General features: G+C 33.1%; 3 protein-coding genes across 6 annotated transcripts; 1 reads left to right on the top strand and 2 right to left on the bottom strand.

The window, feature by feature from the left end:
* Positions 1–49,734: 49,734 nt before the first annotated feature.
* On the bottom strand, positions 49,735–53,669 carry LOC146996558 (uncharacterized). Its single transcript, XM_085820972.1, has 2 exons — positions 53,028–53,669; positions 49,735–49,966 (listed from the first exon to the last, which is right to left on the bottom strand). Exons 1-2 carry the CDS (start codon positions 53,452–53,454, stop codon positions 49,875–49,877), a joined length of 519 nt encoding a protein of 172 aa, XP_085677098.1. The 5' UTR covers positions 53,455–53,669; the 3' UTR covers positions 49,735–49,874.
* A 31,021-nt stretch (positions 53,670–84,690) lies between these two features.
* LOC146996557 (platelet-activating factor acetylhydrolase IB subunit alpha2-like) lies at positions 84,691–85,719 on the bottom strand. Its single transcript, XM_085819788.1, has 2 exons — positions 85,197–85,719; positions 84,691–85,115 (listed from the first exon to the last, which is right to left on the bottom strand). Exons 1-2 carry the CDS (start codon positions 85,560–85,562, stop codon positions 85,092–85,094), a joined length of 390 nt encoding a protein of 129 aa, XP_085675914.1. The 5' UTR covers positions 85,563–85,719; the 3' UTR covers positions 84,691–85,091.
* Positions 85,720–87,290: 1,571 nt separating this feature from the next.
* LOC118184639 (calcium load-activated calcium channel) lies at positions 87,291–137,852 on the top strand. 4 transcript variants are annotated; one of them, XM_085820967.1, is made up of 7 exons: positions 87,291–87,488; positions 109,722–109,799; positions 117,364–117,423; positions 120,826–120,872; positions 129,387–129,454; positions 134,087–134,231; positions 137,450–137,852. In XM_085820967.1, exons 1-7 carry the CDS (start codon positions 87,428–87,430, stop codon positions 137,540–137,542), a joined length of 552 nt encoding a protein of 183 aa, XP_085677093.1. In that variant the 5' UTR covers positions 87,291–87,427; the 3' UTR covers positions 137,543–137,852. The 4 variants fall into 4 exon arrangements, with proteins under 4 accessions (XP_085677093.1, XP_085677097.1, XP_085677096.1 ...); XM_085820970.1 differs by having other exon boundaries at positions 87,390–87,525; XM_085820969.1 differs by lacking the exon at positions 87,291–87,488 and adding an exon at positions 87,831–87,852.
* Positions 137,853–144,179: the final 6,327 nt, after the last annotated feature.

Genomic DNA, 144,179 nt, shown 5'->3' with positions numbered 1-144,179 from the left:
GGTGTATATAATCCTTGCTGTATAAGAAGAGGGGAAAAAATATTAAAAACAAGTCTTAAAATATTTTTATGCTTTTAAAATAAGATAAATTTCTTGCAAGAGATGTAGCACATAAAATTGTCATTTTGCCAATGTAATTAATATTTAAACGCTACAATTGTCAAATTACTTAGCTGACACATTAGAAATAATTTTTCTCTTGCAGTAAATATGCTTCTATATTGTAAATCTTATGTTGATTAAGAATTCTCTTATACTGTTCAATGTCCATACGATTGCCATTAACTCCAATTTGCTGGCATGATAAATGCTTCTATATATTTTTTAACAATTTTCATAAAATTAAAATTTGTAAGAAATAATTTCCAACATTTAGGATTGTGCAGTGTTATAGTTTAAATGAGAAATTGACTAGGATTTGATAAAATAATATTTATTAACAGACTTCAGAAACAAGCATGAGACATACCTAGATATAAAATGGTTAAAAAAATTTCTGCATATAATTGTTCCAATCAACAACTGTATTGCATATTACAAAACTCAACTGAGGTAAGTCCATGGTACCAATGGCACATAAATTTTACAGCTCCAAGGAAATTTAGATGCGATCCTTCAAACCAAGTCCGAGACTTTTTTCTGAGCAAGATCTATGATTGAAACGTTATTTTGGTGTATCGTAATTGGTAAAACACATCATTTCAGGATTATTTTTATAAAATTTTCAGCTATGAGGAATCCCTTTCCTCTGTAGTAATTTCACTGCTTCCTCCTCTTTTTTTTTTTTTTTTTTTTTTCTGTAAATCCCAGGCAACTTAGCTATTGAACAAGAATTTCTATCTATAGAATTAAAGAGAAAGTGTTGTCACAAAAAATTAAATATGTTACATTGAAATAAATGCTTAATAAAGCAAACAAATAAATATTGAGCTTTTCTTTTTTGTACATTTTGATTCCTTTTAGGTCATACATACTTTATTTCATAAATCACCATTTCATATTTTTAATTTTATAATTAACATCTTACTGGATATAAACTTAAGATCTAATATGCAACAAAATCCCAAATCTGAAATTGCCAATGTCATGAATACTATAGATTTTTTAAATGCCACCACAATGCAAAAATTTAAAAAAAGCGGCGAACGATAATTCTAATTTTGATTTTATCTAAAAATATTTCAGTGTACGAAGACTTTTGTGAGATAAAATGTTTGTCATTTTTTTATTATTGATTTCTTAAAAATAAAGTTTCGCTATATTTAAAAAATATTTCATGTAATTTTGTTACGAATAGATTATAGATCTTATTATTAAAATCTCATTCAGAAAGTTTACTTTTAATTAATGGATAGAGCCGTATTTCAATAAAAATCATAAGTGTACGAACATTTTTCGGAGCCACTGTATATATATATATATAAAGGTAAATATATCTCATTTAGTAAGTGTTTGTATATTTTAATAAATATCTTGGAAACTTAGGAAATTTCTTATTTTATTTGCAGCTTTGGGTATTTTTCATCCAGGGTTTATTTAAAACTTACGGATGTAAATAATATTTCACAATTTACTTGCTATAATGACAGAACTAATTAACTGAACATGTAAAAAACTTGTTTATTTTCTAATCATAAACACAAACGTCTAAATTTTTGCCATGCAATTTTCCTCTTTTGTGTACAGCAATACGTAAGGAAAGCCGCGAGTGTATTAATTGTACCATAATGATATTGTTTTCTTTAAAATCTAAGAAAATATCAGTATATTTTACTATTCCACTACTTATTTTGGGAGGGTGAGCTAAGAGCAAATAAACAGTTGCCCTTAGAAATCTGCGTGTTAAAAAGTTATAAGAAATCGGATTTTGATGAATGATTGAATCGGATTTTGATTGAATTTTATGGTTTTATTAGTCTCCATACCTTTAATTTTTTTCTTTCTATATATATAGAAAGAATCAAACAAAGACACTAGTCTAATGCTCTTGTTACTTACTTATTTTTTAAATTTAATTTAGTTTGATTATGGCAAAGAACTCAAAAGTTATTTGCCTAAGGATAGGGATGTCTTCGTGGAGGAATTTCTGAGGAAAGCTGACTCGTATACACGTTACACGTTGCACGTGGGGAAAACAAAGAAAACGTCTACGCAGTGAGCTTGTTCGTGGGACTCGAATCCTGAGTCGAATTACCAGTGTTCAGAGAATTTATATCTAGTCCGCCTGATGGGCCAACGCTCTTGATGCCTTTTATGCAACATAAGTTTTTGTATGTGCAGTCGGAAGATTGAAAATATTTTTTCAAAATGTTAGAGATAGTGCATAGTTTTGCTAAACATTTTCTATCAGTATTACTTTCAAGGTAACTACCTAATACAGAAACATAAGTTTTTTAATATTTATATTTATAATTTGGTTTTCGATACATTGAATTAAGATTACACTGGTGTGCAAAAATTAAGGACGAAGTTGAAAAATTAGCATATCAGCTGAACGAAGAGGCAGAGCGGACAGAAAGACCAATCAGGAGATTAAGTAAGGTGATGTACGGTAGCACATGCGCAGATATGCAGGTAGACGTAATGGGGGAGTGTCTGAGTAGTATAAAGCATGTTGTCAGTGTAAGATCAGTATTTCTGGTAAAGAGATTGCATGCCGTATAGCAGTTAAAATCACACCGAGTTGCTGCCTCAGCGAGAAATGGCGAATAATCAATCAGTTAGACGACATCTGGATGCTTTTACCCGAGGTCGAATCATTGGGAAGTTGGAGGAAGGCCACAGTGTGACAAGTGTGGCTGCAGAGTTCGGAATTGCTCACAGCATCGTTTCACGACTTTGGAGACAATTTCAAACTACAGGAACAGCTATTCGGGGGTTTAGTAGTGGTCGTCCACGAGGAACCACACCCGCAGATATGACCGGTATATTGCCTTACAGGCCAGAAGAAACAGGCGGCAGACAGCGGGAGAAATCGCTAGACACACGACACAGGCGACTGGACGACCGATATCGCGTTTTACCGTGGCCAGAAGACTGCACAGTGGTGGTCTGTTTGCACGACGCCCTGTACGGTGTGTACCTCTAACGCCTGCCCATCGGAGAAGGCGTTCTCTGTGGTGCCGGGAACACCGGAATTGGAGAGACAATGAATGGGAACGAGTACTCTTTACAGATGAGAGCAGATTCAGTATGAGTAGCGATTTTCATCGCATACTCATCTGGAGAGAACGGGGAAGCCGCGATCATCCCTCGAACATCATTGAAAGGGACAGGTATAGAGGTGGCGGTGTTCTCGTTTGGCGAGGCATCATGCTTGTTAGTCGTATAGAGCTTTACATCTTCGACGCAGGTTCAGTCAAGGGGACTCCTTATTGTAACGAGATTCTTCTTCCATGTGTGCGTCTTTTTAGAGGCGCTATGGGTCCGCAGTTCCTTTTCATGGACGACAATGCACCATGTCATCGCACAGAAGCTGCCGAACAGCTCTTAGAGAGTGAGGATATTGAACGTATGGATTGGCCGGCACGATCTCCGGATCTCAATTGCATCGAACATGTATGGGATTTTCTAGGCAGACGCTTGGCAGCTTGTACCTTACCACCAGTAACGATTCCGGAGCTTCGATTGGCGCTGCAAGACGAATGGGCAGCAATGTCTCAACAACCCATTGACACCCTCATTCTCAGCATGGGCAGACGCTGTGAAACCTGCCTAGCAGTCAGGGGAGATCATATCCCCTATTAAAGACCGGATGTTTCTTGCTGGACACCCATCACAGGGATGTTTCGGCCTTCAGTTGCATTGCGCTCCCTGCTACTTTTTCAATAAAGCTTCTTTTTATCCCTCTGATTTCTCTTTTAGTAAGTGTTGCTTACATTACTCATGTCCTTACGTATTGGGGATCTTACGGTATTAAATGTGTTGATTTGGAAAGCTTTTGTACAAAGTTATATTGAAAAAACCGTCTCGTCCTTAATTTTTGCACACCAGTGTATTTCCCAGAATTCAATACATTCTTAAATTTTATTTTTCAGTATAATAATATGCAGCTATTTTTAAAGGGTATAATCGCGAAAGTTTCGAAACATGAAAAGAAAAAAATTATTTTTGCACTCAAAAAATGCAAATCATAATAAATTTTAAAATAAAATTCTGTAGAACTGATCATGATTAAATTCATCTTCCTTCAGTAAGGTTTTCTCAAGAATATTTTTGTGTTAATATACATGCTCAGAAATGCGGATATTAGAAATTATTCAAACATGCATTGAAGAAGAAGTAAGCTTTTTAATAGAAATTCAACTAATTTCAACGAATACCCGGGATGCGTATTTTTACTTCCTCCATAGGAAACGCAACCCGCGACTAAATTTGGCGATTTATCGGGTCTTTGCGAAATTGTGACACCAAGCGCATGCTCAAAAGGAAATAACGCTGTAGGTTTATGTTTCAAATTTGTGATGGCCGCGAGTATGTCAAATGAAGTGTAAAATGAACTTTATAAAATTTTATTTGATGGATATTCCTACGAAGTAGTGTCTTCCATGTGTGTCAACATGCAAGACTAAATAAGAACTAGGCTAGTTTCAGAAATAAAGAATGTTTAGCTGCTTTGCATGTCAGAATTTTAAAAAATAATAAGTATACAAGATGTCGTGATGAGTATGTAAAAAAGAATCTGTACACTTCGATTAAAATTTCATTGCGGCATACACATCGATGTGATGTTGCTGAAGCGTGGAATTGCTTGCGCCCAATTGATTCGGTGAAAGATAAATATTTAGGATTTAAAAATAAATATTTAGGATTAATAAATATTTTTAATATTTGGAAATTTATTATTCCCAAATTATATGACTATAATAACTAAATCATTTATGCCACTTTTCTTTTACAAAGGTCTTAAATTTACTCTCAGAAAGAACTAAGGGTAGTAAAAACAAGCATGGATTTTACTTTTTTCTAGAATGAAAAAGTGAAATTATTATTTAATATTTTTATTTAATGTAATGACTTCAAAAATGTACGCCTTAATTTTAGAAAGTATACTGATCTAACATAGTTTTTTCAAAATACTTTGATCATGTGTGAAAACAAGTTTTTGTTTATTGAATATATTAATTTTAATATTTTATGCTAACCATAACACAATATAAACCTGAATTGCGAGTGCTGGAGCAAACAGGCATAGAAATCATAGGAACAGTACACACTCAAGCAATGGTTAAGATACTACTAAATGATCCTCGTTCTTCTTTCTGCATAAAAAAATTGCATATCTTACTGTCAGATCTTTGACAACTTAGGATACCAAACATAATCCTTACTCAACCACCTGTAAACATAATGCACTTGTTGCCCTACATCAGTTTATATTTTAGTAATTTTAATTTGTTTAAATATAATTTGAAAGGTTTTTTTTTTTCTTAATCCGAGAACCTTTTTCCATTTAAATTAATGGTAAATAGTCCTTTGATATATACCAATTTGTTTATAAAAATGTTCAATGAAAGATTGCTTTCATTATGTATTAAAAATCTGATTTTAATTAAAATTTGGAAATTGTAATTATATCAACTTAACACTATTAATTAAAATAACTGCCATCATTTTTAAACGTTAAATTAGTGCATATTAATAGCACATAACCTAAAATAGTAACAATATGCCAAAATTTATGGTGTATATAATCCTTGCTGTATAAGAAGAGGGGAAAAAATATTAAAAACAAGTCTTAAAATATTTTTATGCTTTTAAAATAAGATAAATTTCTTGCAAGAGATGTAGCACATAAAATTGTCATTTTGCCAATGTAATTAATATTTAAACGCTACAATTGTCAAATTACTTAGCTGACACATTAGAAATAATTTTTCTCTTGCAGTAAATATGCTTCTATATTGTAAATCTTATGTTGATTAAGAATTCTCTTATACTGTTCAATGTCCATACGATTGCCATTAACTCCAATTTGCTGGCATGATAAATGCTTCTATATATTTTTTAACAATTTTCATAAAATTAAAATTTGTAAGAAATAATTTCCAACATTTAGGATTGTGCAGTGTTATAGTTTAAATGAGAAATTGACTAGGATTTGATAAAATAATATTTATTAACAGACTTCAGAAACAAGCATGAGACATACCTAGATATAAAATGGTTAAAAAAATTTCTGCATATAATTGTTCCAATCAACAACTGTATTGCATATTACAAAACTCAACTGAGGTAAGTCCATGGTACCAATGGCACATAAATTTTACAGCTCCAAGGAAATTTAGATGCGATCCTTCAAACCAAGTCCGAGACTTTTTTCTGAGCAAGATCTATGATTGAAACGTTATTTTGGTGTATCGTAATTGGTAAAACACATCATTTCAGGATTATTTTTATAAAATTTTCAGCTATGAGGAATCCCTTTCCTCTGTAGTAATTTCACTGCTTCCTCCTCTTTTTTTTTTTTTTTTTTTTTTCTGTAAATCCCAGGCAACTTAGCTATTGAACAAGAATTTCTATCTATAGAATTAAAGAGAAAGTGTTGTCACAAAAAATTAAATATGTTACATTGAAATAAATGCTTAATAAAGCAAACAAATAAATATTGAGCTTTTCTTTTTTGTACATTTTGATTCCTTTTAGGTCATACATACTTTATTTCATAAATCACCATTTCATATTTTTAATTTTATAATTAACATCTTACTGGATATAAACTTAAGATCTAATATGCAACAAAATCCCAAATCTGAAATTGCCAATGTCATGAATACTATAGATTTTTTAAATGCCACCACAATGCAAAAATTTAAAAAAAGCGGCGAACGATAATTCTAATTTTGATTTTATCTAAAAATATTTCAGTGTACGAAGACTTTTGTGAGATAAAATGTTTGTCATTTTTTTATTATTGATTTCTTAAAAATAAAGTTTCGCTATATTTAAAAAATATTTCATGTAATTTTGTTACGAATAGATTATAGATCTTATTATTAAAATCTCATTCAGAAAGTTTACTTTTAATTAATGGATAGAGCCCTATTTCAATAAAAATCATAAGTGTACGAACATTTTTCGGAGCCACTGTATATATATATATAAAGGTAAATATATCTCATTTAGTAAGTGTTTGTATATTTTAATAAATATCTTGGAAACTTAGGAAATTTCTTATTTTATTTGCAGCTTTGGGTATTTTTCATCCAGGGTTTATTTAAAACTTACGGATGTAAATAATATTTCACAATTTACTTGCTATAATGACAGAACTAATTAACTGAACATGTAAAAAACTTGTTTATTTTCTAATCATAAACACAAACGTCTAAATTTTTGCCATGCAATTTTCCTCTTTTGTGTACAGCAATACGTAAGGAAAGCCGCGAGTGTATTAATTGTACCATAATGATATTGTTTTCTTTAAAATCTAAGAAAATATCAGTATATTTTACTATTCCACTACTTATTTTGGGAGGGTGAGCTAAGAGCAAATAAACAGTTGCCCTTAAAAATCTGCGTGTTAAAAAATTATAAGAAATCGGATTTTGATGAATGATTGAATCGGATTTTGATTGAATTTTATGGTTTTATTAGTCTCCATACCTTTAATTTTTTTCTTTCTATATATATAGAAAGAATCAAACAAAGACACTAGTCTAATGCTCTTGTTACTTACTTATTTTTTAAATTTAATTTAGTTTGATTATGGCAAAGAACTCAAAAGTTATTTGCCTAAGGATAGGGATGTCTTCGTGGAGGAATTTCTGAGGAAAGCTGACTCGTATACACGTTACACGTTGCACGTGGGGAAAACAAAGAAAACGTCTACGCAGTGAGCTTGTTCGTGGGACTCGAATCCTGGGTCGAATTACCAGTGTTCAGAGAATTTATATCTAGTCCGCCTGATGGGCCAACGCTCTTGATGCCTTTTATGCAACATAAGTTTTTGTATGTGCAGTCGGAAGATTGAAAATATTTTTTCAAAATGTTAGAGATAATGCATAGTTTTGCTAAACATTTTCTATCAGTATTACTTTCAAGGTAACTACCTAATACAGAAACATAAGTTTTTTAATATTTATGTTTATAATTTGGTTTTCGATACATTGAATTAAGATTACACTGGTGTGCAAAAATTAAGGACGAAGTTGAAAAATTAGCATATCAGCTGAACGAAGAGGCAGAGCGGACAGAAAGACCAATCAGGAGATTAAGTAAGGTGATGTACGGTAGCACATGCGCAGATATGCAGGTAGACGTAATGGGGGAGTGTCTGAGTAGTATAAAGCATGTTGTCGGTGTAAGATCAGTATTTCTGGTAAAAAGATTGCATGCCGTATAGCAGTTAAAATCACACCGAGTTGCTGCCTCAGCGAGAAATGGCGAATAATCAATCAGTTAGACGACATCTGGATGCTTTTACCCGAGGTCGAATCATTGGGAAGTTGGAGGAAGGCCACAGTGTGAGAAGTGTGGCTGCAGAGTTCGGAATTGCTCACAGCATCGTTTCACGACTTTGGAGACAATTTCAAACTACAGGAACAGCTATTCGGGGGTTTAGTAGTGGTCGTCCACGAGGAACCACACCCGCAGATATGACCGGTATATTGCCTTACAGGCCAGAAGAAACAGGCGGCAGACAGCGGGAGAAATCGCTAGACACACGACACAGGCGACTGGACGACCGATATCGCGTTTTACCGTGGCCAGAAGACTGCACAGTGGTGGTCTGTTTGCACGACGCCCTGTACGGTGTGTACCTCTAACGCCTGCCCATCGGAGAAGGCGTTCTCTGTGGTGCCGGGAACACCGGAATTGGAGAGACAATGAATGGGAACGAGTACTCTTTACAGATGAGAGCAGATTCAGTATGAGTAGCGATTTTCATCGCATACTCATCTGGAGAGAACGGGGAAGCCGCGATCATCCCTCGAACATCATTGAAAGGGACAGGTATCGAGGTGGCGGGGTTCTCGTTTGGGGAGGCATCATGCTTGGTAGTCGTATAGAGCTTTACATCTTCGACGCAGGTTCAGTCAAGGGGACTCCTTATTGTAACGAGATTCTTCTTCCATGTGTGCGTCTTTTTAGAGGCGCTATGGGTCCGCAGTTCCTTTTCATGGACGACAATGCACCATGTCATCGCACAGTAGCTGCCGAACAGCTCTTAGAGAGTGAGGATATTGAACGTATGGATTGGCCGGCACGATCTCCGGATCTCAATTGCATCGAACATGTATGGGATTTTCTAGGCAGACGCTTGGCAGCTTGTACCTTACCACCAGTAACGATTCCGGAGCTTCGATTGGCGCTGCAAGACGAATGGGCAGCAATGTCTCAACAACCCATTGACACCCTCATTCTCAGCATGGGCAGACGCTGTGAAACCTGCCTAGCAGTCAGGGGAGATCATATCCCCTATTAAAGACCGGATGTTTCTTGCTGGACACCCATCACAGGGATGTTTCGGCCTTCAGTTGCATTGCGCTCCCTGCTACTTTTTCAATAAAGCTTCTTTTTATCCCTCTGATTTCTCTTTTAGTAAGTGTTCCTTACATTACTCATGTCCTTACGTATTGGGGATCTTACGGTATTAAATGTGTTGATTTGGAAAGCTTTTGTACAAAGTTATATTGAAAAAACCGTCTCGTCCTTAATTTTTGCACACCAGTGTATTTCCCAGAATTCAATACATTCTTAAATTTTATTTTTCAGTATAATAATATGCAGCTATTTTTAAAGGGTATAATCACGAAAGTTTCGAAACATGAAAAGAAAAAAATTATTTTTGCACTCAAAAAATGCAAATCATAATAAATTTTAAAATAAAATTCTGTAGAACTGATGATTAAATTCATCTTCCTTCAGTAAGGTTTTCTCAAGAATATTTTTGTGTTAATATACATGCTCAGAAATGCGGATATTAGAAATTATTCAAACATGCATTGAAGAAGAAGTAAGCTTTTTAATAGAAATTCAACTAATTTCAACGAATACCCGGGATGCGTATTTTTACTTCCTCCATAGGAAACGCAACCCGCGACTAAATTTGGCGATTTATCGGGTCTTTGCGAAATTGTGACACCAAGCGCATGCTCAAAAGGAAATAACGCTGTAGGTTTATGTTTCAAATTTGTGATGGCCGCGAGTATGTCAAATGAAGTGTAAAATGAACTTTATAAAATTTTATTTGATGGATATTCCTACGAAGTAGTGTCTTCCATGTGTGTCAACATGCAAGACTAAATAAGAACTAGGCTAGTTTCAGAAATAAAGAATGTTTAGCTGCTTTGCATGTCAGAATTTTAAAAAATAATAAGTATACAAGATGTCGTGATGAGTATGTAAAAAAGAATCTGTACACTTCGATTAAAATTTCATTGGGCATACACATCGATGTGATGTTGCTGAAGCGTGGAATTGCTTGCGCCCAATTGATTCGGTGAAAGGTAAATATTTAGGATTTAAAAATAAATATTTAGGATTAATAAATATTTTTAATATTTGGAAATTTATTATTCCCAAATTATATGACTATAAAAACTAAATCCTTTATGCCACTTTTCTCTTACAAAGGTCTTAAATTTACTCTCAGAAAGAACTAAGGGTAGTAAAAACAAGCATGGATTTTACTTTTTTCTAGAATGAAAAAGTGAAATTATTATTTAATATTTTTATTTAATGTAATGACTTCAAAAATGTACGCCTTAATTTTAGAAAGTATACTGATCTAACATAGTTTTTTCAAAATACTTTGATCATGTGTGAAAACAAGTTTTTGTTTATTGAATATATTAATTTTAATATTTTATGCTAACCATAACACAATATAAACCTGAATTGCGAGTGCTGGAGCAAACAGGCATAGAAATCATAGGAACAGTACACACTCAAGCAATGGTTAAGATACTACTAAATGATCCTCGTTCTTCTTTCTGCATAAAAAAATTGCATATCTTACTGTCAGATCTTTGACAACTTAGGATAGATACCAAACATAATCCTTACTCAACCACCTGTAAACATAATGCACTTGTTGCCCTACATCAGTTTATATTTTAGTAATTTTAATTTGTTTAAATATAATTTGAAAGGTTTTTTTTTTTCTTAATCCGAGAACCTTTTTCCATTTAAATTAATGGTAAATAGTCCTTTGATATATACCAATTTGTTTATAAAAATGTTCAATGAAAGATTGCTTTCATTATGTATTAAAAATCTGATTTTAATTAAAATTTGGAAATTGTAATTATATCAACTTAACACTATTAATTAAAATAACTGCCATCATTTTTAAACGTTAAATTAGTGCATATTAATAGCACATAACCTAAAATAGTAACAATATGCCAAAATTTATGGTGTATATAATCCTTGCTGTATAAGAAGAGGGGAAAAAATATTAAAAACAAGTCTTAAAATATTTTTATGCTTTTAAAATAAGATAAATTTCTTGCAAGAGATGTAGCACATAAAATTGTCATTTTGCCAATGTAATTAATATTTAAACGCTACAATTGTCAAATTACTTAGCTGACACATTAGAAATAATTTTTCTCTTGCAGTAAATATGCTTCTATATTGTAAATCTTATGTTGATTAAGAATTCTCTTATACTGTTCAATGTCCATACGATTGCCATTAACTCCAATTTGCTGGCATGATAAATGCTTCTATATATTTTTTAACAATTTTCATAAAATTAAAATTTGTAAGAAATAATTTCCAACATTTAGGATTGTGCAGTGTTATAGTTTAAATGAGAAATTGACTAGGATTTGATAAAATAATATTTATTAACAGACTTCAGAAACAAGCATGAGACATACCTAGATATAAAATGGTTAAAAAAATTTCTGCATATAATTGTTCCAATCAACAACTGTATTGCATATTACAAAACTCAACTGAGGTAAGTCCATGGTACCAATGGCACATAAATTTTACAGCTCCAAGGAAATTTAGATGCGATCCTTCAAACCAAGTCCGAGACTTTTTTCTGAGCAAGATCTATGATTGAAACGTTATTTTGGTGTATCGTAATTGGTAAAACACATCATTTCAGGATTATTTTTATAAAATTTTCAGCTATGAGGAATCCCTTTCCTCTGTAGTAATTTCACTGCTTCCTCCTCTTTTTTTTTTTTTTTTTTTTTTTCTGTAAATCCCAGGCAACTTAGCTATTGAACAAGAATTTCTATCTATAGAATTAAAGAGAAAGTGTTGTCACAAAAAATTAAATATGTTACATTGAAATAAATGCTTAATAAAGCAAACAAATAAATATTGAGCTTTTCTTTTTTGTACATTTTGATTCCTTTTAGGTCATACATACTTTATTTCATAAATCACCATTTCATATTTTTAATTTTATAATTAACATCTTACTGGATATAAACTTAAGATCTAATATGCAACAAAATCCCAAATCTGAAATTGCCAATGTCATGAATACTATAGATTTTTTAAATGCAATGCACAATGCAAAAATTTAAAAAAAGCGGCGAACGATAATTCTAATTTTGATTTTATCTAAAAATATTTCAGTGTACGAAGACTTTTGTGAGATAAAATGTTTGTCATTTTTTTATTATTGATTTCTTAAAAATAAAGTTTCGCTATATTTAAAAAATATTTCATGTAATTTTGTTACGAATAGATTATAGATCTTATTATTAAAATCTCATTCAGAAAGTTTACTTTTAATTAATGGATAGAGCCGTATTTCAATAAAAATCATAAGTGTACGAACATTTTTCGGAGCCACTGTATATATATATATATAAAGGTAAATATATCTCATTTAGTAAGTGTTTGTATATTTTAATAAATATCTTGGAAACTTAGGAAATTTCTTATTTTATTTGCAGCTTTGGGTATTTTTCATCCAGGGTTTATTTAAAACTTACGGATGTAAATAATATTTCACAATTTACTTGCTATAATGACAGAACTAATTAACTGAACATGTAAAAAACTTGTTTATTTTCTAATCATAAACACAAACGTCTAAATTTTTGCCATGCAATTTTCCTCTTTTGTGTACAGCAATACGTAAGGAACGCCGCGAGTGTATTAATTGTACCATAATGATATTGTTTTCTTTAAAATCTAAGAAAATATCAGTATATTTTACTATTCCACTACTTATTTTGGGAGGGTGAGCTAAGAGCAAATAAACAGTTGCCCTTAGAAATCTGCGTGTTAAAAAGTTATAAGAAATCGGATTTTGATGAATGATTGAATCGGATTTTGATTGAATTTTATGGTTTTATTAGTCTCCATACCTTTAATTTTTTTCTTTCTATATATATAGAAAGAATCAAACAAAGACACTAGTCTAATGCTCTTGTTACTTACTTATTTTTTAAATTTAATTTAGTTTGATTATGGCAAAGAACTCAAAAGTTATTTGCCTAAGGATAGGGATGTCTTCGTGGAGGAATTTCTGAGGAGAGCTGACTCGTATACACGTTACACGTTGCACGTGGGGAAAACAAAGAAAACGTCTACGCAGTGAGCTTGTTCGTGGGACTCGAATCCTGAGTCGAATTACCAGTGTTCAGAGAATTTATATCTAGTCCGCCTGATGGGCCAACGCTCTTGATGCCTTTTATGCAACATAAGTTTTTGTATGTGCAGTCGGAAGATTGAAAATATTTTTTCAAAATGTTAGAGATAGTGCATAGTTTTGCTAAACATTTTCTATCAGTATTACTTTCAAGGTAACTACCTAATACAGAAACATAAGTTTTTTAATATTTATATTTATAATTTGGTTTTCGATACATTGAATTAAGATTACACTGGTGTGCAAAAATTAAGGACGAAGTTGAAAAATTAGCATATCAGCTGAACGAAGAGGCAGAGCGGACAGAAAGACCAATCAGGAGATTAAGTAAGGTGATGTACGGTAGCACATGCGCAGATATGTAGGTAGACGTAATGGGGGAGTGTCTGAGTAGTATAAAGCATGTTGTCAGTGTAAGATCAGTATTTCTGGTAAAGAGATTGCATGCCGTATAGCAGTTAAAATCACACCGAGTTGCTGCCTCAGCGAGAAATGGCGAATAATCAATCAGTTAGACGACATCTGGATGCTTTTACCCGAGGTCGAATCATTGGGAAGTTGGAGGAAGGCCACAGTGTGACAAGTGTGGCTGCAGAGTTCGGAATTGCTCACAGCATCGTTTCACGACTTTGGAGACAATTTCAAACTACAGGAACAGCTATTCGGGGGTTTAGTAGTGGTCGTCCACGAGGAACCACACCCGCAGATATGACCGGTATATTGCCTTACAGGCCAGAAGAAACAGGCGGCAGACAGCGGGAGAAATCGCTAGACACACGACACAGGCGACTGGACGACCGATATCGCGTTTTACCGTGGCCAGAAGACTGCACAGTGGTGGTCTGTTTGCACGACGCCCTGTACGGTGTGTACCTCTAACGCCTGCCCATCGGAGAAGGCGTTCTCTGTGGTGCCGGGAACACCGGAATTGGAGAGACAATGAATGGGAACGAGTACTCTTTACAGATGAGAGCAGATTCAGTATGAGTAGCGATTTTCATCGCATACTCATCTGGAGAGAACGGGGAAGCCGCGATCATCCCTCGAACATCATTGAAAGGGACAGGTATAGAGGTGGCGGTGTTCTCGTTTGGCGAGGCATCATGCTTGTTAGTCGTATAGAGCTTTACATCTTCGACGCAGGTTCAGTCAAGGGGACTCCTTATTGTAACGAGATTCTTCTTCCATGTGTGCGTCTTTTTAGAGGCGCTATGGGTCCGCAGTTCCTTTTCATGGACGACAATGCACCATGTCATCGCACAGAAGCTGCCGAACAGCTCTTAGAGAGTGAGGATATTGAACGTATGGATTGGCCGGCACGATCTCCGGATCTCAATTGCATCGAACATGTATGGGATTTTCTAGGCAGACGCTTGGCAGCTTGTACCTTACCACCAGTAACGATTCCGGAGCTTCGATTGGCGCTGCAAGACGAATGGGCAGCAATGTCTCAACAACCCATTGACACCCTCATTCTCAGCATGGGCAGACGCTGTGAAACCTGCCTAGCAGTCAGGGGAGATCATATCCCCTATTAAAGACCGGATGTTTCTTGCTGGACACCCATCACAGGGATGTTTCGGCCTTCAGTTGCATTGCGCTCCCTGCTACTTTTTCAATAAAGCTTCTTTTTATCCCTCTGATTTCTCTTTTAGTAAGTGTTGCTTACATTACTCATGTCCTTACGTATTGGGGATCTTACGGTATTAAATGTGTTGATTTGGAAAGCTTTTGTACAAAGTTATATTGAAAAAACCGTCTCGTCCTTAATGTTTGCACACCAGTGTATTTCCCAGAATTCAATACATTCTTAAATTTTATTTTTCAGTATAATAATATGCAGCTATTTTTAAAGGGTATAATCGCGAAAGTTTCGAAACATGAAAAGAAAAAAATTATTTTTGCACTCAAAAAATGCAAATCATAATAAATTTTAAAATAAAATTCTGTAGAACTGATCATGATTAAATTCATCTTCCTTCAGTAAGGTTTTCTCAAGAATATTTTTGTGTTAATATACATGCTCAGAAATGCGGATATTAGAAATTATTCAAACATGCATTGAAGAAGAAGTAAGCTTTTTAATAGAAATTCAACTAATTTCAACGAATACCCGGGATGCGTATTTTTACTTCCTCCATAGGAAACGCAACCCGCGACTAAATTTGGCGATTTATCGGGTCTTTGCGAAATTGTGACACCAAGCGCATGCTCAAAAGGAAATAACGCTGTAGGTTTATGTTTCAAATTTGTGATGGCCGCGAGTATGTCAAATGAAGTGTAAAATGAACTTTATAAAATTTTATTTGATGGATATTCCTACGAAGTAGTGTCTTCCATGTGTGTCAACATGCAAGACTAAATAAGAACTAGGCTAGTTTCAGAAATAAAGAATGTTTAGCTGCTTTGCATGTCAGAATTTTAAAAAATAATAAGTATACAAGATGTCGTGATGAGTATGTAAAAAAGAATCTGTACACTTCGATTAAAATTTCATTGCGGCATACACATCGATGTGATGTTGCTGAAGCGTGGAATTGCTTGCGCCCAATTGATTCGGTGAAAGATAAATATTTAGGATTTAAAAATAAATATTTAGGATTAATAAATATTTTTAATATTTGGAAATTTATTATTCCCAAATTATATGACTATAATAACTAAATCATTTATGCCACTTTTCTTTTACAAAGGTCTTAAATTTACTCTCAGAAAGAACTAAGGGTAGTAAAAACAAGCATGGATTTTACTTTTTTCTAGAATGAAAAAGTGAAATTATTATTTAATATTTTTATTTAATGTAATGACTTCAAAAATGTACGCCTTAATTTTAGAAAGTATACTGATCTAACATAGTTTTTTCAAAATACTTTGATCATGTGTGAAAACAAGTTTTTGTTTATTGAATATATTAATTTTAATATTTTATGCTAACCATAACACAATATAAACCTGAATTGCGAGTGCTGGAGCAAACAGGCATAGAAATCATAGGAACAGTACACACTCAAGCAATGGTTAAGATACTACTAAATGATCCTCGTTCTTCTTTCTGCATAAAAAAATTGCATATCTTACTGTCAGATCTTTGACAACTTAGGATACCAAACATAATCCTTACTCAACCACCTGTAAACATAATGCACTTGTTGCCCTACATCAGTTTATATTTTAGTAATTTTAATTTGTTTAAATATAATTTGAAAGGTTTTTTTTTTTCTTAATCCGAGAACCTTTTTCCATTTAAATTAATGGTAAATAGTCCTTTGATATATACCAATTTGTTTATAAAAATGTTCAATGAAAGATTGCTTTCATTATGTATTAAAAATCTGATTTTAATTAAAATTTGGAAATTGTAATTATATCAACTTAACACTATTAATTAAAATAACTGCCATCATTTTTAAACGTTAAATTAGTGCATATTAATAGCACATTGTAAGGATCTTAAGTTTTACTAACGTTTATTTTATTTTAAATCTTTACTATCACTTCTTATTTTCTACTTCCGGCCAGAATTATAAGCGTGAAGGAGTTTATGCAAAGTTGTCTGGCGAACGCCAAGTATTTAAGTGTGGCCTTTTTGCCAAGCAGAAGAGAGAGGAAGCCGTGAGTTCGAAGCAGGCCGCTTACCTTAGAAGTTACGCAGTTGCTACTTTGCCTTCCAGGCCAGAGGTTTTAATCCTCTTGATAAATTAAACGTATTGTAGTGTTCACAGTCTCTGTGCTACATACGCTTTCTGTTATTATAAGGCCAATCTTATTCTAAAGTTAAATTAGAGTTTAGTTTTATTTTGATATCTTTTAAGTTAGACCCCGAGTGGAGGGTCATTGTATTCCGAAGTACGGAAGTCATTGTATATAAAGAAAAAATAAAGGGTTTTGTATACCCTTCGTCTGTATCCTGTCTACTTACTACAATTAGTGAACATAGCTTTAGTAAGCTCTCTGTTCTAGTCAGGTCATTGTATGTTTCCGAAGAAGGTTAGAAGAAACATTGAACCTGATAGTGGCGCCCGACGAAGAATAACCATGGCCGAGTTTCAAGAAGAACCTGTGCTGCCTGCAGAAACAGCTCAGAATCCAGAAATGCCAGCTGCCGCCCTGGAAGGATTTGGGTATATTGTCCAGACCATGCGCGCTTCGATGAAACCAGAAGCAACGTTTAATGGACACTCACAGGTAACCAGTTTTTTGGAAAAATTGGATGACCACTTCATGCTCTACCCCGTGCACGAGTTTCAAAAAGTTACCTTAGCTACCAGCGCTTTGAGGGGCCAAGCGCTTAACTGGTTCAAATGTATCGGCAGAAGTCTCTTGGGTCAAGCAGGAAGTCCCACCTATACCTACGAAAATTTCAAGACTGCCCTACTAAAAGCCTTCCCTGTTGTAAGGGATCGTGCGAAATTAGAAACAGAACTTTTCAGTATATATCAACAAAGAATGGAAAACCTCTCCAGGTTTATTTTAAGAAAAATTCACGTTTTCAAGCTCTTGTATGGAAACCGTCCGGATCCTGAAATAATTCAAGTGATTTTGCCGAGGTTACTACCCCAAGTGCAAGACTTTATTGAATTGAGAAATCCGACTACACTGGAAAAATTATTTGAGCTAGCAATCCAGTTTGAAAGTAGAAGAACGGCGGACGTCGAAAGAAGACGCCAATATCAACAGCGAAACCAATTTGGTACGCCAAGACTACAGCAAACTCAAGCACATGGCTACGGAGAAAAAGCGAATCAGTGGGCAAGGAAACCCGAGCATTCAAAAACAGCCGGCGAACGTCGACAGTTCAATAGCAACCCAGGAAAAAAGTCTCAAGGCCAGTGGAGAAAGAAGGAAAGCACCGAAAGAAAAAATAATTTAAACTAAAACGGATTTCTGCTGACGAGAGGGTGCGGAAATCCGAAGGCCACGAAAACCCCTCTTCCTACAAGTTAAATACAGTAATGGTGAAAAATTTAACTCTTCCGAAGATTGAAGTCTTGGTAAATAATATCCCGGCCACCGCACTCCTGGATACCGGCGCGCAGTGTTCCTGTGTGGCAGAAGTCTTTTTTAGAAAGTATTTTCGCAAATACCGCATATATAATGCGGATAATACAACAGTATTAGCGGCGCAAGGAGAACAATGTAAGTGCGTAGGTAAAGTACCTTTGTACATCCGTATCAAGGACGAACAAGTAAAGGTGATGTTTTTTATAGTAAAGAATTTGCAAGCACACTTAATACTAGGAATAGACTTTCTTTCAGACGCACAAGCTACACTGGATTTTAATGAAGCGTCTCTTAAGCTGACGATGAAACCAGTGCGTGTAGAAAAGGTTGAACCGCCAAGGGTAAATCTCGACCACCTGCCTAATGACGAGCAAGATAGAATCCGACAAGTGGTAAGTGAATTTGCTTCCTTATTTAGTGATATTCCAGGATTTACCCAGGTTACTAACCATAGTATTGACACCGGAGATGCATTGCCGGTTCGTCAAAAACCATACCGGTATGATAAGAATAAGGAAAAAATTATAGAATGGCATATTACCGATATGCTACGTAAAAAGATCGTAACGCCTATCTCAAGTAGTTATGCTAGTCCGGTGGTTTTATGTAAGAAAAATAATGATTATCCTTTGGAGCATCCAAAAAGGTGGAGATTCGCTATTGATTACCGTAAATTAAATTCCATAACGAAATATCCGGTATATCCGTTACCGATTATAGAAGAAATTTTAAGGAACATAAAATCAACCAAATTTATGACAACTTTAGACTTAACGAATGGTTATTTTCAAATAGGGATCAGGCCTGAGGACGTGCCTAAGACTGCTTTTATAACCAAGTCTGGCACTTATGCATTTTTGCGAATGCCGTTTGGCCTTTCAGGCGCCCCAGCAACATTTCAGCGATGCATGGACATTGTGTTAAGACCTGTTCTCGGAAAGTCCACATTTATCTATTTAGACGATATCATTATTACTAGTGATAATCTAGACCAACATGTACAGGATTTAAGACAGGTGTTTTCTTTATTAAATGAGGCCGGTCTAAAAGTTAATGTCGAAAAATGCAAATTTGCAGCCCCTGAATTAAAATATTTAGGTTACAAAATATCGCAAAAAGGGATCGAGACAGATGAATCAAAAATAATCGCTGTACAAAAGTATCCGACTCCAAACACGGCAAAGAAGCTCTCTTCTTTTCTAGGACTTTGTTCATATTATAGGTCCTTTATAAAAGATTTTGCGGCTATCGCTGAGCCATTGTTAAAATTAAAAAGGAAAAAGGCAAGATTCTCGTGGACGGCCGAAGCCAATAGTGCTTTCGAAAAATTAAAACAAGCATTAACGCAAGCCCCTGTGTTGAAATTTCCTGAAAAGGATGAAAATTTAGAAATTTCAGCGGATGCTTCGGATTATGCGGTAGGAGCGGTACTTTCGCAAAATCAGCAGCCAGTAGCATTTTTTAGCCGAACTTTAAATCAAACACAAAGAAACTATTCCGCGACCGAGAGAGAGGCACTTGCAGTTCTGTTAGCAGTGCAAAAGTTCCGAGTCTATTTTGGAAAGGCGCCGATAACAGTATATTCTGATCATGCGGCGGTAACTAGATTGTACTCTGGAAAAAATTTATCCCCAAGGTTAATAAGATGGGCACTCAAGCTGCAAGAATATAATCTGGTAATCAAGCATACCCCCGGAAAGGAAAATATCGTAGCAGATGCCCTGTCACGAATTAAATTAGACGAACAGGGTAATACCGTAAAAGTTGCAATGCTGACAGCGTGTACAATAAATTCCCGAGAAACTGTAATAACCGAACTGGGTAAGGATCCTGAGTTTGGAAGTATTTATGAGTATTTGAAGGATCCTGAAAATTTTAGCCACCAAGATATTGTGGCGATAAGAAATAGGGCGGCCCATTACGAACTAATAGATGGTCTATTATTTTATACAAAAACTACGAATTCCAACAACGAATTTCGACCTGTTATCCCAGCTAGTCTTAGATTAAATATCCTGCAAGAGCTCCATGACAGCCCTTTAGCTTCTCATGCTGGTATTCGAAAAACTACTCAACGCGTACGCGAGGCAGTCTACTTTCCTGAACTGCAAAAGTTAACAAGGGCGTATGTCCAGTCCTGCCCAACATGTCAAGCCGTTAATTATATTAATTTCCGCCCGGCCGGGTTTCTAAATAGTATTAAATCCGAATTTCCAAATGAAATAATCGGCATCGATTTATTGGGCCCTTTCCCAAAAAGTCAGTTAAACAAAAGTCGCTATCTCCTTGTTATAGTTGATCATTTTAGTAAATGGACCGAAATTGTTCCCTTAAAACGAGCCTCCGCGAAATTAGTTACCGATTCTATTTTAAATAAATATATTTTAAAATACGGGGCGCCCCTAAAAGTTATATCGGATAATGGTCCTCAATTTGTAAGTAATATATTTGAAGACATGTGCCAAAAACTGGGCATACGTCATTTAAAAATGGTCCCGTATCGGCCGCAATCAAATATAGCGGAACGGGTCAACAGAAATATAGTGAAAATTATCCGTAGTTATGTTAAAAATTTTCATAAAAGCTGGGATAACTATGTCAATGAATTTGCTTTCGCCCTTAGGACCGCAAAACATGATACAACGGGAAAAACTCCTGCTGAGTTATTTCTAGGCAGAAAGATTATAACACCGTTAGATAAACTATTTTATGTGCAACAAAGAGCCCCAGAATTTAAAATGGGTGATATAGAAAAACTAATAAAAGAAGCAAAAAAGAATACAGAAGTAGCACAAAGAAAACAAAAATTGTATTATGACTTGAAACGACGGGGAGTAACTTATAAAGTAGGGGATGAAGTACTAAAAATTAAGCATTCACTTTCTTCAGCACCAGAAGATAAAACTGCCAAATTTTTCCCACGCTTTGAAGGACCATATGTTATAGAAAAAATAACTCACGCTGTTGTAGTATTAAAGGCAAGAAATGGTGAAACCTGTTCCGCAAACATTGACCAGATAAAACCATTCTATGACCGTAATAAAATGCAAATCTTTTCAGATCTTTTGCAGGATCCGGTACGGCAGACACCGCAGGTACAAGTTCCAGAGGTGGGAAAACGACAAGTACAAGGGCAAGCCAATGAGAGACAGAAGCAAGTGAAAAGAAAATTGCCCCGCGGAAAAATTGAAGGTACAAAGAAAAAGAAGCCGTTCCACCGTCCAAAAAACAGAGTTCACGAACACCCCCAGAATGAAGAAGGGAGAAGGACGACGTATGTGGAAAAGACCGGGAGAAAGGACGGCAACTATAACCCGGCTGTGAAACGGAAGATTGACTCATCCGACAGAACTCTCCGCAGCAAAAGTCGCCGAACTGCGGAAGGGCCATCAGCGGCGGAGGAAAAAGTACAAGAAAAATTGGAACGGCCAACAACGAGGTCCAAGCAGGATCACGACAGAAGTTTCCCGGTTCCACCAAGACCAGCTGCCTTCAAACGGCCAAGACCACAAGCAGAGGACAGAAGGAAGATGTTCAAGGGTGGCCGTAGTGGTGAAAAACGGAAGCTTCCAGAGGAAAGCACTGAAGGGCGAGCCCGTACAAGAAGGAGGATCAACCAAGCTACGGTCTGCAGCACCTTTAAAGACTGGGCCCAGAAAAGGATGTCTGAATATTACAAAGATAAGTAAAATTTTGTGTTACTTTACAAACTTAAGTTAATCTTTCATTCTTACTGCAAGTGGCAGATTTGAAGAAGTTTTACCTCATGCGAGGTCTACCTTTATCGCCAAAAGGGCGAGAAATGAGTTGTGACCGATTTTCTTATTATGTTTTTCAATTACTCGCGCGTAAAACTAAAGTTGATGTATAATAGCGTTGTATAAAGACTTAAATATTGTAAAAAGTTATTGTATAAATTTTATTTAAAACATTCTAACAAGAAAGTTTTAGTCTGAAAGACTTTTTGAAATGTAGTATTATTTCAATGTAGAAAGAATTGGCACTTGCTTTGAAAAGAATAGAAGTTAACAATGTACTACTAATGTATGTTTTCAAATGTGTAAAATTAACGGCATCCTGATATGTTCTTGTATACATGTGAACTGTTATTTTGAATGTTTAGAAATAACGTGATATGGTAAAAGTGAAAGTAATGTTAAAAAATTTGTTATTCGTGTGACTGTAAAGATTAAATCATGCTGAATATGTGTTAAAGGTTGAATGATGTAGTTAGGCTCTCTGACGCTACACTTTAGAGTTAGCCACTTTCAGAATAGTACCTCAGGGTCTAGAGTTGAAATTAGGGTGTGTTAAGAGGTCTCGTATGTTGAATTTTAACACGTTAGTGTTTTGATTGTAGGAGGAAGTGTTGAACACATAGACAGAAACACATTCGTGTTTGGTGTTTTTACAACACATGTCAGAGAGCACGGGGAGAGATAATTAAAATAGTCATGAATGAAATAAGAATGTTAAGAAAAGTATATTCTATATGTTATTTGCAATGTCATTCTGTAACATTTCATTAAACTAGTTTTCCTTCCAGATCTCTGGAAGGAACCAGAATTGAATAAAGCTCCTGTTTTGATGCAGTACAGATGAAAAAGAAAAAAGATTGTTGTATATTCCGGGAGCTGCTATTGTAACAAATTTCTTTCTTTTAAAATTTTCTAGTTTCTAGCTAAGTTATGTTTGTAAAAGTTTGGCCTCGCGTTAGTTTCTAGAGCTAAAAGTTTTCAACAAGGTCGTTTTAGACCTCAGTTTCAAACTAATTAACTCTGGCGGGAAGTATGTAAGGATCTTAAGTTTTACTAACGTTTATTTTATTTTAAATCTTTACTATCACTTCTTATTTTCTACTTCCGGCCAGAATTATAAGCGTGAAGGAGTTTATGCAAAGTTGTCTGGCGAACGCCAAGTATTTAAGTGTGGCCTTTTTGCCAAGCAGAAGAGAGAGGAAGCCGTGAGTTCGAAGCAGGCCGCTTACCTTAGAAGTTACGCAGTTGCTACTTTGCCTTCCAGGCCAGAGGTTTTAATCCTCTTGATAAATTAAACGTATTGTAGTGTTCACAGTCTCTGTGCTACATACGCTTTCTGTTATTATAAGGCCAATCTTATTCTAAAGTTAAATTAGAGTTTAGTTTTATTTTGATATCTTTTAAGTTAGACCCCGAGTGGAGGGTCATTGTATTCCGAAGTACGGAAGTCATTGTATATAAAGAAAAAATAAAGGGTTTTGTATACCCTTCGTCTGTATCCTGTCTACTTACTACAATTAGTGAACATAGCTTTAGTAAGCTCTCTGTTCTAGTCAGGTCATTGTATGTTTCCGAAGAAGGTTAGAAGAAACATTGAACCTGATAACATAACCTAAAATAGTAACAATATGCCAAAATTTATGGTGTATATAATCCTTGCTGTATAAGAAGAGGGGAAAAAATATTAAAAACAAGTCTTAAAATATTTTTATGCTTTTAAAATAAGATAAATTTCTTGCAAGAGATGTAGCACATAAAATTGTCATTTTGCCAATGTAATTAATATTTAAACGCTACAATTGTCAAATTACTTAGCTGACACATTAGAAATAATTTTTCTCTTGCAGTAAATATGCTTCTATATTGTAAATCTTATGTTGATTAAGAATTCTCTTATACTGTTCAATGTCCATACGATTGCCATTAACTCCAATTTGCTGGCATGATAAATGCTTCTATATATTTTTTAACAATTTTCATAAAATTAAAATTTGTAAGAAATAATTTCCAACATTTAGGATTGTGCAGTGTTATAGTTTAAATGAGAAATTGACTAGGATTTGATAAAATAATATTTATTAACAGACTTCAGAAACAAGCATGAGACATACCTAGATATAAAATGGTTAAAAAAATTTCTGCATATAATTGTTCCAATCAACAACTGTATTGCATATTACAAAACTCAACTGAGGTAAGTCCATGGTACCAATGGCACATAAATTTTACAGCTCCAAGGAAATTTAGATGCGATCCTTCAAACCAAGTCCGAGACTTTTTTCTGAGCAAGATCTATGATTGAAACGTTATTTTGGTGTATCGTAATTGGTAAAACACATCATTTCAGGATTATTTTTATAAAATTTTCAGCTATGAGGAATCCCTTTCCTCTGTAGTAATTTCACTGCTTCCTCCTCTTTTTTTTTTTTTTTTTTTTTTTTTTCTGTAAATCCCAGGCAACTTAGCTATTGAACAAGAATTTCTATCTATAGAATTAAAGAGAAAGTGTTGTCACAAAAAATTAAATATGTTACATTGAAATAAATGCTTAATAAAGCAAACAAATAAATATTGAGCTTTTCTTTTTTGTACATTTTGATTCCTTTTAGGTCATACATACTTTATTTCATAAATCACCATTTCATATTTTTAATTTTATAATTAACATCTTACTGGATATAAACTTAAGATCTAATATGCAACAAAATCCCAAATCTGAAATTGCCAATGTCATGAATACTATAGATTTTTTAAATGCCACCACAATGCAAAAATTTAAAAAAAGCGGCGAACGATAATTCTAATTTTGATTTTATCTAAAAATATTTCAGTGTACGAAGACTTTTGTGAGATAAAATGTTTGTCATTTTTTTATTATTGATTTCTTAAAAATAAAGTTTCGCTATATTTAAAAAATATTTCATGTAATTTTGTTACGAATAGATTATAGATCTTATTATTAAAATCTCATTCAGAAAGTTTACTTTTAATTAATGGATAGAGCCCTATTTCAATAAAAATCATAAGTGTACGAACATTTTTCGGAGCCACTGTATATATATATATATAAAGGTAAATATATCTCATTTAGTAAGTGTTTGTATATTTTAATAAATATCTTGGAAACTTAGGAAATTTCTTATTTTATTTGCAGCTTTGGGTATTTTTCATCCAGGGTTTATTTAAAACTTACGGATGTAAATAATATTTCACAATTTACTTGCTATAATGACAGAACTAATTAACTGAACATGTAAAAAACTTGTTTATTTTCTAATCATAAACACAAACGTCTAAATTTTTGCCATGCAATTTTCCTCTGTTGTGTACAGCAATACGTAAGGAAAGCCGCGAGTGTATTAATTGTACCATAATGATATTGTTTTCTTTAAAATCTAAGAAAATATCAGTATATTTTACTACTCCTCTACTTATTTTGGGAGGGTGAGCTAAGAGCAAATAAACAGTTGCCCTTAGAAATCTGCGTGTTAAAAAATTATAAGAAATCGGATTTTGATGAATGATTGAATCGAATTTTGATTGAATTTTATGGTTTTATTAGTCTCCATACCTTTAATTTTTTTCTTTCTATATATATAGAAAGAATCAAACAAAGACACTAGTCTAATGCTCTTGTTACTTACTTATTTTTTAAATTTAATTTAGTTTGATTATGGCAAAGAACTCAAAAGTTATTTGCCTAAGGATAGGGATGTCTTCGTGGAGGAATTTCTGAGGAAAGCTGACTCGTATACACGTTACACGTTGCACGTGGGGAAAACAAAGAAAACGTCTACGCAGTGAGCTTGTTCGTGGGACTCGAATCCTGGGTCGAATTACCAGTGTTCAGAGAATTTATATCTAGTCCGCCTGATGGGCCAACGCTCTTGATGCCTTTTATGCAACATAAGTTTTTGTATGTGCAGTCGGAAGATTGAAAATATTTTTTCAAAATGTTAGAGATAGTGCATAGTTTTGCTAAACATTTTCTATCAGTATTACTTTCAAGGTAACTACCTAATACAGAAACATAAGTTTTTTAATATTTATATTTATAATTTGGTTTTCGATACATTGAATTAAGATTACACTGGTGTGCAAAAATTAAGGACGAAGTTGAAAAATTAGCATATCAGCTGAACGAAGAGGCAGAGCGGACAGAAAGACCAATCAGGAGATTAAGTAAGGTGATGTACGGTAGCACATGCGCAGATATGCAGGTAGACGTAATGGGGGAGTGTCTGAGTAGTATAAAGCATGTTGTCGGTGTAAGATCAGTATTTCTGGTAAAGAGATTGCATGCCGTATAGCAGTTAAAATCACACCGAGTTGCTGCCTCAGCGAGAAATGGCGAATAATCAATCAGTTAGACGACATCTGGATGCTTTTACCCGAGGTCGAATCATTGGGAAGTTGGAGGAAGGCCACAGTGTGACAAGTGTGGCTGCAGAGTTCGGAATTGCTCACAGCATCGTTTCACGACTTTGGAGACAATTTCAAACTACAGGAACAGCTATTCGGGGGTTTAGTAGTGGTCGTCCACGAGGAACCACACCCGCAGATATGACCGGTATATTGCCTTACAGGCCAGAAGAAACAGGCGGCAGACAGCGGGAGAAATCGCTAGACACACGACACAGGCGACTGGACGACCGATATCGCGTTTTACCGTGGCCAGAAGACTGCACAGTGGTGGTCTGTTTGCACGACGCCCTGTACGGTGTGTACCTCTAACGCCTGCCCATCGGAGAAGGCGTTCTCTGTGGTGCCGGGAACACCGGAATTGGAGAGACAATGAATGGGAACGAGTACTCTTTACAGATGAGAGCAGATTCAGTATGAGTAGCGATTTTCATCGCATACTCATCTGGAGAGAACGGGGAAGCCGCGATCATCCCTCGAACATCATTGAAAGGGACAGGTATAGAGGTGGCGGTGTTCTCGTTTGGGGAGGCATCATGCTTGGTAGTCGTATAGAGCTTTACATCTTCGACGCAGGTTCAGTCAACGGGACTCCTTATTGTAACGAGATTCTTCTTCCATGTGTGCGTCTTTTTAGAGGCGCTATGGGTCCGCAGTTCCTTTTCATGGACGACAATGCACCATGTCATCGCACAGTAGCTGCCGAACAGCTCTTAGAGAGTGAGGATATTGAACGTATGGATTGGCCGGCACGATCTCCGGATCTCAATTGCATCGAACATGTATGGGATTTTCTAGGCAGACGCTTGGCAGCTTGTACCTTACCACCAGTAACGATTCCGGAGCTTCGATTGGCGCTGCAAGACGAATGGGCAGCAATGTCTCAACAACCCATTGACACCCTCATTCTCAGCATGGGCAGACGCTGTGAAACCTGCCTAGCAGTCAGGGGAGATCATATCCCCTATTAAAGACCGGATGTTTCTTGCTGGACACCCATCACAGGGATGTTTCGGCCTTCAGTTGCATTGCGCTCCCTGCTACTTTTTCAATAAAGCTTCTTTTTATCCCTCTGATTTCTCTTTTAGTAAGTGTTGCTTACATTACTCATGTCCTTACGTATTGGGGATCTTACGGTATTAAATGTGTTGATTTGGAAAGCTTTTGTACAAAGTTATATTGAAAAAACCATCTCGTCCTTAATTTTTGCACACCAGTGTATTTCCCAGAATTCAATACATTCTTAAATTTTATTTTTCAGTATAATACTATGCAGCTATTTTTAAAGGGTATAATCACGAAAGTTTCGAAACATGAAAAGAAAAAAATTATTTTTGCACTCAAAAAATGCAAATCATAATAAATTTTAAAATAAAATTCTGTAGAACTGATCATGATTAAATTCATCTTCCTTCAGTAAGGTTTTCTCAAGAATATTTTTGTGTTAATATACATGCTCAGAAATGCGGATATTAGAAATTATTCAAACATGCATTGAAGAAGAAGTAAGCTTTTTAATAGAAATTCAACTAATTTCAACGAATACCCGGGATGCGTATTTTTACTTCCTCCATAGGAAACGCAACCCGCGACTAAATTTGGCGATTTATCGGGTCTTTGCGAAATTGTGACACCAAGCGCATGCTCAAAAGGAAATAACGCTGTAGGTTTATGTTTCAAATTTGTGATGGCCGCGAGTATGTCAAATGAAGTGTAAAATGAACTTTATAAAATTTTATTTGATGGATATTCCTACGAAGTAGTGTCTTCCATGTGTGTCAACATGCAAGACTAAATAAGAACTAGGCTAGTTTCAGAAATAAAGAATGTTTAGCTGCTTTGCATGTCAGAATTTTAAAAAATAATAAGTATACAAGATGTCGTGATGAGTATGTAAAAAAGAATCTGTACACTTCGATTAAAATTTCATTGGGCATACACATCGATGTGATGTTGCTGAAGCGTGGAATTGCTTGCGCCCAATTGATTCGGTGAAAGGTAAATATTTAGGATTTAAAAATAAATATTTAGGATTAATAAATATTTTTAATATTTGGAAATTTATTATTCCCAAATTATATGACTATAATAACTAAATCCTTTATGCCACTTTTCTTTTACAAAGGTCTTAAATTTACTCTCAGAAAGAACTAAGGGTAGTAAAAACAAGCATGGATTTTACTTTTTTCTAGAATGAAAAAGTGAAATTATTATTTAATATTTTTATTTAATGTAATGACTTCAAAAATGTACGCCTTAATTTTAGAAAGTATACTGATCTAACATAGTTTTTTCAAAATACTTTGATCATGTGTGAAAACAAGTTTTTGTTTATTGAATATATTAATTTTAATATTTTATGCTAACCATAACACAATATAAACCTGAATTGCGAGTGCTGGAGCAAACAGGCATAGAAATCATAGGAACAGTACACACTCAAGCAATGGTTAAGATACTACTAAATGATCCTCGTTCTTCTTTCTGCATAAAAAAATTGCATATCTTACTGTCAGATCTTTGACAACTTAGGATACCAAACATAATCCTTACTCAACCACCTGTAAACATAATGCACTTGTTGCCCTACATCAGTTTATATTTTAGTAATTTTAATTTGTTTAAATATAATTTGAAAGGTTTTTTTTTTTTCTTAATCCGAGAACCTTTTTCCATTTAAATTAATGGTAAATAGTCCTTTGATATATACCAATTTGTTTATAAAAATGTTCAATGAAAGATTGCTTTCATTATGTATTAAAAATCTGATTTTAATTAAAATTTGGAAATTGTAATTATATCAACTTAACACTATTAATTAAAATAACTGCCATCATTTTTAAACGTTAAATTAGTGCATATTAATAGCACATAACCTAAAATAGTAACAATATGCCAAAATTTATGGTGTATATAATCCTTGCTGTATAAGAAGAGGGGAAAAAATATTAAAAACAAGTCTTAAAATATTTTTATGCTTTTAAAATAAGATAAATTTCTTGCAAGAGATGTAGCACATAAAATTGTCATTTTGCCAATGTAATTAATATTTAAACGCTACAATTGTCAAATTACTTAGCTGACACATTAGAAATAATTTTTCTCTTGCAGTAAATATGCTTCTATATTGTAAATCTTATGTTGATTAAGAATTCTCTTATACTGTTCAATGTCCATACGATTGCCATTAACTCCAATTTGCTGGCATGATAAATGCTTCTATATATTTTTTAACAATTTTCATAAAATTAAAATTTGTAAGAAATAATTTCCAACATTTAGGATTGTGCAGTGTTATAGTTTAAATGAGAAATTGACTAGGATTTGATAAAATAATATTTATTAACAGACTTCAGAAACAAGCATGAGACATACCTAGATATAAAATGGTTAAAAAAATTTCTGCATATAATTGTTCCAATCAACAACTGTATTGCATATTACAAAACTCAACTGAGGTAAGTCCATGGTACCAATGGCACATAAATTTTACAGCTCCAAGGAAATTTAGATGCGATCCTTCAAACCAAGTCCGAGACTTTTTTCTGAGCAAGATCTATGATTGAAACGTTATTTTGGTGTATCGTAATTGGTAAAACACATCATTTCAGGATTATTTTTATAAAATTTTCAGCTATGAGGAATCCCTTTCCTCTGTAGTAATTTCACTGCTTCCTCCTCTTTTTTTTTTTTTTTTTTTTTTCTGTAAATCCTAGGCAACTTAGCTATTGAACAAGAATTTCTATCTATAGAATTAAAGAGAAAGTGTTGTCACAAAAAATTAAATATGTTACATTGAAATAAATGCTTAATAAAGCAAACAAATAAATATTGAGCTTTTCTTTTTTGTACATTTTGATTCCTTTTAGGTCATACATACTTTATTTCATAAATCACCATTTCATATTTTTAATTTTATAATTAACATCTTACTGGATATAAACTTAAGATCTAATATGCAACAAAATCCCAAATCTGAAATTGCCAATGTCATGAATACTATAGATTTTTTAAATGCCACCACAATGCAAAAATTTAAAAAAAGCGGCGAACGATAATTCTAATTTTGATTTTATCTAAAAATATTTCAGTGTACGAAGACTTTTGTGAGATAAAATGTTTGTCATTTTTTTATTATTGATTTCTTAAAAATAAAGTTTCGCTATATTTAAAAAATATTTCATGTAATTTTGTTACGAATAGATTATAGATCTTATTATTAAAATCTCATTCAGAAAGTTTACTTTTAATTAATGGATAGAGCCCTATTTCAATAAAAATCATAAGTGTACGAACATTTTTCGGAGCCACTGTATATATATATATATAAAGGTAAATATATCTCATTTAGTAAGTGTTTGTATATTTTAATAAATATCTTGGAAACTTAGGAAATTTCTTATTTTATTTGCAGCTTTGGGTATTTTTCATCCAGGGTTTATTTAAAACTTACGGATGTAAATAATATTTCACAATTTACTTGCTATAATGACAGAACTAATTAACTGAACATGTAAAAAACTTGTTTATTTTCTAATCATAAACACAAACGTCTAAATTTTTGCCATGCAATTTTCCTCTGTTGTGTACAGCAATACGTAAGGAAAGCCGCGAGTGTATTAATTGTACCATAATGATATTGTTTTCTTTAAAATCTAAGAAAATATCAGTATATTTTACTACTCCTCTACTTATTTTGGGAGGGTGAGCTAAGAGCAAATAAACAGTTGCCCTTAGAAATCTGCGTGTTAAAAAATTATAAGAAATCGGATTTTGATGAATGATTGAATCGAATTTTGATTGAATTTTATGGTTTTATTAGTCTCCATACCTTTAATTTTTTTCTTTCTATATATATAGAAAGAATCAAACAAAGACACTAGTCTAATGCTCTTGTTACTTACTTATTTTTTAAATTTAATTTAGTTTGATTATGGCAAAGAACTCAAAAGTTATTTGCCTAAGGATAGGGATGTCTTCGTGGAGGAATTTCTGAGGAAAGCTGACTCGTATACACGTTACACGTTGCACGTGGGGAAAACAAAGAAAACGTCTACGCAGTGAGCTTGTTCGTGGGACTCGAATCCTGGGTCGAATTACCAGTGTTCAGAGAATTTATATCTAGTCCGCCTGATGGGCCAACGCTCTTGATGCCTTTTATGCAACATAAGTTTTTGTATGTGCAGTCGGAAGATTGAAAATATTTTTTCAAAATGTTAGAGATAGTGCATAGTTTTGCTAAACATTTTCTATCAGTATTACTTTCAAGGTAACTACCTAATACAGAAACATAAGTTTTTTAATATTTATATTTATAATTTGGTTTTCGATACATTGAATTAAGATTACACTGGTGTGCAAAAATTAAGGACGAAGTTGAAAAATTAGCATATCAGCTGAACGAAGAGGCAGAGCGGACAGAAAGACCAATCAGGAGATTAAGTAAGGTGATGTACGGTAGCACATGCGCAGATATGCAGGTAGACGTAATGGGGGAGTGTCTGAGTAGTATAAAGCATGTTGTCGGTGTAAGATCAGTATTTCTGGTAAAGAGATTGCATGCCGTATAGCAGTTAAAATCACACCGAGTTGCTGCCTCAGCGAGAAATGGCGAATAATCAATCAGTTAGACGACATCTGGATGCTTTTACCCGAGGTCGAATCATTGGGAAGTTGGAGGAAGGCCACAGTGTGACAAGTGTGGCTGCAGAGTTCGGAATTGCTCACAGCATCGTTTCACGACTTTGGAGACAATTTCAAACTACAGGAACAGCTATTCGGGGGTTTAGTAGTGGTCGTCCACGAGGAACCACACCCGCAGATATGACCGGTATATTGCCTTACAGGCCAGAAGAAACAGGCGGCAGACAGCGGGAGAAATCGCTAGACACACGACACAGGCGACTGGACGACCGATATCGCGTTTTACCGTGGCCAGAAGACTGCACAGTGGTGGTCTGTTTGCACGACGCCCTGTACGGTGTGTACCTCTAACGCCTGCCCATCGGAGAAGGCGTTCTCTGTGGTGCCGGGAACACCGGAATTGGAGAGACAATGAATGGGAACGAGTACTCTTTACAGATGAGAGCAGATTCAGTATGAGTAGCGATTTTCATCGCATACTCATCTGGAGAGAACGGGGAAGCCGCGATCATCCCTCGAACATCATTGAAAGGGACAGGTATAGAGGTGGCGGTGTTCTCGTTTGGGGAGGCATCATGCTTGGTAGTCGTATAGAGCTTTACATCTTCGACGCAGGTTCAGTCAACGGGACTCCTTATTGTAACGAGATTCTTCTTCCATGTGTGCGTCTTTTTAGAGGCGCTATGGGTCCGCAGTTCCTTTTCATGGACGACAATGCACCATGTCATCGCACAGTAGCTGCCGAACAGCTCTTAGAGAGTGAGGATATTGAACGTATGGATTGGCCGGCACGATCTCCGGATCTCAATTGCATCGAACATGTATGGGATTTTCTAGGCAGACGCTTGGCAGCTTGTACCTTACCACCAGTAACGATTCCGGAGCTTCGATTGGCGCTGCAAGACGAATGGGCAGCAATGTCTCAACAACCCATTGACACCCTCATTCTCAGCATGGGCAGACGCTGTGAAACCTGCCTAGCAGTCAGGGGAGATCATATCCCCTATTAAAGACCGGATGTTTCTTGCTGGACACCCATCACAGGGATGTTTCGGCCTTCAGTTGCATTGCGCTCCCTGCTACTTTTTCAATAAAGCTTCTTTTTATCCCTCTGATTTCTCTTTTAGTAAGTGTTGCTTACATTACTCATGTCCTTACGTATTGGGGATCTTACGGTATTAAATGTGTTGATTTGGAAAGCTTTTGTACAAAGTTATATTGAAAAAACCATCTCGTCCTTAATTTTTGCACACCAGTGTATTTCCCAGAATTCAATACATTCTTAAATTTTATTTTTCAGTATAATACTATGCAGCTATTTTTAAAGGGTATAATCACGAAAGTTTCGAAACATGAAAAGAAAAAAATTATTTTTGCACTCAAAAAATGCAAATCATAATAAATTTTAAAATAAAATTCTGTAGAACTGATCATGATTAAATTCATCTTCCTTCAGTAAGGTTTTCTCAAGAATATTTTTGTGTTAATATACATGCTCAGAAATGCGGATATTAGAAATTATTCAAACATGCATTGAAGAAGAAGTAAGCTTTTTAATAGAAATTCAACTAATTTCAACGAATACCCGGGATGCGTATTTTTACTTCCTCCATAGGAAACGCAACCCGCGACTAAATTTGGCGATTTATCGGGTCTTTGCGAAATTGTGACACCAAGCGCATGCTCAAAAGGAAATAACGCTGTAGGTTTATGTTTCAAATTTGTGATGGCCGCGAGTATGTCAAATGAAGTGTAAAATGAACTTTATAAAATTTTATTTGATGGATATTCCTACGAAGTAGTGTCTTCCATGTGTGTCAACATGCAAGACTAAATAAGAACTAGGCTAGTTTCAGAAATAAAGAATGTTTAGCTGCTTTGCATGTCAGAATTTTAAAAAATAATAAGTATACAAGATGTCGTGATGAGTATGTAAAAAAGAATCTGTACACTTCGATTAAAATTTCATTGGGCATACACATCGATGTGATGTTGCTGAAGCGTGGAATTGCTTGCGCCCAATTGATTCGGTGAAAGGTAAATATTTAGGATTTAAAAATAAATATTTAGGATTAATAAATATTTTTAATATTTGGAAATTTATTATTCCCAAATTATATGACTATAATAACTAAATCCTTTATGCCACTTTTCTTTTACAAAGGTCTTAAATTTACTCTCAGAAAGAACTAAGGGTAGTAAAAACAAGCATGGATTTTACTTTTTTCTAGAATGAAAAAGTGAAATTATTATTTAATATTTTTATTTAATGTAATGACTTCAAAAATGTACGCCTTAATTTTAGAAAGTATACTGATCTAACATAGTTTTTTCAAAATACTTTGATCATGTGTGAAAACAAGTTTTTGTTTATTGAATATATTAATTTTAATATTTTATGCTAACCATAACACAATATAAACCTGAATTGCGAGTGCTGGAGCAAACAGGCATAGAAATCATAGGAACAGTACACACTCAAGCAATGGTTAAGATACTACTAAATGATCCTCGTTCTTCTTTCTGCATAAAAAAATTGCATATCTTACTGTCAGATCTTTGACAACTTAGGATACCAAACATAATCCTTACTCAACCACCTGTAAACATAATGCACTTGTTGCCCTACATCAGTTTATATTTTAGTAATTTTAATTTGTTTAAATATAATTTGAAAGGTTTTTTTTTTTTCTTAATCCGAGAACCTTTTTCCATTTAAATTAATGGTAAATAGTCCTTTGATATATACCAATTTGTTTATAAAAATGTTCAATGAAAGATTGCTTTCATTATGTATTAAAAATCTGATTTTAATTAAAATTTGGAAATTGTAATTATATCAACTTAACACTATTAATTAAAATAACTGCCATCATTTTTAAACGTTAAATTAGTGCATATTAATAGCACATAACCTAAAATAGTAACAATATGCCAAAATTTATGGTGTATATAATCCTTGCTGTATAAGAAGAGGGGAAAAAATATTAAAAACAAGTCTTAAAATATTTTTATGCTTTTAAAATAAGATAAATTTCTTGCAAGAGATGTAGCACATAAAATTGTCATTTTGCCAATGTAATTAATATTTAAACGCTACAATTGTCAAATTACTTAGCTGACACATTAGAAATAATTTTTCTCTTGCAGTAAATATGCTTCTATATTGTAAATCTTATGTTGATTAAGAATTCTCTTATACTGTTCAATGTCCATACGATTGCCATTAACTCCAATTTGCTGGCATGATAAATGCTTCTATATATTTTTTAACAATTTTCATAAAATTAAAATTTGTAAGAAATAATTTCCAACATTTAGGATTGTGCAGTGTTATAGTTTAAATGAGAAATTGACTAGGATTTGATAAAATAATATTTATTAACAGACTTCAGAAACAAGCATGAGACATACCTAGATATAAAATGGTTAAAAAAATTTCTGCATATAATTGTTCCAATCAACAACTGTATTGCATATTACAAAACTCAACTGAGGTAAGTCCATGGTACCAATGGCACATAAATTTTACAGCTCCAAGGAAATTTAGATGCGATCCTTCAAACCAAGTCCGAGACTTTTTTCTGAGCAAGATCTATGATTGAAACGTTATTTTGGTGTATCGTAATTGGTAAAACACATCATTTCAGGATTATTTTTATAAAATTTTCAGCTATGAGGAATCCCTTTCCTCTGTAGTAATTTCACTGCTTCCTCCTCTTTTTTTTTTTTTTTTTTTTTTCTGTAAATCCCAGGCAACTTAGCTATTGAACAAGAATTTCTATCTATAGAATTAAAGAGAAAGTGTTTTCACAAAAAATTAAATATGTTACATTGAAATAAATGCTTAATAAAGCAAACAAATAAATATTGAGCTTTTCTTTTTTGTACATTTTGATTCTTTTTAGGTCATACATACTTTATTTCATAAATCACCATTTCATATTTTTAATTTTATAATTAACATCTTACTGGATATAAACTTAAGATCTAATATGCAACAAAATCCCAAATCTGAAATTGCCAATGTCATGAATACTATAGATTTTTTAAATGCCACCACAATGCAAAAATTTAAAAAAAGCGGCGAACGATAATTCTAATTTTGATTTTATCTAAAAATATTTCAGTGTACGAAGACTTTTGTGAGATAAAATGTTTGTCATTTTTTTATTATTGATTTCTTAAAAATAAAGTTTCGCTATATTTAAAAAATATTTCATGTAATTTTGTTACGAATAGATTATAGATCTTATTATTAAAATCTCATTCAGAAAGTTTACTTTTAATTAATGGATAGAGCCCTATTTCAATAAAAATCATAAGTGTACGAACATTTTTCGGAGCCACTGTATATATATATATAAAGGTAAATATATCTCATTTAGTAAGTGTTTGTATATTTTAATAAATATCTTGGAAACTTAGGAAATTTCTTATTTTATTTGCAGCTACGCATCTACTTGCACTCTAAGTGAAATAAATAACAGTAAGAAAAAGTAATTAAACGGCATAGAACAACATTTTGGGTCACAGTATATTTCATATTTCGGTTATTAGCAAAACAGTTATTTGTAATGAATGAAAAGGAATAGAAAATCGAACTAATTCTTAACAATATTTATATACCACATGTACGAACTGCTAGGACAATAATATTTGACTTTTATTTTTATGGATAAAAACTCTCTACAAGAAATTAAGAAATATTATTTATTTTTTTCATAAAAAACGTACTGTTTTGCAAAAACGTATAAACATCTTCAAGTTGATTCTGTTGATATTTTCATTAGATCTCATCAAAGAGTTTCATATTTTTCTATCAGAATGTTTTAAAAATCATTTTTGCATCATAAAATGTCTGTATACATCTAGGTTCAGCAAAGAATTTTGTGTAGCTGGTACTCTTTTCATTCACATTTTTCACACTTGGGATCTTTTGTATTCCAAACTTTTGTATACTGTAGTTCTAAATTTGATGTACTTTGAAGTAATTATCTCACAATTTTGTGCATTTATTGAATTATAATAAAATTACTGTATTATTATTTCAGTTACATTTTAATTAATATTTTCATTCTGGGATATACAGTCTCAAACCTTACCTAGTGGTGCAGTGTTCCAGATTTAGAAAACATTTTGAACAAATAAGATCTTACTTCAAAATAGCTTTCTGTCCATCTTATCAAAAGAATGTAATCTGTCACTGAATAACAAATTTTCTAAAATTCCAGTCTTGTCATTTCATCCTTTCCTCTATATTCTAATTTATATTAATAACTTCTTACAATCCAAGGTACCCTTCTAATGTTTTAATCTGATGCTATACTGTAGGCTGTTTTCATATTTCAAATAAACTAATTTTCCTGTAATTCTATATATTCTTTTATTATAATTTGTCTTATCTTGATTCAGATTTATTAATTTGATTATATAATTTTATATTACTTGTCACAATACTAACAGTTTTGGCTCAGATAATTAGACTTTTTTAATTCTTTCCAGACATTGTTTAAATATTCATTGTATAACTGAAAAGCTGTAATACTAAAGGTAAATAAAGGAAGAAACTAAAGCATATTTCATGCATCTTCTTCTTGTCCCTCTTTTTTAATTCATGCAGTGTATATATTTCTCGTTGACTGTTCATTATTTGGCTCTAGTGTAGAATTGGGTGCCCCTTCGATTAGCGCAGGGGCGTAGCTAGAGGGGGCATCTATCCCCGGGCGCAGGATCCAAGGGGCTCCAAACTGATGTTACGACATGTTAGAATTAAATGTTTTCCATCCTTGGCAAGCAGTAGGGGGCGCGAAATCTTCAGTTGTCCCTGGGCGCTGAAAACCCTAGCTATGGATTAGCGACAATTTTTTAAAAAATTTTGCCAATGAAACCTCACTTCTGGTTACCATGATAGTTTTAACTGTGTTTTAGCTTCCTGAATTTATTTAAATGAAAATAGATTGATGTGTACATGGACAAATTTAAGGCAGTGTGTAATGCCTAGTTTGTGCAATTCTAAGATGTTTTTTTTTAAGTGAAAACAGATTGATGTGTACATGGACACAGAGTTTGTGCAATTTTTTGACTTCTTATTTTGGTTTTGTGTAGTGGCCATCTTGAAATTATGCCTTTCTGGCACCGATCTTGGCGTTAAAAAAGAATCCCCAAAAAACAAAGAGCACCCAATTGTAAACTTTTACCCATTATTTTTATAATTTGCATGTATTGATATGCATATTTTCGTAAATTTTGCATTGTTACTCATTTCATTCTGATATTCTGTTTATTTAATACATCAATTAATGGAAATTTATTTGTTTTGTCAAAGTTTAGTTATTGTTTATTAACTCCCAGTAAATTTAATGTGAAACAGAGTTTCTTTGAGTACTTTTCTCTAGTGCTGTAAATATTTATACATAGCTGTCTGTTTCTATACTTATTTAAGGATTTTGATTTTCCATTAAAAACAAGAATCAAAATTCAATTTTATAAAGCTAATTACTACAATTAAAATATTTGTTGCAAATAAATGCATTTAAAATTTTAAAATACTTAAAAACAGTTTAAGTAACTACAGTTTTAAGTTTGCTTGTTGGAATTTCAAGTAAAAATGCAATTAATTTGAATATTTTTATGCTAACTTAATTAAAGAGTTTAAAGCATTCAATATAGTAGTATTACATTAAAAATTCTGCATTATTTAATTTCATCGAGAACACAATGAACCTTCATTACAATATTCAGTTCATTCAATATTTTCAGAAATGTACTTGTCCTAAAATTGAAAATATAATTATTTTTTAAGAAAAACTTTATTAAAAAATTTACTGATGGCTATTTTATTCATATTTCCCTAATTACTTATTTTATGAAGCTGTATTTTTTAGTCAATTTATGGCAAAGCACACAAAGGCTATCTGCTTAAGAGGAATCTTTTCCTTCGTGAAAGATTATGTAACATTCATATTCACTGTGCACATAGGAAAAATTATGAAGACAAATTGTGCACTAATAGTCTAACCTGGATTGAATTACCAATTCTTAGAGATTAATTTCGGGGTTCTTACTTTAAAGATAATTTCTGTACTAAAATTGTTGAGAACATAGGGGTTATTTAAATGTGCAGCTGTTATAAAGTAACACTTTTGTAATAAAATAGTAAAATTTATCTTTGAGATTCTTGTAAGAGATAAAGTTCATCATTATTATTCTTAATGGAGGCTTTTCTTAAGTTTTAGTTAGAATCATTAATATGCATGAATCACATATATGCAGAAACCACACAAAATTTAATTTTCTTTCTGAATTTTGAATTAAAATTCTGAACATATTTTATTTGTTTAACAACTAGTGAAGAACCTTTGGTATGTTTACAAAAATTATGCATTTTCTATATTAAGGTCTGATTAATAGATTTTTATTTTTTTTATATACTATGAGAAGTATAGACATAATTATTTCTTAAACCTGTTCATGACTTTAGCCATTAAACAAATCTATAATAATATTAGATTAGATATAACCACAGATTCTCGTAAAGTTCACTATGCGTTTCTTGTAATTATAAAAGTTGAGTTTTTTTTTTTTTTTTTTTTTTAATTTACTAGAATTTTATGTGTCAGATACCTAAAGATAAAAAATTATAGTTTAGTTAATTAACTTTGAAAAATGGCAGCTGAGTATCCAAGCATGCAAAACTGAAGCATAAAAATATTTATTCATGAATACATGAAAAAATCCAAAAAGCAGTATCCATTTAGGAATAAAATATTTAAAAGAAAAAGATAGAGACTGTTAGTTTAGTAAAATCTTTTTATATTAAAAGTACCTAACCTTATATTAAAGGCAAACAGGCTGGCTGCATGGGTGTTTTTGTGGTTTTCCCCATGTGTAATGTGTATACGAGCGAGTTTCCCTTAGAAATGCATGTCATCTCTTTCACCCAAGAACTTTCCATGTCACTGACTCAATTTTGAATTTTTAACAGGTCAACTTCATAAACTTCCGTAATTTGATATTTAATTTCACATGAAAGAGTATTTCTAGCGAGTAAAAATCAAGCAGGTGTCACTTCATATAAATAAGAACTTAAATTAGCACACATCATTGACTGATAATGGATGATTTTGATTGTCACTTGCTTATTGTTCAATCAATAGACTGGTGACAGAAGTATGTTACAAAGTAGATATGAACTCTTGTCTCCCACTTCAATTAGTTGCTCAATACTATGAATGTTTATATGGAAAATAGCCTGGCTTATGCATTTTTAAAATTAAAATGTTTATTCAAATAAATTTTTCCATTCCTTTTTATTGTGAAATAGCTATAACATTTTGTGTATGGTATACAGTAAATTACATTAATATTTTGCTCTTCATTTTGTATTCAACCAACTGTACACATACGTGTATTAATTTTCATAAATTTTCTGAAAGGTCATTATTTATCATTACCCATTAATAAAAAATTACCCATGTTTTACTGTATTAGAAAAAAAGGCTCATCATGGGTAGAATGTTGTCTAAAGCCATGGAATGCTATTAGTTTGTTCCAGATTCAATAACCAGTAGATAAATAGATTGGAAAATTGGAAACACATGGTTTTCAAGGCTTTCCCATAAAAATACAAATTACTTAACTTCAAAAAAGCTGCATTTATTCCTAGAGAAATTTAGGCTAACTGTCTTTAAAAAATTTCTCATAAAGGCATATCTTTTATATAATTTGTCACAATAAATTATCTATCCACCTGCTTCATTCAGACTAATGCAAAAATGTGCTAAAAATCTCAGAATTCATCATTAATATGGAAAAAAAAAAAAAAAAAAAAACTAAATGGTTTTCTGCGAATTGCTGAAAGGTACTATGCGCAATGTCTATTTTTAAAATGACCTTTGTAAGGAAACTAGAGACACTGTTGAATGCATCATGAAAAAAATATTCAGCAAATTCTAACTATGGAGAGGGACTAGATGCTGTAGAAACAGAAGTCATTAAATTGTTTGTTTTATTTGTTCGAATATAGCAAATTACATTACAGCTATCTGCTTAAATGAAGGGATGCCTTCGTGGAGGAATTTCTAAAAGAAACTGTCTCATATTCATGTTGTATGTAGGAAACACTATGATCCCAGCTTTTACTTCTGGGTCCGAAAGAAAAGAACTGATTAAACTAATTTATTTATTTATTTTTATTTATTTATTTATTTATTTTTAGTATGACAAAATGTACTGTTATTTGTTTATCAAGCAGAATGGCTTTGTGAAGATTTTCCTAAGAAAAACTAGCTGATACATCATTACACAAGATAAAATCTACAGAAATGCATGCAAGCAGTTTCTTCCAGCTACCAGAATAAACCTCAGGAAAAATTACAAGTGTTTGTGGCTTTAACTACTTGTCAGGCCAGTCTTCTGGTCTATAAACAACTGTAAGAAACTGATCTTTGTCATATACATATGGCAATACTCATCTGTCTCATATGCCATAATACATACGAGAATCTCATTTGTCATATACATATGAATACATATGGTTGTCTCTTTAAGCAGTAACTTCAGATGAGCAGCAAGAAATTAAATAGCTGAAAGAGAATGTGGACATTAAGCTATCCCCCTTAGTGCATAAGAAATATTACATATTCCCAAATCACTCATGAATCAACTATAAAACGCTAACATTATTTTAAACCTCAAAGTCTTACAGCTGATTAACAACTAATTCGTCTCGTCTTTCAGAGCCGTATTTACACTGTCATCAAAATTTTAGGATAATGACAGAAATAAAAGTAGCTGATACTTAAAAATTATTAATAGAAATTTGTACAAAAGCATTAGTTAACATAAATTACAATATTTGGCAGTTGATTATTCGCAAAATATTTAAATTAAAAGCAAATTGATGGGAAAATTAAGCCCCTCTTGCAGAAAAATTTTTTCATTAATATGGTGTATGGTCACCTAGGGCAAGTTTGCACATCTGACATCTTGATTTCATAGACTTTACCAAAGTGTTGATGAAGTCTTGTAGAATTGTACGCCAATGATCTAAAAGTGGATTTGTCAGCTCTTGGAAGGTCCGTGGACGAATTCGGCGTGCTAAGGCATCCCACACATGCTCAAGTCGGGTGAGTAAAGTGGTCAATGCATTTGAGTGATATCTTCTGTTTACAAGTATTCTTACACCACATATACTCGACCAGGCCACAAATTTTCATCCATTAGCAAAACTTCTGGGCCAATAGCACTCCTAAACAATCTAACTTGGAGTTCCAGTAGCTCGTCAACATATCTACGAACGGTTACAGAACCTTCTTGAAATATATGCTTGAAAGATTCCGATGCGGCCATTGGTCGTACGCATTAAACCGCGGAAACGGTATATTTCACGGACAAGAGAAGGGAAGTTGTGTGTTCCTTTCTCTTTCCAGATCAACACACGTCTAGAATCACTGTTTATACTATGTGTGGACTTCTCAGTAAACAATACTCGGGATCAGTCATTTTGGCTCCACTGAACATGACGACGGTACCAGTTTAAACGGGCCCCTCTGGAAGATGGAGTGAATGGGACACAAACCATTGGTTTTCTTGCATACAGTCCAACCTCGTTAAGCCTTCGTGCAGCAGCAGAACGGCTAATTCGAGTTCCTATCGCAGCATGAAGCTCTAAAACCAAATCCCTTGCAGTTTCTTCGCGTGAACAAGGATATAAAACACTCTTCTGATGCACTTGTTGCTCTTGGTCGCCGTTGACCAAGGCTGTCTGTCAACCGATTCATTGCTTAAAAAAACAGCTCCAGATTCAAATCTTTTGCGACTTCCATTTGTATTTGACTTCTCTCGATTATACCAATTTTTCGCCACTTTTGACCTTCACTTAAATGATGCTTTGAGCCATAACTATAGAATACTGATCACTCTCAGAAACCATATTCCATTTAAACAGTACAACAGACCGGAATTCCAACATGCATCCATTGCGCACCACATTGTCAGTCACTGAATTTGCATATTTTTGGCGTTAACGTATGCGCAGAAATGCAATTTTGTGTTCAATTGTATATAATTAATAGAGGCGTAGCTAAGGTTTTCAGCGCCCGGGAACGCCTAAAGATTTTGCGCCCCTTTCTGTATTCCAAGAATGGAAAACATTTCATTCTGAAATGTATATCATCAATTTGCCGCCCCCTGGATGCTGCGCCCGGGCACGAATGTCCCCCTTGCCCCACCCTAGCTACGCCACTGTTAATTAACGTAAATAATTATAGCATCGGGCATTGGTTGCAACATTAACTTAGTAAGCATATTTTTTCCTCATTATCCTTTAATTTTGATAACCAGTGTATATGGTGCAGCACGAGTTCTGTAACAAAATTGGTCTTAGGGCTTCAAAAGCAAGTCAGCAGCAAGACGCGTTAGAAGCGTACTTGTTCATACTTAACGTATTATTTAAGCTATTTTTACAGTTTAAATATTTTTGAACTCAGAATTGAAATATCTACAAGTGCATGTAAGAAATATATCTATATAAGAATAAAATGAATTTAAATATTTATAGAAATTTGCAACAATTAATATTTATTTACCTACCACAGAAATGTAATCTTATAAACATGTCTGTCCGGTCATGTACTTACAGAAAAATACTTGTGTGTATTCAGAAATATTCATGAGCATTCACTGATCCATCTATATAATGTAAAAGAAATGACAGACCTCCTGAGGAACAGGATAGCTTATTTGAATACGGGAAAGCATACTAGTCTTATCTGCTGAGGGGAAATGAGGACTTTCTAAAGAAAACTGGATCAAATTCATGTTTCAGATGTAAATACTGTGAAAACCTATCATGCAACCAGCGTTCGCATGGGTTCGAACTTGAGTGATACTACTAGTATTCAGTAGTCTTAATCATTCAGCCTGTGAAAGTCTCATAAAACCTCCAAAGTATAGGTGGAAAGAACTGAGCACCTTTGTCGCCTCATCCGAATTTCAGCCCTCTGTTTTAGTGAAATTCTTAGTAACATGTTTCGTCTGATATTATTTCTTTATGCCTCTTGTTTTCATAAAGAGACAAATTAGTCCTTAACAATTTAGAATCAGCCATAATTTAAGTTTTAGAAGCTAGAAGTCATTTCTGGCCAATCATCCAAGATATAGGTTTTAATGTGTTTTGCATGCGATTCTCATGGACTATCTTATAAGACCTACAAAAAGCTTCCGAAATCTGTATTTATCTATCTTAAACTGCTCAGGTAGTTGAACTGCATAAACATCACATGTGATTGTGTGACACAGCAAGTCGCTTTTCAAAAGGTAGAACGGATCAGTCTAGGAATTACACGTATCCTAATTACCTCTTTGCCTGCTCCCTTTTTCTCATTGACCTATGTTCATCGCCTTTGCTTTCCTTTTCATAGTGGTGCAGTTTCCGAGATGAGATGTCTACTCCAAATGCTTTTGACATCCTCACCGTCCCTCTCTGTCTTCTGACATCTCGCGAAGACGGTACTACTCACGTATAAGAATTATTTGAAAAATAAATGAATTTTATTCATTGTAAATTCCCGAATTATTTAATTTACTATATTCTGTATGGTTGCTAAGGCAGGCTCCACAGATACACTACCTATCAATTCTTGCAGAACTGGACAGGCTGACTGCCAGTACATTGTGCATTTTGATGTCCGACGAAAAATGCTTTCCTTCTGGAACATCTATGTGTTTGGCTCACTACTGTCTTCAACCTGTACAGACTGATATTATATATCTGGTATCGATTTTACCTGCCTTCTAATGGACTCATAGATAATATCAACCGAAAACGCTTAAGATAGCACTTATCTGCATCATTCGTTCTAACCGATGATTTTAATGACTCTTTGAGGAATCCTCTTTGAGGAAGTAAGGATAAGAACTTAAATATATAAACAGAGCTACTAAGTATGTCACTGCGTATGCCTCCATAATGATAGATAGCAAACCCATATCTACAAACTTAAAAGGCTACTTCACAGCACTGATCTGGTTATATGTACGCCATTACATCTATCATTTTATACATTTAGAATCTAGAGTGATCCATTCCCAATATTTGCGTCTTTTAAAGGAATATGAATGTTGGACATATTTAGAGTTCCAAGGTTTCTTTAAGAGTGAGAGACTTAAACTTGTTTCCCTCTCTAGCTTTTCTTACGAATGAAAAAGTAAGGTGTGTAAAAATAGATGATACTGGGAAGGCCGTTACTGATCTGTTGTCCAGGCGTTCAGAAACCACAAATCTGTATTCCTACGTCATCAGACAGACTTCCTAGATACATATCTAAAATCATAACAGAACCCTATGAAGAGAACTTTAGTTAAGACATATAAGGGAAACCCTAGTCTCAGAATATTAGCAATTCCATGCTGAAGCATTCGTTGACTAAGTCTTTTATTAGTTTCCCTTCTTACAGAGGTCCTTTCTTATGGAGGTTGTAGCAGGGCATTTAATGTTGGCATTGAGAAATCCAAAAAATAAAACTTGGAAAAGTCAGAATTTCAATAATGTTCCGTTATATATTAAAAAATGCTTTTTACTATATTTGCCCATCAGCAGCCGAGCGGTAAAATCACTGAACACTGATAGTTCGAATCTCGGAGAATGGGCTGGCTGCATGGGTGTTTTCTTGATTTTCCCCATGTGTAACGTATATACGTGGCAGTTCCCTTTAAAGAGTCCTCCAAGAAGGCATCCCTCCCTTGTCAGATAGCCCTTGAATGTTTAGCTGCAATCAAACAAAACGAACGAAATCGCCAGAATTTTGCACTAACGAATCACCTACGCAAACTTCTGGGGGAGGATGGCATACTGCAGCCTTGATCATTATTTAGAAGAAAATGATAATACCTTTCCTAATCACAATGGTTTTCTAGAAAAGGAGATCAATACTGAAAATGTACTTCTGTTCAGAGCTATATTTTCTGCTTTTTTTAAGAGGAATCACTTGATGTCAATATTTTTGTGACAAAGAAAAAAGTGTATGAATTAAGAGTTTTCTAAAATTTCTTCATTGTTGTTTGCAGAGACCTTCCAATTTTTAAACAAAAATTTCTCAAAGAACTGGTTGTTTCTCATAAAAACTGGTACTTTGTTGTTTTAAGTCATTAACTCTTTCCAAAATTTTTGGAGTGTTATGTTATGTAGGTTATTAAATTATCTGCAGTATCTGAAACCTTTTGGCTGACTGCCAATAACCATCAATATTTTTAATGGGCACTGCTGTTCTTTAGTTTAGTTTTAAAATCTGTTCAGTCCTTTTTTCACTGTCTTACACCGGTAAACTAGGTAGTGTGTGTGATTATGGCAAAGCCTCGAGGGCTATCTGGCTAAGGGGAGGGATGCCTTCGTGGAGGACTTTCTAAGGAAAACTGGCTCGTATACACGTTACACATGGGGAAAACCACGAAAACGCCCATGCAGCCAGCCCGTTCGCGGGGTAAAATAGGTAGGCGTTCATCTCCACTGGCTGCCAATTCATAGGCCAGTAGTGATCTTCATGGGTACAAGTATTCTTGGATTTAATTTAAAAAAGTATCTAAATTTACTGCAATATCACATATCAGGGATCTTTAACTTGTAGGTCTCTGGCGATGAACAACATTGGCAGGCATCCATGTTCTTCAATATAATTTTAATTAAAAATGCTATTTAAATTTAGTGCACTACTCTGTACTAGTGAATCTGTTTGTTAACAAGTGACAACCAAGCTTTAACTTTTTTTTGGATCGGATGTTATAAATTATGTAGGGGCTACCTTTCTCATGGAAACAGCCTCACATTAACTGAAGATTTGGAACATCTATTCACAGACTACGTGGTTTGCTTCTAGCAGTCACTGCACCTAAGGTACAAAAAGTTCTCTTTGATTTCAAAATTTTTTAGAAATCTGATCGTCCAGTGCTTAGTAACCATTCTTGGTACAAAATGCATCCATTCTGCACTCCTGCCTTCGGATCTCACGTCCAAAAGGTAACACAACTATTATTATGCCTGAATAGATGATCTAGAAATATCCCTCTGCACATATGAAACTTTTAAATTATTTCAGAATTCTATTAAAGATAACAGTCATGTTCTTAACTGTAGCATTTTTATGAATACAGACAAGAATATAATAATTATATCTATACAAATGTTTCTAGGTTCCCTAATCACATCTGTTTGGCTGTTATGTATAATACAACACTACTTTAAATACCTTATATGGCATTGAACCTATGGTAACGTTTTTAAAAAGTACAAAATCTTTTTTATAGATATATTAAGTTTGTGATGAAGCCACGGTTAATTTTTATACTCCATAAACACAACGTGGTTTAACATAGTAAAATCTAAATTTTTTTGTAGTTTTTTCAACAGTTCACAACAATTTTATTTATACGTAGTAGTATTTTAAAACTGTACTTGGACGTATTCTTGTCTTTACTTACCAGTTTAGAAAATCTGGAAAATGTTTGGTATATACTTGATACTGTATAATGCATTTAATTTGCACCAACAAAACCAATTCTTATTTTTGTTTCGCTAATACCTTGCAAAGTTCATAGGATATGTTTCATGTTTTGCAGGTGTAATCTTTGGCATGAAAATACAGTTATATCTTGAACAGATCACTTCCACATACACAAATGATATACCATAACACAAAATATTCTGGTGAAATCCTATCTGAAATGATCTAAATTTTTGTGTCATGTTTCTCAGTATAAATCATACACACCAATACAGAACAGTATCTCGTATCTAAAAAATATTTTTTGGTTCCTTACGTATATCATTACAGTATTCATTTATGAAACCTCTCATTTTCTAAAAATGCAGGTTTTATTCCATATACTTTTGACACTTTGACGTTTTCAATCTGTAATAGTGCTCAACTAGACCCAATATTTAAAATTGCTTGTTGTAGGCTTTTTACACCCCTATTCTGCATATCACAATATTAGTTGCTGTTATAATCAGTCACATTTATTCATGCTGTGAGAGAAAAACAGCACAGTTCAACATTGATGAAATAATTAACACTTAATTCCAAGAACCATTCCTACTATATTATGATACAAATTTAAGAGATTTATGAATGTGTTAGAATTGTAAAGTTTTCCATTTAATGAAAACATTAGGAAATGTGACTTCAAATGGTTGCTACAGAATATTACAAGTTTGAATTTAACTGCACACTTTTGCCCAATTCATGCACTATAGAACATCATTATTTTGGTTTAGTAGATTAATAATTAGATATCAGATTAGCATTAAGTTTTATTTTCTGAGTCATAGAGCATCCAAGAATAGAAATGATAATTAATTTAACACTTCAAAATATACTCATGTGCATGAAAATAACTGTAACTGATGCAAAATGGGAGAAAACATGGTCTTTGTAAAAGCAGTGTTTGTTCTTTAGTTATGAATGTTTAAATCAAATCTGGATTTTATGTATATGCTATTATTATTAAATTTAAATGAAATACATGTATATGCTTAGAGCAAATATTCACTTATTTTTAATGTGTCAAACAATTTATGGATATTAAGAGTTCTGCAGAAAATTCAACTCTTTGAAACCATCCATGCAAATGGGAAACAAAGATATTTCAGCAAGTACTTCTGTAATGACAGGAAATAATAATAGGCATTATCTAACTATTAAGTAACGATAAGACTTATTCTAGAATTAAAATTATTTAATTTCCTGAATGCTTTAATATAAGTCTGGCTACACTCTTCTGTGTGAAAGACCACAAGCCCTTTGCCTGACACACAAACTTTTAAGCCTCCTTATTTTGCAATAAATAGTTAAAAATTAAAAAATGGGCTGTAACTTTAGCACTCATTTTTCATAATTATTATAAGACCAGTATATTCATCTTTTTGATTAGCAGCAAGTTCACTCCTATTTCTTTGTTTTTGAATGTTGAAAAATTAAAATATCTAATTATTGGTAGCTCTTTTGATATTGGAATGTGTGAAAGTTTAATTTGTATACAGCTTTACGTACTGAAACTTAACAAATATGCAAGTACTCTTATTAACCAGCGGGAAAAAAAAAAAAAAAAAAAGTGTCCACATTTTTAAGTGACTATAGTGTTTTTTAATCTTAATCAATGAAAATCAATTGATATCATGGATGATGAAATAAAGAATGAAAATATATTTTATTTAAGAAGAAATTGGGATAATGTATTAGTCAATGTCTTGTAAGAAACACTACTTATATTATGCTTCATAGATATGACTAATTCCTAATATGTGGAGTAATTTTCAGTAAAAAATAATACAACAATGGATAATTTTTTCCCCAGACTTTATTCAGAATACATAATAATTATTTTACAAAGTTTTTATTCATCTTTTATTTCTGAAAATAAAGACATATCAGATAAAATTCCTTGACTAGAGCATAAATATTATTATTCAACCATATTACTCAAAAATTTATGAGTTTCAGTTTCAGAAAATTCTCCTGGCAGAGCTTGCTCTTGACTTTTAAATACATACCAGATTCCTGCCAATCGTTTACTGAAAAATAAAGAAGACTAAATTCAATTGTGAAACAGCCAAGATCACTGAAAACAATGCACTATTCATTTTGCAAACATAAGCCTGAAATATTAAAAATGATCAGATTGAGATCAGATATGAGATTATTTATGAACAGAAAAATTTGCAGTACTTGCATACTATCCCATTGGCCATGAAAATTGGTGCAGAACCACTAATCATTCCTGAGGAAATCCTTCACAGTCAATGGGATGAAGTGTTAAGTACAAATTCTCTGATTCCTCTTTAAAAATAAGAGAAAATTTTGGCATGTAGGTCCCCGAGAATGCATTGTTAACATAAAATGAACTATTCTCTATTATCCACAATTGGGGGTATCACCCTGGCCAAAAGGGTTCATTGTTGCCTACTTTAACAATTTTCTCTTATACTACCAAGTTACATACAAACATAAGCATTTTTATTTGTTTATTGGCCATATAACATCATTACAAAATAAAGCAAACTAAAAAAAAAAAAGTGTTTTTATAGAAACTGTATGGCAACAGATGAATTGCAAAATATTTGTCCATTATTTCAAGCATCACCAAAGGAATGGAATGCTGTCCTGAAAAACATTTCTTAATTTAAATTTCTTTAAATATATCAATCACTTAAAATTATATGCTTGTATATCAATTTCCGGAATTCAGTTATATTAACTGGCGTATTTAAACTTTGATTTTTAATCCTCTGATAAGCATAGTAGTATACTAAAACACCACAGCTCATATTATCAGTTTGCAAAATATGTGAAGGACAAATGATTTTCCATTTAGTGCTAGTAGCAAATATTTTAGCTAAAACCTCACACCATATATGAATTAAAATTTGATACTCTTGCCCACATGATTTATTTTGTGGATCATAAAATTCAAAAACCATATCTGGAATATTTACTATTATTAATATCCAATGACAATTTAAATTTGCAGGGATAAAAAATAATTTTGCTGATTTCAATCTTGTTAGTAATGGATCTTTAATACAAAAATTTGGTTTAGGAATTTGTAAATTAGCAATTAACAAAGGCAAAATCTTCATAACTGTTTAATATTTTAAATAAAAAAGCATCAATTATAGTATTATAGAGCCATCCTTTTCGAAAACATGAAGATACAGATTTAAACAAGTATTCTTCTTCATTACTTCTAAAAGGATCTATAGATTTTAACATATGTGGTGTAATTTCAATATCATGTATTTTTAAACATGATTTGGTCAAATCTTTATTCATTCTAACACTTACTGAAAAGTTTTGCTCTGCTGAAGATAAATTTATCTTTTCCTGTGTACAAGGTGGAACACTCTCGGTTAAAATATTATAAATATATTTTCTAAATTGAAGGGTATCTAAAGGAAGATTTAAGGCTAATTTATTTACATGTTGAAATGCATAATAACAGATGAAGACCCCACAACTGCCTTCATCATTTTGTAAAGCATGCGGTAGACACTGAATATCCCATGAACCGTTAATTTGTAACTCACTGTTAATTACATTAGACCATTTATTAGTTATGTATTTTGGATTGCATGAATTTATTAACGAGTCATATAAATAAAAGGTATTTTTCTTTAAATCTGCTATGATCAGAACCCAATGAGAATCAATGCAAGCAGGAATCAATAAATATTTGAAAGATTTCAAAGAAACAGGAAAAACATTTCCAAGTGATAATGCATCAGATAAGATAAGCTGGGTAATCGAGGAATCAGCAATAGTATATTGATCATCACTTTCTAAAATTTTGTATAAAAATGCATTTATGATTACATCAAATAACCACGCCCTAACAAAATCTGTACAAACCAATTTTATAAAAAATTCTTCACTTTTACTGATATAAGAATCTAAAGACTTTAAAGCAATACGATTGATACTATAGCAGCCAATTTGTAAAATTCTTTCAGAAATATCTTCGCTAGATTTTAATGGAAGGGAAAATGATTTATTTTGATCAACACTGGTTAAATCACATAGATATTTATCACTGTCATTTAAATCAAATGCTACGGCTTTAAATTTAATTTTCTTTTCCACACATTCATTTATTTCTGGGTCATCTACATTATCATTAAAATCTTGATTCTTATTCTGCTGACATTTCTGTAATTTTCTCTTTTTAGAAGTTTTAAACAATTGTGGGTTAAGTTTTTGATTTGGTGAAACTGGACATGATGCACTTGAAACTGCTCTTGAATTTTCATTCGAGTTTAAAATTCCTCTACATTCTGAAACTAATGAATTTAATGTTGTATGAACACACTTTAACATGACATTTTGCACTTTTGGTTGTCTTATTAATTGCAGTAATTCTTCTACAAGCTTTTCACATGCATTTACTCTCTGTTCAATACTTTGTGGATTGTAATGATTAACAGAATACACATTTATTGATTTCATACTTTCATTGCATTTCTGATTCGATTCAAGATTAATCCCCGAGGGATTAAACACCCAATCATTTTGTTTATTAAGGAATAAATGCACTTTATGTATATGTTTGCATAGCAATTTATCTAAGCAATTGCAGTGATACAAGTGACTACACAATGAGACACATGATACTTTAGGGCATCTATAAAAGCAAAAATCCTGACACGGACAAATTTCAAAAAGACGCTGCACAGTATATATTTTATTTTTTTGTCTGAGAACAAACAGTCCAAGAAGTATCAGAGCATTTATTTACATCACTGTCCCTAATTTTTAGTCCTCTCTGATGCCTACTTAAACAAGAAATGGAATTTCTGGGAGATACATTAGTGTATAATTTATAGGTATGATTTAAATATTTATCTTTCTCAATTGTCAGAAGTGTAGAAATTAAAATATCTAATCGTCTATTATATCTCCGCTTAAAATAAACAGTTTTCAACTGATTGTGAAAAGATTCACAGTACATGTTAGTATCAGTAAATGCATGTGGAAAGTTCTGATAACACAAAGCCCATTCCTCTAATCTATTTTTATAATTTTCAGAAAAATATTCAATAAAATCTGTACTTTTCCTAGAATAGTCATTCAAAAACTTACTTATTTGATCATGAAAAGTGATCTGGTTTCTTTCATGTAATATATTTGTTAATTCTCCTAGCATTTTTTGTCGCACTTCCTTATCTACCACTTTAGAATTTAGTTGCCGGAACCAACTTTGGCGTATGTGACACGAACATAAAAGATGCTTAACATCTTGACCCAAAACCTTTGAAAATGCAGGATATGTAACTTTGTCATCATCTGTCATTACACAGTTTACATATAAATTTGGTACACGACACTTTAAACTATTAAATAAACAATAAAGAGTGTCAGCATCTAGAAAATTAGTAATAAAATGAGCAACTGGATAGCCACAACCAAATTCATCAGGTACTATAAGATTAAGAAGGTAAAAATCATACTGGTTAGTCTTATGTGTAGATTCGATACATAAAATCTCTGTACAACCTTTTATCATCATTTCTTTCTGTTCACGCGTCTGAAGACCAAGAACAAACGATACTTTATGATTTGGAAGATTATATAGATCAGTTGGACCGTACAAAGTTGAATTATTCTGAGGCTTATATAATAACACAGGATTGTATGCTTCACATTTTAAAGTTTCAATGATTGAATTAACAGAAACTGCATCACTACTTGGACGCAATGAATTGTTTAAATATCTAGAATAAGCTTTCCTTTACAGGGAAATTATTTCTATTCTCGCGATTTCCTGATCCATCTTGTAAGATATCCCTTATTTTTTGTGGAGGCACAGACAAACGTAAATTTGCTTTTATCAAACACCGCGTACTTTGTTTCAATGGCTGATATTTACAATTTTCAAACTTTTGCTCATGATTATGTTTAGGAAAGTAAAAAACAGAGATTTTATTCATTTCTTCACAAGCCCATATTCTGACCGGACAACATACACTTTTTGAAACTGTACCTTTTTCATTTTTCCAACTAGTTTTTTTTTCAAAATCAGAATAACCTTGCGTGGTAAACTGACAACAATAATAATGATAAGTTTTAGAATTTTTCGTTACTTTAGAAAACTTTCTGAATGAAGTAAATGCCGAGTTTCCTTCCAGTTCTAGCCAATCTTGAAAATAACTCATTGTTTCAAATGAATATTCTTTTAAGTTATTTAAATTATGTTCATCTGCTAAATGCTTATTAAAATTTAAAACATATGTAAAAGACTTATGGCAATCAGGTATGAAGCATACATACAATTTATTAACTTCTGTACAAAATTTCTTATGTTTAAAAAATGATAATTTGCAAGGATAACATTTATTACAATTTAGACATTTCCAAGGGTAAACAGATGAAAAATTTTGTTTTAAATCAGGTACTTGTTTATTTGAACATTTTTTTTTTTTTTTTTTTTTTTTTTTTGTGGTTATAAAATGAATTCTTCGATTTATAAGTTTTCAAGCATATTTCACATTTACGAAGATAAGCCATTTCTATTTTATCACTAATACATTCTTTGGTTTCTAATTTTTTAGCACTCAATACATTATCAATGTTTATAAGAATATTACTCTGAGGAGAAGTTATTGAAAGTTTAAAATTTTCAGTTTCAAGTTTTTCTTTGAAATTTTTTTTATGATTATTAAAAGAATTTTTAGTTTTATAGTTTTTTTTACAAATATCACATTTTCTAGGATAAAGCGATGGTGCATTACAGTCAATTTCGGACCGCCCTCCAGTCAGAATAGGTCACATAGACTTATTTTTCCTCACTTGACAATTAATTTCACTGCTTTCTACATGATCTTTTAGTAAACAAAATTTATTAAAGTGAAAGAAACTTAGGCCTGAACTACAAGAAGTGCTTTTTCTGGTCATAGAAATGTTCTTTTGCTGCAAAACATAACTAGAGGCAAAGTCAGAGTAAAAATCATCTTTTGTTGTACACAATTTAGGTTGTGAAATATCAAAATTTGTTGAATCATTTTTTAAACTCCCTTTGCCACTAACAGAAGCACAAGCAATATTTATAACATATATAATACCTAAAAAAGGAACATTTTGTTATGTTAATAATAATAATTTGCTGCATTTTTTAACTCCCCAAACCCCATAAACGTTTTGCGAAAATATAAAAAACTTTATTTTCTTTTACCGTAATAATCCGTAATGTTCGTTGCGAAAATATAAAAAACTTTATTTTCTTTTACCGTAATGTTCGAAAAATAAACCCCATAAACGTTTTGCGAAAATATGAAATAATAATGATTTGCGACTTTCAAACTTTATTTTCTCTTACCGTAATGTTCGAAAAGTAAACAGAAAATTTCCCTTTTCCTCCTTCAGGACGTTGTTGACAGGTTATCTTCACGAGAAAAAATGGGAGGAGTTACGAGATTCTCTGGGTTGCATGAAGATCTACTAATAACTTTCTCGCCAAGTAATTTGGCTTCATCGGCTCATTCTTAATCTTATTTCTGGAACTGTGGTCAAAGGAGATTCCTTACAGATTCTTTGCTGTGGTTGAAGAGTGGTCTGTTTTTGATCCGTAAGTATGCTAAAATTCTACCATAAATTTTTAATACCTTGTTTTCCAAATTTACACATTTTGCTTGATTAATTTGAAGTTGTTTGTTTTTAGATGTGCGCAATGGCAAATTTCAGGTTATTCGTCAAATAACCAAGGTTTCTATTTCTCTGGTAAGTGTTTGCTTTATATCTTATATTTAGTATTAAATATTAAAAGTAATTTTTGCATGCGTATATTTTTTCATGCTCATTTTCTGTTTTATGTGCTGGTAGATTTCTGGCCGATTACCGTGTTTTTAGATAAATGCGCCATTTTCATTTAGGTCGTGTAGAGATTACTGTTTCCATTTTTTTTAAGTAACCACGAAAATTCTAACACATGAAAAAGCTTTACTAGTAAACTTTTGATTGAGGATATTTCAAGTAAATGTGCCATTTTTACTGAATTTATGTAAAAGTTGCTCTTCGTTATGCCTTTTTTGAGCCAATTTGTTAATTAGTTGTATTCTTTTATAATGTGTTGTTTTGCAGATTAATGCAGTTTATTTGACAGATGTGTAATGCTGTTTGTTGAAAAATGCATTAGAACCAATGATGGTAAGATCTTGGCCTAGCAAATTGGTAAAATATTACCTGCTCTTAATTACTGAATCATATGGTAGGATAAAATCTGCTGTTTATGTATGAAAATTTGTACTTTATCTCTGATTATGTGGTATATGCCCAGAATTTCATTATTAATGATAGGTTCATTAAAATTACTATTTTTAATTGTCTGTTTTGTGTTGCTGCTGCTCATTCTGCATTTTTTTTTTTTTTGAGTAGATATAAAAATTAATTCTTTTTTTTTTTTTATTTTTTTTCCCTCCATGTCTCTTTTTATTGTGCTAGTAAATTTTTGAGAAAATTTCAAGTAAATGTGCCGTTTTTACTTAGTTTGCGTAAAAATTGTTCTTCTTTATGCCTCTTTTGAATAAATATGTCAATTATTGTTTGTATTATTTAATATCTTGTTTTGCACATTAACACAGTTTATTTGACAGATTGAGATGCGATTTGTTGAGAATATTCATTAAAACTAATGCGGGTAAGTTCTTGGCCTAACAGATTGGTAAAAGATTTTCAGATCTTAATTACTGAATTTTATATTATATTCTAGGATAAAATTCTGCCTTTTACGTGTGAAAATTTTTATTTTATCTGATTATGTGCCAAATTTAATGATTCAAGAAAAATGTCATTTCTGTGTGTAGCTAGTTCGTTGTTGCTGTTCGTCATGCAGTTCTTTTGAAGTATCAGTTTGAAAATTTATTCTTACATGTGTATTTTTCTCATCCATTTTTGCTGTGCACTTTTCCTATGAATATTATTTTTATTTAGTCTATATAGAATTTGCTCTTTCTACCTTTTTTGAATAAGTATGATAATTAGTTCTTGTTTGTGTTATTTTAATGCCCAACAATTCACTTTCGAATGTTTGTTAATTATAGAAGCTAATTTTACTTTTTGCTTGCAGTTTTTAACTCTGTACCTTTTATCCAGACATAAATAACATCTGCCTTTTCATTTCTAAACTTAAAATATCGCAGTCGGGAAAAGGTTTCAATTTGAAAGGTAGTGGCTTTTCTAATTACAAGAATTTGTCTTCAGAATTATAATTAACATAAGCTGTGCATTTCTCGAAATATCTAGGAGACCTTTTAAATCGCAATTTTAATCTTTAATTTTTTGGATATAATTAAGAACGAATTCATTTGGAAGCAATTTAAAAAAATAAAGGCATTAAAATATTTCTGTATAAATCAGTATGGTACTTTTCTGTTTCGCTGGCGCAAATCTCACTAAGTGCACTTTATTGGCAACAACACATAATACACATAAAAATTGTCAAAAAATGTTAGTTCTAAGATTTTCTTTATTTTAAAGGCATAAACATTTTAATATCGTTTAAAGTTTTGTAAAAAGACAATAAATTTTTTTAAAAACGTTAATTTAAGAATTTACTATGCTTTCATGGTACAACATCCTGATTCGCAGGTTCATATCACGTGAACCCCAAGTGATCTCATTTCACGTAATTCTTTGCTCAAACTATGCTACAAAAATCTAATTCTCTCAATGATTCAGTAATTATCTACAATAATTTCAAGTAACATTTTAATATGGAATACAAGTTTAAATGCAAGTATTATTTCAGTTCGTACGAATAGCTTACTTAAGAATTATGTAAAACCCAGTACTTTACTTCGCTAGTGCATTCTCATTAGAATTGATGAATTTAACCCTTGATTTTATCTTTTCTATATTTTCGCTTTCCCTGAGCTGTGTGATTGCATCCTAATTGACTTAAATACCGCGAATGGCATTAGGGCATAAAATTGAACTTTCTGGTAAAAATTCTATGTAATTGTATGCCAGTATTGAAAGAAACAGTGGCGTAGCTAGGGTGGGGCAAGAGGGGACATCTGTCCCCGGGTGCAGCATCCAGGGGGCGCCAAATTAATGCTACGAAATTTTTTAATGAATGTTTTGCATTCTTGACACATAGAAAGGGGCGTAAATTCTTCAGTTGTCCCCGGGCGCTGGAATCCTAGCTATGCCACTGGAAAGAAACAATCAATCTGATAAAAAAAATGGCTGCGATATGTTTTGAAGATGAATGTAAAAGGTTACCAGCAGAGATATTCCGTTTGGCATTTGTTGTACCATTTTTGGCAACTTTATCGCTTGCGCCGGCAAAATGGAAAAGTACCATCAGTATATTTTTAATGTTGCCATGCAGCGTAAAAGCATCTCTACTTTCTTCCAAAAGTCTTGCTATTTTTCAGATTTCAAGTTTGACTTCTGTGCCTTGTTTTGCAGGTTAACATGCTTTATTTGATTGCATAGAAGTTAACTTTTCGTAAAAAAGCCTTAATTATAGTATCATTATTGGTAAATTCAAGGCTTAAACAGATTGGTGAAATGTTTGACCTTAACTAGTGAATTCTGCTAATTATATGGGATATGTCCATAATTTAAATTTTCTTCTAGTAAATCGATCAATTGGAACAAAATGTGAAATGAATTTATTAAAGAGTATGTCATTTGCTGTATTCATAAATTTCAAGCCATGTGTATCATTTAATAATTATTTGTTTTTAGTATAAAAAAAAGTAGTAGCAGATGATCCTACCAATTTGAATAAATATGGAATTTAGTTTTTAATAGTTTTATTTATTTTATGTAATTTATGATATTAAAGTATAAAGGCTATGCTCGTGTATTTTCTAGTAAAGACAAGTTTCCAATAAATAGCAGTTTTTATTTGAGTATGGTGGTTGAGCTATTTATCCAGCATTTTTTTAGTATGAAGACTAATCATACTAAAAAAAATTGAGCATTTCTTTTAAGTAAAAATCAGTGTGTTATAGCTGTGCCAGTATCATTCTGCATAATGACAAAAGTTCATTAAACACGTTAGTGACATTTAAGTGTTGGTTTTGATTATCATGCAATACTGAAACTAAATTCAGAATTTCATCATTGACAAAAACAATTTTTTTTTTTTAATTCTGGGTATGAATGTCTGAGCATGTGTGTAAATTTTAAGTCATTCTGGATTTTCTTTCATTTGATTAATTCGTTAAACTTGCTGTTATCTGTAAAAAAATTTCCTATTGAACTTTACCCTTCGTTTTAGTGGCACAGGTGATAATAGATTTTTAACCCCCAAAAAATGAAAATTTCCAAGTGTGGCTATAGAGATTATGCTCAAGTTCATAAAATAACTTAGTTTTTCTTTATCATCACCTTTCTGTTCGAGAAGCTTTTCTGCAGCATACAGTGACCACCCCTTTTCTATTATAAGAATACAGTCAAAAGTCTTTAATCTGCACGTCCATAATCCGAAATGATCTATAATCTGGACCTCAAAGCTACAAACTTTCTGCGCATGCGCATAATACGTTTATGAATGTGCGTTTAATGTACAATGGACGGTATAAGCTAAGCTAAAATTATCTAATTCACTTAATGTTGCAAATTGCGTTGTTCCTTAATCTTCTAATTTGATCCGGCTTATTATTTTTTGCAGACTGTTAGAGCAATTTTATAAAAGTAAGCTTGAACTTTAGATTATGTCAAAAAGAATTTCTGATTCTGGAGCTGCCGAAGAATCTACAAAGCGAAAGCATGTTTTTATGTCCATCAAACAAAAAGTGGAATTGCTGCAAAAAATGTATAAAGGCATATCCTTTGTTTCTCTAACCATTCCGAAATCTGTTTATCAATTTTACATCTCTCTGCGAGGGGGGGGGACATCACGGTGCACAATGATCTGTCAGCACTATCCTTATATTCAGGGCAGATGTTTTTATTTTATTTGGCTTATAATTCCTTACTAATTGTAGTATTTCATCTCAATGTACTCCGTTTTTGATATGATTTAAATCAAATTTCTCGTCATTATATTACGGATACACATCAAATAGTTTTCTGATTGCAATTTTCTAATTTCGACTATGCGTAATATATTCTTTACGCATGTGCGCGTTGAAAGAAATGTTTAATAAAGTAAACAAATAAATAATTTTTATTGTATATTTTAATACCCTTTAGATCATAATTGCTCTTTAATTCATAAATTAAGTTTTCATATTTTTAATTTTATGTTTTCTTCATGCCATCTTACCAGATTTAAATTGATGATCTGTAATCCGGAATTTGAGTGTAGTAATTTTAGAAATTTATCTGAATGTCTCCTGTGGACTTTCATTTAATAGATAACTAAAGCCAGTATGGAAATTAGGACATTTTGATATTGAAGAATAATTCATTGCTGCCTACTCTCCTTTTTTTAATTTTTAGTCTTAACAAAGAAAAATGTTTCTCAGAAATAAATGGAATGTATTTAATTAATTAAACTTAAATTAGGCAAATTCCATTCCCTCAATCTCTAATGATTTTCAGAATTTTTAAATTCTATTTCATTTGAATTGTACTTGTTACATTTTATTGACGTTATTAAATTTCATTTGGTCAGAGTTGTCTTAATCTGTAGTCATTTCTAAATTTTTAAAAAATGGAATTAGCCAAAGAATATAAGAATTAAATGTTAATATATTTTACAACAGAATTGAATTTCAAATAGTTCAAAAATCTAGTCCATGTAAATTTGAATTGAATTTTAATTTGATTTTTCTATTAATTCATTACATTTATTTAGGCGCCTAGAATGTGAACATGGTAAATAAAATGGCAAGTACCCATTCCTCAGTATATTTTGGTGGGGAAAACTTCTGAAATTTATGTTCAGTTTGTAGTAATATTATTCAGTTAACTTCATATTTGTTTAGGAATTTAACAGGATCTTCTGTGCAAGATACTGAGAAAATTTTGATATTCTTTATGCTAAGAATAATTTCAAGAATTAATAAATTTCAGTTTTTTTTTATATGATAGACTGATTATTCAAAGTAATATACACCAAGGTCACCTTGGATGATCAAGAGCTTGTATCATACATGCATATTAACTGTTATAGGATAGCTATGGACTTTGGGCCTTCAAATTGTTTTATTAATATATATACAGTATTCAAAGAACTACAAAAGGGTGGAATGTAGTAAATAAAACATTTTTGCTTCTGATAGAAGTGTACAACTGACTAAAAAATGTAACAGCCATCATTAAAATTCAACATCATTTGAGAGATCTTTCTTAAGTATAGTACATACTTTTAAAAAATGAAACTGTATATATGAATTTTTGAAATAATGTATCATATTAAAAGAAGATAAATTATGTATTGAAGTGAATTATGCATTCTGTATTCCAATAAATTTTCCATTTTATACATTCTTAAATCAATATAAGACATATCAGTATTTTTAAAATCATTAGTGTATGGGTTTTAGGAAAACTTTGGTTTAAATTCAGGCTTAGATACTAAGAGTTCTGTTTTATGAAGCATAAGTATCTAATATTTGTTTTGCAATTAAGTTGAACTCAAATCATTAAATGTGAATGACATAATAGAAAAAAAAAATCAGAGTTATTTTATTGACTGTAATGATGATATGTTATCTCTTATCACAGGAAAATATTTGGATTTTATTTCAAGAAAAGAAAACCAGCTGGGATGTTCTGTGGAGCAAGGTTTTTAAATTTTTAAATCCTGTTCCTAGAGCAGACTTGCTAGTTCCTGGTTGTAGGCAAAGTTCAAATGGTATTTTAAGAACCGGAGGTTTAAAAAAAAGGGGGGGATAAATAAAGGTTTATTTTTTATAGAAAAATTCATTTATATTTCAGTAGTAGTTATTATATTTTGTGGCTATTCATTGAACGAAATGTAAGCTTTTTTTCGTAAATTTTGATACGGATTAGATCATAATTGCTCTTTATTCCATAAATTACGGTTTCATATTTTTAATTGTATATTTTCTGCATGCCATCATACCAGATTTAAACTGATGATCTATAATCCGGAATCGCCCAAGTCCCGACGAGTCCGGATTACGGACTTTGTACTGTATAACAGACTTATAAAGAGCCCCATATCTCAAATAGCTTAGGACCTTATTAAGTCTAAATATGGTTCTGCATACTGTTAATCACGAAGTTGGAAGCAAAATGGTTTGTCTATTTCTCGTTGCTCCTGGAATGGGAAATTTACCTTTGTAGGTTTTTTTTTTTTTTTTTTTTTTTTTAAATTTTAGACAGCTTTCCTGTATATATATATATATTTTGTTTGTTTGTTTGTTTCCCACCTACAACTCCCTACCAAAATGAATTTTCAAAATCCCGTTTTATATAAACGAGGTGGAACCAGTATTTAATAAGAAGTCTCAGGGGAAAATAATGACCACGTCAATTTTTTTTCTTCTACGGAAGTTACTTCTGTGGAAGAGCTTAGTAATCCATGTCTTCCTTTCTGGGCATGTCATTGCTTTAAGCTAAATCTTACTACGTTCAGCCGTATTGTTACGTGGCTGTTAGTATTCACCAGTGAGGTTTAATTAAGGGCCAACTCTGTTAGTTATTTCTGTACAGCTTTTTCTAGTTTTTAGTTAGTTAGCATTAGTTTCTTATTTTCTATCTTAAGTTAAAGCCCAAGTGGAGACTTCATGTAAGCCCAGGATTGGCCAACTATAAATGGTCTCAAGTTAAATAAAAGGATATTTAAACCCTACTTTTGACTTGTCGCTCTAGACTTTTAGAAGTCAATGAATAGTCGCTACACAATTCTCAAGTATTCTAGATACCAAAGGCAGCCAATTTTACTAGAATCTTGTATCATTTATAGCGGAAAATTATATAGATCAGTATATAACTATTATGAAAATTTGAAAGCATCTGCAAGAAAATTGGAATGCAAAATACATTCATGTTTTATCAGGATAATGATTCTAAACATGCAGCCCTAAATGTTCACATGTGGTTTTCATACAACTGTCCGGAAGTTATCACAACTTCTTCCTTCATTTAGTCTTCAGACTTAAATCAAATTGAACATGTATGAATGGAACAACAGTTACTCAAAAAATATAGATAAATGCATGTGAAAGTGTAACTTTAGCTAAAAGATATCTAACCATTATGAGTATTGAATGTCCCGTTATTTTATTAATTTATTTTTTTATTGAATCTTTCTTCAAAGTATTCGAATACTTATATGAGTTCATTTTGAAAACATTTTGAATATCTTTTTTTAACCAAAAACGCTTAGACTAATTTTTTTTATTTTTTTTATTTTTTTTTTTTTTTTCCAAAATAATGAACAATAGTACATGTGAAAGAAAAGTCATTCTACTGATTATTATTAACTGATATTTTGAAATAAAATCAAAGAATGCAAGTGTTACAAAATTAATTTCATAGGTTTTTATAATTTCATGAGTTAAAACTGATATTTTAAATTTAAAAATACAAAAACATGAATATTTGTCTTATTCAAAACATGTTTGTAAGTGCAAGTATATATGTTTAAATGGCTGGCAGTTACATAAGGCATAAGAACTTTTAAAGACATACGATATGTTAGACTTCATATCTTAAAATAATTTACATTAATGTCATAGTAGAAAGACAATTTGACTGCACTATATGTGATTTCTTTATGGTAATTAAAGAAAATTACACCACATGTGCTCTTTCCCACCTTTCCAGCTTATTTTACAAATAAATTGAGCAGAACGTAATTTTTTTGGCCATATGATACCTTCGGCTCTATCTAGTAATGCTGAAGTGGCTGAAGTGGCACTTCATTCAGGAGAAGGAAAATCTCGTAGAAGATTGAAGGGGGAAAATTGATCGCAATCAGGCATACTGGTGGTCCTGGTACGTACGATGAGACATTTCAGTGATTCTTAACACAAGTTGATTTTTATGTTATAATGTAACCTGCTTGTAAACAAGATTTTGCTGGAGCACAAAATAAATATAACAGCACAGAAGGGCTATTAAGTCCCAGAAGTATGTTTTTCATTCAATCTTAGCCATTTGGTTAGGTGAATGGATCAACAGATTATCATGGAGAGAGAGGAGGCTTTCAGAAGAACCGAGGAATGGTGTTTAAATCATACTATAGAATTACGTCCATCTAATCTTATGCTTATTATGCAAAAACTAGAGGAAGAATATTACTCACTTAGAGATGTTCCCAATCAGTCCGAGGAATAATTAGCTTATCTTAATGATCTCAAAAATCAAATCGCAGCACTAAGCCAGTACGTTATTGAACTCAAACTGAGGATGAACCCACTAATTACTCCCAGCTACCATGGAAACTAATAAATCTACCGAATCTACTAACGCTAAAATTAAGCGTAAGAAAAACATAACGGATAAAGAAGGTTTTACTACACCTCGCATAACACATAAACGCACTCTTTCAAACGCAGAGGTTAATGAGCCAGCACAGAAAAACAAATTCCAGGAATTAAATCTCTAAAACAATATGGATTCTACTAACGAGCAGGGTGATTTTATCTCCCTCCCACTGTCCTAGCCGACTTTGCAGTAGACTGGAACAAATTAAAAGATGCTATTGAAGAAAAGTTACAAATCAAAAAATTCCGCGGAAATTTATCCGGTGGAACTCTTACCATCAGAGTTTACGACTCTGAACATTACAGAATGCTCACTGATTTTTTAGATAAACTTGAACTTCCCTACCATACTTTTAAAATGAACATCGAGAAACTGCCAAAGACTGCTGATATTGAACGTATCAAATCTGAAATAAAAGAAATGGAAATACCCATCCAAAAAACCGTTAAATCACTCATGTTATTGAGGGGAAAATTATCCATTTACCTGTATACTTAGCTGAATGCACCCGCAATAAAGAAGGTAAAGCTATATATGACATAAAGAAATTAAGAGGACTCGACGTGTTCGTGGAAACCTTACAAATCTCGCCCTGGCCCCATGCAATGCCATAAGTGCCAGCGGTACGGGCATACACGGGATCGCCGCAAATACAAAGCATGCTGTTTAAAATGTGCAAAACCTCACGAGACCTATACTTGCTCCCAAACAAAAAATGATAAAGATAAACCTCCAGTCTGTGCCCTCTGCGGAGCAGATCACATTTCTTCTTTTAAAGGTTGCCCTGAGCAACCATTTAATATACAGAAACAGATTGAAGAAATTAAAGCCAAAATAGAAGCGACGAAGAATCTATTCCATTACGACAAAAATCAATTCCAGGCGCTCAATCCGAAGGAGATCCCTAAACGTAGTCCTGCCTGGCAACAATCATCCAGAGATGAAAACCAACGGAAAGAATCAAACATGACATTGATGTCATGTTAGTCAATGAAACACATCTTCGAGCTTGTGACAGATTCAGAATTCATGGCTATCAGAGAGGATAGACCCCACAACAGAGGAGGCGAAAATGCTATCATAATTAAAAGCCATAATAAAGCCTCTAAATTATCAAAAAACGTAAAGCCAAGGCTTTGATAATATCTCAAATGAAGGGCTACAAGCACTGCCTAACAGATGTATAGTACTTATCACCAATATTTTCAACGCATGCATTCGTCACTGCTATTTTCCCTCTCAGTGGAAGCATTCAATAATTATTAACATCTTGAAACCTGGAAAAGACCTTAAATATGCCAAAAATTATAGACCCATCAGCCTGGTACCGGCTCTCTGCAAAGTTTTTGAACATGTCATCAGTACAAGACTTACCAAACTGGCATTGAAAGGAACCAATTTGGTTTTCGAAAAGGACACTGTACTACTCATCAGATACTCCACCTGGTAGAATTTATCGCCCAAGAATTTAGAAAAAAGAATGGTGTAGCAGCATGCTTTCTCGATTTTGAGAAGGCATTTGACCGAATCTGGCATGCTTGGTTTACTCCACAAATTGTCAAATTTCCTTCTGCCTAATAGCTTCATTAAACTTACCTACTCTTATCTCTACCGTCGCACGTTTCAAGTAAAGATGTGGAGAAATTCTCTCATCAAGAAAGAGATTTTCCGAGGCGTCCCTCAAGGGTCTGTTTTAGAACCGAAATATTTTAATATTTTTATAAATGATATGCCTGTCCCACTACACTCAAGTATTTATAAATATGCGGACAATACAGTTATCTTAACCAGCTCTAGAAATCCACAAAATGGTCTTGACAAACTCCAAATGCAAGCTAATCTAATCAACAAATACTGTGAAATTTGGAAAATTAAACTTAACGCAGATAAATGTTGGGTTGTTTTATATCGCAGATACAGAAAAAATTTTCCAGTTAATTCCAATATTAAAATAGATAATTCACCAGTTCCAGTAGCAAGCTCATATAAATACCTAGGAGTGTACGTCGACAAAGCTTTAAATTTCAAAGACCATATATAGTATACCATCAATAAAGCTAATGCAGCTTTTATGTTTCTTTACTCCCTGCTTGGAAGGAAATCTAAATTAAATCTGAATACTAAGAGAAATCTTTATATCACCCTCATCAGACCAATTCTACTCTATGCAGTTCCTGCATGGGCAACTGCCGGATAAACTGAACGCTAGAAAAGAAACGTCTTACCTAATAAGATTCTCCGTAGCATAACAAATGGCCCTTGGTTTGTGCGGAACGCGCAAATCCATAAGAATTTAAATATTCTCCCGATTCATGATCAAATACTAACTACAGCACACAACTTCTTTCAGAAAAACTGAAAAACTCACAATACCTAGCCATTAAAGAACCCACAGATAAAAGACCGCGAACTATACATCATAATGCATTATGGTGGTAGTGTACAGTGTATATCTTTTATTTCTACTTATTTTACGTATCTTATTACTCTTTATTACTCAAGATCAGTTTACGTTATGCACAAAGCTTATGGACTTTGATTGCAACTTATATTTCTTACTTATTATTTTCATTTAACCAAGAATTTATTTAGTACTGTGTAGTGTTTTAAAGCAAAGACTTTGCTTTCAGTGAAAATTTTAGTTCGCGGTCTTATGACTCCTTCACTCGCTATTGGCCACCTCGCATCACGTGGTTTTACTGTGCAACTTTAAAGAAATTAATTTTCTAACATGATTATTTAATTTTACTGTACCCAAATTGTGTTTCTGAAGAATAAGGACATTATTAAATCTTCAAATTCACCTTTTTTTTTTTGGAACTCTACAGACTTATTTGGGCTACAATGAACCTCTGTTTGAGGCGATACCCCCATTTTAATGGATAATAAAGAGCGAAGTAATGATATATTTCATTGGGGACTCGCATGCCATGGCTTCAGCCATGGCAGCGGTATTATAAATATAACAAACTTGCTAATACTTCACGGACATAATTGATGTTTTCTAAAATCAAAGTTTTTTAGGGTACTTGAAAAGAATCTTTATTTAACACGTGGGTGTGTAATCTTTATTTACCACAGTGCCACAGCAAAATCTGGTAAAATAGTCTGTCGGATCATTTTTTTTTTTAATTCTAGTGGTTTCGTGTCTCCTTTATCCTAAAAATCAGTTCAGTACCTGTTGCGCCTGCGCGCGCATTTCATTACTAACGTCGGCGCATGCGTCTTGAGCTCTTGGAGTTTGTGACATGAGATTGTGAGCTAAGAGCGTGTGAGAGAATTCGTGGCTTCGAGTGGCCATGAACGATGTAAATTAATGAGAATTAAAGTGAGATATAATACAGTCCATTGTTCCTGAGTTTATTGAATTATAGTGTAGTGCCTGTGCAAAACATCGTGGTCCGTCATGGGACAGAGATCTATGGATTAAGAGTTATTTACAAATAACAAGTAAGTCAGCAGTTTCGATTTAAGAATAAAGTGCCATTTTGTTATTTTGAGATACTGTGTAAGAGTTTTGAGAAAATTTATAGTATTTATATACTGTGTTACTGTGTTTAAGTAATTGAGAAGAATTACTTATTATCTTGTGTTATTTCATTAAGAGTACAATGTTGATAAAAGGTGCACTTAAAGAGGATTTAAAGCTATTGGCTTTAGAACTGAATATAGAATTAAGTGAAAAGATAACTGTTACAGATTTAAATTTAGCGATTAAAAGTAGTGAAGCTTTTAAATCCGATCCAAATTCGGTAATAGAGTTGGGTAATTCCATAGTAGAGCATCGTAAATCTGAAGAAGCTAAAGTATTACAGTTAAAACAAATTAAATTAGAGAGATGTAAAACAGAACTGGAAATTGCTCGATTGCGAGCTGAAACCAAAAGTGTTAATAATGATCAAAACGAAACTAAAGGAGAAAGTTCCGATTCCTTAGATTCTCTTATTAAAAGTATAAGAACACTAACATTGAAGGTTCCGAGTAAACCTGAAAACTGGAGTTATTTTTTCTCGTCTTTAGAAAGAGCTTTCGCGACAAAAAAATGTGCCACTGAAATCTAAAGCGGAAATATTGTTAAACTTGTTAGGGGAACGGGCTTCGAACATTGTCGTGTATATTAGAGATGAGGAGCTAAGTGACTATGAAAAAGTAAAAGCTATTATTCTAAAAGAATTCGAACCTACACCACAAATTGTTTTAGAAAATTTTAAAAAGGCTCAACGCCTAAATGAGTCCCATGTGCGATTAACCACTAATTTCGAATATTACTTAAAATTGAGGAAAGTGTCTGATTTTGAAACTCTGAAGCAGTTAGTAATATCAGACAAATTGTTTGAGACATTAGATCGAGAAACGTCAGCCCATATTTCTGTAATGCAAGCTGAAAGTTGGTTTCCGCCTCAACAAATGGCGAAGGAAGCAGATTTATTTTTCACATCTCGCGGAAAGTCCCTTGCCGCAATGGACAGTTTTCAAAAATCTCGCAACAATTACAAAACGTCGAAAAATGTTTCAAAGGTATTCCTTGCCGATGCAAAAGGATTAAAGTGTGTTCTTTGTGAGGAAAATCATTTTTTGGCAAAATGCCCAAATTTCTTGAAACAACCGGTGAATGATCGGGTTGAAATCATCAAAAGTCATAAATTATGCTTTAATTGCCTAGCATTAAACCATTCCGTCAAAAACTGCAAATCAAAGTTTTCGTGTTCCGTTTGTGGGAAAAGACACTACATGACACTGCATTTTCCAGTAGAAAATAAATCATTGAAAGAAAAGGAAAAAAATAAAAACGAAACAGCGAGTAGTTCGAGTGTGCTTTCCCCCCTAGCGCCAGACTTTCTGCCTAACAGCGGTAATACTCTACTTACAGCGACTAGTGTAAACAGATCCAAAAAAAGTGTTCTGAGCACGGCTATTTGCTTTATTAGTGATGGTATGGGTAAGCTACATCCAGTCAAAACATTACTTGATGAAGGCAGTACTTCATCGTTTATAAGTAGAGACTGTGCGAGTAAATTCAACTTTGATTCTGAGAAAGTAAACATTGCGATTTCCGGATTAAATGATTCCTTGTTTACAATTCGGAAAAAAGTTTCGGCATGCATTAGCAATAAAGATAAAAGTTACGTGAGACATTTAGACTTATTAGTAGTATCAAAAATCACGCAAGACTTTATTCCTTCAAGGAAAATTGATATTAAAATGCAGGATTTTTGTAACATAAAATTAGCTGATGAGAATTTTAATGTTCCAGAACGTATAGAGATGCTTTTAGGAGCTGCGGTTTTCTTTGAGATATTAAAATCTGAACAAATTCGATATGAAAACTCGAGTCTCATTTTACAAAACAGCGTGTTCGGGTTTATAGTGTCGGGAAGCGTTACATCAGAAGAACAGAGCCGCGTACATTGTGGGTTAATGAAAACATCTAATGACTTAGAACAAACAATGAGAAAATTTTGGGAAATAGAGAATGTTGAAATAGCCATTCCAAAAAATAAAGAAACAGCAATATGTGAAGAACATTATGTGCAAACTCATAAGCGGAATGAAGAAGAGAGTTACATTGTAACAATGCCACTAAAGGAAGATCCTATTTGCTTAGGAAATTCAAAAGCTTTTGCCCTTGAGAGATTAAATTCCCTATGGAAAAGATTAGTTAAAGACCCTGAATATTTGAGTCTGTATCAGGATTTTTTAAAGGAGTATGAAGAGCTTGGGCATATGACTGAGGTTAAAGAGAAAAATGAGCCTAGGGTGGGGTACTATATGCCACATCATGGGATATACCGACCTCAAAAAACAACAACTAAATCGAGAACAGTGTTTAATGCATCATGTTTAACATCAAATAGAATTTCGCTAAATTCTTTACAACGTAATGGAGGGGTTATTCAAGATGACCTCTTTTCAATCATGCTTAGATTTAGAAAGTACCCATCCGCATTTACAGCGGATATTAGAAGAATGTATAGAATGATTGAAATTAACCCTGAACAGAGATGCTTGCAGCGAATCCTGTGGAAAAAAGAAAATGATGCACCTGTGAAAATCTACGAGCTTAATACTGTGACTTACGGTACAGTTAGTGCTCCATACTTAGCTATGAGAACTCTTAAACAATTTTCGATTGATGAAGGTCCAAAATTTCCATTAGCTGCGCCAGTCTTACTTAAAAACTTTTATATGGATGATGTGCTTAGTGGAGCGGAATCTTTGAGTACAGCTAAAGAGCTTAAATCTCAGTTAACTGCAATACTGAAGAGTGCAGGAATGACACTGCACAAGTGGTGCAGTAATCATGCTGAACTTGCGGAAGAAGATCACTCCTATTCCTTTCCTAATGAAGCAGAATCTACAACACTTGGAGTGTCATGGAGGTCTAGAAGAGACTGTTTCTGTTTTAGAGTGAAACTCGATAATGACATAGTTGTTACCAAACGACAGATATTGTCCACAATTGCAAGATTGTTCGACCCGATTGGTTTACTAGGGCCAGTCATAAGTAAAGCCAAAATATTCCTGCAACGGTTGTGGTTGTTAAAGCTGAATTGGGATGAATCACTACCAAAAAATGAAGCTGATGAATGGAAGAAGTTCTCTACTGAACTGGAAGTTTTAAGTAAAATAGAAATTGAAAGGTTTATTCTTATTGCAGAAGTAGACTGTGTGGAACTTCATGGATTTGCAGATGCCTCTGAGGTAGCATACGGAGCAACCATATATTGCAAGTGCCGTTCGAGAGATGGAGAAGTGAAGACAAGGCTAGTGACGAGTAAATCCAGAGTCTCGCCTATTAAACGAGTTACTATTCCGAGACTGGAGCTTTGTGCGGCAGTCCTACTTGCAAGGTTGATGGTTAGAGTAATATCTGCATTAGAGATTCCTATGAACAAAGTGTATCTGTGGAGTGACTCCATGATCGTGCTTTCATGGATACAAAAGGAGCCTTACCAGTTGAAGACAGTTGTTGCAAATCGAGTGGCAACAATTCAAGAGTTGACTAATGGTCATCAATGGCGTCATGTGTCATTAAAGGAGAATCCGAGTGATCTTATATCCTGAGGTTTGGATCCCAGTAAACTTCTAGAAAATAATATGTGGTGGAAAGGCCCTCTGTTCCTGAGATACGACGACTACCCAAATAGAGAGATTCCGGTGGAAGTCATTGTGAAGGACTTTCCAGACGAACTTAAAATCCTTAGTGACTCTAATATTTTTCTTAATGTGAAAGCTAACCCTTTCATTGAGGATTTCTTAAATTTAAGTAACAATTACACTAAAATTATTCGTGTTTTAAGTTTTATTTTTAGGTTTGTAAACAACTGCAAGGGAAAGGACAAGGTTTCAGCTCAGAATTAAAATTAGCTGAACTTAAACTGATTAAGCTAATTCAAGATAGTGAATTTAAAAAAGAAATCTCAAGCCTTGAAAAGGAGGGTAAGGTTCCTCCAGGTAGGAAGGTAAGAAGTGTTTTCCCCTTTTTAGATCAATATGGAATTTTACGAGTTGGAGGAAGATTAGCTAATTGTAAGTTGAATTTTGATAGAAAATTTCCTATAATCTTACCAAAGAATCATAAGTTGACTAATCTAATTATTGTGATGTTTCATAAGAAATACATGCATATTGGTCCACAAGGCTTACTGTCTATTGTTAGACAAGGGTTTTGGCCCTTAAACGGGCATAACCCTTGTAGAAAAATAGTACATGAGTGTGTCGTATGTTTCAAAGCAAAACCAGTGCCCTGTCAACAACTTATGGGTCAACTCCCTCAAGAAAGAGTCAGCCCAACTTTTCCATTCAATTGTGTTGGAGTTGATTTTTTTTGGTCCTTATTTTATAAAATACCCACATCAGAGAAAAGGTCGCCTTAACAAGGTGTATGTGTGCATTTTCGTTTGTTTTGTTACCAAAGCTTGCCATCTTGAGTTGGTAACAGACATGTCTAGTCAAGCATTTATTGCAACCTTAAAGCGTTTTTTCAGCAGGAGAGGCAAGTGTGCACGCATATTTTCAGATAACGCAACCAATTTTGTTGGTAGTAACGCAGAATTAAAGAAATTGAATAGGCTAGTCAGCAAACCAGATGATGAATTAGGTAATTATTTATCGAGTGAGAGTATTGATTGGTCGTTCATTCCCCCTAGAGCTCCCAATCATGGAGGTCTTTGGGAGGCAGGTGTCAAATCTGTTAAGTTTCATTTGAAACGTGTAGTAGGCAATTTAAAACTAACCTATGAGGAGTTTCTTACAGTAATTGCTCAAATTGAAGGCATTTTGAATTCTAGGCCCTTGCAACCTTTATCATCCGAACCAGAGGATTTTGATATCTTGACACCAGGCCACTTCCTGATAGGCAGACCTATCACGGCTATTGCAGAACCTAATATTTTAAACGTTAACGATAATAGATTAAAGAGCTGGAAAAAAATTGACTAAAATAGTGCAAACAATTTGGAAGTATTGGAGAAATAACTATTTGAGTGCAATGCAAGGAAGAACTAAATGGTTCTTTGAAAAAGACAATGTCAAGGTTGGAACTATGGTAATTTTAAAGACTGATAATGTTCCTGTATGTAACTGGCCTCTTGGCAGAATCGTAGAGATATTCTTAGGTAAAGACAATAAGGTTAGAGTAGTTTCAGTGAAAACGAAAGGAGGAATTTTTAAAAGATCAATTAATAAAATTTGTCTTTTACATATGGGAAGTTAAACAAAATGTATGTTTGTAATTAATTATTGTATTTTCTTATTATAGTAGTTTGATTTTGATTTATGTTATTACTTGATGCTTACAATTATTTACCTGTATTTCGTATTGTCACTCTGTAATTTTTTATTGTAAGATCTAATTTTGAATGATTACATCATGACAAGGCGGGCGGTATGTTGCGCCTGCGCGCGCATTTCATTACTAACGTCGACGCATGCGTCTTGAGCTCTTGGAGTTTGTGACATGAGATTGTGAGCTAAGAGCGTGTGAGAGAATTCGTGGCTTCGAGTGGCCATGAACGATGTAAATTAATGAGAATTAAAGTGAGATATAATACAGTCCATTGTTCCTGAGTTTATTGAATTATAGTGTAGTGCCTCTGCAAAACAGTACCTAATCTGAATATATTTTTATGAATATTTAATAAATAGATAAACAAATAACAGGTTTTAAGCAATAAATTTATTTCATTTCAGTTCATTGTAAATTAACACAAGAGTTCTATGTCTCAATAGGAAAAATTGGTAAAATTAGACAAATACTGTATTACAATACAAATAATAAAAAATAATACATAACCAAAAATAAATAACTTAGTGAATGTGTAAACATCTTAAAAAATATCGCTAGTCTTGTATTCTTTCAATAAACAACACAATCCCATTTAATTATAACTTCGTTGTTTTACTTCATAAATAATGATTACTTATTGCAGCAAAATCTGTATTAAAATCAGATAATAATCTATGAAAAAAAGCTTCCAGAAGCCGAAACCAAGAATACGAACAACTTTCTGAATGTAGAAATAATTTTAACCATATAAATTGGTCCATTTGTGAAGCACCGATGACTCACACAGCTTTAAACAATACAAAATTTGAGCCACACTCGATGAGCATGGCTCCGCAAAGTAAGGCCGCTATGAATCATCGATGATGTACATGGCAGTCAATGTGTTAAAGTGCATGTAAAAACTCAATTACTAAAATAAAATAATTTTTTAGCTAATCGTGCATAGTTTAATATCTGTACAGCTTAAAAAGAACTGTGTAAACTTAATTTAGTGGGCAGTTTTTTTTATTACGCACATCGGTGCTACATAAACTGCCATAAAAAATCAGCTAGAATAAGCTAATGTTTGGTCTTCATGACAGCTGGACGTGCTAGTCATGAGAACAGGCAAAGGCCAAATGCGATAATTCTTTATATCATGACCTGCATTCTCAAATATAATTTTTTTTAAACTGTTTTCGATAATTCGAATAATGTTATACTCGTATACCAAGTCCGCAATGCCAAGAATGAAAAAAGTGGCAAGCATATTAAAAAAATGTATTTAAATTATAGCAATTTAAAAATCTGGTTAACTGATAAATGTACGAATTATTTAAAATTTATAAAAAGTATTGTCAGTCTGTTATTGAACAGTTACATTATTTATTATATTTGTGAGACGAAAATGCATAGTTTCTAGAGATTCTTAGATTCAATAACGGTAACTGTTAAAAGTTAGCTTTAAAAAAAATGTGGATATTGTCTTTAAATATGATTAAAAAAATGGCATAACATTTGCATCATATTCAAATATCATACGAAATAATTTTAAAAAAGTTTCCCTTTATTTAATTAACAGGGCATAACATGAAATCATTCACAAATATTCAAACGTGATGAAATCGTTCATCACCTTATTTGTGACGGAATAAAACAAAATGCAGTAAACTCTCTAGTTGCATCCATCTCTGAAAAGAACAAAATATGTCTAAGACTAATATCGGTACTGAAAATCACTTTCGCACAAGATCGAAATCATATGGAACCTTGAGAAGTAGAGAGGATCACCTCAAAAACAGGTAAGATCCTGAATACTGTTAATTTTTAAAAAAGTTGAAATAACTTAATTTTTTAGAACTATCCTGAAACTGAAAGCGAAACTAACGATATATTATTTCAGTTAGGTGTTGCGTTGTTTAGAATAAAGACATAAATATATGAGAACTTCATTAATGTTTCTTAAACTTTTTATTTACACAGGAGTTCATCTGTCAAATTTATTGTAAATCACTTAAAATTGCTGAATATGAATTATTTTAAAATTACGCTATGAATATAGATTTATAACAGAGAAAGGAATGTGACATTCCAAGTCATTTTATGTCTCATGATTATCAATAAAGCTCTAAATAAACATCGGTAAAATAAATTAACATCTCTCTAAGATCTAATATGAGGTATGGTTTCTTCTACAGCCAGACAGGTCGTGTATCGTGACGGCATACTAGACAGGACGCAGATGAAGAACCCCTATGGCAGTCGGTCTCATTCCTGCAACAAGACAGTTTTCAACTCCAGGATAGTTCTTGGAGGGGGAAAAATTGCCCTCTTAAGAGCGTCCCAGACATGCTTTATATGGATATATTATTTCAGTTAGGTGTTGCGTTGTTTAGCCAGGTGGCAAATATCCTCACTTTCCAGGTTACTGTTGACCAGCTGAGCCTAATGTGGACGAGCTTTGTCATCCATTAACAGGAACACCGGACCAACTGCGCTCCTGAAACATACGATCTAAGATTGCCTCTCTATACCTCATAGAAATCAGAAAGCCTTTGTCAAACACATGAAGGGGGTATGGGGCCGTTCAGCATAATACCTACCCATCTATTACATCTCCACCACCGTAATGATCCTTTCCCATGATGAGGGGAGGGATGGTATCGTGTTCCAGGCTCTTTCCAAATGCAGACACAATAAGAATCAATGGCCAGGCATATCTCGGCTCGTGTAAAAAGCACGCACTGAAGTATGTGTATTGAAGTGAGCGGAACGCAAATAGCAGGTCTTTTGGCATACAGCCCTATCTCATGAAGCCTTTAGACAACTGTAAACCGTGAAACTCGGATTTCAGCGGCAGCATATAGCTAGCTCAGGTGAGAGTTGTGAATCTGTAGCAGTTCTGTGTCGCAGCGCTGAAAGAGGCAAATAGTGAGCTTCAATCGTCGTTGTGGATTTTGGTCGGCTTTGGACCTTGGTTGTGGATCTTGGTCGAACTTTTCAAAGTCCTGAAACTGTTTCCATAAATTGCTGACGACACTAGGTGTCACATTGAGCTCTTTAACTACCTCCGCTTCTGATTGATCTGGCGACAATCTACCGTTAATCGCCGAGCGTGGCTTTGAAACAGGCATGTAACTAACTGGTTTTTACCCGAATCTGGGAGAACTCTTCTAGGCCATTGGCTTTATACATACACACCGTAATCGGCGGAACTCTATAACAAATTACTGTGGCTACCATTGCATTTAACTCTTTGATTCCATCGCAGAAGTGGACGCTAGTCCGAACTGGTGATAAAAAATTTTCCAACATGTAGATAGGTGATTTACTGTAAAGTGGTGCCAACTAGTGGTTATAGTAGAACACATGAAATGGAGGGATGAAAAAATCCTCGAAATCTCTGATATACACAGCAAAGGGGCAATGAAATAAGAATACAAATGAAGTATAATATAATTTAGATATTAAAAAAGGAGATATCAAATATACAACAATATATACAGGTGCAATCACAATGCAGATTAATATCCAGTATTGTAATGAATTGTTGAAACCCCTCGTGCGCTGACATTCTTTTCATGATCATAGCTCCGCAGATACGCACATGTACGATTACGTATTCGACTCTGAATATTTGCATAATTCTTTCGCGGCGTAATTAATACCTTAGATTCAAAACTTTTCTTAAAAATGAACATAATTTGCAAATTCTCTTAATTTTGCCCACGAGTGACTTAATGAAAAGTTCATTGAATTAAATTCAGTAATTTTTTTAAATTCTTTGTGCTATAGTCATTAAGTTTGTCAATTAAGGATGCAAAAATATCATTTCAAACAATTAATAGTAATCAAAGTGTGACATAATTCATGAAATTTTTCATTAAATCAGGATATTGTCAAGTCGAGGTTATTTTTACTTAATCATATTTTAGGAAAATGCTGAAACTTTAGTGTATGTTTCCAAACTGCCCAGGTCTTTTATGCATGCAAATAAAAATATTGTTTTTCTTTTCTTTATTTTAATATAAGATAAATTTTCCCGATTTCATACACTTCAGATCAAATTAATAAAATAAATTGTTAATTCAAAGTTGAAAACAGCATTCAAAGTCTGGAGCTTAATGAAATGACAATTCTCTTTCAGTATTGTCAGTGTATGGTGTCTAAAACACATGACTAGTCACCTGGTAAAGTACAGGTAACATAATTTTTAGAATTCAGGAAGTTACTTGATGGCAAAATCTTGAAGATATATAGATTACATTGGGAAGCCAGTCAGAACGTTCTCTTCCTTTTTTAAACCTCTTGCTACTGAACAAGGACCAAAATTCTTATGCATATATGACATGTTCTTGTATTGCCTTCTTTAAAGAACTTAATAAATTTTAAAACAAATTGCAGTTATATTCCTTTGAAGAATTCTATCTCTTAATTATTATAAAAATCAAAATTAAAGAAAGATATAAAAAAGGATGCTCATTATTTTTGAAGTTTTAATGTGAAAGATAAAATAAATATTACATTACACTGAATTATAACTTCTGAAAACTGGCAATTACAGTCAAAAGTCGTTAATTCGGACACCCATAATCCGGACCTCAAAGCTAAAAACTTTCTGCGCATGCGTGGCGTTTACGCGTGCGCGTAAGACCTTTACGGCTGCGAATATACATGTGCGCATGCGCATAATATGTTTTCGCATGCGCGTTTAATGTATAAAGGACGGTATAAGCTAAAATTATCTAATTATCTATTTCAGTTAATGTTGCAGATTGCGTTGTTCTTTAATCTTCGAATTGGATCCGGCTTATGATTTTTTGCACACTGTTAGAGCAATTTTATAAAAGTAAGCTTGAACTTCCGATTATGTCAAATAGAATTTCCGATATATATTTACTAATATGTAAAGGATCTACAAAGTATGTTTCGAAGTCCATTAAACAGAAAGTGGAATTGCTGCAAAAAATGGATAAAGACATATCCTTTGATTATCTAATCATTCCGAAATATGTTTATCAATTTCACGCTGCTCTGCGGGGGAAGGGAAACGACACGGCGCGCAATGAATTGGAAGTTGATCTGTCAGCACTATCCTTATCTTCAGAGCACATGTTTTTATTTTATTTGGCTTATAATTCTTTACTAAATGCAGTATTTCATCTCGATGTACTCGGTCTTTGATATGATTTAAATCAAGTTCCTAGTCATTATAATTCGCTTCCGATAGTGAAGAAAGTGACTCAGAGGTCATTGAAAACGAAAAAATTTCGATTGACAAATTAGTCGGTATTCTCGACACAGCAATTGTAGGACTTGAACAGCGGAACTTTGTAACTAAACAAGAAATTATGTCTGTTTAATAGAATTAAAGAGAAAGTATTATCACATGAAACGAAGCAAATTAAACAACTTACATTGAAAGAAATGTTTAATAAAATAAACAAATAAATATTTGGCTTTTTCTTTTTGTACGCTTTAGATCATAATTGCTCTTTATTTCATAAATTACGGTTTCATATTTTTAATTTTATAATTTCTGCATGCCATCTTAGCAGATTTAAACTGATGATCTATAATCCGGAATCGCCGAAGTCCCGACGAGTCCGGATTAACGATTTTTGACTGTATTATGCAGCAAGGATGATAAATACTTCAATAGAATAACAAAATGTAGCCCAATGAAGATTCAAGAAAAAGATTAAGAAATGCTCATGTTTTTTATTACATTGCTTCTTAAGCTAAAAAAAATTTAGAACTACCGCGAGTGATTTGTTTTCTCATAAGCTCAAGATTTGATTATCTCTGAAAACAATCATCTTGCAGAGGTAAAATGGCAGTATCGAATAAAAATTCTAGTGAATCTAAAGTAAAATGAAATAAGTTTTGTACACACACTGCAGTTAAAAAAAAAAAGTTGTGGTTGGATAAAAATGCACTTGGTTACATATGCGGCATTAAACTGACATTTCAAGTTTAATAATTAAACGCAAAAACAAATTTAGATGGAAAAATCAAAATTTTATGCATGCACACACACACACACAGGGGGGAGGGTAAAGATGAAACTTATTTGTTTATTTTTATTAACAACAATTTATCCTTGCACTGTAATACATAAGAAGTATAACTATCTCTGCCATATTCACTAAATGGAAAAAATTAATAAAAGTTTATATTAGGATATTTGAATACAGCAAAGAATATGAGGGCTATCTGCCTACCCTAAGGAAAAATGGCTCACATTTACGTTACACATAGGAAAAATCATACAGCCAGTACTTTCACCTATGATCACACTTCCAGCATTCAGCAGTCTTAACTACTCAGCTACGTGTGGGACTAAGTCAATAATCAGAATTAATATTTAGATATTCTATGACTTGAACCTAAGTATAATATATAGTGTTTATTAAAATGTTTTAGGTAAATCTAATATAAAAAAAAACTTAAATGTTTCATTTACTGATATTTTATGTATGAAATATGTCTTCTAGAAAAATTTTAATTGCTTAGATAAGGAGAAGTCTTTTGAGTAAAAAAAATCAGTATGTTGGGGTTCTCCATCCACACAATAGTTCAAAGCACATTGAAATCATTAGAAATGGGCTAGCCGTAAAGGTGGTTTTGTGGTTTTTCTGGATCCTAAATAGAATACCAGCCATAAAGTAATTTTTACCTTTAGATAGTTAAGTCATTGTGTGCTTTTTCATAATCATTAAATGCTATGTTACAGAAATTTAGGTCAGTTATCTAATTTGTGATTATATTGCTCAAATGTGTAAAGCTTAGTTAAAATTTTGATGTAAGCACAATATCAAGATACCACACTATCTTGAACTTTTAATTATATCAGTCTTTGGAAGTTTTAAGGTATTTAATTTTTAAATGTGTGAGTAGTAAACTAATACATATCCATGTCATAATACATTTTAAGCTAATAATGAAATGCAAGATCATCACAAAGAAATTGGATTATTTTTATAATTTAACTCAGAAACATTAAATCATTATTTAGCATTTTAATGTACATTTTTGAATAAGAAACTTGATTGTACACAGATCTAATGCTTTTTTAGAATGAATTATAAATAATTAAGGACATCAGCATCTCCTCAGCTGGAAATGTAACCAAAATTAACGAAACCATAGCACTAACAATTCTGTTATAAAATCAGCTATTAAATAACAAATATAATTACTAATTTTTCAATAATTTAAAGTGATTATAAAAATATTTCACATTATAATATAAATGTTTCTCCCTACAAAATGGTAAAAGCATTAAAATTATTGACTAGCTTTTGAACAATTAAGTACTATGTGACGTCATTAGATTATTTTGAAGCAGAAGGTGTGAAAAATATGCAGTGTTCTCACAGGAACCCTGGAACTCTCGAATATGTATCGAGTCTGTTTTCAATTACACCATGAAGACATGTGGAAGGACAGGAGAAAATACTTTTTAACTATCTTACAAGTAAGTGATCAACAAACATTTTGAAAGGAACAGAATACATCTACAAAGACAAACTATCAGGACAAACTGGTAATATTTGAGTTGATCTTCATTACTAAAATAACCTTAAAATACAAGTTCTAGTAACCCAGTACAAACATTAAATCATTATTTACCATCTTAAATGTACATTTTTTAAAAAGAAAATTAACTATATAGAGATCTAATGCTTCCTTAGAATGAATTATAAATAGCTAAGGATGTCAGCATTTTCTCCTAGCACAGGAACCCATAAATTCAAGAAATCAGTGTTACCTACTCTGCTATTAAATCAGTTGCACGTTAAAGTTTTAATCTTTAATTTGCACAGATTTAATCAATATATATACTAATTTTTCAATAACTGGAATAAAATCTTTAAATCTGTTTATTTTTATGGAGTCAATAAACAGTTTATTTTTGTATTTCTTATATCAAGTGCCCAGAAAATATCCAGTATGATCATTATATATTAGTTTCTATACTATATTAACTTATCAGTTGTATTTTGCTGTTTAACTTGAAGCAAAAAATTAAAATCAATGATACTTAGCTTTTAGTTGCCTTTCATTTTTTAATTAATCTCAAATCAAACATAGCTCAGTTTGCTTTATAAATGAAACTAGCTATTCAACAGAAAATTCTTCAGCAAAGCATGTGAGTGCTATTTGTCAAAAGGGAGGAGTGCTTTTGTGGAGGACTTTCTAGAGGAAACTGGTTGGTATCCAAGTTACACATTGGAAATTTGCAAAAATGCTCATGTAGCCAACCCTTTCGATTGGAATCCAACTCAGGTCAAACTATTAGTATTCAGTAACTTTACTGCTTGGCCACTGATGGGATCCAAATCAAACATATGTTTAATTATTAAAATGAGCTTTTGAACAGAAAATTCTAAAAGAAACGATAATTACGAGGGCTATCCAGAAAGTAGATTACGTTTTGGAATAAAAAAATAAACAAAGTATAGGAAATAAATTTTATTATATACAGATGAAAGCCACACTCAAATACTACTTTTCTACATAGTCACCATACAAATTAAGGCATTTATCGTAGCGATGTACGAGCTTGGAAATTCCTTCGTCGAAAAATTCGGCCGCCTACGCCTTCAACCACTTCGTTACCTCTTCTTGCAGCTGTGCGTCGTCATCAAAACGCTGCATAGCCAGCCACTTCTTCATTGCTGGGAATAGGTGGAAGTCGCTCGGTGCCAGGTCGGGACTGTACGGCGGATGAGGAAACAACTCCCACTTAAAAGATTCAAGAACTTTACGAGTGACATTTGCCGTGTGGGGCCGGGCGTTGTCGTGAATCAACAAGATCTTAGAGCTCAACATTCCTCTGCGCTTGTTTTGAATTGCTCTTCTGAGTTTTTGGAGAGTTTGGCAATACCTTTGAGAGTTTATTGTAGTGCCTCTTTCCAGGAAGTCCACCAAAATTACACCTTTTCTGTCCCAAAAAACAGTCGCCATCATCTTCCTTGCCGACATTGTTTGCATGCATTTCTTGGGTTTTTGGGGAGAACTTGTGTGCCCCCACTGCATTGATTGCAATTTCGTTTCACAGTTCACATGTTTCACCCATGTTTCGTCACCAGTAACGATGCGATCGAGTAAAGAGTCACCATCCTTATGGTAAGCGTCCAAAAAGTTCAACGCTGCAGCCATTCGCTGATTTTTGTGGTCCTCTGTCAAGATTTTTGGAATCCATCTTGCACAAAACTTGTGGTAACCAAGCTTTTCGCTGATGATTTCGTGCAACAAACTTCGCGAAATTTGTGGAAAACTCAAAGAAAGTTCCGTTATTGTGAAATTTCGATTTTCACGGACTTTAGCATCGACTTTTTCGAGAAGTTCGGCGGTCACTATGCTGGGTCTCCCACTTCGATCTTCGTCGTGAACATTGGTTCGGCCATTTTGAAATCTTATGACCCACTGACGCACTCCACCTTCAGTGATAATGTTGTCCCCATACACTTTACGAAGCTGCCGATAGATTTCTATCGGTTTACAGTTTTTTGCAGTCAGAAACCTTATTACTGAGCGCACCTCGCAGCTCGCGGGATTTTCAATTAACGCAGACATTTCAAACCGTCAGTATCTGAACGGAGCACAGCACGAACCTCTCACTAGCACGGCTAGATGCAGACTGAGCTGCGCAACGCTCTGACCCCAAGATGGCCGCGCTAGCCCCGCCCCTAGCGGACACAGACGGAAACGTAATCTACTTCCTGGATGGCCCTCGTACTTATCCAATATAAAAGTAACAGAAATTTATCCAAACCATTTTAATTTGCTAATTAAAGGATATTTAAACAGTTTATTTATAATTTGAAACCATGCAATATGATTTCTTAATTTTTTACAAGGTTTAACCATATACAACATGATACACCATTTACTTATTATTAACTAATTGTATGAAGTGCATAGAAATTTGATGAAAATCTCAATTATAAAGTATAATTTACATATCACAATGACAAGTTTACATAAGTAAGTTGAATCAAGGATATTTTGTTGTTGCATATCTGTTACAATATAAAAACAGGATCAAATTAAATTAAGATAAATTAAAATTATTAAACATTTATTATTATACTTGTTTTGTGTTATAAAAACCTGCTGAAATCGGTGTAGAGTAATAGCTATTCTGATCATTCACAATTTACGAATTTTATTTGAGAAAAGATAACGTAAGTTCAAAATTATAAAAGAACAATCTAACTATGAGATGATAGAAAATAAAATTAGGACTAATATTTTGAAACTACATTTGTTCAAAGATTAATAAACCATGCTTCATATCGAAAGACATTTGATGATCCTGATAAAAACTTAATTCAGGAAATACTGAAAAATTATTTCAGTGATACGAATTATTGTTATAGTATTAAGTGATTAAGAAATATTTCAGAGTATACTGTAAATGCTTCTCCTTATAAAATAGCGTTTAATATGTTCAAGCGTTAAAATTAGTGATTAGCTTATGGAAAATTTCTGTCTGCATACGAACAACAAAGAACAAAAAATTTCAGTAAAGAACAAAGAAAATGCGTGAAGATCCCCAAATCACGACAAATTGGCGATATTTCAGTTGCTCTTCATTACTATGACAAACATAAAGTTCTTCTTCTAGTAACCCGGAGACAAAACTCTTCATCTGAACGTCATGCGTGATTGACATTCATTATAACCAATGAGAGGGTGCCATTTAGTGGGAGGAGCGAGAAGAGGTCCGGTTAATAACGTGTCCCCAGGAAAATTCCCTGTGTGGGTTGCAACAATTATCAGGGTTACCATATTCTGGCGCACGTACGCTCACTTCCGATGTAAACAAATCCGCAATTTCGCCAAGTGCCGGTTATGGAAACATCCCCCTGCATTCTTTAGTGATGATCCCATGTAGGCCATTACACTTCTTAGGCGCAAAACAGCTGAAGCAGCATTCTTCAGATGCAAACTGCCACTAACAGTCAAATCCCTCCTTGGACACAAACCATCACCAAAAGCACGAATTGGTTTCTTCTGAAAACTAGCAATTGGGACAGTAGTGTTCGTAGAAGAATTAACAGTGGAACTAGCACTGCTCCTCAGAAAACGGCCAGAACCATGGACTGCAACACGCCTGGAGGAGTCAACATCAGCAAGGATATCATTTCTATTCTTCCATTCTGGGAGTGACGTTATTCCTTGAATGCAAACCAGAAGCAGCATTCTTCGGATGACAGCCAGTATCACGGACACCAACAAGTCTAGAATGACAGCCAACACCGGGAATGACAACATTCTCAGGACTTAGGCCTGGGGTAGCAACGTTCCTTGGACGCAAATCAGAACCAGAACGAGGGACGGCAGCATTCCTTGGACGTGAACTAAAACCATTGACATACTTAAAATGAGAACCAACACTACATATGGCAACATTTCTAGGATGACATCTAGGTTTAGTCCCATTCCTTACATGCAAACCAGAACCAGTTCTATGGACAGAAGCGTTCCTTCGGCGAGATCCACCACCATGGCCAGCAATGCAAAGAGACCGAGAGCTAGCATCTAGGTTGGCAACGTTTTTCGGATGTGAGCCAGGGGTGGTATCATTTTGCAGATGCAAACTAAAACCATCTGTGTGGTTAACAGCATTCTTCGAATGAGAGTCACCACCATGGACAACACATTTAAAACGAGATCCAGCACCAGAAATAGCAACCCTCTTCAGCCGAGAGCTAGAAGCAACTTTAGCAGCATTTCTCAAATCAGAATTAGCCTTCTTAGTAGCATCTACAGCACAACCATGCTTTAAAACAGTTGAATAGAGAGGATAAGAAGGGCTTGCAGAAACAAAAGAATCACTCAGAGGTGGAAAATCCAATGTAGTAAATGAAACACAAGGCAATACAAAAGGACTTACCTTTGTAGAAACTGGCTTTGAAGTCAAAACAATCTTGATATTATCCAGGAAAACTGCCGCAAGTTTCTTGTTCCCCAGACGGTTTAGATGTAATCCATCCCTAGCCAATAACTTAGCTCCAAAATGATGAGACGACCTGCAAATAAAAAAACGCTTCTCGATTTTGGCAGTACTTTTCAAGTTGAGAATTAATTTCTACAATCTTTCTATTAATTACCTGTAAACGGTTCAAAGCTGCTACTCGCTGATTTAAAGTTGTGAAAAAATCTTCACCACGTGGTAGGATATCTGAAATGATAACATTGATATTCGGGTTCAAACGTTTAATATCCTTAAAGAGGCAATCGTACTTTTTAAGAATATCTTCAACACTGTCATTCGAATTGTTGGTACCAACATGTACCAAAATCAAATGGTATCGATTGTCCAAAAAGGATATCTTACGTCTTAACCTTTCTATCGTTGCACCAGGAAACGAATGTAAATCTACTTCATAATTCAGAAGATTCGCCGGTAAATATTCATCCAAATATTTAACCATTGAATCTCCAATTATAAGTAATTTCATCTTTTTTGGTTGCATATCGGCAAAACAAACAACTACAAATCGAAACACAGATCAATAATTATATATGCTGTAAATAAAATGCAACTATAAATTAAATGAAAATCAAACACTAATCATAAATATAACAAAATACAAATAATTATTAATAGAAAAAAAGAAGATAAATAGCTGAAGGAAAACGAGAAAAATGGCGCAAAAAATACACACCTCACACTCGCTAATTAACACGTGAACTAAATTAGCGCCAATTCTTGACCTCGCGGAAAAATTTACGGGAAAAAAATAACGCCAAATGCTCGCCAAGTTTTGTTGCCAACGGAGATATCAAAGGTACATATCCGGTGATGACGTAGAACACACTTCCGGGTTCCGATTTGCGGAATTCTGTAAAACTCTATGTTACAAACTAGACAAAAGAAGCAAAGGAAGATGAAATGAGTTAAATAAAAACTGTTAAAATGAATAAATTATTAAATTTTATACATCCACTTGATGTTTTATAAGAAACAATACATATCTTAACAAAATGATTTAATAGGTAAATATATACATGTTATAGTTACAGAGTTATTAATACTGAACTATATAGGGTAAACTAAGAATAGTCATTATTAAATTAGGAAAAAATTGTTATTATTTTATTGTTCACTTTCAATCAAATATAATCATTATTAAATATCATGATTTACTAAATCCAAAAAATGTTCAGGAAAGATGTAATAACACAGGTGCTGAGACATGAGCATTCCATAAGCCGAAAAAAAAGCACTTCTACCGACATTGCTATCATATCATATAAGCTTATGCTCAGCTGAAGGAGATTTTTTGTTTCGGTATATACTTAATATATATCTTTATTATAATGCGACCACGCTAACCATATGCAGTGTTAGTAACTGCCAATAGCTCGACACCATAGTCAAGCCATAAAAAAAAGCACCATAAGTATACTCTGTTGAAAAATGAACCGCCATTTTTCTGTATTTAATACCCCCCACTAATCACATATGAAGTTTGCTGCTTCAGTAATTATGTTTGACACATGCACAATTACATATAAGCCGCCATTACGAAATATCGACGATCAAGTATCAGGCTAGTAAATACGGCATATCATCACGATAGTTTGTCCATCTCTGCGCATGCGCTAGCCACACAATTTCGCCAAGACCTGATAAATCGCCAAATTTAGTCGCGAGTTGCGTTTCCTGTGGAGGAAGTAAAAATACGCGCGCGGGTGCCTGATGTTTGCGAACTGCGTTCGCCTGAGTCGACAGTCGGAAAGTTAAACGGCAGCTACATAGCTGACGGAAAAATCTCTGACGCGTCGATCTCTGTAATGATCGAGACGATGACACCAGACTCACTGTCTGTTGAGTAGAACCCAAAAAACGACAGGTTCTTCCTTCTCGACGGTGTCCAGACTAGAGCCCTTAGAATCAGAAACCAGCTACACAGCTGACGGAAAATTTTCTGAAGCGTCGATCTCTGTAATGATCGAGACTATGACGACGACGACGAAGATCGCATTCTTGAGCGTCAAGATGTAGAAACACCAGACTCTTTCTCTGTCGAGTAGATCGCAAAAAACGACGCGTTCTTCCATCTCAAAGTTGCACGTCGTGCCCTATTTCGAAGCTTTTAACTAAAGTCCTAGCCTATCCAAGCCGGATGTCTAACACCGTTTTACTACGAGAGTGAAGTGAAGCGAAATGCAGAAAACTGAAAAAAAAAAAAAAAAAAAAAAAAAAAAAAAAAAAAAACGTATTTCTGTTTCGTTTCTTTTTTGTTTTTTCCCTCGGCCCGTTTGTTTCGTAAATATAAACCCTCAAATTTGTGTATCATCAACTCTGTGGCGTAAGATTGTCATTTGCTGAAAAATGTATAGTGACAGTTTCTTAATTTTATTTATATCAATATTTACTGCGCTTCTAGGAGAAGGTTGGTAAATTTCAAGTAATATAAGTGTTTATTCCTGGTAATTAAATTTTTTTTCACACACTTTTAAAAACTATATCATTCGGGAAGCTATTTAAGTGATCATTTTCGTGATTAATATTTTGTTTTTCAGAAAAGTGAATAAGAAGGAATATCTTAAATTGAAATTGTAGGTTTTAAAGATTTTGATGGAAATTCGAAGGGATCTAATTTAAGAGATGTCTTGGAGCACTTTTGAAGGGATGCAAACTGCCTCTATATGTCGTGATATATAAAAGAAAAGCATGAAAACTCAGTGCAGCCAGCTCAGTCATTCACTGTGAACCAAGTTAAACTGTAGGATTTAGTGGCCCTACCATTTTAATGGGTCAGTAATTATGGACGATTTCTGTACGAGACACTTGTATTTGTTGCCACGAAAATAAAATAAAACACACACACACACACATATATATATGACACTTATCTGAATATGAGAGGTCCTGTATTAAATAGTTTAAATACCCAGCTTTTTAAGATAATTCAAAGTAAACGTATTTTCATAAAATAGGCAAAGCAACAACTTGAATACGAAAAATCACTTGTAAATTTTAGTCAAAGCTCTATTGATTCCTAGGGCAAACAGGTGCAGATATCTCTTCACCAGGAGCAAAGAAATATGCAACAATGGGAAAGCCATAGTTGTATTTACTGTATTTCTTTTGGGTATAAATACAACTATGAGTTTCCCTTGATTGCTGATTTCTTTGCTTCTGATGAAGATGGCATTTGTTGCCCTCAAAGTTGTGTATCATCTACTACATATTGACTACAGTGTGTGCTAAACACTAGGTTATTGCTTTGTCTGATTTTATGCTTTAGTGTGTTTCTCTTCTATCCTTAAATATATTCTGAACAAGGCAAAATTCAAGAGTTATAGGGGAAAAAAATCTTTATGTAATTTTTAAATGTTAAGCTGTAAACAAACTGAACACAAATAAATTAAGTTTTAATCAAAACATTTCAAGAAAAGAAGATTTTTATCTTTAGGTCAATATGAAATGTAAGGCAGCTAAGCATGATGGCTGCTTTAATAAGGAAGTATCAAATATATGTATGTTATAATAAATTATGTAAAAGGAACTTAAAAATTCATTCTGTGGAAATTGCTGGGAAGATTAATAAATAAATAATGTAAAATAATAATTATAATTAAACAGGAAGAAGTTGAGGAAAATATATGAAGTAAAAAAGTTACAAAGTAAATAAATTGAGCAAAAAAATATAAAATAATGATAAGTAAAAATTTAAAAATTATTTTGCACCTTTTTAGTTGTAAAAGTTTTAAAAATTATCAAAATGGTAATGCAGAAAGGCCAAAGAAACTTTTAATAAAGAGCAGATGAAATATAAATAAAAATACATGTGGAAAATTTTTATTATCACTCTTTGACTTTTATTTTGTCAAGAGGAGGTCAGCAATTAAGTGACAACTCTTTTTCTATAGAATCTTTTTGTTTTGGTACACTCAAAATTAACCAAGGTGCCAAATAAATAAGCATATGTTTTTCAATACCTCTGAAAATTCAAAGTGACTTCTCAACAAAAAATGATTTTCTCCTCATTTTTCATAAAATTGTTAAATGCAATATGTAAAACTTTAAAATAAATTTACACGAAAGCTACAACATAATATAGACAATCTGGGACTTAAATTATTAATTTATGTTAATATAAAATTGACAGACTTATAATAAAAATTCTTGTCTGTAAAATTACAGTGAAAAAATAACTACAGAAATTAATGTCAAAAAAAGGGAAGTTGCACTTAGAAGCTGGGGATAAGAATGCTGTTAGAAGTTGTCAGGCTGAAATTATCGGAGACAGGAATATAGTTGGGTTGCCACAAGCTAGTGCTAATCTCGCTGTTTAGAAATGGTGAGAAGACTGTATGTCAAATGAATAAAGTAATATTATGTAAAAGCTGAGGGAGAATATAACAGAGTTAGGAAAGGAGATGCTTATTGACATATATAAACGTGGCTTTAAAGATGTCTTATTTTAGTTGTAGAATAGTAAAAATATAATACAAAATATACAAGGAATAGAAATTTTACATTTATATACTATGAAAAGGGTCGGTCTCATATTAAGAACTAACTTTATCATCAGGATGATTTCATAATTTATAGACTATTCCAGCTTTTGATAACTATCTTTGTATAAATTTCATGGGAATTTTATTTACTTTTAATGTCTGAACAAGATGAAGTATTTCTTGCTGCTGTTGGTCTATCGCAGTACAAATATTTTTAATCTGCTTTAATTGTTTCATAATAGTAGTAGCAGTTACTTTCTTAGAGATATTGGAAAACCAGTAGGTGAGCTTAATGGTAGGGAAACTGACTTCTCTTCTCTTGTCATAGAGACTTATATCTTGGAGATTAAAAATACTAAGATCCAGATAATTCACTTTAGTTGATCTGTGTTGGTCTTGTTTAATTTGAATCTGGGTAGATGTTGCTGCTCTCAATGAGATAAAATTGTTGAGAGTTATGATATCATCTGCATATCTGTAGGTGGAAGCAAATTTTTGTAAATCATTAGATGAAAGTGCACGTAGAAATCAAAATTCTTTGGAAAAATGTACAAGTTGCAGATTTGCAACAAAAAAAATTGAGCTCATTGGGATGCATATATATCTATATATAAATTTTTGTTGACAAGACCAACACAATTTAAATTTACTTAAAAAAAAAAAAAAAAAAAAAGTACTTTATTTAATTTTACTTCAAAAAATTTTTTTCATACTTTATTTCAAAAAGCATTCTCGATTTTTTACAATATTTTACAATCGGTAATAGTTTGCAACCATTTTTTTCACATAATGTTACAGTTGGCTTTTTTACAATTTTTTACACGTTTTTACAATACATTTGTCATTATTTGCAACATTTTTGCAACAGAACACACATTTTACTTAAAAGTTTTCAGAATAGGTTTTTAAATAGATCTAACAGATAGCAGCTTAACACTCAACTTACCTTATATTAGTGTTCTCTATTTATAAAGCATAAACATACTACTTAATATCACTTAGTTTGGCACATGCTGCTCCACTCTCCAAATACAAATACAGTTGGTAAGTTAATTTTAAACTTACTATTTATTTGCCTTTTTATTATTATTTATGTATTTTTTATAGATAGTGTCTAGTTTCTTTTTGATTTATGTGCATAATTTGTGTCTAGGAATTTTTCTGTGTTCAAGTTTCTAAATTACTTTCGTTTTTTTAAAATTTGGTTTTCTACTCTTAATTGACCTGTTTTTAGTTTTAATTCTGGTCATTTGCTTGCTAATATCTCAAAATTCCACTTGTTTAAATTTCTTTTTAATAATTCACAACATTTGATTTTACTTTTGGTTTTGAATTTTACTTTTACCCTTGCCTACATGGATGACGAAACACAAATTGAATAATTGAAGAGTTAGGTTTGGAGGCAACTTCGCCTTGATAAGTCTGTTTCCTGCCTGCTCAACAATTATTCAATTATGCATTTTAATAAATTTTTTAGGATTAAAACATTTTTTGGAATTTTATATTTATGCATGGATTTTGATATTTGCATTTGATTTAGATATGCTCTCAGAATTTAAATGATATTGTAGATTAGTTCGCAGCAATAATGAATAATTTATTTGTTTACAATTAAATTTCTTTTAAAATTTAATTGACTTTAAATTTGCTTTTTATGAATAGAGAATGTTTGTTAAATTTAAATTTCATTCCTTGCAGCAATGGCATAAGAGAATTATTTAAATTTAACTTTAATGCTTATTCTTTTGAAATAATATATATATATATATATGTGTGTGTGTGTATATATATATATATACACACACACACACACACACTAATAATTTATAATAAGAAAACTTTCTATATACCATCTTCAAGGAATACAAATTCAATTTAAAACCATGAAAAAAATTTTTTTTTTGTCAGAATTTAAATTATCTCTATATATTTGAGTTTTTGGTTTTATATGAATTTTAAAGTGTTTAATAAATATTTGATGAAATCTTTTTTACGGTTTTTGATCTCAAATGGACCAGGAGAAGGAAACATATTAATCGACTTTTACGAAGCTTTAATTCATTTTTCCCTCATGAGTTCTGAATTGAAGTTTCAATAAAAGGAAATTAATTTTTATTTGTATAATTTTGTATATTTTCCCTTTTACATTTTTATTTTTCAAAATGTTCTACAGTACAAAGTCCGTAATCCGGATGTCCATTATCTGGAATGATCTATAATCCGGACCTCAAAGCCACAAACTTACACATGAACGTAATGCCTTTACGCATGCGCATTTAATGCACGCGTCTGCTATGCATATGCACCTAGCGTTTACCCATGCACGCTTCCGATAGTGAAGAAAGTGACAGAGAGGTTATTGAAAATGAAAAAATTTCAATTGACAAGTTAGTCATTATTCTCGACACAGCAATTACAGGACTTGAACAGTGGAACTTCGTAACTGAACAAGAAATTATGTCTGTTTATGGAATTAAAGACAAAGTATTAACGCAAGAAATGAAGCAACTTAAACAACTTACATTGAAAGAAATATTTGATAAAGTAAACAAATAAATATTAAGCTTTTTTTTTTTTTTTTTTTTTGTAAATTTTGATACCCTTTAGATCATAATTGCTCTTTATTTCATAAATTACAGTTTCATATTTTTAATTGTATAATTTCTGCATGCCATCTTACCAGATTTAAATTGATGATCTATAATCCGGAAAAAACCCTAATCCGGAATCGCCGAAGTCCTGATGAGTCCGGATTATGGACTTTGTACTGTACTATGAATTCTCTCTTTAATTGAATTAGTCTTGGTATTGTGTTAAACCTCTTATACACGGTTGTAATTATTATATTATAGAGAAATTGCCTTGCTTTTATTCCAATTTACTAATAAATTTAGATGCTTCAAGTTTATTCTACTTCAATCCTGCAGCTATAGCGCAGGACGGGTTTAAAAAAGGGTTTTATTCTAATTTTTAATTCAAATTTTTAGCCTATTTATATATTTCGTTATGTAAATCAAAATTAACTCTGTAGTTTTCCCTCTCTATTGGAAAAATCGTAACTTTTCTGAACTGTGTCATTTCTAGATCAAACCATCTTGCATGGCTTGCATAACACCAATGATGTAACTAACTCGGCCTGAACTCCAGATTTTGAGAACTGAAACCTTTCTAATATAAACCAAAACCTTCTCTTGATGAGCATCCATATTGGATGATTGTGCACTTTTTATCTTCAGTTCTCCCCCTGTGGTCAAGATGCTACTTTGCTCTGTTTGCTTTACTGTGCTACTAACTATGGTATAATCTAAATGTGATACTCCATATAAAATTGTGGGGTGCATATTGCACCCATGAGCATGTGTGATGAAAAATATGTTTTTGATAATTAGTTCTTGTCAACCAATAAAAGTGGTACTGTATTTGACCACATCTGTCTACAAGTCTTTCCTTTGAGTGTCATCTTTCTAACTACACAGTAAAGTCTTCCCAGGATATAACGCAGAGAACTATCATCAGTCTGTTGCAGCTTACTCCAAGTCATCTTATTACTATGAATTTTCCCGCGTCCACACGATGTAGTTTGATGTTAAAAGCATTGGAATAATTTCAAATGCTGGCACACTTTATGCAAGATAAAATATATGTAAATCAAAATTAAACCCATAATTCTTAATTGCTTACATAATGCTGATGATGTAGCTAATTTGGAACCTGAACTAAAATTTTGAGTATTGTATAATTTTAATACAATTACATTGTAATTGTATTAATTATAATTACCTAATTTCAAATTACACTTACAGTGTAATTGCTTTAATTGTATACGAGTAATTGCAATTATTGATCAATTACATTATAATTGAATTATGCTCAACTGTGCTGCTCTGACATGAACTTAAATAATATTATAAAAACAGTATAAGTATTCTCAGAATAAGAAACCAGCAAAACTATTGGGTTTTAGCCCACTGCTTTTAATTTATTTAAATATTAAATAAATTTTGAATGAAAGAAAATGTGAAACTACTGCTAATAAATATTGTAAATTAAAAGTAACCACTGCAAATCAGTATAGTTTAACTTTTTAATTTAATTACTGTCAAAAGTCTTAAATCTGGACGTCCTTAATCTGAACCTGAAAGCTACAAACTTTCTGCACATGCGTCATAATACCTTTACACATGCGCATAATACGTTTTCGCATACGTGTTTAATGTATAGCGAACAGTATAAGCTAAGCTAAAATTATCTAATCTATTTCAGTTAATGTTGCAGATTGCGTTGTTCCTTAATCTTCTAATTGGATCTGGCTTATTACTTTTTGCAGCCTGTTAGAGCAATTTTATTAAAGTAAGCTTGAACTTTCGATTATGTCAAAAAGAATTTCCTATTCTGGAGCTGCCAAAGGATCTACAAAGTGAAAGCATGTTTCGATGTCCATCAAACAAAAAGTGGAATTGCTGCAAAAAAATGGATAAAGGCATATCCTTTGTTTCTCTAACCATTCCGAAATGTGTTTATCAATTTCACGCTGCTCTGTGGGAGGAGGGGGGGGGCGTCGCAGCACGCAATGAACTGGAAGTTGATCTGTCAGCACTATCCTTATCTTCAGGGCAGATGTTTTTATTTTATTCGGCTTATAATTCCTTACTAAATGTAGTATTTCATCTTGATATACTCCGTCTTTGATATGATTTAAATCAAATTCCTCATCATTATTTTGGTGGTCGTGTGTGCTTAATGCATGATATAATTAAAGAAAATAAGAGTAGACAATCTCCTATAACAAAAGAATATATTAAGTACTAAATTACAATTTAAATTACATTGCAGAGATCAACACAGAGCTCGGAACACAGTTCGTGCTAGCGTCGCGTACACTTGTCCGACGAGAAGTCTGAGTGAGTAAAGATGTCGCTTTGCTGCTGCAATTAAGAACTGGATTTTACACGTGGCGCCATCTCATGAATAGAAGTTGAAGTATCTGTCGGAACGTCACAGTACTCCCCCCCCCAAGTACCATCGGTACGTTATAAGTACTTTGGGTTAAATTTAACCTTTCTTCCAGATCTGGTAGTTTTAGGTTGCTCTTTAATGGGATGTAAGCTTTCTTCCGGGAGTGATGTTGATGAGGAAGTTGTTGGATCTTGCATTAGAAATGCTGGTTTGAGACGATCGATTCCAATCACTGATTGTTTGCCATTGCAGATGATGGTGAAATGTTTCGGTGTTCGTTTGACAACTTTGAATGGACCATCATATGAAGGTGTTAAAGTTGGCTTAATTGCATCGTTGCGCACGAATACGTGCGAAGATGTCTCAAGCGCAGGATGTACAAAATAGCTTGGCTGGTTATGCGAAGATGCTGGGGTTGGCGAGATATTGCTCATGGTCTCACGTAAACGTTGAAGGAATGTTGGAGGGTCGATAACTGGAGTAGATTCTGGGTGAAAGAATTCACCTGGCAGACGGAGGGTTACACCATATAACATTTCAGCACAAGTGCTACTAATGTCTTCTTTGAATGCTGTGCGAAGACCAAGCAAGACTAGGGGTAAGGCTTCTGTCCAGTGTGTGCTACTGTGGCACTTCAGACCTTGTTTGAGAGATCGGTGAAAGCGTTCCACCATCCCATTTCCAGATGGATGGTATGGTGTTGTGCGAATATGGTGAATGCCAAGAAGGGAGGTGAGGGATGCGAACAAGTGACATTGAAATTGTCGGCCTTGGTCAGTAGTGATGGTGGTAGGCATGCCAAATCTTGAAAGCCACTGGGAGATGAATGCTCGAGCTACAGTTTCAGCGGATATATTTTCAATAGGAATGGCTTCAGGCCATCTTGTGTACCGATCAATACAAGTGAGGAGGTAAGTGTAACCATTTGAAGGAGGCAATGGGCCAACCAAGTCTAAGTGCACATGATCAAAGCGTCTTGCTGGAAGGTTAAATTGTTGAATGGGGCTGTGAGTGTGACGGGATACTTTACACCGTTGACATCTAATACATGAACGAGTCAATTCTGTGATGTCTTGAATCATTGCTGGCCAGACAAATCTGTCTGCGATCAGCTTTTTGGTGGCACGGATTCCAGGATGTGCCAAATTGTGCAAGGCATTAAACACTTCACGTCTAAAATTGACAGGAATATAGGGACGTATTCTATTGTTCTCTATGTCACAGTAAATTTTAAGCGTTGGATCAATGTGTAGCGGTTGTAACTGAAGGGAGGTTTGTGGATTTGAGATTAGGTTCTTGAGTTCCTCATCATGGAATTGAGCTTTTGCAATTTCAGAGAAATCTGGGGTAGTGAGGTTGATATTGTTTACCCAAGACAAGGCATCAGCGACACAATTATCAGTACCAGAGACATATCTGATATCTGTACTAAACTGGGCGATGAAATCCAGATGTCGAAGCTGACGAGGAGAACATGAGTCAGAGTTTTTTCTAAAAGCGAAGGTTAATGGTCGATGATCGGTGAAAATGATGAAGTCGTGTCCTTCCAAGTTGTGCCGGAAGTATTTAACAGCACAGTACACAGCAAGTAGCTCTCTGTCATATGCGCTGTATTTCCTTTCTGCAGTAGTAAGTTTTCTGGAAAAGAATGCCATTGGGGAAAGTCCTTTAGTGGTATGGGCTTGAAGCACTGCTCCTATGGCCGTGTCAGATGCATCTACCATTATAGAGAGCTGATCACTAGGTGAGTGATAAGAAAGTGTGGCTGCATTTGCCAGATCGTGTTTGCATTGCACGAATGCTGCAGATGCAGATTCAGTCCAAGGGACAGCTCGTTGATCGTTTTTTTTGCTATTCTTCAGAAACTCATGTAGGCAGGTTTGTGTTTTTGCGGCATTTGGCAGAAAGCGTTGGTAGAAATTTAACATTGCTAGAAAACGCTTCAGTTCAGAGATGGTTTTGGACTGAGGTAGGTCGTTAATTGCTTTGACTCTTTCCGGTAAAGGTTTAACTCCGTTCTGGGTGATAAGACATCCAAGAAAGGAAACTGAGGGTTGACCAAGTACACATTTGGATGGATTTAGTTTTAATCCATGATCTTTAAGGCGAGTGAAAATCTGACGCAGATGTTTAAAATGTTCTTCCGCATCTGTAGATGCAACCAGGATATCATCAAAATATGGGATGCAGAAATCGAGACCAGACAGTACTTGGTGTATGAAACGCTGAAATGTTTGGCCAGCATTGCGAAGGCCAAATGGCATATATAAGTACTCAAAGAGACCAAATGGTGTAGTCACTGCGGTCTTAGGCACATCTTAAGCATGCACTGGGATCTGATGATATGCTCTGGCAAGATCGAGGGTAGAAAATATGTTTGTTCCATGAAAAAGATGGGTACAGTCTTGGATATGTGGGACTGGATATCTGTCAGGGACTGTGACGGCATTAAGTCAACGATAATCTCCACAAGGCCGCCAGTCACCATTAGACTTTTTAACCATGTGAAGTGGACTGGCCCATGGACTTTTAGATGGGCGAATGGTTCCCTGTGCTAGCATGAATTCAAATTCTTTGCGAGCAGCTTTTAGCATCTCTGGAGAAAGACGACGAGGCTTGGAAAATACAGGTGGGCCATGTGTTTCAATGTGATGATACACTTCTGGCTGATGAGTATGCTGCCCTGATTTGGATGGGTTTAAAATGTCAGGGAATTCTGCTAATAACCGATGAAACCGTGTGCTGCCCAATAAAACACTTATGTTGGTAGGTACGTTTGATATGTGAGAAGCTTGGCCCTGTGATGTCAGCTGAGTTGTAGCATCAATTAAGCAATTATTCTTGACATCCACTAGAAGGTGGAAATGTGTCAAGAAGTCGACACCAATAATTGCTTGAGTTACATCCGCAATAATAAAAGGCCAGTTGAAAGTCCGGCGCAAGTTTAAATCAAGTGTCAATAGTTTGGTGCCGTAGGTTGCAATTTGGGTACCATTGGCTGCATACAGTATCAGTTTATTAAGTTGGTGAGCATTTGTTTTAGTTCTCGGGAGCACTGATATGTCAGCTCCATTATCTACTAGAAAACATAACTGAGTTGAACGATCAGCCAGTACTATTCTGTCGATGTGGCGGACATTCTGTTGGCCAGCAGAAGACCGCCCATTTAGTTTCCCGCTTGTACAAAAGTGCATGGAGGGGCACACTTGCGAGCTTGAGAGCCGAAATTCATATGATAAAAACATATGCCACTTGTGGGTTCTTTGTACTGCGTTCGAGTATTATGACGAGATTAACTCCTGCTTCGGGCACGAAATTTATTACGTGGGCCCTGATTTGATCGATTGTATCTCCGTGAAACATTAAGACTTGTAGAGAGTTCAGATACTTTTTTGGTCAATTCAGCCACTTTTTGTTCGAGGGATGAACTGGAAGGTGCAGCATTAGCAGCACTGACATAAGCTGGAGTAACAAGTTCATTAATTTTGTCAGCCATTGTTGCTAAACAGGTTAGATCTTCATTGGAAGCAGCAAGAATTATTTGTATGTTATTAGGGAGACGCGAAAGCCATAGTGACTTCAACAAGTCGTCACTAAAATGGCTTCCTGCCAGATCACGCATTCGTGACAGCAAGTATGAAGGTCGCTGATCTCCAAGTTCAAGTCCTTGTAGTAAAGTACGTATTTTGGAAGATTCACTTACTGAATAGATTTCAATGAGCCGCTGTTTCAGTTTGGAGTATTTATCACAATCAGGTGGTTTGAGAATTAAGTCATGCACTGAATTCAGAATATCAGACTCAATTGCTGCAACTACATGGTTGAATTTTGTAGAATCCTAACTAATGCGAGCGATAGAAAATTGTGCTTCGATCTGAGCGAACCACAATGAAGGAATTTTTTTCCAGAAAGGCGGTGGCTTCACCGCAACGCGTGTGATTTGTGGCTCTGGTGGAATATCGTCGGGCATACTGATAGATAATTTTCAGTTTAATTAATAAACACTTAACAGCACAAATATTGTAGCAAGATGATACACTATTGATATTTTGCCATAACAATAAATATTTTAACCATGCATAAAAAATTTACGTAATGATACACACACAAATAATACAGGGTCAGCAATTACACACACAAATATATTTTACCGAAATGCATTTGAAAAGAAACCCCTATTTGAGAAAAAATGATGCGTTAATTTTGTATTGCGCACGCACGAAATCACCACTTCACACTGCTAAGGCACTTTCAAAGGAAAAAGGAAATCACTCCTGTAGCACATGGGAAAACAATTCACTACTTTTGAACACTGAGAAAAGAATTTTGCCGTAGCACGTTGCACAAAAGTTACTGATGTGGCACATTTAGCGAAAATCACTGTTGTAGCACATTTGTCGTTGAATGATCAAAGAATTATTGCATGACTGGCGAAGTCAGCGGAACGGAACAGATCACATTGATGAGTTGCTGAAGCTCCTTGCGATGATATGCACGACTTTGAAAAAAACACAAGCAATATATATCAATACATCTAGAAATAATTGAAGGGGTACGTTGTAGCATACGTTTAATGTCCATATTCGTTGTTATTTTTAGTCAGTTCTTCAGAATGACTTGGATGCACATGGCTTAGGGTCGTTGAAAATCCATTCTCAGTAGCGTGCTCAGTCAAAAGGTCACCACTTTTGGTGGTCGTGTGTGCTTAATGCATGATATAATTAAAGAAAATAAGAGTAGACAATTTCCTATAACAAAAGAATATATTAAGTACTAAATTACAATTTAAATTACATTGCAGAGATCAACACAGAGCTCGGAACACAGTTCGTGCTAGCGTCGCGTACACTTGTCCGACGAGAAGTCTGAGTGAGTAAAGATGTCGCTTTGCTGCTGCAATTAAGAACTGGATTTTACACGTGGCGCCATCTCATGAATAGAAGTTGAAGTATCTGTCGGAACGCCACATTATAAATATCACGAATACACATCAAATAGTTTTCTGAGTGCTATTTTCTAATTTCGACTATGCGAAATGTATGCTTTACGCATGCACGCATTGAAAGAAATATTTAATAAAGTAAATAAATAAATATTAAGCTTTTTTTTTTTTTTTTTTTTTTTTTTGTAAATTTTGATACCCTTTAGATCATTATTGCTCTTTATTTCATAAATTATGGTTTCATATTTTTTATTTTATAATTTCTGCATGCCATCTTACCAGATTTAAACTGATTATCTATAATCTGAAAAAACCGATAATCCGGAATCGCCGAAGTCCCGCCGAGTCCGGATTAAAGACGTTTGACTGTATTATGTCTTTATTATTATTATATTCAGGGCCAGATTAAGACCTTTAGAGGTCCTAAGCACTTAAAAGATTTTGGTGTGTGCACATATGTTTACAACAGTTTGTTTCTTCATTCCTTCTCTAGAGGTTCGAATCCTGCGAACATGCTGGCTGCATGGGCTTTTTCATAGTTTTCCCTATGTGTAATGTGTGTACAAGCCAGTTTACCTTAGAAAGTGCTCCATGAAGGCATCCCTCACTTAGCCTTCGAGTGCTTCGCCATAATCAAGTAAACCAATCATTTCATCTTGGTTTCAGTTTCGGTCTAGCTGTACCCTACATTCCGTGGGAATATTAGCAATGAGAAATTTTTTGGTGCTCCCTTTGCTTAACTCTCTGAGCATTATGACCGGCTTTATCTGGTCATCAGAAGTTTTGCTACTTGGCATATATTATATTAGCTTATAATTTAAGATATTTTGCTTTCGTACTTTCTTTAATAATGTAAATATCATCTTAATGAATGTAAGTTTATGAAAATACAGACTAAGATAAGTAATTATACAAACTCAATCAATAAATGTTGTTTAAATACCGATCTTCATGGCGGATCTAAAATCCTGTGTCGCTCAGATGCTTGATGCTGTAAGTACTACATGTTTATATTACTTAATGATTAGTCCAACTCTATTTATTTATATATAATAGTGTCGACAGACTATGTATTTTTAATACGTTGGTTGTCCAGAAATTACATTATTATTTTTTTTTTCAAATTTAATTTTTTATCTAATGTATGTTGTGTTGGTTGGCAATTTTTTACATCATCAGTGGATTTAAAACTCTCTCTCTCTCTCTTTTTTTTTTTTTTTAATTGTTTATTTTCTTTCTGTACTTTTTTCAGATCACCAGTTCTACATTTTGTTATGATGATTAAGACTGTGAACCTACATTTTGAACCTTACAGCAACAAAATTTAATACCTATAATTACCTATAATGAATTTTTTTCCTGTTGGGGATAAGGGAAGGGCTACGGAGTTAGATAGAATTTATTTATTGTATACTGTGTATCCTTTTTTTACAAGTTTCAAGTTTGTGATTTAAACTGTTTTACCACCCTATTTGAGTGCACCATTATTTATTTATTTAAGTTTTTTCCAGTTTTTTCTGACTTTGTTTCTGTTTTTCTACTGTTCTTAAAAATAATAATAATAATGTTCTTCCAACTTTTAGGAAAAGAAGGGAGGACTTTGATTTTCATTAAAGCTTTTTCATATGGTCAATGAAAATTAGATATATTTGAGTATGACTAACAAGTACAGTACAAAGTCTGAAATCTGGAATGATCTAAAATTCAGACCTCAAAACCACCAACAATGTTTTTCTGGTAGGCTTTACACATGCACTTTTGATTCTCCCCTCCGCACATAATAAATCATCTAGAGACTCCCGATTGTTAATTTCACTTTGACACTAAATTAAATACCTTGTTATTGAAGAAACAATCATTTTAGCATAAATTTGTACGATGAGTAATTTGGCTCCATTGCTGCATATCTACTTGGCACCCATCTCAAACCGAAACATTCCACAAAGATACATTATTGAACTGACACCAACCTGGCGAATCATTATTTTTATTATACTTTCCTTTCATTACCGCATGTTTATCAAAACATGACAACTTGAGTAATGACTCATGTAGCAATGCATAAACAATTTTTTTATGTTAGTAATTGAATAATAAAGGAGTATGGTAACCTTTTATATTGTCATTACGCTTGGCGATAATTACAGATTAAATGCGCTAAAAAATGTTGACGAGGAAAACTTTACCAATTTTCTTTCCACATGCTAAAAAATATATTTTGTTGATGATACTCATAAACCCAAAGATTACATTTAGGGCTATTTGAATTAAGAATAACTGATTTGTTATTCACATAAACCCAGAACCAGCGTCGGGGCTCTTATGGCCTCGCTGAGTCGCGGAATTTAGGACCCATAGAGACTGCATCAGGCAGTAAGATATCTAGCTCCTGCCCTCAATAAGGCTTAAGTATGTGTGGGAATTGATTTAATATAACTCTGATAAGCCTTAAGCATGTGCAAGAAATAGACATAAGTATAATAAATAACTAAACTAACACAATTCAGACTTAATTGTCTCAGTGTGCAATAAAAGTGAGATAAAAGTTGGAACAACTTGTCATTAGTTGCCAAGCTCGTGACGCGTAGCCAAATATGTATAGTGAAGGACAGCTAAATTTGATGATGATAGCCGCTAATTTTAAAGGTTTTCAGATATCGCAAAACACAGGTGAAATTTTCCAAGTAACAGATTTTGTAAAGAAATATGGAGAAGCGGTACTAAATAAAGATGATATAAAAGAAGTTTTTCATTGTGATTACAATGCTTCTCAATCATCAATAAATTAGTGAATGGCAAAATTTGTAGCATGGTTCTAGATCCAGATAATACCGCTACGGATAATGAAGAACGTGACAGCAAAATTACTGAAAATGAGAAAATTTCGATTGACAAGTTAGTCGGAATTCTCGAAACAGCAGTTACAGGACTTCAACAGTGTAACTGAACAAGAGATTGTCTGTCTACAGAATTAAAGAGAAAGTATTAGGACAAAAAACTAACTTAAAATGGACAAAAAAATGAAGCAACTTAAACAGCTTACATTGAAAGAAATGTTTAATAAGGTATAACAAATAAATATTAAGCTCTTTTTTTTTTTTTTTTTTTGTAAATTTTGATACCCTTTAAATCATAAATACTTCATTATTTCATAAATCGTGATTTCATATTCTTAATTTTATAATTTCTTTATGCCATCTTACTGGATTTAAACTGATGATCTAATATCCGGAAAAATCCCAAATCCAGAATCAACGAAGTCCCGACTAGTCCGGATTTCAGACTTTGTACTGTAATTAGTTCTGAACTGCATTATCTTCACATAAGCTAGTAAATTAAGGACACAGGATTTAACATACTATTTATGCATTTAAAAGTTGATCACTTAAATGGACTAAATGTAGTGTAGCTGCCCCAGAAGTTATATCAACAAGCAAAATGCATGCCAAAAATAAGAAGAATAAAAACTTCTCTGTATGCAAATTTGTATTTTGAGCATTCTTACTTTACCTGACAAAGGTGCATCTACTGGCTGATCTCCATTTCATATGTTATGATAACAAATGATATGCATTTCTTTTTTATACTCTAGCTTCATATCACAAGTGTTAAAAGCCTCTTTTAGACTATTGAATATTTATTTATTGATAAAAACATAAATTTTAAAATGTTTCTAAAAAATTGTTGCAGTTACACACAGATTATGCTTTGAACTTAATACATAATTACTCATTTATTCTTGTGTGAACTATTGAAATTATGCCACAAACTGTTGCAGCTGTGATGAATTCAAATGCAAGAGATAGCGTAAATAAATTTATTTGGTTTCTTTCTAGGCTATATGCAAAAATAAATAAATAAATAAAAATAAAATAAATAAATAATAAAATTTAAAAATAATAATAATAAATAAATAAAATAAAAATAAAAATAAATAAATGAACTTATATTCTTCTTACATTAGGGTGAGGAAGAACTATAACAACCAGACATTGGGAGTGTAAAGTTTCTGTTTAGAACTGATTAAAGATGAAAATTCTTGTTTGGAAATAGTTCAATATGAGGCTGTTTAGAATTAATCGACTCTCTAAGTTAGTGGTTGCAGGACTGAGCTGGATGCTCTTCAGTAAGGTAGTGGCTACCTTGGGATAATCTCTTGGCAGAGGTACTAATATTACTCTACGCAGAGCAAAATAAAATTTTTGCTCATGGCCGAGCTGAAAAACCAAGAGAAGGTTTCTCTCACTCACTCTCCTTTCTGGAACTGCGTTCCATGTTTTTGTTCAAGTTGTCCTGGGCGTGTCAGAAAAATTTCCAGGATCCTCATTTGTTCCTAGTTTTTAAAAGTGCCTCTTGGTTGGCGAGAGCAGCTCAATTAAGAACTGGATATGATGAAGACAGCCTGGGAAAAACTTCTTTCGAGGTGGCCATTCTTTTTCTCAGAACTTTGTGGTGGTCGATAAAATAGCTTAAGACGTTACAGCTATATTCCTTCCCCTTTGGAAGAACTTTTCTTGAGTTCAGATGAGAGAAAAGTTTACTTCTGCACTAGTTCGTAAAAAACACACACGGGTAAATATTACTGTCCTCTAAATAATATCCTCAAGCATGTTTATACAAGAGCACTGTTGCATTCAATAATAATAATACTACTAATAATAATGTCACTAATAGACACTTCACATATATGTGAATTAGGCCCTTAGAGGCAAGAACGAGTAACTTCAATGCACATATATATACATTACAATATGCTTAACAGAAAACAAAAATAACTTGTATACTATTCTGGTATTATATTTGCACATCATAAAAAATACATATTCAATAACAGAACAATCACATCCTATCATAGAGTGTTTCTTCTAGACGACTCAGCCCATTGACATTTACTTAGCCTGCCTGAGTGGTAAACAGCATCAAAGTTACAAGGCTGCAACTATAGTACTATAAAGCTAAGAAACACAATAAATCCTACATAAGTCTAATAGAACTAACACACAATATATAAATACGAAGTACTATAACAAACAAAGCAAACAAAAAGTATTGCACTTAAAACAAGTTCTCTGCTCCTAGTGGAACTTAATTCAGATGAAATCTCAATTTATTTGGCGCGATCTCGCACCTCTGAGCCGTCATTATGTGTGTAGGTTTTTCACTTACAGCTAAATACGTAGCGTATTCGGAAACTAAGTACCGTTTCATTCTAGCGCCGTTGCAGCGCTGTGGTAGGTGTCCGGCGCATGCCCACTAGTCTTTCTTATTCACTGACTTTCAATTGTCGCCATTTTGGTTGCTCTATGTTGTGTTTTCAGTTTGCTGTGCACATTCAAAATGTTTAAGACAATTAGTTCTCCCGCTGACTGTGAGATTCGTGCCATGATTAAATTTTTGAACGTGAGGAATGTTAAACCGGCCGAAATTTATCATCAAGTGACAGAAGTTTACGGTGAATATGCGATAAGTGATGGAATGGTGAGAAAGTGGGTAAGAATGTTTAATGCAGGTCAAACAAATGTCCACGCCGAGGCTCGGAGTGGTCGACCTTCTGTTGTCACCGATGATTTGGTAAGGAAAGTTGATGAAGCAATTCATGAGAACAGATGCTTCACAATGACAACTCTTTCAGAAGCATTTCCACAAATTTCACATACTGTTTTGTTCGAAATTGTGTCTGACAGCTTGAATAATCGCAAACTGTGTTCCCGATGGGTTCCAAAAATGCTCACTGATGTTCACAAAACAAAGCGACTTGGTAGTGTCCTGACATTTCTCACGTGGTACAGTGATGAGGGAGAAACCTTTTTAAACCAAATTGTGACAGGTGATGAAACTTGGGTGTGTCATTTCACACCAGAATCGAAACAACAATCGATGGAGTGGAGATACACTCATTCTCCGAAAAAACAAAAGTTCAAAGTGACAATGTCATCACAAAAAATCATGTGCACTGTCTTCTGGGATAGGAAAGGCGTTTTGCTTACTGAATTTCTTCCCAGAGGTGAAACCATTAATGCGGCACGATATTGTGAGACTTTAACAAAACTAAGGCGTGCCATTCAAAATAAACGAGGAGGAATGCTCAGTAAAGGAATTGTGTTGCTCCATGACAATGCTCGGCCCCATACTGCTGGTATCACTCAATCGTTAATTCGACAGTTTCATTGGGAGCAGTTCGATCACCCGCCGTACAGCCCAGACTTGCCGCCGTCCGACTATCACTTGTTCCTGCACATGAAGCGTGAGCTTGGTGGCAAGTGCTTTGGATCTGACGATGACACGAAAAATGCTGTGGAGTCATGGTTATCGAAACTGGCGAGAAGTTTCTTTGACGATGGTATACAAAAACTGGTCACCCGCTATGACAAGTGTTTGATCATTGGCGGAAACTATGTTGAAAAATAGTTTAAGACATGTATTTTCATGTAAAAATAAAATTGGATTCGAAAAAATTGTTTTATTTATTTATTTTTTTCAAAACGGTACTTAGTTTCCGAATACGCCTCGTATTTTGTTCATCTCTTGGAAACTACTTTGTCAGTTATCTGTTTGATCTCGATGTTTATCTTCTGATTTTAGAACAGCACACCTTGAATGGAAATGCTCCGGGGGTCTTTCTACACTCCTTTCTTTCCAAGTTCTTTCTTCTGGGATTCCAGACAAAAATTCATCTTGGCGGACCAGCGTCCTTTCCTTAGAAAAGTTTCGCTTTCTTCGTAAATCTAGAGAAGCCCATTCACTTTGTGGGTTAATGACCCGCTTTTGTTACCTTGAGTTGTCCACTTCTTGACCTGATTTCTTGTTCAAATGGTGAGGACACTTCACCGTTTCTTTGCCTCGGGCTTTAACTGACTTGATGTGGAACTTCCCTTTTTCATCTGTATGGATTCCCTGACTTTCGCCTCCTTTCTTTTGTTTGGGTTAACGACTGCGTTTTATCGGGCGTCTTTGCTTGTACTGCATTATCTTTACAAAAGATCTTTATATTACGCTCAGTCAACTTGACTGTTCGATTACCCAATAAGTAGTATTCCTGATTGAGGTCTTGCCTAATTACTACTGCTTTGGTGATTTACCTTCCCAAAATTCTCTCCATCGAGTTCGACTTGTGCAGGAGGCAACCGTTTTGTGGGAGTTTGTGGGTCCAAAGGTTGCTTGATCAAAGCAGTTTCCTTTAACAACATTTCCGATGTTGCATGATCCCTTCCTATTAAGTCAATAGTGGATCTAGTACCTCTAAACATTTTAATCTTTCGATCATTGATTTTCACAGAACTAATATATGGGTTAAAACAATATCCAAATTATTTATGATTTCAATGGATTCCATCATAGCTTTTAATTGCGGGCACTGATATCGGAGATGATTCTCTGAGTTACATTCATAGTATCTAGGTGCTCTCCATTTTTTGAAGACATTTGACTTACATTTCTCGGCAGTCTTTTCTTTTGCACCATCATCACCGTGACTCTTTTTTTATCTGCAGGTTCACCTTTCTTCCTTTCCTTAGAGTCCTGTTTGGTACTTTAACAAAACCTGTCGGTTTTTTTACGGACATAGGTACTTCTTCATATTCATCCAATTTCCTGACTAATTCAGCAGAAGTTATTATATTAGGCCTGTCATTCATGAAATGTTTGCGAATTTCGCCATTTATGCAATGGTTAATTTGATCTGTCAACATTAAGTCTTTCAGGGAATCAAAATCTCGCACTTCCATTCCGTTCAACCACTCATCCAGATAATTCCTCAGCTTGAAGGCAAAATCTTTATATCGAGTACCTGCACGCCACTAGTGCTGAACAAATTTAGCACAAAAAGCCTCTGGGCTCAACGTGAAACGTTGTAAAAGAATTTTCTTTAAGTAAGTGTAATTATCGAGCTCCTCTTCCGGTTCCCGTAGAATAATAAAAACAATGTCCATTGGTAATAAAGCCATCAAATGCGACACCCAGTCTCCTTCGTCTACATTCACTTTAGGAGCCTGACGCTCAAACATCGCTAAATAAAGAGAAATGTCCGATGATTCAGGATTATATCTCAGCATTAAATTTTGCAATTCTCTTATAGATCTCGGAATATTATTCTGGGAATTTTCTGTGACAGTGTTGGAGTTTGTCAAGCTCAGTAGTTCCAATTCAAACTCTCTCTCCCATTTGGCTTCTTCTAGCCTACGCTGTTCGATCCGAGCTTCTATAATGGACTCTAGCGTTGCCTTGACAAATTTTTCGTCATAATGAGGACTCTGTATAATGAGGTTTTTAAGATCTTGTATTTTTGCATTGGGGGAATTATCGTTCCCAAGATATGATATATTGCCAATTCCAAAATTTCAGATCGTACACAAAATAAAATAGTTTTGCAAAAGTAATAACTGCTTACTATCAAAATCTTTCACACTTTAAAATTAAATAACCCAAAATAACATTGAAATTTATGATATGCTTGACACAGATTACTTGCGATTAGCAAAATTTCAAAAAAGCAAAGCCAATTTAAAACAAATCATTTCATCTTACAATTTTAAATAAACTATTTCAGCTCAAAGAGGTAATAATGCTCAGTACAATAAGCTTCTAAAATACTTATTGACAAAAGCAAAACAGAACTTAATTTATAAATAACACATGCCTCTTAAATTTGAAAACTTGACATTAAAATTTGGTTTCTCAAAACCATTCAGGATTATGAGTGACCTATCAATTTAAACATATAAATTTGACACAGCAATTTGACATAATAAAATAAATATTGCTTCTAAAAGGTTAATGCCCAAATTGACTTACCCTGTTTTGCAGACAAGCAGACGCACATCGTTTTAATCAATTCAGAAGCACTTGATCTTAATTATGGCACTGTTTGTTTCCTTTTTTTATGTCACTAAAGAAAACTCACTTTTTTTCCACTTAGCAGGGAAATCACTATTCAGGACACAGCAAATTACTTCGTAGTAGGTGTCACATTTGGTGGTACTTCTTTTTGCAAACGCGTATTCAGAGATAAGATAGCTGAAACTTGCTATTGTCCACAAAAGAGGGAATTTTCTTCTGTTGTTTTGAAGGCGCCTTTTTTTTTTCACACAGTTTTACACACAGTCTTTGTTGTAGCTGACACTATGCGGCGAATGAGAAAGTCTCAATTACTTCTTCCTCCAGAACATCCAATTAGCTGCCACCATTTTTACACATATCTATTATAGCTGTGACGAATTCAAAAGGCTAGAGGTAGCATAAATAAATTTATTTGGGTTCTTTCTAGGCTGCATGCAAAAAAAATTAAAATAAAATAATTATAAATAAATAAATAAATAAATTCGTAACATATTGTTCTCACAGTAGGGGGGGGCAACTATGACAACCAGACATTGTGAATAAAGTTTCTGTTTAGAACTGATTCAGGATGAAATTTCTTGTTTGGAAATAGTTCAAGATGAGCCTGTTTAGAATTAATTGACTCTATTAAGTCAGTGGTTGCCGGACTGAGCTGGATGCTCTCCAGTAAGGTAGTGGCGAGCTCGGCTACCTCGCGGTAATCTCTTGGCAGGGATACTAATATTGCTCTACACAGAGCGAAATAAAATTTGCTCATTTCCAAGCTGAAAAACAGAGAAAAGATTTCTCTCTCTACTTACTGCAAGTCACTCTCACTTGCTCTCTTCCTTTCTGAAACTGCATTCCATGTTTTTGTTCAAATTGTCTTGGGCATGTCGGAAAAATTTCCAGGATCCTCATTTGTCCTAAATTTTTAGAAGCGTCTCTTGATTGGCGAGAGCACCTTGATTAAAAACTGGATATAATAAAGAGAGCCTGGGAAATCTTCGTGATAACTTTCTGGTTCCAACTAGGGACTGAAACCGGGTGGTCTGAGACAATGCTCCTATAAAACAGATTAAAGTGAACAGAACAATGAGCAACAAGAACTTGAGATTGTTTTATGACTGCTGGTCACTTCATCTTTCTGAGAGTTTGTTAAGAAATACTCTGTCCGTTGGAACTTTTGAGGTGTGTATACTTTCCCAGAACTTTGTGGTGGTTGATAAAATAGCTTAAGATGCTGCACAGCTCATGACAGTAATTTGATAATCTGCTATCACCAAAGGAAAACCTTATTTTAAAAGTAATTAAGTAAACTTTAAAACATGATTTGCATTTGAAATTGTGTATAACTCTTCTTTGTTCATTCTTTCGTAATTTACAAAATATCTCTTTCTTAATTTGACTGCATTAAATTTTTAATTTTTGCCCTAATTTATTTTAGGATTGACATGGCTCATGGTTTATCGAACAGAAAAGTACCAAAAGTTAAAAGCTGAAGTTGAGAGACAGAGTAAACGATGTGAGTTGAGAAATCTAAAGGAATATTTTTTTAATTCCATTTATTTTAAATATTTTACCTTTTATGTTTTTTTATATTATGGAATTAAACTGGATGGAGGTTTACTGTTAAAAGATTAATCTTACCAAATAATTTTGTCCTAAGAAATTTAAGCATTAATAGAGAACAATTGTTTTTATTTTATTAAATGATTAAATACTTATGTATTATTGCAACCACCATAGCAAAACTGCCAAATTTTCAAAATATGTCCATTTCTGGCAAACATGCAGATAATTATTTTTCACACAACCGTGGTCATAACAGTTCTTCAGTAACTGAGGTAATCTGTCTGCATAAATGCAGTATTTTACCTCAAAATTGCTAAAGAAAATAATGATGGGATGTATCTGGTAGAAAGCTAGTGTGCAATGCCATGTGTGCACAATTCTCTCTTTATTTTAAGCGGAACAGGTTGATATGTACATGGAGAGAACAGCGCAAATATATGTTGTTTCGATTCTGGTGTGAAATGACACACCCAAGTTTCATCACCTGTCACAATTTGGTTTAAAATGTTTTCTCCCTCGTCACTGTACCGCGTGAGAAATGTCAGGGCACTACCAAGTCGCTTTGTTTTGTGAACATCAGTGAGCATTTTTGAAACCCATCGGGAACACAGTTTGCGATAATTCAAGCGGTCAGACACAATTTCGAACAAAACAGTACGTGAAATTTGTGGAAATGCCTCTGAAAGAGTTGTCATTGTGAAGCATCTGTTCTCATGAATTGCTTCATCAACTTTCCTTACCAAATCATCGGTGACAACAGAAGGCCGACCACTCCGAGCCTCGGCGTGGACATTTGTTCGACCTGCATTAAACATTCTTACCCACTTTCTCACCGTTCCATCAGTTATCGCGTATTCACCGTAAACTTCTGTCGCTTGACGATAAATTTCGGCCGGTTTAACACTCCTCGCATTCAAAAATTTAATCAAGGCACGAATCTCACAGTCAGTGGGAGAACTAATTGTCTTAAACATTTTGAATGTGCACAGCAAACTGAAAACACAACATAGAGCAACCAAAATGGCGACAATTGAAAGTCAGTGAACAAGAAAGACTAGTGCGCATGCACAGGATGCCTACCACAGTGCTGCGATGGCGCTAGAATGAAACGGTACTTAGTTTCCAAATACTCTACGTATCATTACACAATAAAATAAGAAAAGAGTACGTGCTCATCCTCTCCATGTTGCTTGAAAACTGGATGAATGCAGAAATGTTGCGGTTTACATGACCTCTACAGCCATCTATTACAGAAAATGTGAATCTCTGGTTCCAGAGGAAAATTCCTGATATCGGGCGCTGGTAAATAATCTTCCGTATGCTGCTAGAAAACAAATTGCTTAGTGGTAAAATATTTACCACCGCCTGTAAAAGGGTTGAACCACTTGAACACAATTTGAGCCTTGTGACATAGGGTGTTGTCCTGCTGGAAGATTCCATTTAAAATTGGGAAGACAGACACCAAGTAAGGGTGCAAATTATCCACATTTATGTTGAAATAGTTTGCAACTTTTATGGTCTGTTCTACAAAAACTAAGGGTTTCAGAAACGCCCTTGAGGACATCTCCCAAAGCATAATACTACCAGCCTGTGTATGACCTGCTGTACAGGGGAGGAGCAACTGTTCACCTGGAAGATGGCATATCCTGACACAACCGTCAATGTGATGAATGAGACAGCATGATTCATCTGACCAGTTAACTGTCTTCCCACTTATCCATGGTCCAGTTTTGATGCTCCAAGGCCAACTGTAGTCATAGTTGGCTTGGTCAACAGAAGCATATGAATGAGACGTCTACTGCATAGTCCCATATCCAACAATGTCCATTGAACTGAGTGTTCCGAAACCCTTGCTCTTTGACCTGCATTGTATTGGGCTGTCTGCTGAGCCACTGTCTTTTGCCAGTTTTGTTGTACCTAGTGGGACAGTTTCTGACATCATTTTTTTTTTGATGATGCATGGACGTCCAACACCGTCTCATCTATTGCTGGTTCCTCTGTCACTTTGCATAGATACTAACAATGGCAAACTTTGAACAATCTACCAGTCATGCAAGATAAGTCTTTGGGCCATTATAAACTGCCCTCTATCAAATTCGCTTAAATCAGCAGCCTTTCCCATCACTCACAAAAGTAAGTGCAATAATGATTCCTTATCTTCTCCAACAGCAATTAAATACCATTTCCACTTAATCATCTGCCTTTCACATAATTTAGATGAGTTAATTGAAAAATTTGGGAATGGTCATAATGTTTTGCCTCGCCAGTGTATATCTAACTAACAAGAAAGAGTGATTATTTATGCCATACTATAGTTTGGCTAAATGGTAGCCTGCTGACCTGACGCAGTCCCTGACCCTGAATTTCCTGTGATTAGCAATATTTTTTAATTACTAAATGTGGTTTTTTAAACTGCTATACTTTTAACTATCATAAAGTGATCTTAGGATCATAAAGCGATCCTATATATAACTAAAAAACTCATTTTATCTGATTAGTTAATATCAAACTCCACTATGCAAATTAACAGAGTAACAGACAAAGTTATTCCATTTCTATGATTTAAATATTAGTGTATTACTTTAAGGTCAAGCACTGGAGATCAAAACAGCACAAATTACAAATACGAAGGTCAATGCATTATATTTTTTCTCTCTCAGATTAATTTTATTTAATTCACCTCATTGCCATCCTTTTTTTCCTTTTTTTTTGTACATCTCTAGTTTCTCAATAAGCATCATCCGGAGCTTCTTAAGATTTCCTTTTCTGAAGGTTCTTTCAGGCAGGAAAATGCAGTCCATATAGAGGGTTTTTTTTTTTTTTTTTTTTTTTTTTTTTTTTTTTTTTTTCATTTGAGGGAAAGATTGATGGCTGAAGGCTCCATGGTCAACAGTGGTATTCCTGCTGCCACTGCTGACTTGAGAGCTTACTTGCTATCATGCCTCAAGACATTATGTCCAACCAGTATCAAATTATCTACAATACAAAGTCTTTAATCCGGACTCGTTGGGACATCAGCGATTCCTGATTAGGGGTTTTCCGGATTATAGATCATCAATATAAATCTGGTAAGATGGCATGCAGAAATTATACAATAAAAATATGAAACCGTAATTTCTGAAATAAAGAGCAATTATGATCTAAAGGGTATCAAAATTTACAAAAAGAAAAAAAGCTTAATATTTATTTGTTTACTTTATTAAATGTTTCTTTCAATGCGCGCATGCGTAAAGCATACATTATGCATAGTCAAAATTAGAAAATTGCAACCAGAAAATTATTTAATGTGTATTCGGTATATTTATAATGATGAGGAAATTGATTTAAATCATATCGGAGTACATCGAGATGAAACACTACGTTTAGTAAGGAATTATAAGCCGAATAAAATAAAAACATCTGCCCTGAAGATGAGTATAGTGTTAACAGATCAACTTCCAGTTCATTGCGTGCCGTGACATCCCCCCCCACACACACAGAGCAGCGTGAAATTGATAGACAGTTTTTGGAATGGTTAGAGAAACAAATCACCTCTCTGTCACTTTCTTCATGCCTTTATCCATTTTTTGCAGCAATTCCACTTTTTGTTTAATGGACATAGAAACATGCTTTCACATTGTGGATCCTTTGGCAGTTCCAGAATTAGAAACTCTTTTTTGACATAATCGAAAGTTCAAGCTTACTTTTATAAAATTGCTCTAACAGTCCGCAAAAAATAATAAGCCAGATCCAATTAGAAGATTAAGGAACAATGCAATCTGCAACATTAACTAAAATAGATAATTTTAGCCTAGCTTATACCATCTGTTATACATTAAACGCGCATGTTTAAACATATTATGTGCATGCGTAAACACATTATGCGTTTACGCATGCGCAGAAAGTTTGTACCTTTGAGGTCCGGATTATAGATCATTCCGGATTATGGACATCCGGATTAAGGACTTTATACTGTACTGCCTAGGTAACCACAATTTAAGCAGGGTCGGCTCTGTCAGGCATTTATTTCTGCATATTAGTAGAATTACATTAATAGTTTACTGGTACAGTTCCACATATTTTATGTGGAGCTGGAACCTATAGATGCTGGAATTTTACAAATCTTGAAAATATAATTTTACGGATATTTATAATAATGTTTGCAGTTCTAGAATTAAAAATTTGGAACAATGTCCATAGATTTGAATTTTGAATAGAATTCAGAATTGTATTATTAGGTGTTACAGTTATTAAAATGTTTTTCAGTAATTACAGAATTGTTTTTACAGTCTTTATATTTATATTCTTTGATGTTTTTAAACTTTTCAGTCTTCATAAGTTTTACAATTCATCAGAATTATCATTTATGTATTTAATTATCTGCATAGATCTTCATGATTGCCCGAGAGCTATTTGCATTATTTTCATTCATTACTTGTCAATGGTTTTGACAGATTTAGCCCTTGCTGTCATTTTTAACAGTCATGTAGATAGTCGCTGAAGTTGCCCTTGATACCAAAGTAGCACATGTCTATTTCTCTTTTTGTTGACATTTTTGTAGACAGTGACCTATGTATAGCTATGTGACATAGCTGCAGTTTTTCTTGATTTCTCTGGAGACCTATTAAAAGTATTTATATGTCAGTTGCACCTACATTGTGTTGTCCCAATTATCTTGCCATCTGATATGATCTGAGCATTGGTTTTGTTCTTGAGGAGGAGATTGTGTTTGGAATGTAGATATGATGGGTATTATTAACATCTACTTTTATGGCTTTTGCTAATTCAATCCATGAGCTCATTTCCTTCTGTTCTGATGTGGGCTTTGAATCATCTTAGGTTAATCTTTCCTCTGCTATGTACAATGAGATGATGGATGGATGTACAATTCTGTTTTTACTTTTGGTACCTGTTATTGCCAAAATGCTAGAGAAATTTTCTGAATTGATTTGATTTGTTTTTAGTGTGTTAGTGCTTATTTAGCTGCTCATTTAGTGGCCATAAACTCTGACTGAATTGCAGAGTAGATAGACCATAATTTAGCATTCCACTTGTGTACCATCTGATTGTTTTGAGTAATAAGAATACATATATTGTGCCTGTTTCCGTTTTGGAACCATTTGTGGAGGTATTTATTAGATATGATGCTTCTCTCTTTATGGTGAGAATATTACTTCTTTCCATAGTCTTAGTATTCTAGTACTGATGACCTTTTCTTTGAGTTTTATGTAGATCAGCAAATTTCCAGCCAGGTTGAGCAATGCCAATGTTGGGCAGGTTCTATAACCTTTAGTTTCCAGTAGTGCCAATTTTCTATGGATTTTCAGGAGCTTCCTTTTTGTTATGCTAATTTTAAAGCTGTAAGCTGATTCTTAATGAGAAATTTTAGGACTGTGTGGTATACACTGGTGTGCAAAAATTAAGGACGAGACGGTTTTTTCAATATAACTTTGTGCAAAAGCTTTCCAAATCAACACATTTAATACCATAAGATCCCCAATACGTAAGGACATGAGTAATGTAAGCAACACTTACTAAAAGAGAAATCAGAGGGATAAAAAGAAGCTTTATTGAAAAAGTAGCATGGAGCGCAATGCAACTGAAGGCCGAAACATCCCTGTGATGGGTGTCCAGCAAGAAACATCCGGTCTTTAATAGGGGATATGATCTCCCCTGACTGCTAGGCAGGTTTCACAGCGTCTGCCCATGCTGAGAATGAGGGTGTCAATGGGTTGTTGAGACATTGCTGCCCATTCGTCTTGCAGCGCCAATCGAAGCTCCGGAATCGTTACTGGTGGTAAGGTACAAGCTGCCAAGCGTCTGCCTAGAAAATCCCATACATGCTCGATGGAATTGAGATCCGGAGATCGTGCCGGCCAATCCATACGTTCAATATCCTCACTCTCTAAGAGCTGTTCGGCAGCTACTGTGCGATGACATGGTGCATTGTCGTCCATGAAAAGGAACTGCGGACCCATAGTGCCTCTAAAAAGACACACATATGGAAGAAGAATCTCGTTACAATAAGGAGTCCCGTTGACTGAACCTGCGTCGAAGATGTAAAGCTCTATACGACTACCAAGCATGATGCCTCCCCAAACGAGAACACCGCCACCTCGATACCTGTCCCTTTCAATGATGTTCGAGGGATGATCGCGGCTTCCCCGTTCTCTCCAGATGAGTATGCGATGAAAATCGCTACTCATACTGAATCTGCTCTCATCTGTAAAGAGTACTCGTTCCCATTCATTGTCTCTCCAATTCCGGTGTTCCCGGCACCACAGAGAACGCCTTCTCCGATGGGCAGGCGTTAGAGGTACACACCGTACAGGGCGTCGTGCAAACAGACCACCACCGTGCAGTCTTCTGGCCACGGTAAAACGCGATATCGGTCGTCCAGTCGCCTGTGTCGTGTGTCTAGCGATTTCTCCCGCTGTCTGCCGCCTGTTTCTTCTGGCCTGTAAGGCAATATACCGGTCATATCTGCGGGTGTGGTTCCTCGTGGACGACCACTACTAAACCCCCGGATAGCTGTTCCTGTAGTTCGAAATTTTCTCCAAAGTCGTGAAACGATGCTGTGAGCAATTCCGAACTCTGCAGCCACACTTGTCACACTGCGGCCTTCCTCCAACTTCCCAATGATTCGACCTCGGGTAAAAGCATACAGATGTCATCTAACTGATTGATTATTCGCCATTTCTCGCTGAGGCAGCAACTCGGTGTGATTTTAACTGCTACACGGCATGCAATCTCTTTACCAGAAATACTGATCTTACACCGACAACATGCTTTATACTACTCAGACACTCCCCCATTACGTCTACCTGCATATCTGCGCATGTGCTACCGTACATCACCTTACTTAATCTCCTGATTGGTCTTTCTGTCCGCTCTGCCTCTTCGTTCAGCTGATATGCTAATTTTTCGACTTCATCCTTAATTTTTGCACACCAGTGTAATTTTGTGTATATGTGTGTGCATTTGTTTTGGTAAATGTGAGGGAGGTGGGAAGAAAAAGGCGTGGGTACTTAAATCTTTTTTTCAATAAAGTGTGTTTGTATATTTAGTGCATGATAAAACTTAATTTCTTAAAAAATGAAGTTATTGTGGTCCAACAAAACTTTTAAAGAGTTGTGTAGCTGGATGGGATGCCTTTGTAAAAGATGTTTTATGAAAATTAGTACATATTTAAGTTGCATATGGGAAAAACTATCAAAATTTGATCTAACAAGCTAGCTTATTAAAATGTCAAGGATTCAAATGGGGTATGAACTACAAGTATTCTGTAGGTTTAACATTTGACCGTAAGTTGACTTTCAAGAAAAATTTATTGTTGGGAAATGCATGAAATATTTTTATTTTGAAGTAATAAATGAGTGCAAAATTTGCAAATTAAAAAAGAAAAGTCCTTGTATTAAACTTTATTTTGTTATATCAAATATGTGTTAGATTTTATTTTTGTAAATTAGTTTTTAAGTGAGTTATTGTTATATGTATGCTTTTTTAACACTTTTGTACATGTTCTTAAACGACAGTGGAAAAGAAAAAGGAAGTTCATGGTGATACTGTTGACCGACAACAAAAGAAAAAAATTGGTACGTAATTATTTTAATAAAATTTTTTAACTTTATCAAGAATTGTAATGTTTTAATAGTTAAAAAATTTTTTTTTGAAAATATTTAGGCAGGTAATTGTATATGTGTTTCACTTTTGTTAAAAATTATGTTTTTTTTATGCTGTTTGCTTGTAATTAATGTACATTTTGAAATTTTAGAGTATTAAATTAAATACCTCAGATACTATCAAATGTCTCCTGTAAGACCTTCGGAAGTACCAGATCTCCTTTTACATCATGTAAACAAGCTAACTATTAAATTGTTATGGTGCTTCATGATTATCCACACATGTTTCTCCAAAAATCGCTGACTGTTGGAAACTACACCATTTTCAAAAATGGCATTTCACTTAGAATTGCGTAAAATTGCAATCAATTAACAAAATAATGCAAGAAACATCCATAATAAAACACGTTTTTCCCCATTCCTCCCATATACACAGCAATCTGTTTAAACTAAAAAAGAAATCAGAGAATTGCTGAAACTTGACGTAATGTACAGAGCTTTGCTTTGCCCACACTAGCAGTTCTACCCATATACATAGCAATCTGTTTTCACTTAAAAAAGAATTCAGAATTACTGAATTTGGCATTTCTTTAGATGTAAAAAAAAAAGAATCAGAGAAAGTTAAAAATTCAGCATTGATGCGCAAATTTTGATCCATTAAAATTCAATAATTTATGAAGTGCAACCTCAGAGAAGGGAAATTTTTGCATTCTTTTCATAAAATACCATTTTTTCTGAAGAAATGGAACGCTTTGTTTTCCATCATCAGTATACTCCACAGTGCCATTAAGATTACTCACAAGGAAGAAAAGTGCATTCGGCACAATAAAAACAAACACTAATGTCTGTCAAATTTAATTGTGGAAATGAGGCTTTCAGTGGAAATTAGCACTCATCTGCAGTGCGCATATCTGGTTTATTATATAATTGCACTTTGATAACGTCATGGGTTACCTGTTTTGGTAACACAGTGTCCTGTGAATATCTTTCAGACAGGGTGTGCATAATCAGAGAGTACAGTTTTTGCAATAAGTAACTACAGTCAAATACGGAAAATGCGACGACCTGAAATCTGCCAACTCCTGAAATCCACGTTGCATCTCAAAATATAAACTTTCAGTTTATAGATTCCGGAAACCGCAACATCGAGTATGAAATATCGAAGAAAAAATACTTACCGAATAATGACGTCATAATTAACAAATAATAATGAGTCATAACAGAAATACCAAATTATTGACATAATGGTAAAAGTTTTTTTCCCCTCTAATCTGCATTGAGGTAAAAAAGCAGACGATTCACTCAAATCTTCTTTCAAGTTCACGATTCACGTTGTATTTTCTGAGCTTTGTTATTTCATGAGATTATTTAGTGCTGCCTTTTTTTATCCGTATATTTTGTGGATAAATTAAGAATATTTTAAATTTCAGCCCTTTTTAATACATTTACAGATAAGAAACGCACTCATGATTTTACTGCTTGCAACGTTGAAAAACATAAACACGTTGCATTGACTGGTGATGCAAAAAGTGCAAATTCTGCAAAAGATGGAGACAGGTGCTACTCCTCGGCTTATAGCAGAATCGTATGGAATTGCGATACGATTGTGTATAGTATATGGAAAAATAAAGAAAAGCTGTTGAAATTTTACAGTAACAGTGATTCTAACACCGGAATCCGAAATCGGAAATCTTTGCATGAGGCGAAATCGGCAAACCTCGATGCTGTGTATATATAATACGATACGATTGTGTATAATATATGGGAAAATAAAGAAAAGCTGTTGAAATTTTACAGTAACAGTGATTCTAACACTGGAATCCGAAATCGGAAATCTTTGCATGAGGCGAAATCGGCAAACCTCGATGCTGTGTATATATAATACAATTAATAATATAATCAATTTATATATGTAATAATAATTTAATGAATATAATAAGTTATTGCAATAATGTATATAACAATTTAATTAAATGTGTTTAATACGCCTTATTTATTTTGCTCTTTTAGTCTCAATATTATGATTTATCTTTTCTGTCCTGAAATCCGCACAACCTCTGGTCCCAAGCTTTGCAGATTTCTGGACTTCTACTGTATTTCTACTTTTTAATAGAAAAATGCATTAAAGTTTCACATCATATGCAGTTTTATGTGCTGTACTGATAATTGTACTTTCTGATTATCTATACCTCCCCCTCTAAAAAGCTGTGAAAAGTAACTGGTAAGGCAATATACCATATATTTCCAAAAAGTATATGAGATAAACCACAATGTCACCACAATTATTTATCGGGCAATGCTGGTATGGGCATAACACCCCCCAGATGGTTTCCACTTATGAAGACATTTTTGCTTGAGTGATTACAAATTATGATACTTCCTATGAGATTTCAATATTTTCGTGTAACTTTACTGCAGATTTCATCATCATCAGCAAAATCTTAAACTTAGCTTTCCACATGTATAAAGCATGATGTGATTTACTTAAAAATATTGTGCATTTCTTTTTTATATCTCATTTAAGATTTGGGTGTCAAGGTAGTTCAATTCCTTGATTTTTTTAAAACCGAATGTTATGTACATGGGGGGGGGGAACTGTAAAACAAAACCTGAGAAGTATGTGTGCATGTCTTGTATGGGGAAAAAAAGAACATAAAATAATTGCAGACACTGATTGCATTGTTGAAATAGATGTAAAGATAGCTAAATAAACATTTCTCCTTAAGGTCACCAACCAGTGAGCTCAGAAATGCTCTCCAAAGTCAGCAACATGTTTGACTTCTTTTTCAATGATAACAAGAGGTACCATTTACTACTTCTTTCAGAGTCATGCAGATTTTGGATTTAACTGAATCTATTCGTCTTTGTGATAGTCTGAAAATTTGCCATTTGTTTGGTTTCAATAAAATTAAATAACTCGATGCACCTGAGAAGCCATTTTTCTTGTCTCATGAAATTAATTTAGCTATTCATTTCCAATTCATACTGAACCAAAATTTTATTTTGGAAATTATTAATTTTCAACTGATGTGTTACTTTTACTGGGGCACTTAAAATTCTGTCAAGCTAGACATCCTCTCAAAAGGTTGGTGCCTAGTGGATGAGATGACTTTGTGAATAACTTAAAGGAAAACTAGCTCATATACATGTTACAATGGGAAAACAAACAGTGAGCCATTCACCAGGTTTTGAACCTAAGATAGACTACTAATATTCAGTAGGCATTAGTTGCTTGACCGCTGGTGGTGAGAAACAAATTTAAAATATTATGCAGTTACCCATTTAGTTGAAATATTCAATAAAATTTTAAAACATAGATAATGTTTTTAAAAGTTAGTGTCTTCATAGTATTGCTGATGCATGTATTTCTTTCAGAAAGAGAAGAGGAAAAATTGAAAAATAACAACAGAGATTTATCATTGGTAAGCTCTGAATTTTCTAAATTTCTGTTCCTGCGGTATTTTTTTTTTTTTTTTTTTTTTTTTGTTGTTGTTGTTATATTAAATGTCTTTTTATGAGGTATTTACTTTTACAACTGTGAGTCATAGACAGACACTTCCAGATGCAAATATTCATGTTTTTTCATTTCTTAATTTAAAATATCGATTTTTTAAAAATACAAAATCTTATTTTTTATTCAGGTCCTTACTACCTATAATTATGTTTTGCAAATGTTTATACTTCTTTTAAAAAATAAAAGAGGAAAAGTTGGAAATTGACAGAGATATTTAATTTCAAAACTTAGAAATTTTGTCATCTATTTTAGCTTTCCTTGAGGGGCCAGTTAAAAATTAAATTCAAGGCATTTTTTTTTTACCCTGTAATGTCATTCAATGATATTTCTTTGTAATTTTACAGGATATAATATTCTTTAATATATAATTTTATTATGACAATTATGCCAAAAGTATTTTTACACAAGTAGTTTATAAGTTTTTAAATGTTCAAAAATGTTTTAATAATATTCACATGCAGATTTATTGCTGTACAATCATAATCTGATTGTAATATGAAAAAAATAGAATACACATTTTATTCATTTTTAATTTATGCCGATAATGCTAGTAATTGGCTGTATGGTAATAATGAACCCTGCCAATGTTTTCTAAAATGCAGAGTTCTGTAAGATTTTTCCTTTTGAAAAAAGAAACTGTATTCATCTTGTTTCATGACAATCTGCGTAGCAATGCTTATCACTTAATTCAATGGTCTGAAAGTTAAATTGCGTGTGGGCTGAATGCACAAACTAAAAACAGTTGATTGGCCAGAATTCCCTCCCCCTTCCTGTTACAAAATGAAAAATTTTGTTAACAAAATAAAAAATATTTAAATGTTTTAAATTTAATTTATTAAATATTTATTAAAATGTGCATAAACAATAATAATAATATCACAAGAAAAAAAAAATTATTTTCTTAACTAAATATAAAGTTTGGTAACTGTAAAATTATTTTTGTTGGTTAATTTTCTGATTCAAATATATTGACAGCTAAATATTAAATTCTTAGACTGGCATTTCTTTGAGATAATTAAAACATGTTTAATTAATCATTAAATAATTTAATTTAAACTAAAATTAATTAAGAAAACTTTCTAAGTTTTTAGAGAAAATTTGCGAAGTGGGATGAAACATGAGAATAAATTACAGTAACATAATCTCTTTCCCTTATTTATTAAATTCTTCTTCAGTGCATAAATAAAAATTCATATCTTTGTAATTAATTATAAACTTATTTATTTCTTACTAGAGCTTGACACTTGATAGTGTTTCGATTCTGATAAGGTTTGTAGCCTTGGAATCCACCAGTTGGGGGTCTTTTCTTATTAACTTTCAGCAGTGAAAAATAAATACACTGCTAGCCATTAAAATTGCAACACCATGAAGGGAAAAAATACAAAAAAGATATTTATTTCATCTAAACAGTATGGCATTAAGACAAAACAATTAAATTCGTAAGCATTTTAATGGTTTACAGGTAAGCATTTTAGTGGTTACAGGTTAAAATTAATAGAAATAGCTGCCACCCCTGGCAGCTAAAACAGCCCTTACCCCAATAGGCATGGAGTCAAACTGGGCTTGGATGATAGAAATTGGCGACTCATTCCATATTGTTTCAAGTCTATGCCACACGTCATAAACTGTATTAGTTGGAGAGGGTTGGTGGACCAGTCTCAGCAACCTTTGGCCAAATGTTTACAATGGGTGATAGATCTGGAGACCATGCAGGCCAGGGCAGCAGTCAAATTCCGTGTATATCGAGGAAGGTCAGAACATGATGTGTAACATGTGTTCTTGCATTTTCTTGTTGGAACATGCCATTTGGGGGCTTTGAGGATAGGGCACAACCACCGGACATAAGATGTCGGAAACAAACCCATCTGCGTTCAAATTACCGTTGATCTGAACTATACATATGCGTATTGTGTACCCAATGGCTGCCCAAACCATCACACTGGGTGCAGGGCCCCTATGCTGATATTGAATGTAAGCAGGCAACGTGCGGTCTCTTCGGACATTTCAGAAACGTATACGGCCATCAGAATACTGCAAGTAGAACCGGGACTCGTTTGAAAAGCTGACATTGTGCCACTTCTGTTTTTACTCCTGTACTCTCATGTACCAAAGAGTCGCCATCTCTCTCTATGCTGCATTGTCAAAGGAGGCCGAAGTGATGTCCATGCTGCTGCAAACCCTGCTGATAGTCCACGCTGCTGCAAATGTCGACGCGCCTTACGAGCTGATACTGGGCATGTCAAACATGCCCATTTCCTGAATAATGATCAATGATGTGGTTGTACGCTTTTGCTGATCTGATCTCACAGTATGTCTATACTCTCTGGTGTTGGTCATGGGAGTGCGTTGAAATTCTGCATGCCGTTCAGTATGACCCTCAGCAATCCATTGATTCCATATTCACATGAAAGTGGTTGGATGTCCACCAATGGGACATTCGGTATCAGGGAACGATAATCTACACTTTCAATATACAACGATCCTGCCTCTATCTAATTTCAAAATTTCCTGATAAGCATTTTCTCTTCTTATTCAAGGCATAACATGGTATTTTGAGCAAACTCCAACCTTTTTTTGAATGAGAAATTCACTACACAACTTTTCTTTTATGCAGTGCTTCAGATGTTGATTCTCCGTCCTGCGTCATCTAAATGTGCTGCAATACTAGTTATTTTCATATCTCAACTTCTTCCTTTCATTTGATTTTGATGTTCGTCAGATTATTCTTTTCTGGTGCAATTTTAATGGCCAGAAATGTAAATATATAAAATAAATATGAAATAAATGTGTGAATAAATATGTATCCAAACAATGTAATTATTCTTAATGCAAAAGTTCATTTATTTTTTTGACAAATATGAATAAAAGTTAGTTAAATATGTGTATTCAGATCTTTGAATAAGAATTATATCACATTGTAAGTTAATTAGCTCTAGATTTTCTGGTATGTTGTTCATGTTCATTTTTAATGATGAAAATGAAAATAATATAAACTTAGGCTTCAAATAACTTAAACCTTGAAATCATTCCATCACCATATTTGCAGCAAATATATATCTGAAATGCCTTTGTGAAGTGCAAAAAATTGCTTCAAAGGCCACATGTGCCCCACGGGCTGCCACTTTGAGACCGCTGACTTAATCTATTAGTACTGGGTACTCTTTTTCTAATCTAAAGTTTCATTTTTAATTGTTTAGAAATTGAAATATTTCAATCTTTAATTTGAGCATGGCCCCTGAATGTGGTCTGAAACGTCAAAATTAAATATGAGTTTCACTTGAGTAAACTTTTTTGTATTTTAATTTTAGAATGAGTATAGGTATTTCCTAAATGTAACTGTAGAGATTGGGGAAACATATAAAAATTTTGTAATTTTTGCAAAACTTTTCTTAATTAAAAAATAACATGAATATTTTGCATATTTGAAAGATTTTTATAATTATAAGTATGATCAATAATTGTTAGAATAAAGCTTGCATAAGGACTTTAACATACATGTTGCATATTGTATCTTGCATTTAGAAGATTATAATAAGGCAGTTAAATGTCATATTATTTGGAGTTGTATGAAATTTTATTGCAGATAACTTCATTATGTTTGCATTATGCAATTTAAATACATTATTGTGAAATTTCATGCATTGTTACTATTTCAACTATTATTTTACTATATTTGCTGTAGAATAATCAAGTGAAACTGCAAATTGTAGCATTTACAAATTTTGCAAACTGTTTAAGAAAAACGAGCTTAAAGTATTAAAATAGTTCTGCTAATATATAATTTTCATATTCATTTTCAAAATGTTAAAAATGCAATAATGTCAAAAACTTTTCAAATTAAAAAAGATAACTATGTTGTAACCCTTTAATCTTTAATATTGTTGCAAGTAGTATTTTAAGAACAGTTGAAACTTGGAAAATGTAAGTTTACATTTTCTCATTCATCAATTGATTATGGTATAAATTTTTTAAAATTTTTTTATACATATACTACATGCTTTCACTGAAACATTTATTATTAAAAAAAGAAAAAAGTATATGATGACTTCAGTTAGTCCAACTAATGTAATATTAGGGGTCCAGCTAGTAGTTAGCAGTAACAGAGATAAAGAACTGTATTTATCACTCTTAAATTGCTTTGTTTGTTAAACAATGACATACAGATTAAATCTGAAATAAAATTTATCTTTCACTTTGCTGAACAATAACACACTGGGATGCAGTAGATCAAAAATTTTATTTTGGACGGTAGCAACACATTGCTGTGTGTGTGTTGATTAAATTTGAAAGACAAAATATCATATGCTTTGCTGAGTGGGTTCGCATTACTTTTAAGTCACTGAGTTTGTGTATCAGAAATTTGTTTAATTCACATAAAATATCAAATAAATAAAATATAACTCAAGTTTTGTGTGGTCCATTGTTGGTTCTTACAAGCTATGGCTCAGTGTTACTTAAAACAATCAGCTTTATTAACACAGACTTATTTGTTAAAAAGTAGAAGCTACTACATGATGTTCCTACTTCACAGAGAGGATGGTCATCAGCTGACTGTGAGCACAGCTATTGCAAAACAACGTGACCTCAACTAGTGACACCTGCACCTAAGCGTAAAATAACCACTGAGTATCCCCAAGTAACAAAAGGAGTTGTTACTGGGAAAACAAAACAGAAAGAAAAAGAAACTAAAGGGATTGATTACACGAAGTTCCAAAATACCAGTAAAAGATATACACGTAAGAGCATTAAAATACACATTGAAATGTATGTATAAAATAAAATTCAAGATTATACAAGTAATAATATGAAATACCGGTTGAAATATTTATGATACATTGCATGTTACAGTGAAATGAAAAAGAACGGAAAGTTAATAAAATAAGAATTTTAAATCATTCTCAAGTGTATGCAAAATAAATAAATAAATAAAATAAAGTGTTCATGTACTATAACTTTTATAACCAGTAAACAAGAGAAAAATATTCAGTTATATTACAGTGATCAATCTTTCTGAAAGATGAATGGACATCATGAGATCCTGTGTAAGGTGGAGTTAGAGGAGGTTTAACAAAATCGATTCTTAGAAATAAATGTGAACAAGTCTGGAGTGCTAGGTGTGCATAAATTGATGGCTGAACATGTTTTAAAGTTTGGAATTGGTTTGAGTGAATGTGTGACTGATCGAAGTTGTGAAACATAAGATTTAAAAGGAGGTATGGAATTAGTAACATTTAGCATATCTGAGGGTAATCTAAGTATGGTACTGTAGATAAGTTCAACACATGTTGCATTTATATCATTTTTAATGGCAGCTCTTGTACCCAGCAAAACTGTTGGCAGAATTTCAGTCTATTTTGGATTGTTATGAGTCATTATTGCACTTTTAATCAGCCACTGGACTGAGGATGATAAGCAGCAGTTCAAATGTGTGTATCCAAAACCTTCATCAAATGCTTAAATAAGTGAAATTCAAAATTTGAACCATGATCAGTTGTTACTAATACTGAGCAGCCAAATCTAGGTATCCATTTGTATACTAATAGCTTTCCAAGTGGTCTGAGCAGATCTGTTAGCAGTAAGTATAACTTCCAGCCATCTGATGAAGTGAACAATAACTATCATGCAATAACTCAGAGCTGTAGCTAGGATTTTCAGCACCTGGGGACAATTGAAAATTTTGTTCCCCATCTTGTTTACCAAAAAGGGGAAACATTTCATTTTAAAAATTTACAACATCACTCCCCCCCCCCTGGATGAGTGTGCCCGGGAGCAGATGTCCCCCCTTGCCCACTTCTAGCCACGCCCTTGCAATAACTGTTACCTTCAGATGGTGGAAGAGGATCTGTGAAATCAATATGAATATGTTCGAATCTTGCATCAGGCAAGAAAAAAATGCACAAAGGTGATTTTGAATGCCTTTGAATTTTAGAGCGTTTGCATTATAGGCAAAATCAAATGGCAGTTTTAACAAATTTCTTCATATTAGGCCAAAAATATCAATTAGGATTTTTGTTGTTGTTAAGGCTGAAACACCGGCATGAGAAAGAAGTGAGTCTGCTGAAAAATTTTAAGGCAAAAAGATTTAGGTATGAACAGACAAAGTGTATCTATATCCAAATTGTAGTGAAGAGTAACATCATCTAAATGAAAATAATATTTTTCTATTTTAGCTGGCAAAGTTGAGAGAGAGAATTTTGCAGTCCTGAAGTTGCACTTCAGATAACTTTTTATAATCAATATATGTTGATTATCAGAAACTGCATCTGTTTCTACTTTAGATAAAGCATCAGCAATGATGTTGTCATAATCTTTGATGGATCGTATATCAGTGAAAATGTGGCCAATAAAATCGAGATGTGAAAGTTGTCATAGAGAACATTCTCAGGCTTTTGTCTAAAAGCATATATTAGGGGCTTTTGGTCTGTATAGATTGTAAAAGCCGTGCCTTTGAGCATATGCCAAAATTTTTTGAATGACAAGTATATAGCAGCTGTTCTCGATCATAGTTGACCATTTCCTTTGGCTTTTCCTGAGTTAAATGGGTAGAAACAAAAAGGGTTCCCAAACTGAATTGCACATTTTTATTAATGAGCTATTAACCACAATGTCTGATGCATTACTGCAGAGTTTTAAAAGTAGGACCAGGAACTGGAGGTCTGAGAAGGATAGCCTTGGCAATTGCTTTTTTCTCATTGATGAATGCTTTTTCAGCTTTAAACATTTAGCAGCTGAAGTAAATAAAGTATGTCAAATACCATACCATGGTGCATTAATGAAACCAAAGTATATTTTAGCCATGGACATCAGGAAATAATTTTCTGTAAGGAAATATTGTGCTTGAGTTTGTACATGGAATTAAATTTTTTGCTTATGTAATCAATTATATTTTGCACCTTTCATTATTGTTCTGAAAAAACTTTCAGTTCTTCTTTGTCACAAGAGTATCTGAGACTGAATCTTTAATCAACCGAGGTATCTCACCACAATCTGGCTATGTGTTCTTACATCTTGCCATGTAATTGTATATTAGCACCAACTGCGTGCTCCTATAACTTGCCACATAATCATGTATTAGCACCTCGTTACATGTTCGCACCCACTGTGCATTCTTATATTATTATTCATTTTTGAAGAGGTTTTTCAAGTTTGCATTATTTATTTTAAAATCTTTTTTTTTTTTTTTTTTTTTTCCACGTGTGTATGGGTGGGAATATGACGCTAACAATCTTTAATTTACCAAGTAATGAGATGGATGCATATCATTTTTTCAAGAAAGAGGTCTTTTATCTGATAAACAAGTGTGCAAGATTTGATGCAACATGAAATTTTTATGTTAACGACAAAACCATTTGAAGGCCCAATGTTAAAAACTGCAAAAAGAAGAAGGACCCCACTGTTGAAAATTGGTTCACCGCTTCCAGCATATTGTTCATCACTGCTTTGATTTATGTATTCTTATGCAGAGGGATTCACATCCATGAAATGGTTTAACAGACAGCTTAATATGTGTCAAAGTACTGCAGTTGATTGGAAAAATTCCACTTGATAAAATAATGATAAGGATAAAGATTCTTAAAAATATTCGTAGGAAATTACCTGTGAGTATTATTGTTATTATTACATATTGTGTTGTTTATTATTACATTTGCACTTCACGAGCTTAGTGAAACTGAAGCTGAGATCTTGGCACAAATCTTAAACCATTAGGTATGGTTCGAGACCACTGTAACAAAGAAGTGCCAAACTTCCAATATGCTTTCAAAATTTTCTGGAAATTTTTGTACACTATTCATTTACACAAAAGTTTCATTTTATTTAAATATAATTTTTTGTTCAGTCTACACTCATATCAACTTTTCACATAAATCATTACAAGATACTCTCTGTATCACATTCAACTTCTGTAATACACCAAACCCGACTGTTCTTTGGATGTATCTTTATATTTGCTAAAACTGTCTTTGATTTACTGCTTCATTTTACAGCGAATATGGAGTAATTTGAAAAATACTGGTCAGGAGGATCAACACTTTCTATATATTAATTATTGGCATTAATCTTGTATTTGTTATTGGCCTAATTTTTTGTATTTTTCAAGTATAATAGCATTCTTTAGTTTAAGGAGAACAGCTTCTTTATTGAGAAGGCTAAAATAATGTCTCTTGAGCAGAGATATTAGTACAAAAAAACAAGAAAATTATCTTACATTAATTTTTTTTATTAATTTTTGTCTTTTTCCAAATTAATGCGATTAAAACATTTTAAAACTGCACATTATCCTCTGATCTTATATCTTTTTTAAAGAAGTATGTATGCATAAAAAGGCATACATACTTCTTTAAAAAAATTCAGCCAAGTAACTAAAAATTCTGTCTTTATTATCTGTATTAGAAATAATAATAATATTATTATTATTTTTAAGGTAAAAATGAAGTCAATGTTTGCCATAGGTTTTGCATTCACAGCTTTACTTAGTATGTTTAATTCCATGTGAGTATGTTTAATTTTTTGTATTATTATTTACAATGTCCTTTCTAAATTTATGATAATTAACCATTTCTGTGTTTACTGTGGGTCCCTTTTTACTTTCTGTATGATTTACAAGGCTTCACTATGAAATCTTTCATAAGTGGTGTAAAATAATGAAACAACATCATTATTTTTTAGGGAAAAGATTTAAACACGCAAAACATACAAAGTAACTCTTAAGAAAATAAAATAATGGTGAAAAAAATGATATGCAAAATGTAAATTTATATAAATAGAAATAATAATATATTGTTACGTTATTTTCTTCCTTCACATTCGTGCTTATTTGGAATAACGACAACAGCACTTGATGGAATATTGAAACACACTTTATTTACCAATATTAATCAGGACAGCTCCAGAGTCATGTTTTACAGTCGTCAAAGATCTAGTATAAACTCGCTGGAACAATCAGTGACACAGCCTTCAGGTTATCAGGCTATAATGCTAGAGACAGCTTCACTGCAAAACAAAAGAGTGCATCTTCCGACTCTGCTTGGTCATTCTCGTAACTCCACGTACTTTCGAGACTCTCCACACTATAACTCGCGATGCACTCGACGACAAACAGAGCACAGCTCCCGACTCTTCGATTCAGTTGTTCCCGGAGCTCAACACTTTCTCTTGACGATGCTCTAACCGTGATATACTGAGAGACTCTTTCGTTGCATTCGACAACCCACTCGCTGCTTGGCTGCCAACTTGATGGACTCTCTAACTCTGCACAGACTGACTCACTAGACGAGATACACTAACTATCTCACACTCTCTCTCTGCGTACCAGCAGGGTTTATATAGCTTTTGACTTGTGTTCAAGAACATTCTGGGCTAAAATAGTAAGAATTCATTCCACAAGGTTTTCTATCCGTCCATGGCATATCGGCAATTTTGTCGCCAAATGTAGCAACCCTGCTTTCCCTTGCCATTTTATGGCAATCCTGAAACTGTTTTGTGAGGAAGCTATCTTACCACGTCTGTTCATTTTGTAATAATGTGTATAGCATAATTTTTTCTTTTAAGATTGAGGAGACTCTCATTTTTCTATCTGTTAGTTGGTTACTTTATAAGTTCAGTTTCTGTTGAATTATAGAATATTGTGTACCTAACGGACAGAAAAGTTGTGATATTTATAGATAATCATTACCTCTGCATTTTGAAAGCTGAAGTTTATTATTTCCTCAGGCTCTATTTGGAAAGCTTGAAATATGAAAAAATGAATTTACTTTTCATATTGTGCAATTATAAGTAAAAAAAAAATTATGGTCAAAACATTTTGTGAAATTAACTTAAACCCGTGTGCTTTATTATTATTAAAGTCGTACAATACTGAAGCCATTGCATTAAACAAAATACTGAGCAATATTTTTGCTTTTCACATTTTTCTACCCAAAAGTGAAATTGTTTTGGCTTCTGTGAGTCCCCCCCACCCAAAAAAAAAAAAAGAAGATTAGTTTAGATTTTGTATAAAATGATGTGATGTAAAGCTAACTTTCATAAAGTGGGGGATATGTGTTATGCTACTATGCTTTCATTATTTCTAGCATTCTTGATAATGTTTGATATTTTTGATGTTCTGAGATCTTGCATGCTGTAACTAGTATCACACATATTTTCATATTTTATATTCTGCATTTTTTATGAGATTTCAAATTATGCCTTTTACTAAAATAAACAAAAAAGTGCATTTTGATGAGTTAATCAAATACTTTTGTTTGATAACATTATATGAATTAATTCATATTTGGGAAGGGAATGCACTGTTGGGTTGCATATTGAGTTAAGGAGTTAGCAATACAACATATGGTAGTTGTCAAAACCTTTTTATGATTGTTCTGTACATGTATTCATTTAGTACTGAAAGTTAAATTATAATAATTTACTTTCTTGGTTAAGCTTATTTGATCATATCTGAGGATTCAAGAATGAACTTACCAACTTTTTGAATGGTTTGTTGAAACATAGGGTATCTCAAAACTCCATTTGAAGGGAGTTAGAGAACTTGGGTATGAATTCTGTTCCCACAGGAAAGCTTGACCAACTATGAAAGCTTGACCACAGCCATAATAGAGATACAAATTCACAGCAAGAACACAAAATGAAAAACAAAGATATTCAATAGGCAAAACTTAAGGGTACAACAGTACAGAATGCAGTTTCATAAGAAATGTTCATAGTTCAACATTTCACGGTAATACCTGCCTGATACCAATGGCACGTGGATTGCTAAACATTTTCAAAGATATCTATAGTTTTGTAGATAGTAGCAGCAGTTCATCCATTATAGACAGTTGTACCTTTAAGCCAATTCTGCCAATTTTAAGTCTGCGAATTCAGCATTTGTAAAATGATGCATGTTCTCCAAAAGACAGTTCAAGTTTTAATTAGGATCTCTGAGTTGCAAACCCAGAGTGCTGATGTATATCACCAAAAATCCATTTCTTGCTTGTTTTCGTATGCGAATGTGGTTTGTATCATTGTTCTAACTTTTTTGTAATTTAATACAGGGAATTTTGAGTGCATTAGTAACAAATTCCAAAGTATTTTCTGTTATTCTAAAATTACCTCCTTCAAAAGCTTTGTAAAAACATACACTTATTAGGTTATAATTTTGCCTTTGAAGATGGATCTGGAGTAAAGTCATGAATTGGATGAGGTAATTGACTTAGAAAAAGCACATGAAAGGTATCTGCTTATCAGCTTCATACCACTTTTGCCCAAGAGCAACCCAAAGCATGCTGTCCAGAGGTTTCATACACATCCTGCCCTATCACCAGTCTGTAAAGAGGACTACCAAATCAACAGATGACAGACATGCTAAGGGCCAGCTTATAATGGCATTGGCCACTACTAAGACCAGATGTAATGGCCATTTCATTGTGGAGGCACCTAATAGGCTCTTTAAATGAAATCAAGTTACTTAAAGCATATGAGCTATTTTTACTTCTTTTGGTGACATTATCTGTATTACACTCTAAATGTAATTAATATAAATGCAGTTATAAATGTACTTTTTATTGAACTATATTTTTAATCTGTCATTAAAAAATCTATCACATTAAAAATGTACAGTTTTATGCATTTATACTAATTAAAATTAGTTAAATTTATAGTAAAGAACAACATTGTGACATTTTAAAGTAAATATTATACATCTTTAGTTTATGAACGCCTTTTCGCACAACATAAAAAAAAAATTAGTATGTAAATTTTATTTTGTAAAATTTCATGTCTGTTTTTACACATCATACAGTTTTGTACAAATTCTGCTTTCTAGGTGTTAAAAAGTACCTGAAAGCTTTTTTGTTATGCCTGTTTCCTTAGTTTGTATCACATATATTCTTTGATTATCTTCATACTTGGTGATGAAGTATGTGTGTAAGAGTTATAATGTAGTAAGTTATAGCATTGATGATGTTACTTAATACATTCATAAATAAAAGGGGGAAGAAAAATTTAGATGTATATGTGATAAAGAATTAATTTTTTTACAAGTATTTCATTATAAATTTTGCACATTTTAAGAGATACTGCTACTAGGAGTACTTAATAATATATATATATTTTGTTCCCGTATGTTAATCAGTTTTCTAGCAAAATTACTGTGTATTAAAACAAAAAGCTCAAATACCTAAAATATTTTGACTACAGTCCTGCCACTCCTGGTTTTATTGGTAAACTAACAGTTTTTTTATCAAGAGTCTTCTCCCGGATTTTAGTTTTCAGCCTTTGCTAAAGAGAAAGTTTTTCAGCAATAGATAAAATTTATTAAATTAATGAAGTTTAACTAGTGCAAAGTTCATTCGACCTCTAATGATCTAGAGAATAATTTTCTTATTAAATTTTTGTTTGATCTGAATTGTTTTAACCCACTGTATACTTTAGCAGAACTTTTTATGAAGATTATTAATTTTTATGATTGATGTTTAATCAGTTAATATTTGCATTTATTTTTGTTTTATGTTAAAATATAGCACATTATTAAATTTGTTCATAGAACAGCATGTGCATTAATTATTAATTTTACTTTCAGTATATTTAAAATTAATTTCATTAATAAAAGCTTTTCTTCTTTTCTTAAGATTTTCTCAGTATAAAGTGTAAAATAATTACAAAAAGAAATTAATCAAAGAATGTAAAATTTAGAATATCGAATTAAATATTAATATGTTTTGCATCAGAATAATTTTGTAAATAGTTCAATAATCTGAATCAGGCAGTATAAATTGAATTTGGCAGCTATGGTAATGATTCACTGGATTTTGGAAGAAAAAAGAAAAATTGTGTCTTACAGTATTCTAAATTATGTAAAAAAACACACATTTATATACCGTATTTGATGGCATATAAGACGCACCCTTATTTAGACGGCCACACACAAAGAAAAAAGTTTCAATAGTGTGGTTTCTTTTACTTCTCTTGTTTCGTAAAAGCCAAATAAACAATTATTGAATGCAATTACCTTCACGTATAAGACGCAGGTAACTTTTTTGAGACCAAATTTAGGGAAAAAGTGCGTCTTATATGCCATCAAATACGATATATATATGTTTGTAATGAAACTAAATTTAAATAATGTTTATATTTTTTCTTTAGTTTTGATGGCCGTGTTGTTGCAAAACTCCCTTTTATACCCATTGGATGGATTCAAGGATTATCTCATAGAAACCTCATAGGCGATGATTATAGTGATTGTTCCTTTATTTTTCTATACATATTATGTACCATGTCTATTAGGCAAGTAAGTAGAAACATAAATAAGTAGAAGAATTTTATTATGAAAATAAATAAAATTGCATAAAATTTATCAGAATCATACTGTAGTATGCACAAGTATTAAAAAAATCATTCTTTTAATATATGAGCTGTGTTTTTTTAATTTGTTAAGCTATGAACCTAAGTTGAAAAGTTAATCTTTTAAAAAAATATTATTAATACATTTAATAGCATAACATTACATTTATTTATAAACCGTTCTATTGCACCGTTCAGTATTATATTGATAAGATATTCTATAACAAATTTATGTGATATGTCTTAAAATCTGCAGTAATTTGTCATTGTAAAATTCAATTTAAGTATGTGTATGCTATATATAGAGCTAGAAAACCTAATGATTGAATTCAATTAACTGTTTATAGAAGACAAAAATAAATAACCTAATAAAAACACCATGAAAACTGATATCAATAAATTATTCTTAATAAGAGATTCATCAGTAATTTTAACTTTTAAGTTTGGTTTAGTTTTTGTTTATAATTAACACAAGTTGTCAAATACATTTATTATGAAATAGATAATGCATCTCATAAAAGTTGAATGATGTACAAATATGACTTTCATATTTTAAAAAAGGCCTATAATGTATAAAAGTATGAAAAGGAAATGTTCTTAAATTCAGTAATCCCATTTAAGAATCTTGTTTGTCTTTGCAATATATAGTGATATTTTGCAAAAGATTAATTGATTCAGTTAATACTTTGATCCGGAATCATTGGAAAGTATTTTCAGAAAATTTATACTTATTGCAGTTGTTAAATCGCAAAATACAATTAAGTTGAATTTAGTATTGTTGAAATAGTTTTGCAATAAGATTGTTTTATCAGGCTTTATGGATATGTTCATTAACAATGTTCATAAAATTTAGATGCAATATATGTGAAGAAATGTGATTCTACATGAATGTATCAGATTGAATTTTTTCAAATTTATCATTAAAATATTTTGCTGTAAATTTGTAAAATAAGGCTTCCCAAATTTTTGTGAGCATGAGGATTTTTTCCTTATCATGAGTTGCAGATCTGCAGGAAATTATAAAACAGTGATGATAATAAATAATATCCTGCAATCTAAAAGTTTTAGGTTATAGTCTACTACCTCATGAAAGTTTACCCATAAAAAGTTTTAAAATATAAAAAATTGAAAAATAGGAAAAAATAAATATTGTGCTTCTCTTTAAATAAAAAGAATAACTGCTACTCACTCATCATAAAACTAAATCTTTATTGTTGAATACAATTCAAAAAATAATTTCAATTTTCAAAGCTCTATTTATTTTTGTATTTCTTTTTTGAAAATAATAAAAATGAAAAAATGGGAAAATATTTTAAAATATATTGCTGTTTAAATAAATTGAAAAGAAAGTATAGATGCTTTCAAGTTACATACTGGTAAAAAAAAATTCTTCATAACCATTATTTTTATTCTGGATGTAGATGGTAGCATACCGAAAAGGTAGAAGGAAAAATTTCACACTTTGTCTGTTATGAAGTGTTAAGAATTTACTTTTTATGACATTTGTGATACTGATAGCTAATTATTATTAAGAAGGTGATGTAAAAGTGACTTTTAAATGATTGACTTATACTGTATTGTAAAATGCATTTTATCATATGGATGATAAATGAAAGATCTTACACATCATTGATTAGCAGTAGTTTATATTTATTGCAATTATTTTCAAAGTAAAAACAAGTATCTCAAAAAACTTTCTTTGATGTATTATATATTAATAATGTAATATAATAATTTATAATGTAATATATGTCAATCCTTTCATTGCCTCAAAATGATATTAGAACTGATGGGTTGACCAGCTCCTCTGTATAAGAACAATGAAATGTTTAATCTACTTTTTATCATCTTATCTAGCTTTTACCTACCTTTTAGGCTTTATTACCGTACATTTTTAATTTGTAGAAATTTTAAAAAGTTTAGTTTTTCAAATATCTTTAATTGATAGAAGATCATGTTTTTACATGCACGATAAGTAAGTAAGATACACGTTTCTTTGATATTATGAGCTATATACTAAAATAAAAGGGAAAAAATTGGTTATAACGTAGTATGCAATCTGCATTTATTTATTTATTAGATGGTACTACTAAAATGTTATTTTTAGATATGAAAATAGATACAAATAATGAAATATATAAATAGAAATGATTTCATAAATTAATTTAATAACTCATATTTAATTCCATAAGTTTTAATTGCTTTTAATTTTGTAAAACTTTTGCATGAATAGCCCTTAGGGCTGTTTTTATGAGATGCTTAGCCATATACATTACAAATGTTGTGCAACATGGCCCAAAAATTGTCATCACTTCTATTAACAGATCTCCACCATATGCCTACCTTCTGGAAGCATTTGCAGTGTTGTACTCTGTATGTTGCAAAGCCGTTTTAGCTTCCAGCACAAATCAGTTGTTTAAGTATTGGTATTATATGTAGTTTGACAGTTTTTTTTATGGTTTGATGATTGTATTATGATCAGCCTGGTTTATTATAAGACCATCCATCGTCATAATAATTGAGCCAGGTATTACTTCATAATTTAATAGTAATAGCTGCATATAAATGAAAAGTTCAGTAGCTTTCGTATTTAAGCAGGTGATAAAATGAGAAAAAGAAATGATTAAAACAACAACCAGTTTTAAAAAAAAAAAAAGTCTATATTACATCATTAATGAAAATTCTTATTATTATGCAAATTTAAGAAATGAATTCCATTATGAAATGCAAAACTCTGCAAACAAACACATAGGATGTGGGACACAAATTATGTTCAGTGTAATTATCTCAGTGATAGCTTTTTTTAGATCCGGCAAAGCATTGTAGATTTTGGGAATGTGCTTATTATCAGTGTGCTAATGTGAGATCTTGGCACTCACTTTCAAAATACATTCCCATACATGAATTGCATAACCCTCTAATTATGCATTAAATAAATGTAACAACATATTTGCTCTTAGCAAGTGATCAGTATTACTTAGAGGTGTCTGTATTTGTTACCTGAAAAAGTAACAAAAAGAACATTGGGAGTTGCTTCTAAAAAGTCTATTTGTTTGATGCTTTTGTTTAACATTATGTAAGCTTATAAAAGTATTATAAATGTAATTATAAATGATAATATAAAATTTTTCATATTCTGTGTTCATTCTTTATTTTTCCTTGCAGAATATCCAAAAATTACTAGGATTTGCACCATCAAGAACTGCTAACAAACAGAGTGGGAATATTTTTACCCCAGCTGCACAGCCAATTAAATAACATTTTTTATAAATAAAGAAATTAGATTTTAATAGTGTAATCTTTTTTTGGTAAATAGAAATTCATTCATACAAAAATCTTTTTTACCTGTATTTATTCATTTTACTCTAAATATAGATATGTGGTAAACAATAAAAAATATTTCTTTTTATTACTTTTAATATGTTCATATTAAAAACAAATAAAGCACTATCTGTAGAATTTAATAAAAATGCCATTGTTTTGCTAAACTTTTGTTATGTTTTGAATGAATAGTATTTCTAACAAAAGTCATTATCATAATTTAAATAAAATCTTATTTATCATTTGACTTTTTAGACTTTTATTATTATTATTATTATTATTATTATTGAAGCATGGGGCATTTTTCATTTCTTTTCTTGGTGCATTTATTTTAATTTTAAAAGTTCACAAAATTATGGATTAGGTAAAGAAATGATAATATAACCTACTGCTGTATACTGTTAAAAAAAATTTAGTGTTTTAAGGAAAACTTTAATTTTTTTTTTTTTTTTTTTTAATTTTTATTTTTAAGTTAGTCATCTGATTATTCTATAATGATGGAGAATGTGCTCTATTATTTGTATTCAGATATTAATGTACAATTATATTCTGTACTTTGTAATTATCTACCAATCTACTGAAAAGTCATAAAAATATTTATGAAAAGAAGCAATATGTTGTCAGTATAATTTTGTGACAATCCATGATGTCAGCACAGCTGTAAGAATAACAGCATGGGGGGATTAAAGTGTTTTATTACCGACATTCTTGAATTTAAATTTTATTGATTAATTTCTCTTGGAACTCTTAGTGCACTGGCATTTTGAAAATGGCCATTGCTTTTCATGCATTAGCTTCGCAAAAAATTAGTGACTCATGTTCCCGAATGCTCTGAAAAAGCTCCAATGAATTTATGATTTTTTGGCACGAGTACAGTTAATCAGAAAGTAATTATTTTCTGAATTATTATTTAAAATAAGAATAAAGAATTAACAAATGATATATCAACTATGGGTTTTTTCCTCTGTGTTCTATGGTTCAGTCTACTTTTTATAGGTGTGTTGTAGAGTAAAATCAATTGTAACAGAGATGTCAACCCTTCCAGTAAAACTAGTAAACTCACATTATGTAAATCGTGTCTCCCGGCTTTTAATTTATGTGAATTTTGACTGTGCTTTCAAATATAAAGAGGGAAAATATTGATAACTCTTAAAAGAAAAAGGAGTGTTATGGAGAAAATATTTTTTCACGTATTCTTAAAATATGTTATGTCAACTTAACTATATTTGACTGAAGACTTAACTATATTTAATGGATAGACAACATTTGTATTTAAATTTGTAAATAGCACGTTATTATTTATCCAGGAGATTATACAGTCAAAAGTCGTTAATTTGGACACCCATAATTTGGAATGATCTATAATCCGGACCTCAAAGCTGCAAACTTTCTGCGCATGCATAGCGTTTACGCGTGCGCGTAAGACCTTTACAGCTGCTAATTTGCGTGTGCGCATGCACATAATACGTTTACGCATGCACGTTTAATGTGTAACTGACAGTATAAGCTAAGCTAAAATTATCTAATTCAGTTAATGTTGCAGATTGCGTTGTTAGTTAATCTTCGAATTGGATCCGGCTTGTTATTTTTTGCAGACTGTTAGAGCAATTTTATAAAAGTAAGCTTGAACTTTCGATTATGCCAAATAGAATTTCTGATATATATTTACTAATATGTAAAGGATCTACAAAGCGAAAGTATGTTTCGAAGTCCATTAAACAAAAAGTGGAATTGCTGCAAAAAATTGATAAAGGTATATCCTTTGTTTCTTAACCGTTTCGAAATCTGTTTATCAATTTCACGCTGCTCTGCGGGGGGGGGGGCGCAATTAACTGGAAGTTGATCTGTCAGCACTGTCCTTATTTTCAGGGCAGATGTTTTTATTTTATTCAGCTTATAATTCCTTACTAAATGTAGTATTTCATCTTGATGTATTCCGTCTTTGATATGATTTAAATCAAATTCCTCATCATTATAAATATCACGAGTACACATCAAATAGTTTTCTGGTTGCAATTTTCTAATTTCAACTATGCGTAATGCATTCTTTACGCATGCGCGCGTTGAAAGAAATGTTTAATAAAGTAAACAAATAAATATTAAGCTTTTTTTTTTTTTGTAAATTTTGATACCCTTTAGATCATAATTGTTCTTTATTTCATAAATTACGGTTTCATATTTTTAATTTTGTAATTTCTGCATGCCATCTTACCAGATTTAAACTGATGATCTATAATCTGGAAAAATCGATAATCCGGAATCACCAAAGTCCTGACGAGTCTAGATTAATGACTTTTGACTGTGTCAGCATTTTTTTTCCACCCTCTCTTCTATGTTCTGTTGTTCAGTCTACTTTTTATAGGTCTGTTGTAGAGTCAAATAGATTGTAGTATAGATGTCAGCCCTTCCAGTAAAACTTGTAAACTTCCAATATGTAATCATGTCTCTTGGTTTTTAATTTATGTGAATTTTGATTTTGCTTTTAAATATAAATTGAGGGGAAATATTGATTACTGTTAAAAGAAAAAGGAGTTCTATGAAGAAAATATTTTTGAAAAATTCTTAAAATATGTTATCACAACTTATGAAGACTTAACTACATGTAATGGATAGACAACATTTGTATTTAAATTTGTAAATAATACATTATTATTTATCCAGGCTAATATGCACATTAGTTCCTAATTTTATATTCATTAAATTTAAAAACATTTTGATAAGCAATTATTTCTTTTCTACTTGCATTTTCATCAGTAACATAAACAAATGAATATAAAATTGAATGAAATTTTGTCCAAAATTACAGCTTAATATAGTATTTAATCAGAATTTTAATTCATTATATTTTATGTTAAATCCATTTAATTAATTTAATAACTAAAATTTGACTTTAAATCAGATTTGCCAATTTGGAGTCCTTTCGAATTAGCATTGTCATGTGATGTGAAAACCTCCTGGTTTTTCCTATTTCAAAGTTGACTGCTGTGGTCAGAAATTATCTCAGTTATTTTGTTTCACTTTATGTATAAAAAGTGTATACAAACACTATGCAAGCCCACATCATAAAGTAGTTAGACTTAGACTCTATAATTGACCGAGCTATTGCGAAGAGCAATGTTGCTGGTTCCAAAATTAAAGCCCAAGGGCACTTGACATAAATAAATCTGGACGTGGAGAAAATCTCAGATGAGAAAGCGGAGATAGGGGGAAAAAGAGAAGTACCAAAAGGAGCAAGACAATCCAATCGGACAAGTTCGCAAAAGGTGACGAGCGATCATAGCTTTCAAGGAGGACCCAAGACAATGGAAATCAATGACAACAATATGAGAAGATACACTACAGCAATAGTTCCAATGACAAATTCAAATATAATTAAACAACATCAATCAGTAGTGCTAAATACAACATAATACAAAACAACTATACAACACAATTTAAATACAATTATTCAACGAAGCAACAGAAGAACTTCAATCAAAATCAGATGCATTGGAAGTGTAAATAGCTAACAATTGAGGATCTAAGTGAAAAAGTTGTCGTCTCCTCCTATGAAGGTGTGAGCTGCAAGTGGTCTGACGCTTCTATCTTCGAAGAGAATTTCATAATTAAAAACTTGGGAGTAATTAACAAAGTCACATTGCACAGCTTTGTTGAAGAATTTTTCATTAGATCTTCTGATGTAATCTGGAATCGTCTCAAGTTTTAAGTCTCTGTGTAAAAGTTTATTGTGGATAAGATAGTGAGAATCAGTAATAATGCGCAGAAATTTGTTTTGCACTACTTGTAATTGATGCAGTTGAGTTTGAGTGACCGTGTTCCAAGCAGGAGCAGCATAACAAAGTATCGGTTGAATACAAGTGGTATATATATGTTTTTTGGTACACAAGCTAAGATTTGAATATTTTCCAATGAACGGGAGAAATCTGCATATTATGCCCATGGCTTTGCTCTTGACACTATTAATGTGATTAGACCATGTGAGCCTTTGGTTCAAAATAATTCCTAAGTATTTGGCCTTTGTGACCAGAGGAACAGCTTCCTGAAAAAGGTAGAGGTCTTTAAAAGCAATGTTTTTCTTAGTTTTGCTAAGAATTAAAAGTTGTGACTTGCTAGCATTGATTTTTACTCGCCAATTTGTGCACCAGTCTTCTACGGCATAGAGGTAATTTTGCATTTTGTCTATTGCATGATTAGCTTGAATGGATTTAATTGCAATCGCCGTATCGTCGGCATAACATGCTAACAGAGAGTAATTGTCCAAACCGGGATGAGGAAAATCTGATATGTAGAAAAGATATAGTACTGGACCGAGAATACTTCCTTGTGGGACGCTGGATCTTATAGGTGTTGAATTGGATTTTTCATTTCCTTGAGCGACGAAGAAAGTGCGGTTTTGCAAAAAGGAGATCAGAAGAATGAGCTCTCTAGGAAGTCCCAAGTTGATAAGCTTGAAGACGAGCCCCTCATGCCAGACGCGGTCAAAGGCTTTTGCCACGTCCAGCATAAGGAGCGCAACACTTTGCTTGTTATGGAATGCAGATCCCACAAATTCTACAATTCTTACTAGTTGTCAGAGTGTTTATATAGGATTTGGTATGGTCTTTAAAATCCTTAGGTATTTTGGAATCGATTTTTGGTGCTTAATTTCATTCAAAATCGCATAAGAATCGTATTTCCCCCCCCCTTTTTTTTTTTTTTAAATCCCAGAAGGGCTAAAAAAAAATTATACAGGGCAAAAATTTTAAGCAGCTGAAATTTCTGTTTGCTTTTACAAGTACCATTTTGAGTGTGAATAAGCATTTTGGAAGACTATTTTTGGCGATTCACCAATAAATATAGTTCTCTTTTGAAGGGTTCATGGGTTATAATTTGTTCCTATTTCTAATATAAACAGTACGATACTTGAGTTCCTGGGCAAGCATTTCGAAATTATTTCATTTTCTCTAATGAAGAGCTCTTAAATAAATTTTCGCTTTTCAGAATGTAAGTTCATTTATTAAATGGTTCTGAATTTGGTCACTTATCAACACTTGGCAATTTTAAGTTATAGAAAACTCCTAAATCCGAGATTTCCGAATTTCTCGACGATTTCTTAGAACATTATAATATTAATAAATTTCATTAAAATAATGATAATAATGTGTACAATATGATAATATAGTAAAACATAAGCCTTTTGAAATTATTTAATTTTTTTTAATGAAAAGCACTTGAACAACGTTTCGCTTTTGGGATGTGAAAAAATTATACAGGGCAAAAATTTTAAGCAGCTGAAATTTCTGTTTGCTTTTACAAGTACCATTTTGAGTGTGAATAACCATTTTGGAAGACTATTTTTGGCGATTCACCGATAAATATAGTTCTCTTTTGAAGGGTTCATGGGTTATAATTTGTTCCTATTTCTAATATAAACAGTACGATACTTGAGTTCCTGGGCAAGCATTTCGAAATTATTTCGTTTTCTCTAATGAAATTATTTAATTTTTTTTAATGAAAAGCACTTGAACAATGTTTCGCTTTTGGGATGTGAATTCTTTTATTAAATGATTCTAAATTTGGCGATTTTAAGATCAGTTCAATAGAAAATGTTTAATTCGGAAATCTGGGAGTTTTCGACAATTTTTTTAATCGTTATAACTTTGATAGATTTCATTAAAATAATGGTAATATATTGAAATTATGTTTAAGAAATAAATTAAAGTAAAACATTTTTATTTTTCCTTCGCATATCATAAAATGACATTACTTTCCATTTTGGCTACTTATTAGGCAACATTTTGAATCTGAAAAATACACAAGGTAATAAATGGTATAAAGCATAATTTATGAAAGAAATGAAACAATTTATAGCAAAAGCAAAACAGCTACGTAATTAATCAAAAATGTTTTCTTTTTAATTTTTTTTTTTTTTTCCCCGTGATGAGAGTTTTTCCCAAGTAATTGTCTCAATGAGCATCAGTTTTCTCTACAAGATTGACACTTTTTCGCCTCTGATTTTTTTTTTTTTTTTTTTTTTAAATCCCAGAAGGGCTAAAAAACATTTTATTCAGGGCAAAAATTCTTCGGGGCAGTTTGCACAGAAGGGCTATTAATTTTTTTTTTTGCGTCATCCACTATAAAATGGCGCTTCACTTTTCAAATTGTTGCCATAAAATATTAGAGCCCTGCATCATATTTAAAGAAATTAAATAATGAAGAATCTGCATGAATATATGTATGTATCTCATACTGTGAAAAACAACGCTACCTAGAGGCACCAAATTTTGAATAACATAGTCCTCCACTTGAATAAGGTCATCTGGAAGCACAAATTTAGAATTTGTTTCAGTATCTATATCATATTTTGTAAAATTTTAAAGAATTTTTTATTAAACTCAACAATTTCAAAATGAGCAATGGCAACATTGTACGGGAGAAGAAAATATCTCCAGCATGTGAGACTGTGTATTGGAAATTTGAAAGATATGCTCCTTTTAAATAGTTTGTGATATTGAATTTGAATTGAAATTTTTGGTTTAAGTGCAAACAACAATATATTTAATAAATAACGGTAGCATGCAAAACATTACAAAAA

The sequence above is a fragment of the Stegodyphus dumicola genome, chromosome 7, assembly GCF_044657685.1.
Source record: "Stegodyphus dumicola isolate Sdum_Otavi_A_Nest chromosome 7, ASM4465768v1".
Lineage (NCBI taxonomy): Eukaryota > Metazoa > Arthropoda > Arachnida > Araneae > Eresidae > Stegodyphus > Stegodyphus dumicola.
The sequence above is the reverse complement of the archived record's forward strand: the minus strand, read 5'-3'. Positions and strand labels throughout refer to the sequence as shown.

What these genes read in the sequence shown, in the direction of transcription:
- LOC146996558 (XM_085820972.1), bottom strand. Translation starts at nt 53,454, where the DNA reads ATGATGATAAAAGGTTGTACAGAGATTTTATGTATCGAATCTACACAT. An exon ending in CACTTTTCATGATCAAATAA is followed by an intron (nt 49,967 to 53,027) that starts GTAAGTTTTTGA and finishes TTTATTTTTCAG; the next exon opens with TAAACGATTGGCAGGAATCT.
- LOC146996557 (XM_085819788.1), bottom strand. Translation starts at nt 85,562, where the DNA reads ATGCAACCAAAAAAGATGAAATTACTTATAATTGGAGATTCAATGGTT. An exon ending in CAGCTTTGAACCGTTTACAG is followed by an intron (nt 85,116 to 85,196) that starts GTAATTAATAGA and finishes TTTTATTTGCAG; the next exon opens with GTCGTCTCATCATTTTGGAG.
- LOC118184639 (XM_085820967.1), top strand. Translation starts at nt 87,428, where the DNA reads ATGTATAGTGACAGTTTCTTAATTTTATTTATATCAATATTTACTGCG. An exon ending in ACAACAGAGATTTATCATTG is followed by an intron (nt 120,873 to 129,386) that starts GTAAGCTCTGAA and finishes ATTATTTTTAAG; the next exon opens with GTAAAAATGAAGTCAATGTT. An exon ending in GTACCATGTCTATTAGGCAA is followed by an intron (nt 134,232 to 137,449) that starts GTAAGTAGAAAC and finishes TTTTCCTTGCAG; the next exon opens with AATATCCAAAAATTACTAGG.